The sequence below is a fragment of the Vanellus vanellus genome (assembly GCF_965231255.1).
Source record: "Vanellus vanellus genome assembly, chromosome: 1".
NCBI lineage: Eukaryota > Metazoa > Chordata > Aves > Charadriiformes > Charadriidae > Vanellus > Vanellus vanellus.
The window spans coordinates 40886893-41012963 of NC_138905.1; the positions used below are offsets into that span (position 1 = coordinate 40886893).

Sequence of the window (126071 nt, forward strand, 5' to 3'; positions counted from 1 at the left end):
TGCTCAAAAGTGCAGGGTGTCGACTGAAGTAAAGCCACAAATGAGTTATGCATGGTCATCTTTAAGGGTATTATGTGCCTTTAAGTTTCCCTATCCGTTTGCATTGTAGGCCAGATTTTCATAAGGTGAAGCCTGATAGCCATATATTTTATGAGCCTAACTTTTGCACCAGCAAGTGCCGCAATTGCATCCTCAAACATAGCTTTATTTCAAGAAAACAGACAGATATTTGGGTGACTGAAGGACCAGTGAGGTCTTACTGAATTCATTGTGCACAATTCCACCAATTTCAGTGGGATTTATGTTCACAGCAGAATCGTATTTTTATTAAGAAACAAAAGATTTCTGTAGATAGTTGCATTAAAAAAAGCAGCAAAAGGATTGAGTCAGATATGTCATGGCCTCTGGCTTGTTTTGTGAAAATCCCACACCGAAGGTCACCCAAGGAAGAATGACCTGAGAGCCAGTGCTGGTATAATCTTCTTGTTATGTTTTTTTGTAAAGTTGCTTGTTCTATTAATTTAGTAGCAGATATTACTATATCTACTGAAATACTATGAATTATTAATTGATGATTTTTATTCTCTCCTCCTGTGGTGTATTATTGCACTTCCTGAGGGTTTTATGTGAAGTGCAGTTTGTGCTTTTTTGGTTAAGTATTTTTTAAAACAGTAACACTGTCAGGATGAAGAAAAGCCAAAATAAATTCTACTCATGAAAATTTTATTTTGGTTGAGTAATGTATATGCATTGCCTACAGATTTGGCTGCATCCATTTACAGACAAAAATCTGCCTTCACAGAAATTTATGTGCAGAAACAAGGGACAAACTTGAAAAGCTGGAACACTTCAGTACAGATCTTTTTACAAGGGTCCTATAATTTGCATTACTCAGTTCCACATGTGGCACCCCCTTGAAACCTACCGCAATTGTGAGTGTACAGTCACAGAAGAATTGGGTCCTATATATTCCTTAGTGAGAAAGATATAAAGAGTCAGTGTCCTGAGGGAATTCACAGAATAAAACTGATCTCACTATGCAGTTGTGTACTAAAATACTCCTCCATAAAACTGAGGTCTTTCAGTATTATTTCCCAGTGAATACACAGATTTTGTATCAATTTCATTCAGTTTACAAGTTAAAATACGCTTGTGATTCCTTCTGTAAATGCCAACCTTCCAAACTAGGCCTGAAATGTAAAAGTCAAGATAGGTTTTCTCAAGTTTATACTCATCAGCATCACCAGTAAAAGATGTTTTGCAGCTGGAGCTCCATCAGAAAAGCTATTGTGCCAGACTGACAATAAACCAAATCACCCTCACTAAATTTGTTGGCTCTCCAGAAAGAGAAAAGTAGCTAAAACATACTGGTAAGGGCTATGCCACCTTTGGAAGAGCTGTAAGCACTGTGTGCTCCATCCAGCTCCTGTCTGCCTGCTGCTCACACCTGACTGTTGAAGGACAGGCTGCAGGCTGCTTGCTAAGGCCTGCCTGGTGGTGCAGCAGTTTGTATGTGGGCCTGCACTGGCTTGCTTTCTCTTTGATTTCATGCTTCAGGGTTCCTTACTTGTTTGAGTGCCTTCAAGAACCCTGAAGGAGCCCATAACCACAGACCATGAGCCCTGTGGCCCTCTGGGTTACATGAAAACAACGGTCTGGGGACTACACTCGTCCCTAGAGTCAGCACAGCAAGCTGGCCAAGCTCAGCACACAGCGGAAGCAAACAATAGGAGGAAAAATGTTTCATTTTTAGTGGGCAGTTTTACTTTATTTACAGTAATTGTCCTCAGAGTCCCCTACAAGGTGAGGAGTAGCCTGAATTTCAGTGGGAAACAGGAAGCTGTATCTCCCTTCACCTCCTTTAAAAATGGCTATCTGTATGTTAGTTTTGATGCTGCAAGAAAAAAAAAAGTCAGACTGAGAGATTATTTTTTTTTCCAATCTCTTTTTGGCCACAGAACAAAACTGTCAATTATTTGTGCTAGTGTGCATATGTGTCCAGATGCTGCTTTTCAAGTAACACATCCTACCCAAGCTCCACATTATGGCTCCATCCATGTCTAGTGCCTTCAACTGCACTAGGTTCTCATTCCTGTCTTCCCTTTCTCATCCAAAAGAGAGTCTATGAGGCTGAATTAGTCCTGAATTATATTGCTTTTAATGGACTCAAATGCTAACTGCCCTTTCTGCATTTCAAAATTTACATCTGGAAACAATAATAAAGCCACTTTGCCGATAAGTAACTTTATCCATGCTACTTACAACTTAAAGAACATTTTCTTTGTATTTGTATTTAAATAATTTGACTAAGAGATATCTCAGACGCTGGCTGATTCTCCTTGTCTTGGCTAAAGGGTGCAGTGCACCCTTTCAATCTCCAAATGTGATCTTTCTGTCTCTTCTGAAAAAAAAAAAAAGTTTCCCTTTGAAGTTACTGAGGCAAGCCAGTGGTGTCGGTTCACCCGCCTGCTTCCATAAAACCTATTATTCATAAATTGGAACACCTACTTGATGACTGTAAAGGCACAAGCTACAGGCTGGGATTCAGTACATTTCAGCAAACATTCTTCTATGTTATTATTACAGCAGACAAACATAATGTGCAGAAGAAATTATTTTAAAAGAATTCATGCTTGTAAAGCAGATACAACTAATATAAAATGAAGTTAGGGAAAAAAATAGGTTTTTCATAGAATATACACTGTATTTTAACGAACAGTGCATGCTTCTCCCAGGATTTTTTAAGCAGCATATGGAAGACTTTTTTTCTCTTGCATTTTGTGATAGGATCAAATAGGCTAAAACTCAGAAAGAACTGAGAGTAAGGTAATCTTATTCATATTTTTACATCACTTTTGAAAATACAGGCATTCATATCAACAGCATAATCTGTTCTCCAGCATATTGAAAATGTGCTACAAAATAAAAAGCATGTATAAATCTAATGCCTTTTTTTGTTTCAGAAAACAATTTCTGTTTTGCAATGGCCTTGATCCTTCAAGTGCATCTGTGCTGTGCAGTACTATTTAATGCAGCCACTTGGCTATTCACACAACTTGAGCTAGCTCAGCTTTGCATTTCTCCTGAAAGATGTATTTGCTCTGTCACAGCCAGCTCAGGTGTATCAATATAGATGCAAACACCCCTGTTCTGTGTACTGATACAGCCCTTGTGAGCCAAAATTTCCACTGACTTCAATTAAAATTAGCAAAATAGAGTATGAACTGAAAGATTGGCCCTACAGCTATAGAGTTAAGATAACAGTGGAAAGGAATGAGTCCCTGAACTTAAATTTGGTTCAGTGTGAGCTGACCCCTCTACTGTTCATAACAACATCGGAGCTCAATTAATACATTTGGTTTTGTGGCACAAAAACCAAGTCTTGAAAACTCACCCCTCAGATCCCAATATTGTACATCATGTCTCTCAAAGCCATGACCCAAAGCCTTCTCTCATAAAGGAGAGAGAAGTTCCTAATGTGAGGATGCTTTCCAAGCAAGTTGTTTGCTCCATTCATTTGCCTGCATACAGTTAAGAGTGGTAAATGGTGTCTACTGACAGTGCTTTAGTGGGTTGAATGCAAGTGAATTGTGCACAGCTATCTCATAAATGCTACTTATATGGGGAGTTCTAAAGTAATCACATAAAAGCAGTGAGTTCTAAAAATCTCCAGGTTGTTAAATCTACATATGTATCATACAAAATCTAACTACATCTGCATTCTGTTGTCCTGGCAGCATCTGAGTGACTGCTGAAACACTGGAGACACACATGATTCACAAGCCTGAAGGAATATTGTCCTGTTTCTTTGTACTACTACTGTCATACCCATTTAAATATCAAAAGGACAAAAAAAGTTACAGATGCGTTATTATAACTAAAATTATTTTAAGTCAATGTACATCATGCTACAAAGCAAATAAAAGACCAATTGTGACTGCTCTGTGGAAAACATCTAGAAGGTGTTACAACAGCATCTGGAAAGAATGGCAATATTGGCTACACACCTTCCTTCACTCTTCTGATAGGCTCACGTAGGGGCACATGCCAGTACTACTATTAATCCCTTGGACTACATTGTATGTTCAGCATTTTAAGTCAGTGTTACTGAACAAAACAACATATAAAACATACATTGACTTCAAAGCCAGTTTTGCCAGTAACATTTTCAATACCAGTTCCTCCTGGTAAAATAGAAGGACAACTTGTAAAAAGAAACACATGAGGCTTCTCCAGGTTACCTCTGTAGCCTCTGATTATTTTTTTTTTTCTATTTCCTGAAAAACAGTCTAGTGAATCAAGGGTATTTTGACCAGGGAGGACTAATCGGGGACACGGTCTCTTCATCAGGACTATCATCATAGAACTACCAGGGTGTTTTTTCGCCTTCTTCCTTGTATTACTGATGTTGTAGCTGGGTTCATCACTACCATCATGGGATGGATTTGGTCACCTTGTTTCTTAAAAATTTCACACTGTTCCTTCAGAATTGTCCTTTGTAGACTGGGCTTCAGTAATTTTTTTAAAATTATAAAATACATCTCATAATAATTTTGGTATCATGTTTGTAAAGGCAGTTTTCCAGAAGATTAGTAGAAAAAGCCTAGTCCTTTTTTCACAGTTACCCTTAACTGAAATCATAACTCAGGCCCAAACAAACCTTTCATCTGACATGCTACTTGTTGTAGCAAGTTGATCTCACCACTTTTTCACATATAATTCAAACTCATCAGATAAAACCCAAAATCTATATCCATCCATGGCCTAAAGAACTGAGAAAATCACAATGGACACTGGAGTGAGGGAAGAGAAGGAAGTATTCACAAAGGCTGAGTTAGCCTTCAAAGACCAGACTTGCTAGGCTACTTTCATTGTTGATAGAAGGAGATAAGCTGCACTGGGGAAAAAAATCAAGAATGCCTATATTATGGCTCCTGCTCTAAACCACCTTCTAAAGAAGCCCCTCTCTCTTCTGAATATTGTATGTTTGCCTGCTTTTCTCAGGCATGGTAAACTTCTCTTTCATATAACCTAAGTACTGCTGCTCAGTACTTCAAGGAAGGATGGAGAGTTCACATTCATCCATTCTCTCTCCCATGCAGTGAATGGTTGTGCCAAGCAGCTCTGTTGTAACTGTTGGTCACAACACAGAGGAGTTAAAAACATTCCCTTACTTTAATATAGCCTGTGCAGCCTTCCCTCATTGTACAGGCATGTCAGAAACTATCACCTGAGCCCTCAGTCTAGGAGATGGTGTCCAGGATTCCTTTTGAAATGAGATGTATGTGGTTTTCCACAGCTTTATTAATAGCTATTAGTTGGTACAGGGGACATGCAGTCATTTTCATTAATGCCTGAGGAGCTGTCTAATCTGCAGCCTTGTACTCTGCCCCTGTATTACACCCCTCCTCTTGCAAAGGCCTGCTGGTACGCAAACAGTGAAAGTTCAGAAAGTGGATTCAGGCCACTGTCTTTACACAAGTAGAATGCCATTTTTCTACCATGGAATATAAAAGGCCTTTCAGGATGAACATGCAGTTAAAGACTATATTATACAAACTCTTTTTCATAAGTTTACCCTTTCTCTCACATTCAGGACAGAAACATAGAGCAATGTATGCTGGAAGGAACTTACAGAGGCTATCTGATTCAACCTCCAGCTCAAGGACCAACTTAAGATCACGCTGCTCAAGACCTTGACCAGTTGAGGTCTGAAAAGAAATCAAAGGATATTGAAATAAATTATGCCCCAGAATCTGGAGATGGCTAAAAAGAAGAGAGATGGATTACTAGTTTTCTGTTGACTTTTACAAGGGAGTTAGGATTGATTAAACTGCATCCTCACTTCTCCACCCCCCACCTCTTTTAGTACCTGAAATCACAGAAAGTAAAAACTTGTTTCTGCCTAGTATTTTATTTTCCAGTCTGTCTGATGCTCTTTCACCATAAAACTATTATTACTTCAGAGTGTCTGGGCATTTCAAATGCAAATTTCAAATTACTGTTTATTTTAAAGGCTTGATTAAATCTATTTTATTAGCCACTTGATTATATTCCTGCCTCAAAGTGTAACTGTTCAAAAGAAGCTGCAACTCGTGTCTTCTCAATTCTATCGTCTGGGGCGCCTGCTGACTGTCCTGAAGAAGGGCTCAGAGCAACGCCAGCAGCCAGCAGAGGGAGCCCATGCTTTTAGCTTGGTATTGGCTTACTGAAATCGGTGAGCAATGAAAAAAGGCAACGTTAAGCATACAGTTCTGTACAGATAAACTCAAGATGATAGCCAAGTTACTTTTTAATTCAGGAAGAAGTATCTATCTCTTGGGTGTGCATGCTTCTGGCAAAACAATAAGTAAAATCCACACCTTCCAGTAGTAAGCAGTAAAAAAATTATTTGATCTGAATACTCAAATGCATGGGAATCCGTTCAACTTCTTCACAGATCAACTTGTAGATATGGTTGGAATCTTTTAATTAACCCTTGGCCTCATATGCCTTTTTGTCTTTCACTACTTTTTCAAAAGTCAAAATAACATCTTCATCTACTGCTTCATCTTCAGGTCAACCACAGCTTTAGACTCCAGCCTTGTAAATAAATATAAACACTTAGTCTAACCATATGAAAAGTCCCAAAGTTGGGCAATGTACAAGAAATACATTTATAACATATAGCTGTGACTTTTCCAAACAGTAGTTTGCCCTTTTAATGTCTTACTGAAATCTAATTGTTTGGGGTGGTTTTTTTTTTTTTTTTCAAATAGCTCTGTCATAACTTAATTACTCTTTGTGTGAAAGCATTAATAAAAGGTACCATATTTTTCATCTGTTATGGGTATGTTTTCACAGAAATTCCTCTGAATAGTTGCAATTCACCCAAACACAAGTCTAACTTTTTTAGGTTTTACTCTGGCGAGGTACTGAGATAGAAATGGGAAGAATAGCCTTGCATACTAAATGCAGTGGAACTACCACAAAATCCTCTATTATTTGGACTGACCACAGTAAATAATAAGCTGTATTTGAGAAACATCTATGTACCTGATAATACATTTTCTTTGTATCTATCACCCCACAGCAATAGTAAGAGTTGAAATAATTTAGTCTCACCAGATTACTCTGAACTTCTGCACCTCAAAGTAATTTAATGATAAAATTAACTTAATGATTATTTTGATGCTGTCTCTCAGATATATATTCTCAAGAAATATAAAGTAAGAGTTCTTACTGGATGGAAAAAGGTTGTCTTAAAAAATGCAAAGGGAAAAACTTTGCTGATATACTGCTAGACAACAGTAAAACTGGAGAAAATTCTAAAGATTAAAGCTCCAAAGTAAAATATACCATAAATAAACTTCTTTGATCACCAGAGTAAATCTGAATTTAGGATTCCAAAATACCTTACCTAGTCTAATTTTTCAAACTATTTTTAAGTTGTTCTCAATTTGTAATTAAGTTGTCCAAAGTTAGGACAGCAAGAACTACCAGTGTCTCAAAATTAGCAGTTACATCTTGAAAATGTAAATAAACAGAAATACCCTATTCTGAAGATTTCTGAGCGCAAATGAACATTACTAAAGAGTAGTCTCTGATTTGACTCAAATTCACCTGTGAATAATATGCTCCTGACCTAAAAAAAGTTGAATACAATATACATACACATATATAACATAATGCATAATCTGACAATTATCCTAAAACTCTGACACTGTATGGAAGGGGCAAATTTTGTTCTCTGTTATGAATGGGACAAGCTGCAAGTTGCTGAGAGAACAGAAGTCTGAAATAAAATAAGAGGACAGCTGAATTCTGCATGGCCACAGCATCCCTTATGAAGTCTTCTTTTCTTCCTAAATCATTTCAATTGTGAAAGAAATATTCCCTAAAATCATCAGCCAACAGACCTGACGCTTGTGACTTCTTTCCATAATAACATTTTCTAAAGTTCTGCATTAATCATTATTATTCTTAATATTAAGTGCATTAAGTGTGTATTTGTTCTACAGATGAAGATGTGTTCCCTGAAAAGGAAAACCTATAATGGAAATGAAAAAGTACAAATACATTGCTTTTGACTTGGTGCTTTTGAAACCCATTCCAAGTGGTCAAACTTGAAAGTAATTATTTTTCAATACAATGCATTGCTTTCTCTTTTCGTCATTTTCTTTCTCTTTTTATATTTTAAATTCCATCTGTTTTTACCATAGTTCACAGAAATATTTCAGAGAAAAATTTAACTTGACCAAATGCTGCTTTCTATACCACTGCTGCTTCTGACAGATTCCAAGTGGCATTAGACCAAAATGATTAGTACTGATTTACTTTCAACCTTCCGTTTCACCTATCTCAGGGGCTTATATATTAAGCCAAATGTAGACCAAAAAAATGTACATAAACAGAATATGCTAAGCCTGGGCTTTTCGTATTAGTCCTTGTTTGCCAAAGTTTCCTCTTTCCTGCATGTAACTTCTCAGGGTTCTGCTCTACTCTAGCAGCAACTCTAATCATAATCAATATAAGGATACTTTTGCATAGCAACCTTGAGTTAACTATCCATAAATACATAAAATAATTAATATAAGTGCTTTGAACCACCTTCTGGAGGAGTCTATTACTCTTAATCAGCTTCAGAGAGATGCCTGGGAGATTAAATTTGGGTGGTATGAACACCCTCTCCTCATCTCCTACTGTCTCCATTAATTACTAAAGAAAAGTAGCCAAACCCTCAGAGGCCTGAGTTATTAACAGAAATAAATATATTGGCTTCTGTGAAACTGTACTAATTTTGTATTGCTGACAATCTTGCCTTTTCAGCTACTGCAACAAAATGAACCTTACTCTGGATTTGCAAGAGTTTAACAGATCTGAACCAGGTCTATAAACTACAAATTTGAATTTCTTTCAGACACTGTCTTAAAAAGAAAGTCCTGTGGCAACCACGTGTTTGGAAATTTCAGTGCTAATGACAGCAATTGAAGGGATATTCAAACCATCCAGCATGGGCAACTATATTAGCCTTGTAAGAGGCTCTGAGGCTCCCTGTGTGATCTCAATGGACAGAGGTAAGAGTAAGAGCCAGGGGCCAGCAAGTGCCTTCTGCAGGTACCTTTTTGTCTTCAGTGATGACAGATGAAGCTAAACAATGCAACACCCTGCTCCCCACTTCTGTAAAGAAGTTACATGCCATGGGTCTATGCTGACACTCTATTAAGGCGGGGTTTATAAATATAAAACTCTTTCAAATAAATTGCTTGGCTTAAAGGCAAACACATCCCAAAATAAACGTGTCTGCCCTACAGTCAGCTAACCAGCCTTGCCAAGGAACAGAAGAGCAACCCAATGCTTGTTACAAACATGTTAATGTTATATAAGGCCCTGATTCTGACGTTCAGTCCAGGTACATATCTCTGTATCTTTCAAAAACATTTAATGAAAATACATAGCAATTCACAGATTATTAACGCTATCAGGGGCAGTGTTTGTAGAAGAAAGGGCATAGAAATGTCAGAGTTGTGTATTTCAACTGGTTGAATTTATTGCCAGTACCAAGACTTGTCTTTTTCTCTTGCAAGTTTTTTGTGGTCCACCTTCCTTCCCCTTCTTTGTAATAACCTCCCTGTCATGCCCCTGCTCTAAACTTCCTATTAGTTCTGAGTATCCCCATTGTCTTTTTTTTCAAATACAAGGGCTCCTCCAACCCACCCACTCTTATCTTCCTATAAATACCTGTGCTGCAATCATTCTTCCTCTCTTTGCTCCATGCTCCCCTGCATAAGGCTCCTTCTACCATCAGCTCCTCAGCACCTTTAGGCATACAATCCCACTTTTCCTTCCTGCTGGTTGCTCTGTCCAAATTCTCGACCAGTTCCCTTCCTCCACCTACAGCAGGGGCCCTGCATCATTGACAGCTGTACAGAAGAACGAGCATTTCTTCTACCTCTTTGTAAGCATTCAACATTTCCTGTGTGACTGGCAGGCTCTGGTGGAAGCTTTCTACATGTGTTGAAGGTCATAGACTTACATTTTGCTCCTTCCCTCCCATTGTCTCATTTTGCGTTACCGAAGATGGGACTGCATCACCTTCAAAGAGTCAACAGAGATGGGTAATGTATCTTTCCAGTTAATCACCATGGTACAAAGTGAGGATGAAGCATGTGAGCCATGGATACATGGACACTTCAACATCTGATCTGATTAAGTAAGTACTGAAAAGCTTTGTTGATTAATTTTGCACTGGGCGATATGCAAATAGTTTTCAAAAACTTCTTAAAAAATGAAGTCCTATAAGGTATTCCTGTCAAGAATAGGAAAAGCACTGCCATCACAGTGATAGAGGTGTTTGAAATGTTTTGGTCTTACTCATTAATGAAAAATTCTTGACTTCCGTCTCTACAAAGAAATCTTCTTTTTCTGTACTTACACTTCAGAAGCCAAGTACACAGAGACAGAAATAAAAATACAGACCTCTCCCCCCTTCTAGAGAGGAATTTACAGGAAAACAAGGTATTACACCACATCTAAAGCCTTCCTACAATTTGTCACAATTAAGTGCTTCTTTCTTAGATACATTTCTTCCTTTTGCATGGCAGCTGATCCCAAAATGACTAAAACTATTACAGCCACCACAAAAAAGAAAAAGAATAAAAAAAACCATTATTGTGACCTCCTTCAAACAACTACAAAACAATGTAATCGCTCATTATACAGTATCATGCAAATACACTGCAAAAACCACAGGAGCCCCAGGGTGTTTGCCACACAGACACAGTGAGAGAAGGAAGGATGAAAAGAATTGGACAGAATTTCTGTATGAGCTGCTAAATTAAGAAATGACTCTACGCATGCACATGGTATGTATCGACTCTTGTCTTTTACCCAGAGAAGAATGCAGATCACCACAGCACGTAGAGGACACAGAAATACATCATGCATCTCCACACACAACACATATTCAAAGGTTTTATGTTTTACAAGTGTTAAGGAAAAAAAAACCCTGCAGCCCTCCATGAACTGGAGTTAACTTCCTCACAGATGTGGAGGTATTGACTTTCCATGGGAATGCGAACTTGTGTTGCAGTAAGTGAACGATATTTTGGAGACCTTCCTCAAAGTCCCACTGACAAGCACCACAGAATGCAACACTTTCTGAACTTACTACTGTGCTATAATGCATAGTAATGAATTTAAATGTTTAGCTCTGACACCTTGTATTATATGGAAAAAGTAGCTATTGATTACTTTTGTGGGATGAGAAAGTAGAGTTCCAAGACTGTGCAATTCAGGACACGGTCGAAGGGATTCATCCATCACAACATCTCCTTCCAAAATTCACATCCTTCTGTCAGTCTATTCTGAGAAAGACTTGAGCCCATTTGCCATTTGGGTTCAAACCTACTATGTGTTTTTCTGCACGTGTCAAAACAGGACAAATCAGTTCAGAGACATGTTGCAATGACTTACTATCAGAAGGCACAGCTAAGACTACAATATAAACACCTGACTAGAGGAAGGCTATAGTCGATTTGACCTGCCTTGCTGCCACACTCCCATGTGTCACGGTTCTTAAGAAACTGTATCGTAACTGTTGATATGATTCTCTAGGGGTACATGTAAGACAAGCTTTGAATGGGCAGTTACATATAGCTTGTGAAAATAGACTGATGAGCCAGAAAGAGAGCTCTTGTCTGTTTTCAACTAATTGTTCTCATAAAAGGTATTACTCCTTATCTAATGCCTTACCATTCCTCATGTACCCTTAGACATAGCTTATATGTTCTCCTCTTTCTTCTTTTGGATTTACATATAAGGATAAGGTAACAGATCAGTAAATGTTAGAGTTTAAAAGCATCATTTAAAGTAGTTTTTAAAGCACATTGTTCCTATGTTGGTGAAATAGCCAATTAAGGCTTTTGCAGCCTGGCCGCAATTCCCTAAATGATGTCACATCCATCTCAACTCAAAATAATAGCTTTTCTTCATATAGCTTATTTCCACATCTTCACTCTAACACATGGGTTTTATTTCCTAAACAGAGAATTACTGTAATGGTCAGCTTTCATTACCCCCAAACAAACATTCACTATATCTGCATCCTATGTATTCATATTTTTTCCTTGTTTCTTTTCCCCAATGCCTAGCTAGTAAAATGTGCCTGGGTAATCCTGACTTTTCCACTAATGTTCCATGCTTTACTATCAGATATTTCCAGACTAAAAATAATGTTCATGTCAGCATTTGCTTCAAAAATATATGGATAAGTCAACTGTCGCTGTATGAATTGCAACAGTAATAATAATACTGCTTTTCTGTTTTCATTCCTTTTTCCCATCAGCGACTTGATGATTGAAGAATACTTTATGTGAATCCAAGTAACTCCTTACCTGTCAAATGTTTGATCTTGGTCCTACCATCACACTAACTACAGAACTGTAGAGGGAAGAGTGCAGCTAGGTGGCAGTGTGCCAAATAAAAGAATCAATATAAAAAAATTATTTCTAAAGATACGTGACATAGAATGCCTTAAGTAGCATGAAAACCTGGAGAAAAACAAGTTGATGTCATATAATCCATAATATTATTGGGATTGACAGGCTGTAGCTGTGTGGTAAATTGGGCCAGGGTAATTAAAACTCCTGTATTTCTTTCTGGTTCTGGGAGTGACTCTGACTTAACCATCCTACATTTCGGGTACCAGCATTTATGACTATGTAAAACAGAAATAGCGCTATCTGCATCAGTCTGAAGGACATTGCATGGCTTCATAAAGTGATGTAAATACATGCATTAGCTTAAGATCCTCAGTGAACCATGATGCAAATGAACATGAACAGGTAAGTATGGAATCAAATGAACACAGTACATAAATAGCCACCTGATGTACATATAAAAACCCTATATAGTGACAAATCTTAAAAGACATGCACTGTTCTCCAGGGCTAGCCAGAATAAAAAGACAAATCAGATGTCCTGCAAAGAGAAAAGAATCCTTCTGCACAGATCACTGGGCAGTCGCAGTACTGCTCTACAGTGGCACAGCCTAAGGGCTAGCAGAGCTTCACACTTGCCTAATGAACCTTTTCAATGTAATGCCTTCAACACATCCAATGAAGAATTTCTTCCCCGATGGAAGAAAAAGAAATCCCACTCTGCTTTATTTTCTCGCCTAACCACACGGCTCTACTGTCTTCTAGGAACTTAACCTTCATCCATAGACAGGAAAAGGAAAAACAAGCTACATTCAACTGTGAACTTGTCCTTTGCTGCTGTGCTTTTTACTTTGGTGCTGCATTGGACTTGCCTTAATATTTAAGCACTAGCTGCTACCTTTGCTAGTGCAGGATCTGTTAACATTTCTTCTTTAAACTCCATTTCTGCTGGGATGACTGAACATTTCAGGATTCAGCATAAACTTCCATTGTTAAATGCTTTAGCCACACTCTTTTTTAAAATCAATTCATCCAGCTTACAAAACAGAAATAGTGACTATTTTGGATACCCAATTTTCTTTTTACAGTCCTGTATTTTAAAATCGGATTTCACATAAAGTCTAAAATCTGTCATGCTGTAAGTAATGATCTTACATGTTAAATATCTATCTGCTGTGCCTTCTTGAATATGAATTGGTATGCTTTTTCTGTGCTAACAATACACAATGTATCATTTTATTTATTCGTAGGTAACATTCCATTAAGATATCTTTTATACTGATACACTTTAGGCTGGAGGGTCATCACATTATATTTCATTTTCAGAAGATAGGTTTTTTTTGTTTGAGTATCAGGAAGACAGAAAGAGATTTGAGAGAGCACTCTGCTGAGATCCCTAAAGGGTTTGTTTACTACCTTGACGAAAGCTGAAGACCACTGATGGCTGTACCATGGATGTCACTCCAAGTCACCAGGACATTATGCTGAGATGTCAGAACGTGCAGGAAATCTTACAGTCCCAATGGCCTTTTGGAGCAGTAACAGCACCTCCCAGAGATGTTACCAAACTGACACGTTTTTCCTTTTCTCTTTATGGAGAACCAGAGACCTATGAGAAACATGAAAAGGAAATAACTGTACAGCCTAATTTAAATGTACAAAGGTAGGAATTACCCATATCCATTACTATCAAATCCTTTTAATCTTCAAGCTACTATTTTTTTAAAAAATCTTCAAGTAAAATTGAACAGAAGTACATTAAATATTTCAAAGAAAGTCATTAACTGAACAAATGTATTCATGCAAAATAAACAACACTCAAAGGAGGATTTTTGCAGCTTAACCCTCAATGCTAATTAATCTATGTCTAACTTCAGATATCTTATGCAAGCTGACCAAATCTTCAACAGAAAATGAACAAACAGTATACATTTTGCTTTCTAGAACAAACAAAATATGTGTGTAATGGCCTCAGGTTATATAAATACTATTTCACTACAGTTATGAAAAATATTTGTTAACTACAACTATTATGATGTCTTTAATATCCCATGGTACAGATGCCTAATAGAAACTATTTCACCCTAGAAGAAAATAAAGTATTCACAGTTTATCACGTCTGTAGCATGTACCTATTCAGCACAGCACAAAACTTCTTAAAAACAATGAAATTCAGTGATGAAAGTATTGCTGCTCCACAGTGACATTAGACATGGGTAAGAAACAGTCAGAAGCTTTGGGGGGAACAGGTCTCCTGGACAGATATCATGATACATAACGAAAACTCTGCTTCCTGCAGAATTTTTCTCCTCAGCCATTTCTTCCAGACAATCTATGCTTTTAACCATTGTTTTTATTAGCTTAGGATAAGGTGATGCTTGGGGAAAAGCTTTCCAGCAGCCCCATAGGCCTAGATTTACAAAACATTCTCGTTTGTCTAACCAGACAGACAGCAGATTCCTTTTTTATTATTTTAAATAAAGCACTTGAGCTCCAGCGCAAGATCCTTCTGCAGCTCAGATTACATCAAACGATGGTCCAGAGGTGGGAAGAGGGATTATAAACTGGGTAGAATACAAAAGCATGTATTTTGCCGGGCCTTTTCATTAGGCTCTCATTCCAGACTTAATTGTAGATTCAAAGACAGAGCAGCAGAAAACCTTTAACTAATGCTGTCCAACGCATACCGAGTAGCCTGACCAACTCTTTAGTCACCAGTCTAAACAGGAATTGGGCTGGGACCGGGTTATTAAAACTGGGAGCCAGTCTCAAGCCTGGAGCTTGCAGTCAACTTCGTTCGCACCGAGAACTGATTTGGACGGGTGGGTGTGTGTGTGTGTGTGTGTCAAAAAAATTGCCATCCTCACCTTTCCCTCACCAATGGCTCTGGCATACCCAGGCAGAGAAGAGTAGCCCGACGGCCACTTTCCGCACAACCTGAGGAGCAGAAACCTCTGGCGAGAAGCTGGCTGGGGGGACAGCTCAAGAGGTCTCCTCTGGCGGGCTCCTGCGAAGCCGGTTTCCCCTGGGGGGAAGGGGGGGTGGGGGGGAGAAGGAAGAATAAGGAGTCTCTGCCGCCCGCCCCGCTGCCTTCCAGAAACGTCCACCGCGCGCGCCCCTTCCCTGAGGGGAGATCACCGCCCTGAAGGGAAATCACTTCCATGAGGGAACACTCTCGCCCTAAGGGGAGATCACCTCTGTGAGGGGAGATCACCGCCCGGAGGAGAGATCACCTCTGTGAGGGGAGATCACTGCCATGAGACGAGCCCCGAGGCGCGGCAGTCGCGGGCCCGGCGGGCGGGCGGGCGGGGAGGCGGGAGCCGGGGGGGATCCCCCCCCCCCCGCCTCCCGCCTCCCCGCCCGCCCGCCGGGTCCGCGGCCGCCCCCGCCCGCCCGCTCGTACGGCGGCGCGGGCAGGGCCCGCCGCGCTACGGCGGGCAAGGCTGGGGCGGCGTCAGCGGGCGCGCAGTGCCGGCTCCAGGGCTTTAAAGCAGCGTGTAAGCTGAGATGCTACCACAGACAGCGGCGCGGCGGCGGCGGCCGCAGCAGCAGCTCCCCGAGCCCAGGCGGGCGCCCGCTTTCCCCCCCCCGCCGTGCCGTGCCGCGCCGCGGGGCATGAGAGCGGCCGCCCCGCGGCTCTAGGTACCCCCCCGGGCCCCATGGCGATGTCGCGCTCTGCCCGCGCTTTTCTTCTTCTTCTCCTCTTCTGCCTGCCGGGACTACGGCGGGGGGCGCGGGGCGGCGGGCAGCGCCCGCGGGGCTGCCCGGCGCCGTGCCGCTGCGAGCAGGAGGGCATGCTCGTCCGCGCCGACTGCTCCGACTTGGGGCTCACGGCCGTGCCCGCCAACCTCAGCGTCTTCACCTCCTACCTGTAAGTGCGGGGCAACCGGGGGAGGGGGGGCACCGGCGGGCCGGCAGCGGCGGGGCGGCCCCGCGGGAGGACCCGGGCCGGCCCCCGGCGGTGACAGGAGGCGCGGCGGGGCCGGTGCGTGGCCGCGCCGCTGCCTATAGAAAACACCCGACTTCAAATAAGTTTCTAATCGCTTTTTAATCAGCGGGCGGGTTGTAAAGCGTTTATAGGTATCTCGCTATCTCGGTGCCCGGTCCGGCGCCCGGAGGATGGCTGTGTGATGTGCCGTTTAGAGGGTAATTAAAAGCGATTGCAACAGCAGAAACTCGATTTGATCTGCAGGGACGTTATCTTCACCTTTGCTTCCCGGGACAGGGCTTTGAACTGCGGTTGCTGCTGATTTAATCTTTAACAGATCTCCTCTCGGGTCGAGCAAAGGCGATAAATAAAAGCGAGCTGCCGGGAGGCGGGCAGTGCCGGCAGAGCGGTGCGGTGCCCGGGCGGCCCCGCGCTGCCGCCGCGGCGGGCAGGTGGCTTGTGTGTGCCCCGAGCCGCTGCCCCCAAAAGGACCCGCCTGACCGGGCATATCCACCACCCCACCACTCCCCTCCTTCCCTTCCACCGGGCCGGGCTGCGGTGCTCGGAATCTCTTCTGCATCTCCGGCGCGCTGAATCACGGCGTGTAGGGACAGAGGCGGTGAGAACGGAGAAACTTTGTATTAACAAAAACAAACAAACAAACAAAAAAATCCCCATCCTAAACCGTGAGGAAACTTTTTCTTCGTGTCCCCTTCTTTTTGGCAGAAGGGTCGTCCTTTAGCCTCTCTTGATTTTGTGTCGGTGCATTAAAAGTGTTGTTTAAGTGCCTTCCTTGCTGATTTCATACAGTTCTTTGTGGTTGCATGTCCAGTAGCTTGTTAATTTCATACTTATCCTCCATATCCAGCATACAGTATGTCAGTTTCTGAATGTGTTTGTCCATCTGTATATTTTGACGTGCCGTTGACATGCTTGCTACTATGGTTACTGTAAAGATGCTTTCACAGTATTGTGTGTCTGAGGTGTGAAAGTGATAATTCTGAGCTCACTTCTCTGTTCATACCATACTTCAAAGGACATAAAACATATGTTGCACCTGAGAAAGTAGATGAAACTAAATTAGAAGTGACCTTTCTACGAGAAATATAAACATGACAACATAGGCAAGGTAGAAATGAAGTGCAACCAATAAAATCTAAGCAGGGCTTAGTTTAGTGAAAATAGCAGTGGTTTAGAAAGAGGATGTGCCGCTGAAAGACTTTTCTAAACATTACGTATGTAAATACTGCTCTGAAATTTATCTTAATAAGGTCAGTTTTAGCTTACTTTATCATAAACATTTCAAAGTCAAAGCTATTAATAATGTTAAGAGGCAGGAGTTGGCATTACTGAATGACCATGTACAGTAGAGCAGAACTATATGTAATAAAGATACAGTCTTTAAGACACATACAAAGTCTGCCACTGGTTTCAAAAGTAGAAGGTCAGGATTTTGGGTATACTCAAGACAGATTTTTTTCTGGTGCTTTGGAAAGTCATAAGCAGAAAGATAGATAAAGGTGTAAAGGCATACTTAAGAAGGTGTAAAGGCATACTTAAGTTGTATGTACGCTGTGTCAAGAAGTAGATGCCCTAAATTCATGGTTGCTTGGAGGAGTGCTAAAACTGGAAAAACTTTAGAGAACCCACTGTTTGACTGTTTTATGAAGAAAAAGAGAACATAAACATGCATGATGATGTCAAAATACCACTGCTGTGGTCTTCTGCTGTTGAAAAGATACATACCTCCAGTAACCTGCTTCTCCGTAGTATTGTGATCTGGTCCACACTTTTGTTTTTAAATCCTCTTGTCCTTCAGCAAGGGAATGTCTTTCTCTAGTCAAGAATTCTGTGCTGTTCGGTAGCATACACCCTCAATTAAAAAGCCCCACTGTGGGACAGGCAGACTTTTAAACAACCAAGGCTGCATACACGCAGTATAACAGTGTAAAAGACATGCAGTATAACAGTATAAAAGACTGCTTCCTACACATAGGCAGCTATACTTACCCTTTTCCAGATTTACCAGGCTGTTATCCTTGGATTGATTAATTATTGCCTAATTATGCAGAGTTGTAGCTCCTGCCTGCCTTCTGTAAAGAACTGTCAAGTCTCATTTTCTGTAGATGGATAAGCAATGGCAAATTTTAAAACATGCCTGCTTGTTACAGAGATGTTTGCCTCCCTGAGCTTGGTAGAGGCCAACCAGATTTTCCTCGGGTTTTTTTTTTTTTTTTTTTCCCCAGAAAAACAGAAATGTCTTTTTGCGCTGTGACAATTTTAGTTCAGATTAAAGTGGGAGATAAAATCTATGTAGTCACATTGACTCTAGCAAAAACAAAAACCATCTTCTCTAGTCGATTCTGTTCTTGCACAGTAGACACATCTGGCCAAAAACAGTCTGCAGTACTACCTTGTGTTAAGTTTTGATTTTTAAAGTTGTTTTTTTCTAAATTTCTGTCATTTTTATGTTCTCTGGACACTTTCAAAGAAAAAGAAAAGAAACTTTCTTCGTGTGCACTGGAAATTGTGTTCTATGTTGGGACAAATGTGTACAGAGCATGATATATTATGGTGACTGAATTTTGCTTGTTTTTTATGATGGTGCTCTTGCAGCAGAGCTAAATGTAGTCTACAGATGGACCTGCTACACATTTCTGCATTCTCATTTATATTACCAGGCAGCAATTCTTGCTTCCCATCAAATATCTTTTTATTTATGATTATGTGTCTGCTGCCATGAACTGTTGGACTTTTAAAGAACAGACAAGGAGAATCCAGGAGTTTCTTTCCATTCCTTTTTCTTCATTTACTTGTAGGCTAACTAATGTACCCAATGTATTTAATGCAATTCCTTTTGATATAAATGTGAAATCCATGTGCTGATGAAGGGCAGCACTGAGTCTCTGTTTCAAATTAAGAACATGTCACTTCCCTATCAGTACACAGCGAAAAGAAGAAGCCAGGATCTACAGGTCTTTTGCACGTGGGATCCTCATTAATTCTCAAACCAAGCCTGTGAGTTAGTGAAATATTGTTACCATTTACTGTGATGTGGAAAACTGAGGCAAAGAAGGAAGGGCTTGCTCAAAGTTAGAGGTAAAGTTTATGACAAAGCCAGTAGTTAAAGCCAGAATGCCTTATCCCAACTCCGTTCTTCAACCACAGGCTCACCCTACTTCTCCTAAATAATTACTCATTAAAAATAGTGTAAAATTTGGCAATGCCTGTTCAAGAATATTTAGTATGACGAGTATATAAAAAAATCTGTTTCCATATCTCATGCGATGACAATATAGAAGATAGCCCTTAAGGTTTTGTAGGTTCTCTGTTATGTGCCTGGATAGCACAGAAAAGTAAACTCATTATAAGTTCCAGGGCTGTCTAACAGTTCAGATGCTGTCTTCTTTGTGATCAAAACCTCTCGATGATAAACTTAGTGGAATATTTTAAGTGGAATATTAAGTGGAATATTTTCATAATGTTACCATCTTAGATTGACATAGACATGCATACATACATGTATAAATATTGCAGCATATGGGATCTTGACTTTTGCATTACAGTTTACTTAATGAGTTATTTTGGGATACGTGTTATTTGCATTAAAATGTTTCATTTTGAGTACATTGTAAATATGCATAGTAACATTTGGGAAAACATGATTTGTAGAATTTTTAATTCTACAGAAATAATTTATTAAGAAAAAATACTTCTCAAAACTATGATAACATTGATAGTATTATAGTAAAACCTATGAAGAAGAAATCAATGCATATTTTAAGGTTCCTAACATATTAATCTTCAAATAAATTGTGGCCTTCTGCTTTGTTCATTGCCGTAATACTGTATTTGATGATAAATATTCCTATAGAGCACAGTCACAACTCTGTAGGGTATCTGAAAGTGTTTAAGACTACTAAACAGAAAAAAAAATAACAAAGAATTTGGGAGAAAAAAATTGTTTACTTTTAGAAGGTTAAAAAGTATTTTCCCAGAATTTAACTACACTTCTGAAATAAGAAAGATAGTTGTTTCTGTGTCAGGAGTACTCAAAAACATTAAGACCAACTTTTGGGGGTAAATTTGCACTATTTTAGTCATTCTGATCTCAGTGCAAACTCAAGTCTTGTCTGCATCTTCATCTAAGGTATATTGGTAATGACCATAGTTTTTTCGAAGATATCAAACAGCAAGGTATCTTCTTATGAAGAAGTAAGCTTTACAAGGTCTCTTAAAACTTCCAGATCCCTTGACAATATTTAGGTGTTAGGTAGTTAGTCTGCTTTTTGTTAGAAAGTACTTCTTTACATAGCTACAAACTTTATAAACCATTTTTGCACCTTTCGAGTAGAAATAAATTAAATGATTGCCATGTGATTTCAGTTAATAATCTGAGTCTTGTCCCACTTGAGGACGAAGGTAAATACAGGTTCTGGATTTAGAATTTAGTGTTAAAACCCCCTTTAGAAAAGAAAACAGGGCAAGTTCCTCTCTACTCGTGGCAATAGTAGTTATGCAAAGGTAAAATGTACACATAGATAAATTAGAGTTACATAAAAACTGAAGAAGTAACAAACTATTTAAAGTTCATGTTTGCCAGTTTTTGAGTGATTTGCTTTAAATTTCAAAACATTAGGTGTCAACTCAAAGTTAGTTTCTTTGTGAAAAATTTGGATTAAAAATGTGTTTTAAGAAGAGAATGTCACTCTTCCCACTTGAGAATGCAGTGCTAAAAATAACTCTTTACACTGCTTCCTAAAGAGCCTTGTGCTGCTCAGAAGGGGGGAAAAAGGCACTCACACGCTACCTCTCTCCTTTGTAACACTTGCTCTGTGGAAATGCTGCATATATTGACAGGGAAAGGGAAGCTGTCTTTAAGCTGGTAGAATATAAGGAGCTGGCAGGGTGAAGGCACCTTCAATTTGGTTTGGTATCTGAAGTGCATAGGACAATTGGCCGGGCAGAGGGAGCCTGACTCCAGCTGAGAACGCGTGCACTGGGCTGACCTTCCCAGTCAGCATGCCAGCGGAGATTAGACTTTCCTCAAAGTGCTCCCTTGTTAACCCAGTCTTTTCTCCGATGTCATTTGTCTTTCAGATGTTTAAAATTGCTACCAATTTTGCAGCAGTCCAGATTGCTTACTTTTATTCTGTTTGTTGGCCAAGATAATATTTCATCTGCATGCACTGCTTTCATAATTCTCTGTTGGTTATTTAAATGGTCTTGATTAATACAATTAATGATATTTTCCCTGACTTCCTTCCTTGAACTGTCCAGCAAATCTGATTCTTTTCCCAGTAAAAATCATGGTAAATAAGGTGTGGTTCCTTTGGCTCGAAGTACACTGACTGAGGGCAGAAATGATGTGGTGTTTTTGACATACCAAAACAGTTTTAGACTTCAGTTAGAAAAAAATACCCTAACGTCTTTAAAAAGAATGAGATGTGATCAAAGCATGCGTACTTCTCAGAGATTTAGCAATTCATGTGGCAAATCCTTATGCTCCATGCCCTGTACTGTTTACTGAGAAGACCTGAGAAACTTCTGTGCAATTTTACTGATGATCAGATGTGAGAAATTTAATGCCTGGAGAATTATAAGAAAAATAAATGCAGTTGGGGAGGGGTATGGGCCTGAAATGATGTTACTGTTACTTGTTGAATGAGTGCTATCCTCTTCTCTCTCTTGGAATCAAGGTTTAAATGAAAAATGCACAAAACTAAGACAATGAACAGCTTTGACTATAGATGACAGTAACTCTTGGTACCCCTTGTTTTTAGTGCTTGCCAAGACGCATGCTTTTTTTTTCCTAAAAGCCTAGGGAAAACAGCTTGGAATTTTTGAATTGGAGACCTTGGAATGAGTATTAAAATAGCAGAACCCAAGTAGAAATACCATCCTGGAGCGTCTTTGCCATTTAGATGAAAAAAAGCCCGTAAGCTGCTGCTCAGAGAGGCGTGATCACTCAAGCTGAGAGAGCAAAAAGCCGGCTAGTATTCTACTAGGCACCAGCAATACCTGGAACTCCAAACAAGAATAAAACGGGATAGCAGTGCTGATCCCCAGGAGCTGGTACAGTATGTCCCCATCTTGATAAGGCCTTTGCTAAAGCAGTGCATTCTGTATCGCCTTCCAGTTTTATTATTTTGCTATGTTTTACTAAGTTTTAGCTATAAGCTTTGGGGTTCACAGCACTAAGGTCCATCCTAGAAAGGACAAGTTGTATTTTCATGGCTAGACGCTGCTGCAGAAAATAATTATTCTGAAGCGTAGCGTTATCCAACAGTGATAATTATAATAATCAGCCACTCCCAAATTAAGATTTTATTGGTAACAAATGGGTTCTTAGTTTGGGCCCAATTGTATGATTTGGCTCCAGTCCTGCAAATACTTATCCAGATACTTTACTTTAGTGTTAACTTTGGGAGTTGGACTAGATGATCTCTAGAGGTCCGTTCCAACTCTGAAAATTCCGTGATTCCGTGTCAGGAATGGTTCCACTGAAATCACATGTGCAAATGTTTGTTGGATCAAGGTCTTGAATAATTCTAAAACAATTATCCCCTCTCCCAATTATCAACTCATTTGTGTGGAATAGTTTCACTAAGATGTTCTGCTACACTATCTCATTACACAGGCTAAAGCACTGTGTATATTATAAATTGTTTAAAAGCCTTTCTTTCAAAATTTTTCAAAATCTTATGTAAAATGAATATTTAGTTTAATCTGGAATGCACCGTCTTTCAACAGTATTGTTACATAATTGCAATTAAGTAATTTTAAGGACATGTTTTTGATAAAAAATGGCTAAAACTTTTTGCATTATAGTATAAAAGTATATTCCTTTTGTACAGGAGATACGATATTGTGTGCACGGAGATGCATGTGTATAGATAGGCTTTGGGCAAATTAAAAAAAAAGTATCTATCAGCCTAAAGCAGTACAAACAACTCTAGCTCCCACCACACAAAATCTCTCCCCTCATTTGCAGACACTTAAATAACTGCTTTCTTTTTTATTGAAAGTAACCATGCTTACTAATGTTACCAAGCTTAAGCACTCAAGTAATGCAGAAGTATTTGCTGGATTGGGACTTAATTTGTATAATCATTGTGTATAAACTTCACACTTTAAGTTCTACAAATTTTTTGTGCTTGTGTCATACAACTTTTCCCATGGAAAGTGTACAATAACTTGATGCTGGTATTTATGAAGTGAAGGTAGGCAGAAAAGTAAAGTTGGTGTTTAGTACTACTACTTCTCTATTCTCTTTGGGTTTTTTGCTGTTGGTTCCTTTACCAAACACTTCAGTCTGCTTTGCTTGAGGATGGAATAGTTACAGCGATGGTATTACACAGAAATAAAGCTTTCCTAGCCCTTGTTTCTGCAGCAGTAGGCGTCTTACAGTGCCAGATATACCATGTTCTGGATCCTGTGATAGTATAAATGCTAGTCTAAGTGAATGAGAGAGCAGATGTGAGATGATGTCAGCATTAAGGGAAGTGTAACTGCACTGATTTGGCATTCACTGAGTTTGTAAATGAGTCTCTGTGTACCCTGAGGGAAGAAGTAGGTCATAACTGGCAAAGGAAGCAAGTAAGATAAGACAAAGTTCTCTCTCACCCATCAACGAGTTACCTGTTCTGAACCACCTTGTTGAGCAACTTGCCTTTGGGTCTTTTATCCTTGATCAGTTTGGCATGGAGGCTGCCTCAGAAATTACACCTTTATCCTGTTGGTCTCACACATGATGAAGTTGCAATTATATTTGTGGCAGAGGGGCAGACCAAGTTGTCCAGTGTCCAAAAATGAGATTCATCCTTATGAGGGCATAGAAACCAAAGTTTCTTAAACACCATGGTTCACAGAGATTGCCATTTTGGAAGCATGAGGAAGGGGCAGGAACTGCTTCTGGGAACAGGGAGTATGATTAGATAGCTATAGTTGAGATTTAGGTGGCAAGACATTTGAGTTCTGCTCCTGGATACATACAAATTTAAGCAAATCATGCAACTTTTCTGTAGCCTTACTCTATATATGCAATGGCTGGGATAACTACCTACATCTGAGTTTGACTAATTTGGTAGTGCTAATGAGTGCTGGAGTTCTGTAGATTAAAAACACTTAATGAGGTGCTAATTATGAGTATGACGTGGTAAAATAAGGTGAAATCCTGAAGGGATTTCTTCTCTTCATAAGGATGTACATCTGCCTTTCAGTTTTGCTCATGGCTGTCTATGTGGGCTGAACTCTGTGATATATAAGATACTTATTGGAACAGGTGAAGTCTATGCAGGCGTCTGAAAGCAATATTTGACCTGCTGACAAGAAAATACAGGATCCATATGCTTGGTGCGATATGGAAGTATTGCCTGCACTTGTGCTGAAGTTGCGCAAAGGCAAGGATATGGAAGAGGGCCAAAAGAAGTGCAGGGTCAACCTTGTGACCTGACAAGGGTCTCAGGGAGTAAATTCCAGTCCTACAGTCTCCCTGCATAAAGCCTCACTATATTGATTTTAAACCTGCCACAGGCACACACAATTACAGGAAGATTAACAGAGAAGCAAAAAGTGCATTGTGAAGAGAGAGAAGGCAGGTAGCTTGGGAATCCATCTGTGTCAGTGCTATAGAGTAGTGAAATGTGGCTCTCATCAAGCAGCTCAACCAATTTTAAACCCTCAGGAGAAGTGGCAGTAATGCAAATCACAGTTTACATTTGTGCCTTGTGTCTGCAATAAGACTTTGTAGGGTATAGTTACGTTGGCATAGTTACTATCAGGAACGTTTGTGACTAACTGGCTCTAGTGGAAAGAGGTCTAAGTATATAGTTGTGGTGAAGAGTAAGGGTTTGCAGTACTGCTGCTGAGTGTTTTTAAAAATTGAGTGTGGGGCACTGTGGAAGAGTAATTGGTAGCAGAATAAGGGGTTCACATGGTGTTATTTAGCCTAGCACTGAAACAGGACAATGTGAAAGCTCATGATCTGAGAATAGGATCTGAGAAAGCTGTAAGTTCCTCAGCATATGGACACTTTGCGTTGCCTTTACCTGTTGCCTGTACATATGTGGAGTAGTGTGAACTGCCGAGTGCCAGAACTTTACTTCTTTCTGGCCAAGACAGAAGATGTGAAAAGAAAGGGCAGGACAACCATCTTGGAACGTCCTATCTGCCTGAAAGCCAGAGACAGTATGGAACATAGCTGAACACATTCTTGAAATCTTGAACTACATGTTTTTAGAATAAAGCAAATGCTTCCTGAATACTGATAAGGCGAAAAACTTTCATCTGGAATAGAAAAAGCCATTGTGTAGAAACAGATACATGTGGAAGAATATTGTAGCAAAAGTACTTCTTTGGTTATTTGGATGGAGTATTTAAAATAAATCATTATAGGGAATGGAGAAAAAAGACCCAGTGCCAGATTCAACTCTGCATGTCATTCCATGTGTGTAATTTAATAGACTTATGCCAAGAAAGACTTCAGGTAGTTTTTGCTCGGCTTACACTAATGGAACTAACTTAATTCTGTGGAATTGGTACTGCTTAAATAAATTTAATTTAAAAAATTTGAAGATTTTGGAAAAGCAGTAATTAATATAATTACAGTGAAGCATTCACTTCAGTTTTAATGCGCCAACTCTTGACAGAAAAGCTTCTAATATGCCATTACTGTGCATGGTTTCTGTCTTCCTGAAATAAATAAAAGTCAACATTTAAAAAAAAAATTTCAAGCCTACAGCCAAGTGTTCATTATTGCCTTGTTTGTTTGTGTCAGGATGTAGACTCTGGCAGGAGAGTTGTGTTGCGTTCTGTCAGAGAGTTGTGGTCAACTCTATAGGCTTTCCAGCAGTTTGAAGAAGTAGGGATTTTCTTTTGGTTTTCAGTCTTTTTGTTGTTGTTGTTGTTGACAACATTCAGTGAAAAGAGCAACAGGTTTTTTTTTTTGAGGATGCTTATACAGCACTGTGATACGTTCATTCCATTTATCATAGAGAAAGAACCATCGTACCAAATAGAGTTATCAAAATCACATTTCTGTACATATTGGTGCCTCAGCTATTCTGCCTTCAATGGCTGTCTCTGGTCAATCTGTGAAGAATCCCGTAAACCTGAAGCCAGATGTGGTCTGTTTTCTACATTTATCATCAGTCATGGATACAGCATCTTGCAGTCATGTAGCTCTATGTTCCTGCCTGTCTGACCATAGAGCAGTGCTGTAAGAGCATCAGATTTCACAAGGAATTTGTAATATCCAGATTCACTGGATGGTATTATTTACAGTGTTGTATCTCTGTGTGGGAAGTGTATAGGGAAATGCTGCATGCTGTCAACATGCTGCTAGTTTAATCTATACTGATAAGGGTTTGTGAAAACTAATTATAAGCCAGTTTGGTTCCCAGTGAAGCTAGAACTGAAACTCCTTTTGATGATACGGATTGAGCTCCTGGTATGTCACAGTTAGTTTTATTGTAGAGGGTTCTGTTGGGTCATAGTGAGTCTATTCTAAGGGAGATTACTCACTCTTTATCCAAATATCACCATATGTTGAGTACACAAACAGATTTGTTTTTCATATTTGGTGAATGAATAATTACCTAAGTACACAATGACAGTAATTAATTGTAAATGACATTCATTAGTGGTTTTGATTATCTCAGCACGGAGACCTTCCATTAACACGTTCGCAGCTTTTATAAGGCAGCATTAAGGTGGTTGTTCAATAAATATGTACTGATCAAGATTAGACCAAATGAAAATATGTATCATCAGGTAACAATATGAATTTAGTAAATGGATGGATGTCCTAGGCACAGGAGAATAATAACAGAAAGACATAAAGGAAAAAAAAAGTAATACACCTTAGCAGCAAAGCACTATGTCTATATTCTTTCAGTCAGTAATATCACTACGAGCATTAAAGATAAATTAAATACATGTCTAGCTGTAACAGCGTGAAACAAAAGTCAGACATGAAACGAGCCTTATTTTTGTTCTCCATCTGTAAAATGATGGTGTTTATCTGAAACAATTCCAGCAATTAAAACATTTGGTAGCCTAATATTTATTAGCAGGTTTAGCACAGAGGAACATTCAGATTAATGTCTATCAAGTCCGCTCACAGTGAAACACCTTAGACCAGTACTAGCCAAAGTGCCTCTTTGGAAGATGAGTCTGAAGAGTTGACAAATCAACTAGTATATTTGTACGCTGTTTAACTCACGGAGCAGCTCCTGGCCTATTCGGCAAACTGAGGTCTTCAAACAGTGTTCCAGGCAAAGTCCTGAGTCAGTCCACTTGGGTGCAATTAGAGCAGGCCTGTTGCTGCTGCAGTGACCTTGGGTGCACTCTGGGAATGCAAGGTTCAAGACTATGTAAGCTGACCTGAAAGAAACAGCCCAGGGCTGCACCAGGTGGGAAGGATGACACAGAACAAAGGGAACTCGAAATTTTTCTTTATGAACTACAGCACCATTCTTGATGAAGATGAAATATGAGGTGGAATTTCTCAGTAGTTACAGTATGAAAAAGTCTTTGAAGTTGCGTATTGGAGATGATTCTACAGTGCTGCTTCAGAGCATATCATTTTTAAGTAAGTATTTTAATGATGCGATGTATGTATGTTTTTTAGTTAGTTAAAAAAGACATTTTTTGAATATTTTGTCATGTGTAAGGGCAAGTATAAAGAAATGACTGCACACAGAGATTGATCTCAGTGCACAGGGGTTTAAATGTGGAGAAAGAAACCCCAACAACATCCAGATATCCGTCCTTCCTTTTACGTCATCATCCATCAGAATAAATGATACAGCTCATGTAAAATCAAGTTTTATTTCCTATGAATATTTTTTTATTTCTTTCAAACTCATAATAATCATGTTGACAGGGTTGTCTCTGACTGCCAGATTTAGTAAAAATACATAAGTAAATGTTCTGACAGGCAAGATGATGGTTATGTTTTACTGCTGGCATCAGATCATATACATTAATTTTAAAATTGTTGTGAAGCTCTTGGAGCACAGATTTTGTTAATATAATACACTGAGTATGAACATATTAACATAAGACAGTATTGATGGATAAAAATTCAAACTAGACAAATGAAAGTACATGTTAGACCATGAAATAATTTGTTCAAACATATGACATGGAATAGTCTTGCAATTTTCTCTAAATAAATAACATTTAATCTTACCGCTGTAGAGAAACAAGTTTGAGATGTCACCATGTAAGTAAATACATGAGGCTGAGTGATATTAAAATGAATAAAAGGTTGATTTGAATACCAGTGCGTGATGCAGTTGACTTTGAAAGGTGCAGGTTAAGAAGAATTCAGTAAGGGATGTTGAAGTAGAGTTTAGGCTTCTTCTAGAATCCAGGCCTGGCAGGGGTGGCTAGTGATACCTTTTGCCATTTTAAAATATCTTCCTTTGTAGGTTACTTAGGACAGCAACACAGCTCACAATGCAAGTAGAAGGGGCCTAAGGCTGCTTTTTAGAAAAGCAGTAAGCTCATAGATACCCTGGGAACTGTTCCACTAGTCAGAACTGTCAAGCAAAGAATGTCAGTGGCCTTCTCTGGCTTCTGAGGAGGTTTGCTGTGTACCATTGTCTACCTCATCCTGAGAAGGCTACTTAGAGGCAAGTGAGCCCCATTCAGACTGACCCACAGCTGGGTTCCCCAGTTCTGTGAAAAATGATGAAGATCTGTCAGAACTATCAATTTAGTTCAGCAGTGGAAATCAATGGCTTTTCTTAGATCATAAAAAGTGTATATCTATGTTCTTAAATTTTCACATTTAGAAGACCTGCCAATATAACTAAAAGAGGTGCTAGTTCTAGGTATAGGTATCTGGTAAAATTTATTATACATACTGTGTTTTCTGGAGACATAAACAAATGCAGGCTAATGCAAATGTGTGCATCTTCAGGCTAATGATTTCAGCTGCAGTGCTTCTGTATAGTGCAGAACCTCCGTACACTCCTTAAGTCTTACCCTTAACGTGTAAAATATATTAAGATATAGAAATTAGTGTGCTTTTTTTCTCAGTAGCTGAATCTCTCATTCTGTCAAAGTGGAAATACTTTTGAAATTCTCTTATATATTAAATTTTCCTTTGGATACCAAAGTATCCTTTATTCATGGGAGTTTGATAGTTACATACTTTCAGATACAGCTGCAGACCTAGCTGTGTTTGGAAGGAAAGACAGATCATGGTGTGACTGCTGTGACATCGGGCAATCCAACCGTGGGGAGTATTACCTCCATCATCTACTCGGTGCCTGGTGCCTTCCTAGTAAATCTGTTTGCTATCTGCATCTCCAAGTGCCTATACAGCTTTTAAAAACTCTATCCTTACCATCTTCAAGGTATTAAAGTAGGAAAGAGATGCCTTACATGGGAAAACAAAGCTTTTTCAAGCTTCTTAGCTTACTATTCCAGATCTAGGAAGAGGTTTTTAGCAAGACTTTTCTAGCTGTTGAGTCTGAATTACATCTCATTTTTTAAGACATTAACTGATAAGATGAAGAAGATATTATTTCATTTCTAAGTTGCAGTTGGTAGAATGCATACAGATATTGTGTGTGCCTGTATACAGGCTGGGAAAGTGGTTCTGGCAAATATTTGGGCCTTAAAATATTTATTTTTTTGTTAATGTTTGTGTGCTGCATCATTTACATGTGCCTGGCAGTGACTTTGGAAATCTGCAAACCTGTACAGCTACGTTGATTAACAACATGAGTATGCTCTTATGGTTTTGTATGTTTTGTATGCTCTTATGTTTTGTATATGTATGCTCTTACGGTTTTGTATGCTCTTATGGTAAGTTTTTTAAAATTCCTTTTAATTAGAGTTCTCAAAATAAATAGTGAATGTTCAGTGAATGCATTTGTTTTCAATTCTTTGCTTACCAAAATAAAAAAACACAGAGTAATCCAAAATCAGTGCCATTGCAGAAGCCAACTTCAACAGCCAATTTTGTTCTTTGCTATAATTACTGTGCCTGAAAGGACAGCAGAATGAGAATGTAGTGGGCGTGTTGGGTCTCAGTCCAAAGATTGTACTTGAGGGTAAGTCATGAAATCTTGTAACATTGATGGTTTAGTGAAAAAGATGAGAAAGAGGGCAGGAAATCCTGATTTATATGCTTTATTTTCTGGTATGTTTTGTCTATACTCTTCCTCTTCTGGTCCCGTCAGCACAGAATCTCCTCATACAAAAGCATGAGAAACCAAAACAGACTTTTTCTCCAAGCTGTGAAAGGTAACTGATTTAGGACTTGCTAGATCTGCAAGGAAAAACAGTTTAGGAGAGGTAGACCACCAAAAGTGAACTTCCAAGGTGCCAGCATACATGCTGACTCCTGACACTCCCAGCTCAAGAACAATTGCTGATTTCACGTAGCAGGGTAGAGCACTGGGAAAAGAACTTGCTTTCTGCCACTGAATTCCTTGAGTAGGAGCTGCTTGGCTTTGCTAGTTAAGTTTCTGAATTCACAGAATTGGAAGAAGATGGTGCTCAGAATTTTCTGGAAGATTGGATTTGGAATAGGAAACTCAGAGAAAATGTGCTTCCATATTAAAAGTCCCTCCGCAACAGAGACAGTTTAAGATGTTCATGTTGGCTTTCCCCCCCTCGAAGCCAGTTGTTCCCACCCTCCTGCTCTAGGCTTTGTCTCTTTCGGCTGTGCTGACTCAGCTGTTTGTTGGGCCGTGCTCCTAAGCAGATCTGCGAAATAATCCAGTTTAAAAAGAAACACATTTCTGGTCTTTGAAAAATACATATCTCATTTCACAGATCTGGGTTAGAATGTAGCCACAGAAACAGCCAAACTAGCGCAGCTGAAGGGACAGGGACGACTGATTGAGATTACAGAGAGCAACTGAAGGGGAGTGGAAAATTTTTCAAGTACTCTTGTACCATTGCAGTTTCCAATGCAGAAGATAACATAGAGAAAACCATAGGGATGTTTTCTTATCTTTGATTTAGTTGTAGTCACCTGCTCATTAACAAAAGTCTTTTGCTTTGCTTAATTGTGTATAGTTGATAAACACAGCATTTTGTAAACATTCCATAGGAGGTGCGTATAATAGTCACAATATAAATTCTTCAAACTGTTCCAGATGAGTCTACAATTCAACAAAACTGAGCAGGTAAATATTCTCAGAGAACTTGAGTTCATTTACAGTGTAGTCAACAGTGTAGTCAATTTTGTAGTCAACTGAGAGGAATTTTTTCCCCCAGAAATAGCTCCATACAAACAATTGCACAGAGCAGCAGTTCTTCAGATTGTCAGTCAAATAAATATGAAGTTTATACACCTGATAATTTCAAAATAATGACCGGGTAAAAAACTTTTCCAAAATTGGAAGAAAATATCCCCTCCACTCCATATTGAAGTAGCCACATGTAAAACATTTTGTCTGCTTAATGGCAAACTTCACCCAAGATATAGATATCCTTAGCCTATGGACTACATGAGACCATGTTTAAGAGAGTAGAAGACGACTCATCAGAGATGAGCTTAAGAGTTGAAAATGCCACCTTACTCTGAAATAGCTATGAAATATATCATCCAGAGCAGAACTTCAACCAATTATTAGCAACCGGACTCTAATAATTATTATTAACCCTGTGGAGAGCAATATGACTTGTGTGTATATACTTGACATCTTTCTACAAGAATAATTTAATTCCTTTAGACACTGTGACACTATTACAATGCAATAACAGCAAAAAAGCTTTGTAAGAATTGATTGCAGCAGCCAATTTCAAATATATCTGCTGTTTTTACCTTATTCCATATGCAGAAAGGAAATATTCTCTTCTGCTGCCTAGCTGCCATTACTTGCTTTGAAAATCAAGCTAAATTCCAACCAATGCTCAACAGGTAAAACAGATAAAAATACGGCATTCACATTTAATAGGTTATAATCTCATATATCACTTTACAAAACAAACCCCAAAAGGTAGACATGTTTGTGTTCCTAAAAAACTTAAACCATTCTCCAGTATTATGTTTCAGTTTTCTAAAATTCAAGAATGTAAGAAATGGTACACTTGGGGCACTGAAGAAAATGTACCTTTATAACTGAATCATGTCATTGTGTGTCTGTTACAGTAGCCAGAGGCTGCACTTTACGTGAGACGTACAACATGACAATGTTGATCAGAACTTTCTTTTGTTACTAAGATTTGTTTTAACATTTTCAAGGCAGTTCTGTTTCTTGATTACCAAATAGCAAATCTCCCAAATATGTTTTATAATCCCATTCTATATATATAACTTTATAAGGAATTATATTAAACATGTAACAAGATAAGTAGACCTGTATTTTAAAACCTTGCTTCTCCTACATAGTGTCTAAGGCAAAGAACACCGTTATATATACTTCTGTAAAAAGTGTTTCTTAGAATTGACTTTATTTGTTTTACAGTTTAGAAAACTCTGCAGGTAGCCTTAAGAGCCTGTTCAATTCATTATCATTAAATCAACAACCAGAGCTTCTTTCTGCCATTCCCTGGCAGGATTAATGGATTTTGGCATGATTTGTGCATTTAACAGTGAAAGCTCTTGCTGGGTAAGCTAGCAAGCTTGACTAATTCTCAGTTGTGCTAACTTCATAAACCTATTTTAAGGTTTTAACTTTGACTAAAGATTAAAGGTAATGTCTTTACGCTGCTACCTTTGAATATATGATACTCTAATAAGATTATGTTTAATAAGTGTAAATAAAATATAAAATATATGTTGTATGGTACACATGTGAAAATATCTATGTAATGGATATTTTCCAGCATCCTATAAACTTGTCATTTTTATGGTCTAAAATGAGATTCCACAAAACAATTGATGTATTAATATAAAAATGCCTGCATATATTTAAATGCTTAAAATATTAAATGATACACAGAATTAGTAAACTGCATAACAGGAGCAGATCATTTGTATTTCAAAACAACTTACACTTGAATCAGAAAAGTGAACAGTTATGATTTGATTTGATTTAAAGCTGGCTTGCTCAGCAAAGCCATTTTAACCTGTAAAGCATTCAAGTTACTATCGGGTTTTTCACCTTTCCAGACAACCCTAGAATCAGTATTCAGAAAAGCCTAAAGAAAGGAGAAAAGAGAGGAAAAAATATTTTCAGCCTGTCTGACAAGACTACATAAAAAGCTCGTGATCAAAGGGTCTTAAATACACGTTACTGGTGTGACAAACAACATTTTTGTCCTTTTATTAGATTTATTTTTCTTCTGAAAACTGCAGTGGCCAGTGTATAGTTTGTGAAAGAAAGCTGGCAGGGTTGTATTCTTTGATTCCTAATTAACACCTTCAGTCTCAAAAGAGAACTAACAGAAATACCATAAAATGTTGCAGCTGCATTGTTATTCCGCTTGGTTGGTTTGTTAAAAGTCGGCTGGGCATTGGCAGCTGCAATAAAGGAAAAGCTCAATGGATGTTTTGTATTGTGCCCACTGAAGTGAAAGAAGGCAACCATTTTATTTTCAAATGGGCAGCTGCATAGTGTTGTTTAAATGGAGCTAAATGTGAGATTTACTGTTAATTTATAGTAATTGGTTATAAATAAAGTAGCAGTATAGCTTGGCTTTCATCTATTAAAGCCATAGAGCACAAATTGAAGGGAAATGAGTTATGAAGGGTAAAAAGTGAACAGTAAAATACCAGAGCGATAGGAAATGCTGCTTAAAGCATTTACTTAGAAGGAGTAATAGTATTCAGTTTTGCAAAGTAATGCAGCAGCCACCTTGGAAGCAACTAGCCCAGCCATTCTTTAGGTCATGCTTTGAGAAGTAAAGGTAGATGTTGCTTTGTCCCGCTGTAGTGAAAACCAATTTTAATGCTGAGATCCGAACCAAACGCAACTCTGCCCGGAGAGCTTAGGTTTGTATTTTGGGTGGTAGAATAAAGGAGGCATTTAACTCTGGTCAGATAAATCTCACTCACATTCAAAAAATGCAATTAGGGAAATATGTAAATCTAGATGTTTCATCAAATGCTAGCTAAGGGGTTACCAGTTCTTTCCTTGCACAATGACTGAACTAAAGAACTTCAGTGTCTGTGTAAGAACCATTGTCCCAGCCCCAGAGCCCGTTGGAAACAGAGTCCAGACTGGCCGTGGGAAATACCTACATATTTGACACAGGCCCCATTTCTGAGAGAAAAGGGGGTGGAATAGAAAGTATGGAGATTTTACTGTTGCATTCTAATCAGCCATGATCTGCCTAATTTGCTTTGATCAGGAAGATAAACTAATTTTCCTATAGGCTGGATAAAAGTAATTAGCAATCCAATGCTTTCATGTTTTTGAAAAGGGTAAAGAAAAGAAGAGCAGAAATTGTAATGGTGGGAGCAAAGTACCTCTTTTCGGCTCATCTGAAAGCACTGTTAGCTGAAAATAAGATGGTGCCATAGGAGAGAGGCCCTGATTAAGGTGGCTGTATGGGCTGGGATGTCATTGTACACCATGATCTATAATGCTACGCAGCTAAATGTTTCTGAAGATTATTTTCACCTGGGTTTTAGTACATTTAGGTTCTGTTCTCTTTTATGGAAAAAAACATCTTGCATGTAAATGGTATGCCTGCCATTCTCTGAGGATGCTGTTTGATTTCCCAAGGCATTTTGGTAACTTTCTCCACAATTGCGTGAGAATAATTTGTTAATTAAAGTTTGGATCTGCTGCTACCATAAGGCTTTAAGATGAGGGTCTCTATGGCCACAGAGTGAAATCAAAAATGCCATAGCCATAGCCAAAGCCAAATTACTGGATATCTCCGTCTCCCAATTCCGGTAGGTAACAACCGTGTGGTTCTGTGGGCCTGAGCTGTGACTGTTAGCCTGACACATGCACTGTGGTGTAGTATGCCTCAGCTAAGTTTTCTGGGAGCTGTTACTCCTCTTCTTCTTGGCTTTGGCCATTCCATCTAAGTATAAATCAAGATGCCTTGAAAGGTATTAAGTTTCATTATAAAACCCTTAATATGCGGACATGATAAAATGCCAGGACACAGAACTGCTGTCTTTACCCAGGCAAACAGTACTCATTCAGATAATCTTACTGAAGTCTATAGGCTGCAGAATCCCCCATTTTTCATCCCTGTCTTTAAAATGAAGATTATTTTGGAAATATTTATTAGCCATCTTAACTAGTATTAACCTAAGAAGCTTTCAAAGAATACGTGTTCCTGTAATTTTTTTATGTCTGATTGCTGCCAATCAGCAGTCTGGTACTGTGTCGGTAACATGCCTATTATCATAAGCAAACATCTCTAAATTGTCCATCACACGTGACTTAGAAGAAATTAGTGGACTGCATTGTTCAGCTTTTAGCTCTCTCACTTTCACAAGCTTGACTCACAAGAGTATAGAAAGTATTTGGGGGGAGCATTAGGGGCCTAACATACCCATTCCTTGTGGAGGCTAGACAGGCCTGCCATAACATTAGGGCCTCCCAGTTGTACATACTTGTGTGCTATGCAATAATAATGCAGAGAAGAATCATGTAACCTTAGGCTGTAGTAAATGAAGGTTAAGGATTACGTCCTCCCCTCGGTTTCACCATCTTTTGTATGAATTGAGTGGTTCAGCAGGCAGTTACAGCTAGCCTGCTTAATAATTCTGTCCACCTATCTATTTGTATTTCAAAAGTTATATTTAAAAAGTCACATAAGCATAAGGACTCTATTTATCATTTGTGTTACAGTTGTATTGCAGTCCACAGCCATAATTGGGATTGTGGATCCACCGTGTCAGGAACAGTTAAAATACAGAGGCAGGCTCTATAAAAGCTTTCATAGGAAAAAAACAGCTATTTGTGATGAATGGGAAAACCATTTTATGGTGTGGATAGAGAAACAGGGGCATATGTTCTATCTCAAAGACGCTCCTATTAAAAAAATAATATCCTTTAAAGACTGAGTTTGGAAAATTAATTTCCCCTGCCAGCAAGATGCATTGAATAGTATTTTGGGGGAAAAAAACTATGTTCCCGTATGATAGCATGCTTAAACTGGAGTAGATAACAGATTTTTCAGTTGTCTTTCTATGTCCTAAAATATGTTGGCATTGTGAACATCTGCAGTATTTGCATTCCGACCCCTGTGATGTCAGCTGCAAAAGCTATGATAGTTCGAATGTGAGAACATGGTCACAAAAATAAAAATTGATGGAAGAGTCATAAAGAAAAGTAGAAGCATTCATTGAAATACCACTGAGAGTTGTGGTTAGCCTGGGAATATTTAATGGTTTTGCTTAAGGAGACAGCACCACCTCATAGATAAAGCATTGATCTGAGATTCAGACTTATATTTGTTTTCCTTATTGCATTGCTTAGTGCCATAGCAAAATTAGTTCCTCTCCCACTCTGCAGTCTCCTCAACTCCTAAATAGTAGTTAACTCTTTCTTTATGTTGTTCTTTGAAAAGTATTGCATAATTGAATATTGCTGTACAAAAAGTGCAGGAGGGAAAAGCCAACAAGCACATAATTACTCGGCCCAGAAAATTGTCTCCCCCACCCTCTGCCAATACACATCCTTCATGGATATGGGTGGGCAGAAGTTGCTCCCCTGGCATTCCCAAGAGAAGAGAGAGCAATTCTGTCTCAGACCTTGGAATTACATCACATTTTCTGTAGGATGTGAGCTAAAGTGCAGGTTCCTACAGCTGTTATTCACAAACCTGAGGAAGGACAGGGGATTGCTTTTGTCCCTCTTTTTGAGTTGCACAGAAATTAGTTTCCTAAATCCTTGGAGTTTTTTGGAACAAAAACCACCAGGAAATTGGAGGATCTGTGACTCTTACAGGAGGAAAACACTGACTGTAATTATAAAAGTTGTCCTCCTTCCATAGTGTTATGTTCATTACATGGCCGAGGTTTTTAAAGTGACATTCTCATACTAATATGGAAATACATGACTCTCAAAATGGTGCAGAAAAATAGTTTTGTAAGGAATACTTTATACTTTTGTGATACCACTTGTTTCTAGTCCCAAATAATTCAATGCGCATATGGTGTCACATCTACGTAAAATTTTTTAGGAAGATGTGTGTGAGCTCTGCTCGTGTTCTGAGCCATATGGAAACCATCAGCAAAGCACTGAGCCTGACCTTACCTGGGCACTAACCTTACCAAAAAGGATGGTTTTTATCTAGAGACACCTAAGAATCTGCATGGGAGAGAAACCTGCTCCATCTCATTGAACCTAGAGGAGTCTGACTACAAGATAGAAACTCACGAGCTGGGCTCCCTAAGCTCTACTTTCATGAAACACATCCTGAGTTACAGAGAAGAGATTTCAGAAGTCTTTAATTGTTGTTGCAGCCTAACTTGCATTCACTTTCATTAGGGCTTTACTAATTTTTATTAAATTGTCCTTACTGATTATTCGGTATTTCTAGGAAGACGTACCTATTTATATTTTTATAAGAGAAAGCCCAACAACCAAGTCACAAGTCTTAACATATACTGGCAAAAGTAAAGACAACTTCTCACTTTCCTGCCTAAAGAAAACTAGTTTCTTTCATTAAAAGGAAAGCTTGAGTAAGCAACCAGGCATTACAGTATGCTTCAGATGTCAGAAAACATAAGTTGTATTAGTGCAGAGAAAGAATCAAGGGAACACATTTCTTCATCTAATTTCCACACACCACCACTAGTATAATTGCTGTGCATACCTTTTTGTCTTGTAATTTAGTTGCTCCTGAAGTCAGCTGAACTGGTATTCAGCTCCAGATTCACATGCTGATCTAAAATGCAGCTGTCTAGAGTAAGCATTGTCTCACTCTCCTAGCAGTCAGTGTAGTCCTAGGCATTGGAGAGCATTGACCAAAAAAAGTCATTTATCTGAAGATGAGAGAAGTCTTGCTAGATTTAACTGACTACACTAGGAGCCCAGAAGCCTGTTTCACATGCAGACAGCTAATTTAGGGGTGTTAGGAGCTGAATCCCAGTCTCGGAGGTCAATGCAATTGCCTAAGCATAGGTATCTATCTAGTGCACTCAGTTTGCCTTAGGGTCTCTTAGCTGGCCTTCAGTTGTCCCTTCAAAAGGCAACGGGTCGTGTCATAGGTCTACTCCACTCCTGTGAGACCCCACCTGGAGTACTGCATCCAGCTCTGGAGTCCCCAACATAAGAAGGACATGAACCTGCTGGAGCGTGTCCAGGGGAGAGCCACAAGGATGATCTGAGGGCTGGAGCACCTTTCCTATGAGGAGAGGTTGAAAGAGTTGGGGCTGTTCAGCCTGGAGAAGAGAAGGCTCCGGGGAGATCTTATTGCGGCCTTCCAGTACCTTAAAGGGGCCTACAGGAGAGCTGGGGAAGGACTTTTTACTAGAACATGTAGCGATGGGATGAGGGGGAATGGCTTTAAACTGGAAGAGGGCAGGTTCAGATTAAACATTAGGAAGAAGTTTTTCACTTTGAGTGTGGTGAGGCACTGGAACAGGTTGCCCCAAGAGGTTGCTGGGGCCCCATCCCTGGAGGTGTTCAAGGCCAGGCTGGATGGGGCTTTAAGCAACCTGTTCTAGTGGGAGGTGTCCCTGCCTATGGCAGGGGGGTTGGAACTCGATGATCTTCAAGGTCCCTTCCAACCCAAACCATTCTATGATTCTATGATAATGAAAGGGTTAGTTCTATGATAATGAAAGGGACGTCCCCCCACTTTCCCATAACCATGCATCACTGGCACCTCAAAAATTGCCTGGAGTCTACAGTGTGTGATTTTGTTCTGGTTTTCTTCTTTTCTGTGATGCATAAACGTTTTCACCTGATTATTTCAATAATAATAATAATAATTATGAAATTAATTGTGCCCTTCAAAATAGATCATATCTTGGCTTTGGTATAACTTACTGTGTGCAAAATAAAAAAAAAAAAGAATAGAAAGGAGAGAACACAAACTTTATTAGGATGTAAGAACAGCCTAAAAAAAGAGTTTGTGTGTATAAGGGTTAGAGATTCTGAGGGTTTAAAGTCTGTCCATTTGCCGCATTAAATTAATACAGTATTGCCCTAAAATACTAATGTGAGGCAGTATGTAACATATTATAAATTATTAAGCCTTGTAAATTTATAAAGTTTTTATAAAATATCATAAAGTAAAAATGTTCAATAATGATAAAGTTCTTGTCTTTACTTTCAATATAAAACAAACAAAAAGTCTTCTGACATCTGATTAAGCGAAATTTTAGACTGTTTCATTAGATAAAGCAATCAGGTTGTGCTTTAATCAGTTTCATTGTTGAATTAGAAGAAACATACCTTCCACTCTTAAAATAGTAGCATAATTGTAAAGTTGTCAGTCTAGAGTTCCTATTTGAACTGATTACACTTGATAAAAATAACAAGCCATGACAAATAGCGGGGCTAGGTTTCAGTAATTCACTGAAGAATGTCTCTACCAAGTCTTTGTGGCAAAATGTCTTGTTTGCAGGACAAATGCAGAGTTGAAATAACAACCCATGAATACCACTGGTGAAATGGCTATGTACACAAGGTGAATGCTAAAGTTTTCCCTTCTGAATGGACCTTTTAATCCAAGCATTATCTAGCCTCTGAAAAAGTCTTCAGTGGCCTTACGTACAGATTAATGGGAAAAGCTGAGACTCGGAGTTGGGCTATTTGCAGAAACAGTTTTCAAGATTTACTGATGGTTGACAAATGCCATTTAAGCTTTCAAAGCCATCAATATGCTATTGAAAGGGATTTAGAGGGAAATCCTCCCACTATAGAAGACGAGGACTTTGAAGGATCTCGGTGGAAGCCCTTGGTCTCCCCACCCCTTCAAACTTTTCACTGGCTTCCTTCAGCATATAGAACCCTGAAACGCGTGGCTATGGGAAAGGGGGGGGAGGTCCCTTTCAAAGGCGTTTGTATATAACTGAATGTGCCAATCTGCTTTTGTTCAGGCATGAGAACTGAATAGAAGTGTTTCCAGAAAAAGTCTCTTGTGCTCATGGTCAGCTTTTCAATAGGCTTTCTGCTAATAGATTTTTAATATGGGAGCTGGAAATGGCGAAATACAAGTTTGAAAATTTTATTGAATTGAAAAATTGGCCAGAAAAGGCTCTCTGCCCTATAGCATTTGTTAACGATGCTACCATTTCCTTCTTTAACACTGGCTTTTAAAGAAAATTAACCTCATACATTATACATGTGACAAGACAAATCACCTGAGCTTTGAGTTTAATTATATAAAATAATGCCCTGTCTTTTTTCCACAGACATTTTTAAACCTGTTTCTATGTTCTTTCTCTTCTCTGGTTATTTAAAAGCTCATTTTGAAACCACATGCCTTTATTAAAATACGTCCATTATGGGATTAGGTTAGAAAAAAAGAGACCTTAGACGATCCTGTTTTTGTTAAAGGGGTTTTAATTTAGGATCAGGATTGCTGGAAGTCCTCGCTTTTTCCTGTGCTGTGCTGAATCTGCAGGATTCAGGATGAAAATTCCGAAGAGCTTAATAAAACTGCAAAAATGAAAAAGTGGCAGAACTCACTGGACAGTTCTAGAGAAAGGATCTCTCTGGAGTCTCTCGTGGATCATACAAGGATATACTGGGGCTTTACTCAGGGAATTTCCAATGGGTTTGTGTTTTTCAGCCAGAACCGATGCCCACAAAACCCCCTTTGTGGTCCTTTTTATAGCAACATGTCTATCCATGTAGAGCCATGCAGTGCCCTCTTCTTCAGTCTGCCACAAGTATGTGAAAGTTGAGATCCACAGGCCAAGACCGTGACTGAGAGGGGCATCCTTCACCTCTCTAATCTTCCACCACTCTCCACACGGGACAGGAGACTGAAGCCAGCCTGTGGGCTGAGGTAATCACTTTATACCTGTGTGTGGTGTGAAGAGGAGCACCAGTCTGCATCCCACCAACTCCAAACCCCTCATGAAGAGACAGTAAGGCTACTGGATTCTGCAGAGTGTGGAAAACAGGATAACACAGAATCATAGAATCGTCTAGGTTAGAAGGGACCTTTAAGATCATGGAGTCCAACCATCAACCTAACACTGCCAAAACCACCACTAAACCATGTCCCTAAGCACCACATCTACCCGTCTTTTAAATACCTCCAGGAACAGCAATTCCACCACTTCCCTGGGCAGCCTGTTCCAATGCTTGACAACCCTTTAGGTAAAGAAATTTTTCCCAATATCCAATCTAAACCTCCCTTGGCATAACTTGAGACCATTTCCTCTTGTCCTATCACTTGTCACTTTGGAGGAGAGACTGACACCCACCTCGCTACAACCTCCTTTCAGGTAGTTGTAGAGAGCGGTAAGGTCTCCCCTCAGCCTTCTTTTCTCCGGAATAAAAAAACCCAGTTCCCTCAGCCACTCCTCGTAAGACTTGTGCTCTAGAGCCCTCACCTCCTTTGTTGCCCTTCTTTTGACTCATGCCAGAATATTAATGTCTTTCTTGTAGTGAGGGGCGCAAAACTGAACACAGTGTTCAAGGTGCGGCCTCAACAGTGCCGAGAACAGTGGGACAACCACTTCCCTAGTCCTCCTGGCCACACTATTCCTGATACAGGCCAGGATGCTGTTGGCCTTCTTGGCCACCTGAGGACACTGCTGGCTCCTATTCCCCTGGCTGTCGACTAACACCCCCAGGTCCTTTTCCACTGGGCAGCTTTCCAGCCACTCTTCCCCAAGCCGATAGCACTGCTTGGGGTTGTTTTGACCCAGGTACACTTGGCCTTGTTGAACCTCATACTACTGGCCTTGGCCCATTGATCCTGCCCAGATCCTTCTGTAGAGCCTTCTTACCCTCAAGCAGGTCCACACTCCCACCTAACTTGGTGTTGTCTGCAAACTTACTGAGGGTGCACTCAATCCCCTCATCCAGGTCATTGATAAAGACATTAAAGAGAATTGGCCCCAGTACTGAACCCTGGGGAACACCACTTGTGATCAGTCACCAACTGGATTTAACTCGGTTCACCACCACTCTTTGGGCCTGGCCACGCGGCCAGTTTTTTACCCAGCAAAAAGTACACCCATCCAGGCCATGAGCAGCCAGTTTCTCCAGGACAATGCGGTAGGAAACAGTGTCAAAGGCTTTACCAAAGTGCAGGGAAACAACATCCACAGCCTTTCCCTCATCCACTAAGTGGGTCACCTTGTCATAGAAGGAGATCAGGTTAGTAAAGCAGGACCTGCCTTTCATAAACCCATGCTGCCTGGGCCTGATCACCTGGTTGTCCTGTACGTGCCGCGTAGTGGCACTCAGAATGATCTCCATAACCTTCCCAGGCACCAAGGTCAGACTGACAGGCCTGTAGTTCCCCGGATCCTCCTTGCAGCCCTTCTTGAGGATGGGCATCACATTTGCTAACCTTCAGTCAACTGGCACCTCCCCAGTTAGCCAGGACTGCTGATAAATGATGGAAAGTAGTTTGGTGAACACTTCTGCCAGCTCCCTCAGTACCCTCAGGTGGATCCCATCTGGTCCCATAGACTTGTGTGCGTCTAAGTGCTGTAGCAGGTCCCTCACCATTTCCCCTTGGATTATGTGGGCTTCATTCTGCTCCCTGTCCCTGCCTACTAGCTCAGGGGGCTGGGTACTCGGGGAACAACTGGTCTTACTCTTAAAGACTGAGCAAAGAAGGCATTAAGTAAAACGGCCTTTTCCTCATTTTTTGTCACTGTGTTTCCACCCCCATCTAATAAAGGATGGAGATTATCTTTAGTCCTCCTTTTATTTCTAATGTATTTATAGAAACTTTTTTTAATGTCCTTAACATCAGAAATCAGGTTAAGTTCTAGTTGGGCTTTGGCCCTTCTAATTTTCTCCCTGCTTAGCCTCACAACATCTTTGTAGTCCCCGTGAGTGGCCTGTCCTTTCTTCCAAAGGCCATAAACTCTCCTTTTTTCCCTGAGTTGCAACCATAGCTCTCTGTTCGGCCATGCTGGCCTTTTTCCCCAATGGCTTGTTTTTCGGCACATGGAGACGGCCTGCTCCTGTGCCTTTACGACTTCCTTCTCAGCAGAAGACCTTCTCCTGCTTAGTGAGTGCCTCGACTTTATTTCTGTCCTATATTTCATTTCTACCTGCCCCATTTACAAGCTGGCATCCATTTTGTCACCATTTGGGGGAGGAGGGCAGCAATAGCAGTATGCGGCAGGTACTGTTTTGTGCACTCTTGTGCAAGGCGAGACCAGTGGTCATCAGCAGTTGCTGTCATGTAGGAGGTGGGTGTTGCTGCGTTCATTTGTGCTACTTGTTCATCAAAAGGCACATTAAGCCTATAAGAGATCTCGCAGAGTGTCTATGCCTTCTAGTTCCAAAATTCATCTTCACCCAGAAACAAACATCACTATGCAGATTTTTCTGAGGAATCCTTCTGGTTTTCTGATGGAGCTGACTGGAAAACTGAGCTTCATGTGAAAGAAAAATTGATCAAAGGCTATGGAAAGGAGAGGGCGAGGAAGGAAAAACGGGCAGAATCAGCACATTGCTTTGGAAGCAGAAGACCAGGAATGAAAAGTTAAGTACCCAAACAGTTGGAGCAGGAATGACAACCAAACAGAAAAGAAAGACAGCCTTTAACAGTGAACAATATGGAAGTAAAAGAAACTGCAATAAACCACTTCCTTACGTTTTTGAACTTCCTCACTTAAAAAAAAGTATAAGGATGATTTCATCAGCGGAAAATGTCATACTTTCCTCTCCTTAGTGACCCAAACCAACAGCATCCCGCCTTTAACTCAACAGATTTTAGAAACGATAAAAGGTCTGGAAAAAAATCTGTAGAAATCTTCCCAGTGAACCCAGAGATACTACATTCACTACTCCAGACAAAGTGATGTGCTGTTGCATGATTTCCACAACTGTGAAATACTGCCTATTGGGTAGATCCTGGCATTAGACACTCGGAGGCCTGGGATGACGTCCTCCTCCTATGGGAGTCAATGGGAGTTTTGCCACCAGCATCAGCAGAGCCAGGTGTTTACCCGCAGGCACCATTCTAGTGCTGACATTGGCTTGCTGTGTTATAAGTTTTAAGACATGTAAATAATAGGGTGACTGATTCTTTACAGCATTTTTATAGCATTTGGAACAGCTAAAGAAAAAAGATCTTGGAAAGTTCATTTCATGTGCAAAAAAAGCAGAGCAGACAGGTGCAGTGTCAGGGACACTTATTTCACATACGCACACCGGTGGAATAGAATTGGCAGCAACAGTTTGCATTTGTTAAAGGTTTGTTTTGGCTACTGATGTTTTGTAATATTGTTCAATATTGTCTCCAGGAAGACCCAAACCTGATATTTGAAACCTGAAACTGAGACATAGCAGTGGATTTGACTGAGCATCACCAGTTAATTGCTTGCCCTGAAGAGATTTTCTGTTGATCATCATAACAATCACAAGAAGTGGTGGGTCACTGGCCTCAAAACGAGGTTGCCAAACAGTGGACTATGTAAACACTGTGAATAAAAGGAAGGAAACAGGGATCATTTATTCTGGATCAGAGTCTGCAGCCTCTACTCACACTAAATATTAGTTTATCCTCTGAACAGCCCAGCTGATCTCAGTAGAAATAGTCCTGAAGCATTTTGCCTTAACATTTTACTTGTACAGCTCTGATCCCAGTAATTTAAGTTACTGGAAAGGGAAATAATTTATCCAAAGAGACGACACTTTCATACTAGAAGGAGCATGACCCTTTTCCCTGAAGATTGTGCTGGTATAACCACGTGAAAAATACATGCCGGCCTGATCCAACATGGGAGGTCTCTACTGGAGATTTCTCTTTGGTAGGGTAAGTTAGCGTGTCTCAAACCTACTCCTTGATCTGAATTGTTTAAAGCTAGTTCAGGTTTTTCAGTACTGTGCCTATCTGAAGGGCGGCTGTTCAGTTACAAGCAAACAAAATGTGTGGAGACCGGGTATATGGGATGTCACTGTAAGATTAAGGACCTGGTGTTTATGTATATTTAGACTATTTTATACCAGCTCATGTGAAGGTATCTGATGATGAAAGAGAGTTTTGAACTCTTTAAGCAAAAAAAAATTTACCTGATGGTGAAATACAGTGTTTTCAAGTCCATTATCTTTGTAAGAATCAAGCTATACATATTTCCTGGCACTTACTCTTGCAGAAGTTTGGGTGTTCAATCTGTCAGTGAAAAATCTGACAGCTCTCTCATTCCTCTGAGCTCTGTAGGAGGTGTTGGAAGAGGCTGTCAGCCAGCCAGGAGCTGGCAGATCTGGAGGCCCATTGTATTTCAGTGAGCAAGCTCTGTCAGACAAAAAGGGAATATGTGCATACAAGAAAAAGTCCACAGCTTTTATATCTGAATAAGAGTTTACAATATTTACATCCTTAGTATAGGAGCACCCTGCATTACTCTAAGCCAACACTGCCAACTGAAGAAAACAGTTCTGATTCACCTTCCTTATTCGTTTCTCCTCTGTCTTTAGCTTGTGGTGGCACAAACAGCAACGCAATGAACCAGCTCAGGGAACTGATTTGGATTAAAACTTTTTTTTTTTTCCCCCTGCTGGATTTATTTAATCCAGATCAGTTGCCAACTCTGTTTCAAAAGCATCCTCAAAAGCAATGGGCAGTGCTGGGGTGGGGATGGAGGGGAAATCAGGAGTAATTCTTTTGATAGCAACGTTGGATGAAACTGAGTGTCTGAGTGTGCTGGTAATATGACATCAGTTGGGTCGTCCACAAAATAAAGATTCTGTAAAGAATTATTTCAGCTAAGCAATAACACAAAAATAATCAAATTAGTAATTCAGAGCAGAACTCTAGTACTTGTGATGCAGCGTAGCATCGTTTTCTCTGCTGAAACTATTCAATTACTCTTCAATGACACAAGGTACAACTAAACTATAATAAAAGCAGAAGTGACAGTGCTGTGTCCAATCATTCAGTACCAATGCATAGGAAAATGGGAACCGATAGAATAAGAGTAGTGAAGAAGCTAACCAGAATTTGACTGGAAACTCTTCCAAGATAAAAAGGTCAGTTGGGATCAAAGAGGTGGACTCTTGTCTTTGCTGAATGGCGTTTTTGCCATTTCCTTAACTAAGTCAGAATTTCACCCAATCTAGAGTATGTGTATTTTGCAGTGAACCAGTTTGGGAATACCAAGTTTATATATACGCCAACTGCTACATTACATCACAGAAAGTAGCATTGTGCAGTGACCCTGCATTGTGAAATTAGTACAGTCATAGCAGCATCCAGCTGCACCTGGGATAATTAGCCTTTCTGAGGGCACCTAACATGGTAATGTAACTTCTAGGTCTGGACCCAGCTCATTCATCTGTACCTTGGATACCTTTGCACTGTGCGATGTGGACTATATATGTCCTGCATAAATGCAGGTGTGTTGTGCACAGATTTCCAGATACTCAGACTTACATCATCACTGTTAGAATATGTTTGTAGCAGATGCTCTCGAAGCTGTTAGCTTTTTAATTCTTAAAATCCATGCTGTGGAATTGAGTTGAGGCAAATTAAGACCAGCAAAATCACTAACACAGTGTATCTTGTTATGTCTGAAATCAGACTAATCCTGATTCATTTCCACCCTCAGCAGCCTTACTGAAGTAATATTGGATATTTTGGTGAAGATGAGTTTTTAAATTGGTTTGTGTAACATGTAACCTACGCTGTGCATAACTTCCAGTTGGGTATTCAGCCCAACTGGCTGTGTGGCCCCTAATACTTAATTTAGGAACATTGTACTTTATGACTTTTAGGCTTCTATTTTGAGTCTTTGTCTGCCCTCAGACATATTTTGAATTTGTTTCTGCTGTAGTCAAGGTGTAGTACTCTAATAAGCAAACTATGCTGTGCTTTTTGTAGATGCTCTCCTCTCATATAAATAACCATAATTTAGGAACAGCTTCACTGAATTCAGAGGGATGAAATTATAGACCCGAAATTAGAAGGAAATTGGACCCCCGTTTTCTAAAACGGATGAATGTGTCCATTCATTCAGGAAAAAAAAAAAAAAAGCTTGTTTTCCTATATTTTTATCATTTTTGTAACAAATAGTTGTAAAATAAGCAATTTCTGGAGTTGCATAAAATACTCTGAAACTGAGACCAAGGGATTTTTTTCGCAAACTTGGTCACTTCTTCTAAATATAATTTCTCAATTTAACTGTACTGTTCTTCATCAAAAATAAGATAAACAGCACCTGATAAACAAACAGGTAATGATGAAAAACAGAACAAACATTCTAGTTGTTATCTTCATAAATTACAATGAAAACTGATATATTTTACTGTTGTGTATTGTTTCAGTATTTGAACAAGATGAATCATGTATGCAGTACTTGTATAATCTATTTGAATTAGTGCAGCAGAAGCAAATAATCTGTGGGCACGAGAGGAAGAGGAATTCCATTCAGTCCTCTTTTAATTGCTTCTGCTGGCTTCTGTATTATAAAATATTCCTGTAGTTATTTAAGATTTAAAATATGTGAGTTAAGTACAGTAAATGATTGACATGTTGGAATGTTTTTGTAACTTACCCTGGTAATTATTACTTAGCTAACTGAGTCTTCAGCGCCAAATGAACAGCCATGGATCAGCTTTGAAAGTAAATGGACAATTTCATCTAGGGAGCACTGTGAATTTGATATACAAAAAAAGCAGAGCGCCAGAATCTTTGTACCTAAAATGAAACGTCAGGTACTTGTCAGATTAATTCAGCACTGTGTGTGTTTGATCTGATCTTTGATCTTTACTTTCTTTTTGACCCTAATTGTTTGCTCTGCCCTGCTCCCTCTGCTGGAGTCTTGGATAAACTGAATGGCAAAATTGTTTCCTGAAAAGATTAATCATGGACGTACTGTTTGCTTTACAAATGTTCTGCAATCTAGATGTAAGTCTTTGATGGCTGTTTATATGACAGAATTGCCTACTATGTTCAGGAATAATACATGATGTTTAAAGCGACTGTGTTACAGATCTTCTGCAGTAATAAGCCAAATTTTGCTGTCTGTGACATTAGAGGAACCCACTGACAGGTGTTGGGAGTGCAGAATTTTGGCCAAAGCATTTTGTTAGTTTGTGTTGAATCCAGATGTGGCCTGTCAGCCTGGCTTGCTGGGATCTGATGTTTAATAGTCACCCAGTGGGTTATAGGCCAATACACAACAGCAGAGAAGAAGTATAGACAGAGCCCTCCTGACCTTGCTGGATCACCTTTGAGGCTTCCCCAAGTTCAAGGTGCCTGATCCTTCCCATAGATATCTGTCTAAAATTGCAGTGGGTATCTCTTCTGTAAGCGAAATGCGCTGCTGGAACGGGGACCACTGGTGTGCTAAGGAAGGGAAGGACGGTGCATGGGGGAAAGTGGGAGTGCTGTCCATTTACTGGCATAAAGCTCTCCATGAGAGAGCTATGGAAGGGGGGGTGGAACTTGGTGATCTTCAAGGTCCCTCCCAACCTAAACCATTCTATGATTCTATGAGGTGCACCGGCACACATACTCTCACTGCAGGGTCTATTCTCATGCGACCACGTCATTTGCTTTTTTCAGGGCGTGCTTTAATAGAAAGGTATTGGGTCTCTGAAAACAATGAACTTCAATGTCAAGTAACAGAAATTTTCTGTAAAAAACAAGTTAGAAGCAGTCCTGGTTTAGCCTTGCATCACTTTTGTGTTAATTTTTAAAAGCATAGAGTGGCATCAGTTGCTGATAATTTGCTATTACAAATAATATTGCATGGGATAATGAACTTTAAAATATTTAATTTTAGCATTTGTCATTATCAATGTGCAGAAGGGCAGAAATATCCATGCTATTACCACTTGTTATTTACTGTAAATACTTCGATAGAGAAATCACCAGCTACATGTAATGTCTGTTATAACTCTCTGTCCTTACTGCTTCTTCCTGCAAACCTACCACTTTTTTCCAGAAGATTTTTCCAAATACAAAGATGTGCTGCTTGAAATGTGAATGATTTAGTGGAAACTCACATCTTAATCATAGTTTACTACAGAGTCCTTCAAAGAACCACAGATGAAATTTGAAGCTAGCTGTGAGAAGAAATGCTATGATTTAATTGTCAGGAACCGCTTACAATGCTTATTTATGCATGCTCATACTCTGCCTTGTCCTGCTCTGCATGGGTGTATTAAACATGCAAATACATGACTACTAATTTTCATGTTGATTTTGGAAGATAATGTAATCCAGGACCATTAAAATGAAAATGTGGTCTTTGTTTTCTGAGGCTATTGACAGCTTATGCATCACCATTTGGAAAACCTGTGTAAATGCCACGGGGTGGACGGTGTGATCTAATGAAAAGGGCATTGGACAAATCATCATCAGTGTTTGGTTCCTATAGTGGTGTATAACCTGCTGTGTGACTGTGAGCATGTCCCTTCACCATTAGGTGTCTTAGTTTCCCTTCTGTAAAATGATGGTAATTGTTATTCTATTTATTTATTGAGACCTTGAATGAAAACCTGTAAACCTGTTAAGGAATTTATTTGTAAGAAATAGGAACTACTACTACTACTACTACTACTACTACTACTACTACTACTACTACTACTACTACAGTGTTGGCAAACAGATTTATCTACTTTAAGTAGCTGTAGCAGATGAAGTTATTTTTAATATCCATAGTGAAGCATTTGCATTAGTAGATGGCGTGCACTTAATAGCTGGCATATTCTTCCGTCCTAGAGCGGAGCCCGTAAAGTGTTCTGCCAACAGTAGAAACAAGAGTGCTGTCTTAAGAAGATAGGCATAGCAAGGGAAGAGCAGTAGTAATTCTCACCCCTTTTCATTATTTTGTATTACTACATATACAATAGTGTCAAATTTTGCTGTAAATGGATTAAGGTAATTGTCTTAGTTTAGGAGCTGTTCTCAGCTGGTAAGAACTCAGGGAGTGCATTCAGTCTATTGTCAGTATTTTTAGGAGTACTTTATCTTTCAAAGACTTCCATAAAAATAATCATTAATACATCTTGTTGGGCTAAAACAGGCCTAGAGGAAACATAATTAATAATGCTAATAATAAGTCTTAATAATTTTCTAAAAATCAAACAGGTTGCAACTTTTAAAAAAAAAGCTAGGCTACAAAATTCGTTGTCTTTAATATTGGATCATTGTATAAGCCCTGCAATGGGTAGACGAGTTTGTACCATTCAGTATAACCGAAGTTCAGCATAGTAGTAGATTACCGGGTTGGTGAAAGCCCATAGGAGCCTTGCACATAACCCAAGACAGATTTTTGTTCTTCTTTAAAAGGCATAAATATGATGTGGAAAACTGATCTTACAGGATGAATAGTCACTGAAACTTCTCTTGTAATAACGGCTAATAACAGGTTAGTAACTTGGCCTCCAGACTCATCTATTACACGTTGAGAACTAGTTCACTTAACTTGTTTTACTGGCTTTGGGGAATTCATTGTGAACTACTCACTTTTAAGACGGTAACTAGTTATTTTTTCAGTATGTGTATGCATGGACAACAAAACTGGGGGGGGGGGGGGAGAAGAGAAAGACTTGTTGTATTTGCCTTCTTGGACTCTGTTTTGCAAATTCTCAGAATTTGCCCATCTAGTCACCAAGAAAAAAATAGATGCATGGTGCAGTTTGCAATATTTTCCGTTCTTCAAAGATTTCATCACACGTAGGATTCCTTTTGCAAGTCAACAGAGACACAGCATGGTGATTGATTGGCAAAGAGTATAATTAAGACATCATTATAGTAAGCTGTGTTGCCAATGCAGTCATTGAAGCAAAACGTTTTATCTTTTGAAAAAAGTTTTTTTTTGCTGGTATGTTGCTTTTATAGTCAGCGCTTGGAAACAGGCTGCAGGAATACTGATGGCGATGTGTTCATCTGACTGTTCAAAATAACCTATCGCCTTTCCAGTACAGTACATCAGCCCATGGTGCAGGTAGTTTTCGTAAAGGTAGATCTGGTACTATTGCTGTTTACAGTAGGAGCGTTTTAAAACTCAGAGTGTACTCTTACAATGCCGCTCCTACTGACATCGGTGGGGTTTGCGTGTGTTTTGGTGGTGCGATATAGGAGTAGTTCTGTTACACTAACTTATTTAAAGATTTTCAGTATTCAAATCACTGTAAGTTTTTCATTACGGTATGTTGTGAGAGTCTGCCAAGTTTAATGAGAAATGTTTGCAGTTTCAGCTGGTTTGGCTCTGAGTATACATGCACAGGCACACAAATAATACAAAATCAGAACCGTTTCACTGAGGGTAGTTAAAGATCTAATACCTCGATTTTAATATTTTTCATCATTACAATACAAATCCTGATGTGCAAGCCATCTTTCATCCCCTCCTCTTTTCTAGAGAGAGCAAATTGCTGATTTTGACAGGCTAGCACTGAAAGGAGAAGTCAGAAAACCTGTTTGATGCACTTTGTGGAAAGAAACCATTGCAAACCCATTACAATTGTTACTGGGTTTCATAGTAATAATATGTAAGCCTACAATTTACCAACTAGCTCTTTCTGGCTGTTAGCTGTGTTTGATCTAGCTAATGGCCATAAATCTCATCCTAGCTATGTCTTCTTGGCTGGCAAGTTTGCCAAGAACCTCCTTTATTTGTCTCTGGAGCACTGTGAGGAATTTCTTCTCAGCAGCCCAAACTTTGCAGTGTTGCTCACATGAGACCCAGTGACTGATTGCATTGCATTAACTCTTTTTGTTTGTCTCACTTCTCTGAACATCCCCCCCGAAGTAGCTCTGGTGATGGGACTTCTCTCATAAGTCCCTTAGTTGCTCAGTGAACAAAAATTGGATGAAATGCGTCCATGGTGATTCTGACCCAAAAGAGTATTCTGAATCTAAAAACTGTAAGCACAGATGAACTACTGGTTTGCTAGTGTAAGCGGTGTGAGGATTTTAGGGAGAAATAATGTCGCCTGTTTAGCCAACTGGTACAGTTGGGAGAAGCAGAGGTTTTTGATTTTTGTGCCTAAAAGTTTCTTCATTTTTCCAGCTGTATCAGCTAGCCTAATCAAAGATAGTACCTCTCCCTGCAGTAGTCTCCCTTATATTTGTAAACCTTTATAGTTACAACAATAACACATTGCCAACACAGACTGGAATGGCCTGTGTATTAGTTAAAAACTTGTTTGGAAAGACACTGTTGAGCAAATTTGACAGTTTGACAAATTGACAAAATTACCTCCACCTCTGGTGGGGGGTGGACTAGATGATCTCCAAAGGTCCTTTCCAACCCTGACCATTCTGTGATTCTGTGAAATTTGGAAATAGTTTCTGTTGCCTCCATCATCCCTGCAGGTATTTCAAAGATGTGTAGGCATGGCATTTGGGGACATGTTTAGTGGTGGACTTGGTAGTGTTAGGTTAACAGTTGGGCTTGATGGTCTTAAGGGTCTTTTCCAACCTGAACGATTTTAAGTTTCTATGAAATATGCATAGGTAACGTTTGGTAGTTCTGTTGCACAAGAACATCTTTGTACTTTATGTTCCAAGAAAAGAATAATCTGGAAAAAAAAAAGGAACCTATCTAACATAATGACAATATTTAACTGGTAGGTTTAAAAAGAGTTAGTAATTGCTGCAATGTAAACTGGGGGAAAAAAGAGGTTCATCTCCATCCTACGATGTGGAGCACATACTTTACCACATGAGTTGAGTCCAAAAAGGAGACTAGGACATTGGCATTCACTGTTGTTAAAACCACCTCTGGGGTCTAAAGATGTTTTTAAGAAAAATGCATATATTGTTGATTTTCTTATCTTTCTACTAAAGAAAGTAATGAAAGTCACCTTCTCTTATTCTAATCTTCTTAAGATATTAGGGTTTGGTCTGTAGATTTCTTGTAACTGGTGTCATCGTGGGATCCTGTGGGTGATATAAGCAGACAAGTACTGCCTACTACTAATAGAAATTAATATGCTAGAAAAATAGGCTTCGGGTTTCCCCCGAAACTGGGAAGCCTTCTGGAAACTTCTGGTCAGCCAGAGTGCTGGTTAACGCCGGTTTTGTAGAATGCCCTAAATATGTGTCTGTCTGAAGACGAGTCACTCCCATCTTCCACCAAGGCTGGCTTTTTAGGTCTAAAATGTGATTTGTTATGTTTACAAAAACCCATTAAGACATGTGTTGAAAATCTCACAATCAGAATGATATTGTTAAAATACTGGGTTTATCTTAATATTCAGTAGTGTATGATTCACTACCTGGATGAGTTTTTCTTTTGCCAAATAAATCCATGTTTTTGTTCCTTTGCCAGAATAAATCCTTTGAGCCTTTATCAAAGTGAAAGGGTAATAACCTGCTAAACGGTATGAAAGAATTAGGTGATAATGTATTACAGTAAAGAATGAATTTAATAAATACACAGTTCTCAAATTATGCCTTGATTTTGAAGTGAATGCAGAGACCTTACCCAACAGTGATTTGATAATTGTTGTAAAGTATTAACACATTTCCTTTATTTCAAAATCTCTACGTGAAGTATGTTTTTAAATTATGCATTTTAGAATTCAGCAAAAGATCAAACATCAAAATTAACTATGCTGACTAAAAGCATATATTCTGTAATGTGAAACAGGCTGCGAGTAATAAGAACTAGATGGAATAGGAATAGGACGTCTACCCACCAAAGTACAGATAACTTATTTACCTTGTAAGCTCTCACCAGCTGGAAGAAATAAAGTTATCTAAATACTACCCAAAGTGTCTGGAAACAATAAGCACCGCTACAAATACATGTATGTTTAAATAGTGGGGAGTTTTAAATTATCACAAAATGTTTGCATAAAATATGCAGGTCTGTTATTTTTATTTTAGCAGTCGACGGGAATTTTGAGATAGGTGTGTAAGTAAGTCGTGTCTTTCACACAGAATTGTATTATGCAGTCTGTTTGCAGGTTTTATACTTAATGCAAAGCAATTATAACAATACTGTAGGGCATGGGGAAGACAATGGAAAACACTGAAAAAGCATGTTAAGAATGAAAAGGTATTATACGAAATTTAGTCTAAAACATAGCTTGAATGAGCTCTGACAGAGCTGATATGGCTGGTTGTTTCCTGTGCCAGGAACTACCGTGGAACCCCACCAGGAAGTGTGCTACAGAGCAGGATCACATTACACCCTTGTTTTATGGTTCATTTCACTTATTTAATGCAATTTGAGAACCTGCAAAAAAAGACCACTCTAAAAGGGGGATGTTTATTATTTGAAAATATGTAATTTCTTTGACTCTGGTAAGTTGGGGTTTGGGGACACCTAATGTGCCTCATGTAAGGCAAGGCAAATCAGTACCACCATGCAGCAGGTTGTACGCAAGAGCCAAATGTTTCCATATTCATGAAATATAAAGAATGATGCAGATGATGATAGTTTATATCTGTACACTTTTGCCTGTCTACTTGAGTAAACCAAGCGTGCTACAGTGATACAACAACAATGAAAAGCGTAGTAGTTTTGCTTTACTACTCCAAGTAAATTTTAATACAGTACAGTGGTTTATTAAAATTATGTAGACCGAAAGGGTCGTTTAGTGTTCCAGCTGATTTATAGAGCGTGATAAAACATTCCAAAATCTCTGGAAACAAGGAACATGCTACAGCCTGTATTTGGTTTGACAAAGCTATGTTCATAGGAAAGAAGAGCGTTCAACGTGCTGACTAGATAATGATTCATCAATTCTGGCAGAGGAACTAATTTTTGTGCATCAAAATGTGTGGAATGAACAGCTGGATACCACAGTTGCGGCATGCCATATTAAGTCTCTGTCTGTTTTCCCCTACAGTGATCTCAGTATGAACAACATTACTAAGCTGCCCTCAAACCCCGTGCACAATCTCCGCTTCCTGGAAGAGCTGTAAGTATCATTGTATCCTTGATGGGCATAGTCAGCACTAGACACATTCCTGTGTTTGTCTCTCAAACTTACTGTGGGAACCAGATAAAACGGTGCAGGAAAGCTGTCAGCCTGACACTTCTGGCACATGCGGAAACACTTAGTTGAAAAAAACCCAATTGCTCGTGATTCTGGAAATGAACTTATAAAAGAGTTACCGTGAGGCTACAACTTCTCTAAGCAGAGACAGAGCCAAACAAATTAAAATTTTTAAACAAGGGCTGTTTAAAAGAGCTGGATTGCTTTTTGGAAATAGTTAAGCAGCAGGATATTAAAAGTTTGAATACTGGCTCATGTTTATTAAAATCGCAAGTAAAGCTATAATCAAAACCAAAACCTGCTGCCTCGTTCTGCCTGTGTCAAGGACAATTGAGCCGACATTTCATAGTATCAAGGCTTCTTGTCCTAATCACTTTTAATTACTGTTTCCTTACTCTAAAATTTAGCATCCCTGAAGGCTGGCTGTAAAATGCAGAATCCTGCAAAAAGCTTAGTTACGCTATCTAGTACGTTCACTGAGGGGAAAAAGTACACTGCGAAAACTAGCTAATCAAGCACAACATCAAAAGAGGAATGCTGGTTTGAAGTGACGGTGACTAACCAAAAGTGAAAAGTATTGTGCATTCATGAGACCTGGATTTGGCAGTGACCCTAATTGTAATGTCCCAGGCTTAAAAGAAAATTTAAGTTCCTGAGGAGCGATGGAGACTCTGTAACTGATGCACCATGGATCTTGCGGGGAAAAAGCTGGCACCTGCATTTGCATCAGTACCTCTAAAAGTTGATTAAAAGCATTGTCTAGGCGTTCAGCCCCCTATGAAACGTGGTTTATAAGCTTTTAAAAGTGAAAGCCTCCTTTTTTTATAGCAAGTATAGCTGCTAACACACCATAAAACCCACGTAAGATATGCAAAGTCATGGTGCTGCCCTTCTTGCAAAGACACAGTCTGTTTTAGGCTATGAAACGTGTACAGTCCTTTGCATTTTAGGTGGGTATTGCACTGACAACTTTGTCCTTGCTAACGCTCATTTGAATTTTACCACCTGGTCTTTCCAGCTGGCATCTATGAAAAGAAAAGAAGTTAAAACAATTTTGGTAACACCAACTTTGAACAGTACCCTATTTGCAAACAGATTTTCCTTTCATGTCTTATTTTTATTACTGGCAGCGTTTGTATTTAGAAAGCATTATTGCTTTTAATTCTCTTCCTTTACTTACTTCTTTTCTTTGGTTATCGTGATCTGTATTGCTGTTGGTACAACTTTCGAATAACATACAGATACGGACATAACAAAGGAGAGATGTCGCACACCAGTTGTGAACAGTATCAAGTGTGTATGAAGTGAATCATGCCACAAAGACCCTGCTTGTGGATTTTTGCATCGTGTTCATGTTTGCTTGTCCAATCTCCTGTCAACTGTAATAACCCTACTAAAAGCTTCCAACCCAATGACTTCTCTCCAGCCATTAAAGAAAAGAAGAAAAACAAAAGTTTGGGCTTTTCATGGAAGGAAATTCTAATGCAATAAGCCAAGTTGCCTTCACTCTTTCATTTTACGGTCCAAAGTTAGATGACCCAAATAGTGGGACTTAATGTCGCTGCTTGAGAAACTGTTCAGCAGTTTACTTCATCTTCCTGATCATGACCTTTGAAAGTGTTCTGACCTTATTCTTGTGTTGGCCCTACTTTTCCATGGAAATATTAAACCATTATCCTTATAACCCTCTGTTCCAAATTAAGTCATTCCAGTCCTTCATTGCTGAATAATATTTATTTATTTATTATGTTTTGCTTTACATATACGCAGTCAGCTCCTCCATTTGTTTCACACAAGCCAATCATTTCCATTTCTGATTGATTCTGATGCTGTTTTCGCTTTTCAAATAAACACAGAGAACTGAAGCCTTTGAAGGGGTGAGGCAACTGATTACTTCTTCTTAGTGCAGATTCAAACCCATTGTGCTGAGAAACTCTTTGGTGTTCATGGGCATGTATTACAATTCAGTCTAGTATTACATAGAAAAAGTATAGACAATGGAAAGGCAACTGGCTATTCAGTTTTGAAGTAGGGAGTAACAGCCATTGTAGTTCCCATGCTCCCCTTATGCTCATTTCTGAGCAGTGATTGTACATTGGAAAATTTTTTTTGCCTGTCCAGGCATTGCCACATGATTTTTATTCCCAGCTTACCTGGGAATTCTGTGTTTTGTTTACATGGCTCAGTTAAAGGGGACTATTGCAAGATATAACTTGGCCTATAATGCAGACGTTGTAAAAATAAGGTTTTATGAGATCTTTAGACCAAAGCAATGTTTCCGTGAAATTAAAACGCATCTTAGAAATGTCTGTCCGCTCTTTGAAATACAACAGCAGGAGCTTAAAATGCATTTTTTAGGGTTTTTTAGTCTTGAAAAAAAGTGTTACTAATCCCTTTATTAGAGGGCTGGTTCAAAAATCTGATAAAAGCTAACAGTTGATCCCCTCGAGTTTTAGCCTAGATGTTATGTCCTAGGTGCATGGTTTGGCAATACTGGTAAGTCATTACCCCAAAAGAACTGAGAATTTATTAAACCAATTGTTTTGACTGCAACGCAAGGATGTGTAAGCCAGTTCTGACCTTCTAGGCTGAATCTGATCCACTCTTCCAGCCAAGGTTAGACACCTCTGCAAGCAGCATTCTTGCAATCCTGATGATCATGCCTGGTATTTATCCTTAACCAAAGACTTTGATCACTGAAGTACAACATATTGAAACTATGCTGTGTTTTTGAGGTGCATGTTCCTCTAAAAGTTTTGGAAAACACTGTGGTACTTTGAGAACTGAACTGTTCTAGCTCCTAAAAAGTTTAGTTTTGAGCAAGGTCTTTTATTTGTGAAAATGATGGGCCTTTCAGGCCTAATTTTCTCTTAAAGTGCATATGATGGAACTCCCACCAGGAAAGAAATATGCTTTGGTTGCTTGATTATCAGCAAGTTGCTCTGCATGAACTTGTACAACACCATTAAGTCAAATTCTTCATTATAAATTCAAAATAACTGCAGATATTTATCAGTATGACTGAGTCCAAAACTCAATCTCATGCAGAGTATTTCTATACATATGTCATTCTACAATGTGTGTACCATGCCCATATTAATAGAGCAGTAAGTTAGAGTAGTACATTAAAAAAAGATTTTTTTAAAAAGTGTATAAGAATTACCCAGGGTGTGACTCGTAAGAGTTTAAGAGGCAGCTACGACTGAGTGTAGACATAGCATTTTGTGATTACTAACACTTCAAAGCAGTGCCTGAAACGGTTTTATTTTATAAATTAATGTCTCTATGAAGAGTGAGGAAGAAAGCCAATAATAATTTAAAACTATTTGAATCAGACCTAACTACAAATATCTTCAACTAGATATATCTTCACACATACATACATATGCATATGCATAAATATATGCACACACACCCATACGTGCACATATATAGGGCTTTTATTTTAATTTTAAACACGGGAACATTCCACAGATAAGCAAAACTCCAAGTGATTTTTAGTACATTGCTGTTTTTCAGGAACTTAAAATTGCTGTTTTACTAAAACAGCAACAAAGGCCTGGTTCGTTACAATTATTTTACCTACAGAGTAAGACAGTTCAAAATAACTTGCATTTCACAAAATCAAGCATTAATTAATTAATTGCAACGTGTATACAGGTGCAAGAAAGCTTAGTGATGCCTGTGTTATTTCTTAAAATAACCTTGAAGGGAATTAAATATATGTACAAAGTTTTTCAGATTGATCACGGTATTATTACAGCAGTTATTCAGGCAGAAGTGCCTTTAAAAGTGCATTTTACTACAATACTGAAGTGCAGAATTACAGCTACAATACAAAACAGACTTATTATGTGAATCTCACCACGATTTGTGTGGAAATCCCTTTACACTCTAGAAGTGGTCAAGAGGCCACTGTATACATGAAAATGAAGTCCTAAATTACCGGGAACAATCCGTTACCATCTGGTCTTATTTATTGTTTTCCCTTCACTTCTCTCTCTGCTCTTTTTCCTACAAAGAGGTTTTCAAAGCTGTTAATGGGAATTAGGTGTTCTTTTCCCCACTGACTTTGAGCAGTGGGACTGAGCTCTCTGGTCATTTACATCTTTGAAAACTGAGAGCATTAGCTCCCGGGGTCTTGCACAGTCTTTATTTTTGTGCTGGTGCAGACACATAGTGGCTAGCACTGAAAACGGATTCTGTACTTTTTACTATTGTGTAAGCTAGTAGAAAACATAAAAGTGCTGCAGCCATAGTCCAAAACTTTTTGGAGAAAGCGGGGGAATCTTGTAATTTACTTTAGCAGTCTTTGGAGGGGATGCTTAAATATTAAAATCTTTCCCAAATATTAATCTGCTTAGATTTAAAAACCTCCAAGGCAAAAAAGGAAAAATACCTGCAACTGACACCCACAGCAAAAGTAAAAGCAGAGTATCATCTAGTGGTCTCAAACTGTCCACGCATGCTTCCTTCCGATGTCACTTAAATGCCAGCTTCACAGTTCTTGCACAGCAGGTTTTAGTGGCGCTGTTCCTGGTGGAAATTGGCTTATGCCACCTCCATAGCTAAAGTTTCAAGAACTTCCACTGCTAAATGATTTATGATCCCATAGGTAATTGCAGAGCTGCGCACAGTCTAACACATAAGTTGTGAATTCAGTTTCTTGAGGTGAATTGTGAATTTGGTTTCTTCGCTTCATACATGCGTAGATGTAGAGGTGATCTGTTCAGACTCTGCCACTGTGTTCGATACGTGGTGTTTGTCACCAGCCGGGCAAGTGGCCCACGGCACATTGTAAATTCTGTTGCCATAAGACAGACTTTGTTGATGACTCAGGGCTGTGACTCCCCAACTTTGCTTTAAAACAGCCGGGGAGGCACTCAAAGTCCTGACAGAGGGAAGCGCACCACTCATCGTGAAATTAACCGTATGTCGGTAAAAACTGTGAGAAGGTGTTTATCTAGTTCATCAGTTGGAAGCAATTATGGTAGTTTTCTCCCCTAGTTTTTGCATACACAGTTAGTTTGATTTCCTAGAAAAGAACAAACCCAAACGTAGAGGTTTCCTACTGTACGAGATAACAACTTGTAACCTTTGGGTTCACAAAACAAGGGCCCCCGTGTTCTGGAGCTGTCGCTGCCTTTGTTGCTATCCCTTTGATGCCACCAGAGCGAGTAACAACAAAGGACTCTGCCATGTGGATGTGTCGGCCTGGCACCCTCCAAACTGCCCTTTTTGCTGTCTTATCAAGAATGACAAGATGGGGGAACAAAAAAAAAAAAAAAAAAGAGAAAGAACAGAGCAAATGCCTTACTAAATTAGAGCTGCTTGCATTGCTTGCTGAATAGCTTGTGCTGACAGACAATTATTCTGGAAATGTTAACGCAAATTGCACAGAGCAACCTTGACACTGGAACTGCTGTGCATCTGTGGTGTTAAGGGGCAGAAGGGGAGAAGATGGGGGAAGGAAGAAGATAAAAGAGAAGTGAAAATAATAAGATATGCATGCACGCGGAAACACTAAATGTTCTAGGTTGATGTCCAAGAAACCTTGTCAGTGCTGCTGCGTTGCTCTTATTGGGCGCGTGTTGAAGTTTATTTTTGGCTTGTAGCTTGTAAATGCTTTCTGGAACTCGTAATTTATTTTCCAGCAATATTCGTTAGGAACTAGTTTAAAATATCAAAAAAAGTCATAGGAAGAGCTTTTTGTGTTTTGCGATCAATACAGATAGTGAAATTATACTTAATTAAACTATGGTGGAGTGGTGCTTTATTAAACGTGCTGTATATCTGTAGATCCTGAGGCAGGATTTTAATTTAAGTCTTACACATTCTGTGTGTACTGCAGTAGCAAGTAGGCACAAAGAATTTCTTCCTTTGTCAGTGGAAGTTCAGCCTGTTCGCAGGCTTCTTGATTTCAGTGCAGCGAACACTTCTGATACCCACACTATTCAGTTTTCCACTTGCTTACAGTTATGGGTAATTAATTCAGCCAATATCACATTTATATCTACTAGGTTCGCAAGCACAGTAAAACCAACTTCTTCTAAGTTGTTTTTTTTTTTTTAATTTCCAAACAGGAGTAGCAGTAATTTCTCCAGTAATTCTTGCTTCATTGTACCACTCAAAGAATGGTAGTAACCTCAAAACTTGGATCCACACAATTTCTGTCCTTTGCCTGTCACACAGGAATGACAAAACAATTAACACATTTTTCATTATTGATAGTTTGATCATGGTGTGTTGTACTGCAGTTCTATACTTCAGCCAGTTCTTGTTATTAATGATTATTATTGGTCGTAGTTCTTACCCTTTCTGGTGATACTGGCACTACTGGGATAAAACCAAAACAAAAACCAGCATGAGAAGGGTAAATGACACTTGGAAGACCCAGCCTAGGAAACGTAAAGTCTATGATCCACCATTTGTTGCTCTGTCTTGCTGTAACATTTAAACACTGTGAAAGGAATTTTAACAAATTTAAGATTGTTCTGGGAGTAGTGATTTGGTGACAGCGTTCTTCAAACACTGAAGAGAAGCTATGTCTCTTATTGGTTTGTATCCTTGGGATCCGCTGCTGGGAATCGGCACGGGATTTCCTGGCTGATGTTGGAGTACCTGCGGAGAGTTGGCCTGGCTGCAGTCAGAAGGCAGGTACCTGGCTGCTGGTTGAGCAGAAGGGCCTTGGTGAAGCCCCGTAGGAGGACACTGCCTTCTGCAGCGCTGAGAGCAACAGGGCTTGTCTCGGCGCTGGCTGTGGACAGCTTCACGAAAGGAGAGATCAGTTGTCCTTAGCAGTTATTGGATCACGCTCGTGCCAGGTGCAGAAAGTCTCCGCCTTTTGTAAGTGGAGAAAGAAGTAGTACATTTTAGACCACATCCTTAACTGACAAAAATCTATGATCTGTTTTATCAAAGCCAGCTCGAGATCAAATACACACTGATTTCATTCCAACTGCTTGAGCTCAGTTGGAGTTATTCCAGTTTACACCCTGTGAGAATTTGGCACATGCATTTTAAAAGGCAATTAGGCCCTCAGGCAAGAACAGACTGTGTTATATTTGAATTTCCAACTCAACTGTAGGTAGCAATAAATATAATATACAGCACAATTATGACTTGCACACTCCCCTCCCCTTTTTTAAAGATCGGAGAATATCTTTACTTTTTCTTCTTTGATCTCTCTGAGCATCAGATTTTTTAATATATCATTTGACCCACATTTCTTTTTATATTACTGTAACGATTACAGTTTTAATTAACGTGACAGATTGAAATATAAAAAGATAATTAAAATACAGAGTAACATTTGAATTCCTAATCTAACAAAGTAAAACATTTTGAAAGATATATGTTGATATCATCCATTAATTAACTAATAATTAACACAGTAATTAATCACCCATTAATTCATACATTTCTATTGCATTGGCCCAAGTATAATCACTAATAAATATCAAATTAACCTCTTATCTCAAAATTGTTGTTGACTTTGGGTAAGTAAGTACTTGATGAGTATCCATATCGTCAAAGCCTTTTTGATGTAAGAAGCAGGAACATTTCGTGTTACCTATTTATAGATGTATGTGTAAACTGAAGAAAGTTATGGTCATAGAAATATATGAATTCTATATTGGCTATATGTTTATATAGATGGAGAAAATATATGTGTCGTTGAGTGCTTGTGTATCTTTGATTAAGTTTGACAGGAAACAAAATTGAAGCAAAAGATTCAAGATCGGTAATTCTTCCTTGAACAGAGGCGAGTTTTTATAACCAGGACAAGTTATTTTAGAAAAAGATTTGGAAATTCATGTTTTCCTGTTGTTCCTCCACAAACAGCCATTTCCTATTTTAGAAATGGAGATAATAGTTTTAAGATTGGTACTAGTGCTATTGATACAACTCCCCAGAGAAGAGGTAATTTACTGGCAAATATGATACTGAGGTAGGATGCAAATGAGAGTCCTATTTCTCCTTGTGTCAGCACAAATTTTTCCGCAGACATCAATGAGACTAAGATTTCACCACGGATCTTTATCAGTTATTTAGAACAATTATGGCAGTTGGAAAGGCAGATCAGGCTTTTAAGAAAGAAGTTTCAAATTACAAAAGAGAATTTCTTATCTGTACCCAAGGTATAAAAGACACGATCCATGATTACATGAATTTTAATGGCATTTTCTACATGGCATACTAGTGTTTTAGCACCAGATTCAGGAAGGTTAGTACCAAGCAGCAGCAGAACAGTCCGAGATGTTAGGGTGTTTTCACTCTCAGGCCTTCTGTACTTTCCATTTCTATTCACAAAAGCAAAGATTTTTTTCACCGGTCTCTAGCTTCTTCCATGTAATTCCTTTTCAATTGTCTGTCTGGACAGTTTTTTAGTTGTATATAATGCAGCAAATGAGGCATGAAACATCTGTTTTCCAAAAAAAACAGGCAAATATGAAACTTACTGAATTGTGCCATTATTGACGTTAACTTGCTCATCTTTAAACATACATATATATATATATATAACCAAATTCATGATAGCATTCTCTTAGCACGTGCAGTCTTTGCTGTCATTCCTTAAATAAAATCAGCAAACCAGTTAGTGAACAGAAGTAAAACGCAGAGTCAAAGGGACATCGAGGCAAGATAATAGTTCACAGAATTATTTTTGCAGAAATACCTCAACATCTGCACAATTGAAGGATGATTTCAAATTGCACTCACATTCTGTATAGGATATTGCAGTACATGTGGACTGATGAAATATAATGCAACACAAGTGATGCAATGATGTATAACCTAATCCGTATTTAAGGGCATGCAATGGCACTAGTCTAGAAACATTGAGACAGTCTGGTATTGCTATTGTAGTTTACTGGCATAATAATAAGAGTCCAATATATTTATCATAAAGTTGAGTGTAATGACGTTCTACTTAACTGTATCTGTTCTGGAACAGAATTACAACAGATTTCATTGGATTTTCACATCTTAATAGTGGAGCTTGACTTCTTTTACACTGCTTATTCCTGTCATGTGTCGAGTCACAGCAAGATCCAGAGCGCCGCCTATTCTCCTACATTTCAGCACCTTGCAAGATTTGATCAGTAACTCGTTCCAGAAAATTCCATTGTGCTAATCCTGTTAGAACATGGCGTGAATATTAGTTAATGTAAACATATGTTTTTTCCCGAGGAGACTATTAACTTCCTTTCATGTCCTTCCTATAGGTTTGACGCTACTAGATTTTGAAATAGACTTTACAGGTGCTTGTTCAGCGTTTGCTGGACTAGGTCTTACTCAAGCAAAGAAGAAAAGCTGCCACTACCCGTAGCGTATCGTCACTGTCTGCTGCAGACATTGAGGAGTAGCTGGATTAGATTTGCCACAACTCCTTTCCACAGTTAGTGGAGAGGTGCTTTCTTTATTAAATGCCACAGTTTGTTAGCTGTAGAGAGAAGTCTTTTTAGTGTTTCAAGTTCACCTTCCATCCCAGCAGGTAATGAGGAGACACTTGGTACCAGGGAACGCTTGTCCTGATGCAGAAAGCATCCGCACACAAAGCAGTTTTGAGTTGGCAAAGAAAAACTATTGTACTAGAAACGTAAAGGAAATAGTTGACCATGCTCAGTGACAACTTCATGTTTATTTGCTTCTTTCTGAGGAATTAAGTTTTTCTTTTCGGACATGAGCAACAATGGAAAGGAAACGAAAAAAAAATGTTTCTGATCATTTTCAGAGCTTTCTGTGGGTGTCTTATTAGTTGTGTTGTCTTTGGGAATGTTCTCCTGACTTGGTGACCACCATTTCTCAGAACTATGAGACTCCAGGAGAGGTCAGAGTACACCAAAGGGCTAAACAGATGGGGAACACTCAAAGGAGAGCCCCCACACACCTTTTCTTAGATCCGACCACGGGCCATGGACCTGACCTGCAGCACTGCAGCTATTCCAACAGTGAGCAGAGATTGCCAGCTGGGCTGAACTGCATTGAAACATATTTTATAAATTGCTGCCATTTGAAAGGACGGAGGCAACACAGTTTTCTCTCGGCTTATTTATTTTACATCTTTTAGAAAGAAACATGCAGTAGTATAAAAACAGCCTGTGCTCAAGCCAAAAGTATCCTGATATCTGGACTCCGACAGTGGCAAGTAGTGGGTACTGAGGGAAGTATGTGGTAACACTTCCCCACTTTTCCAGCTTCCATTAATTTGCAAGATTATATAAAGCAGCGTAAGTAAAATCTAGTTCTAAAATAATATAGCTCAAAAAATATGATCCAAAATCGGTAATGCTGTGTACTTCTGATTACTTCTTCGTTAAAAAGTTGTGATACATTTGAGCCTGAATGTATTTAATGACGTATTTCTAAAATAATGTCAGAAATGCTGGAAATAAAAGGAACAACTGTTAAAAAGTGAAATTTGAAGTTGTTCAAACAATAGAAACCAGCCATTTGGTTATGCAAGCACTACAAACAAGCTAGTTCATTCCTGCTCTCAGAAATCATTAACTAAATGCTGGACTATAGAGACAGATACTATGACCATCCTCTTTCTGTTCAGGGAAAGTGATATTTACCCATCCAGACTAAAATCACTACCCAACGTCCATCCAAAGTTCAGTAAAATACTGGGCAGCTTCTCTCAAATAATTTAGGGTAGTGGAAAACAAAATCCCTGAAGTGGAGAAGCATAAACTGTGATAGATACTTGATAGGTACTGTAGTGTCAACAAGGGGATTAATTTTCACCTGTGCCAAGACTGAGAATAGAAACGCAGTAATAGCAGGAAAAACCCACAAGGAAGGCATTAAAATGATCAGGAACAAATAAGCCAAACCTAATGAGCTTTGCAGCATGCTTTAAAGAACTGGCCTTCTAACTTTCATCCAAGAATATTGAAAAAATTAGACAACGATCCAAATGAATCATTTTTGCTGATTTTTACCAAATACCACAATTCTGGGGAATTCCAAAGGGCTAGGAAGATGCTACTGTTGTGCCAGTGTTCGGAAGTAGTCTCATGGAGCATCTTGGGAATATATAGGTGGTTTGCCTGAAGTCAGTTCCACAGAAAATCATGAAAAGAGCATCATGAAAAAGAATTTAATACGGTGACTGAAGGTCAGACAACATCATTACATCAATAATAATTGTTGCCAGATGTCTACCTTTTCTGACATGGTCAGTTTGCTTGGTGAGAGAACTACACGGACATACATGTATTTTGGCATTTGTGATACATTTGGTGTAGCCCTCTACTGAAATATGTAGGGCTATACATGATGAGTGTGATCTGCTGCTGCATAAGTAGAGGAGTATCACATAAGATAGTATTAATCACTGTCTGCAAACTGAAAAACATTCAAAGCAGAACTTCCAAGAATGACCTGAGGTTTGAAGAAGACGTCAGGAGCAAATGCAGAAGTTGTGTCTACCAAAAAGATTAACATGCGGTTTCATCTGTCTAAAGTGTTTGTACGAGCCACTTAATTGGGAAGTTGTGATCTAAAAGGAAAAGAAGCAGAATATAAAACAAGGGTTGGAACCTGAAACAAAAAAAAAAAAAAACAAAAGAAAAGAGGAAAAAATTACGTCTCAGTTTAACAGTGCAGGTGACTATCACTCAGAGCAGCTCAGGAACATGGCTCAGCAATCCGTGCTTACAACCATCTGTCGGCTTCGGATATTCCTCTAATAGATGTTGGAGCTGGGGCCGTGCAGACACATCACACTCTTAGGGTGGCATATTGTGGGTGGTCAGATAATCCAAATGGACCTTACAGTCAGAATGACAACAGTGTACTCTGAAAAAATCTTCTCCTGAAGACGGTTTCACAGAAAATCTGGCCACAAAAGGAAACAGGGAAAAAAGTTATGTGGAAAAGTTTTAGCCATCAGAGACTAGCTCAAATACAGCCCAATGCAGTACAGTCTCACTAAAGCCATCCTGAATGTCAGTGAGACGAGTAGCATGTGTAGGTGTGTCTCTATGCTTAGGTATTTCTTTCTAAATATATCAGATATACGTTACAGGTACCATAAAAATGTCTTTAAAATTATGCCAGTACATTTTCAAAAAATGCCAAACATCAAGGTTACCACAGAAAGCCACGATGATGCTCTGAAGCTGGGAAAAGTGAGTATTACACATAGAAACAAAACTTTAAAGCTGCATAGTGTCCCAATTAAGTTGCTGCGGTCCTGCATTTGGAACAGGGAGGAGCATGCATGGCAATTGCCGGAGTCCTTCTCCAGAAGCTCTTAAACCGGTCTGATTTTCTCAGCTAGCCCATTTTATGAAGAGTTGTCCAGTTCAAACAGGCGGTATGAACATGTAGTGCGTTTGGCAGTTTGCACTGCGACAATTACGAAAACTGCTGCAACACAGCCACTCTTAAGAAGGGATGGTGGCCTGACAGAGCACCAGCTTGAGTCTTTAGACATGGGGGTTTAGTCCTCTGCTCTTTATCAAGCTTAGCATATGACACTCAAAGCAGTAACTTATGGCTGTAAGTGAAAACTTCGATACCTGTACCTACTTTTTTTCCAGTAAAGTTTTGCAGACTCCTCCCGTTCTGGTTCGTGCCAGGCTCATGTCCAGTCATGCCATTAAAATAACAGAGCAAAAGGGTGCTGTGGGGGTGAAGCAGTCTTTAGTCTTTCCAAAAAGTCATATCATAAACTGAGATGAGAAGCAGATAGGTCCTCAGCCTCTACTAGTCAGTGATCCACAAACGACATTTACTTTCAGGGTCCCAGTCTGGTGTGCCTTAACCTAGCACACACCTGCTTGGTCCATCAGCAACCCAAAAGTCATTGCCATTTTTGTTCAGAGTGAAAGCTGAAGAAACCCCTTACAAATCTGCAAAAAAAATAGGCTCAGCTTGTGAGTGCCTCACCTTGGCGCAAGAGCAAGCCAGGTTTGGTTCACTCATCCGCCTGCAGGAACGCAGGTGCACGTGCCCGATTCTCAGATGTCTGAACATCAGACTCCAGTATACTCCAAAGGGAGACAAGCTCAGCAGCTTTGTCTGAAGCGGAGTGCCTCTGCAGAGCACAATTAAATTCATTTAACAGCGAGAGGAAGAGCCACTTGCTCAGATTTACAGGTCACACGGCTCAGCAGGGGGGGTGGGTACAGGGAATAGCCTTTTCCACAAATTGAAAATGCCTGGAGAGTCTTTGGAGCTGGCATCTATAATCATGTTTTCTTTCTTTATGGCCCAATTTTTATTTTTGTTTTCTGTATGAAAGAGATTCTAAAGAGAAGGTGTGCGCAGGACCCTGTAGCTAGCCTGGGGCAACTAAACTTCAAAGGAAGACAACATTTAAGGGCCAGTCAGTGATGGACCTTCAGGACTGCACTCATAAGCAGCTGGCCTTGTCCATGGGCAGCACTGGCAACTGTGGTGCCTGCTTCAGTGCTGTAGGTTCCTCTCTGGCAGGTTGGTACCAAAGGCAAGGACCTGACTCTAGTCCTGTGATCTTTCCTAAGGGGCCAGAGGCCAAATCAAATGTCAGCTCTGTTATCAAATCAGCTGGTCTGTGGTAACTGTCTGCAATTTCGGTGTGCAATACCTTAGCTGATAGGAAATATCAGTTCCACTTGGCTTAACTTGGTCTGCAAATAGAAGAGGGTTACATCAGATCAATCCGTATTTGTTGCCATCTAAGAGCGGACGCTATGGCTGTACTGACACAGCGTAACGTGACTGGCAATCTAACCCCGACCAGTCAGTGTTCCAGCTAGGGTACAGGTATCGTAGCACATTCACGCTGAACTGAGGTAGCGGGAGGCTAAATGCAAGACGTTTTGGAGCTGCACTGATGGGGAACGTAGAAATGCCGTTATCAAATACATGATACATCAAATATGTATCAAATATCAAATACAGATCATCAAATACATGACCTCTTTCCTAGAAGCGAACCTTACAGAATGCATTCTTTTTTTTTAGCAGAGTAACATGCTTCACAGATGTATTTGCTGTATTTACCGAGGTCTGTAAAATACTTTCAGGCGTTCTGAGAAGGAAGATGCAATAGGAGTAAGGAAAAAAGCCTTACAAATATTAGCAAGTGCACTTTATGCTAACCTATTACACATCTGCTCACAGGGAAAACTATGATTCCATCAGTACAGCAGTTTTATGCGTAGGTATTTTAAAATGAACTGTGGTCATTACTATGTGGATATATTTTTATATTAGTGAAAATGAGGTAAATATTCACAGATATAATACATGCACAATTCCATGTACATGCCTGTAAATCCAATGATTCTAATTGTTGTCAGTACATCTGTATTTTAGTTGCTGAGATTGCTCTAATCCTTAAAAAGAACAATATGAAGAATTAGCTGTGCATTCTAAACCATAAGCTCGGCTTGTAATGAAATTGCGTTTTCGTCTCTGCAATCCAGCTGTCAGTAAATCAACTGTACAGTTTAGGGCTTCTCTTTTTTTTTTTTTTTTTGCTTTTAAAAGTGTATTAATGACAAAACAAGGCTCTTAAACTACTGCCTCTGGCATCAGTCGCTCAAACATAGCCGTATTGCACTTTTTAACAACCAAATTAATTCCACATGAAGAGAAAAAGTATTCACTCGCTTTCTTTCCCTTTTTCAAACTTTGCAGACGTCTTGCAGGAAATGGCTTGACATACATTCCTAAGGGAGCATTTGCTGGCCTTTTCAATCTTAAAGTGCTGTAAGTAAACTGTGTGTTGTTTGATATATTTCTGATTTCCTAAATGCTCCAGGGAACTAATTAACCAGTGAAGTTTTGATCAAGTAAATTACATATTTTGATCAGCTCGTTTTGAACGACTCAACTGAAGTGAAGATACATATGAACATCATTAAATCTTTGTTTTTTCATGTAGAAAATATCCTAAACACAAAAGTTGGAAAACATTAATGGCATTCTAAAAACAACTTGCTCATCAAGTAGATGTCTCTGTACAATATCAAAGGTAAAAATTGGTTCAGTTAATAGTTTCTTTAATTTCCTCAGAAGTTCTGATTTCAAGTCTAAAACTCTTAGTGGACTTTTCATGATCACACAAAACTGGGGGTAAATCGCCTTTTCCTTTTCCTGAGACCTGGGGGGGGGAAAACATTGTTGTAGAACACCATGTAATTTAAAATGCAGTTCATATTTCATATCTTGTTCTTTGTGATGTAATTGCTATAAGATAAATTGTAAAAAAGCCTGTATTGTTTGGAATAATAAGACAGTACATATAGTTACTCAAATTATTAGCAGGCTACATCTCATAATATTTACACTAGAGGGGATCTTTGCCTCTGTAAAGTTCATAGAAACTGTCTTGTTAATAAGCAGTAATGCCAACCTCCTAGGCAGCATCAAGCCAAGCCAGATGCTACTGTGAGAGTACACAGAGCTCTACTGAAAAAATACCTAAGTGGGATAGAAGTATGAAGAGTTTCCCACTCCGTCTACTCTTAAGTTGGCCAGCTGTAGCTCTTGTTGGCCTAAGGAGATTTAGATCTGCCAAAAATTATTTCATTTGCAATGTCCCATCTAGTATGCCTGATTTTGAAGGCAGCATGTACTACTTTGGTTTTACTCACATAGAATCCTTTTATATATGTAGGAGTTGATCCAAACAAGGATATTAGACCATATTCAAAGGGAAGAAAAGATTCTTTTGGAATGAAAAGTTGTTTTTCAATCTTTGCAAGCTGAATGATGTAATATTTCAGAAAAGAGATTTGTCAGGTCATTTCTAGCAACGTGCCATTTCAGAAAATTTATTTCATTGAGAAAAAGTCAGCATTTTTTACCGAGATAAAATTTTATTTAAACCAAATCATGAACTCCTTATACAGTTAAAAGTTCTGTTTGCCGTAGTAGCATTTTCATGAGTAAAGATTTCAAGAGTCAATCCTTCACAGCGTTATCAGAATAAGAAACTGAAGCACTTCAGAAGGAAAACAAAATCGGTACATGAGGATGACTATTTCAGAATCACTGGAGGCAATTAGGACCTCAAGCCCTGTTGAAAGCAAATGGGATTTATTCTTTTAACTTCCTCAGCTGCTTTGAAAATCCTCCTCAAAGCTGATGTGTAGCTGTTAACAAAGCTAATATGCTACAGGTATTTGTTTGCTTTGAAGAGAACTGACATTTGACAGGGGAGCAGAGTAATTGTGTAGCTTTGCTTTGCTTGTAATCTTGAAGTAGAACCAGTGCAAAGGAGGTAAGCTTGGAAGAAAATTTAAAATTTAAAATAGAAAGAAATTGTCTTTACTGTGTTGATCCTGGTTTTTGTGCTACTCACGATGTAGGATGCTGCAGAATAACCAACTACGCCAAGTTCCTACTGAAGCACTCCAGAACTTGCGCAGCCTGCAGTCTCTGTGAGTATACTTGATAAATCACTTTGCATGAACAATAATATATGATTACCTATTAATTACCTTTTAATATCACTTAATAATGTGCTGAATCAACTTTTTCTTTTAACTCTCTTTGAGCTGCTTTTCAAGAGAATTGTACTCTCAATTAAACATCAAAAGTGACTGATTTCATTCCAGTAATTTCATGACACCAGCAGCTTCTTTGCAGCGTTATAAACTGGTTCACCGTCTGAGAAGACGCTCCTTGCACTGCAGTGCTTTCTGTCTGTCAAGAATAATATGGTCCCTTGAGCACTGGTCTTTCCCATGTTTTTTTAAGAGGCTTTACAGGGGAAAAGAAAGAACCCCAAATGAGTCCCTTGGGTTTTTTCATTTGGTGTAATTTTTTTTCTTTTCAAGCACACTCCTTGTTTTTTTCAATTGGTGTAATTTTTTTCTTTTTAAGCAGTGTGGAAAACACTATTAACTCATGAAACAAAGTGTACTAGAGGATGCTTAATTATATTATATGCTTCAGGCAGGTCTCCCTATATATAGTTCTTGACTGTGCTGTGCTGACTCAGTCCACGAGCTTCAGTTTTAACAGAACTCCTGCCAGAACTGCTAGACCAGGAGTGAGGATTGGCTGCTTCGTGGTATGAATGAAATTATTTTGATGTGCTTCTGCCGCATAACATAAGGATGGTTGTACCAGGTCTTGCTAAAAGCTGACCTAGCCCGGTATCCAGTCTTCAAGAGCAGATGCCAAAGGAAAACTAGGTCTGGCAAAGAATATAATAATACTCCTTTGGTAAACTGTCCCGGCTGCCAGAGGTTTGCACTCAGGGACTCACTGAGCCTATTGTGACTGCTTTGAATTTAGTAGCTCTTAAAGAATTTTATTCCATGAGTTTGTATGATTGCTTTTTAAGGCAACGTAACACTCGGGATTTTTTGTGGCAGAATATCTGCTGATCAGCTAGCCGTGTGTAGCATGGTGAAGTACCTCCTGTTACTTACCTGGAGCTTCTCACCACCACGTTTGATGTTCTCTAAGTGCAGCGTCAGGAGAAAGTGGAAACAGCAGTTCCTTATAGATGTACACCAGATTTTGTAGACCTCTGTTGTATCCCCATTAGTCATGTTTTTCGGACATAGGCTGTTAGGATTGTTTCTCATGTGCTCTGGTCATCCTCATCACTGTTACTGAACGTTTTTTTCAGTTCTCGTATATTTGATTTGAGACGAGTCAAGGGGGATCAGACCTGCACAGCATGTTTAAAGTGTTTGCACACCATGGATTTATAGGGGTGAATTATGGATGCTTTTTTGTTTGCTTTCCTACTAATTCCCCAAACTTCATTTTGCTTAATTTTTTTAACCTTTACTGAACACTGACCTGTTATTTTCATACTTATTACAACTGCGGGACCTCTTTCTAGCATGTTAGTAGCTCCTCAAGCGTTTGTCATGTAAAGTTTGAATTGCTTCACGTGACACCTATCTATACTGAAATTCATCTGCCATGTTCTTGTTCAGTCAGTTGAGTATCATGAGTTCCTTCTTGCTGCACTTGCAGTTCACATTTGGCAACCACAAGGCTGTCTCAATGCACGATGCAGAAAATAGAGTGTTTCTGAATTACCCACAGAATTCCGTTGTTACCTGATACAAAAAATGACTGAATTTTTTAAAGTAGCTACTGATTTTGAATATGCAGCATAAAATATCTAGATGATTTAAGATAAGGAGGCAGGTTCTTTGGACAGAGTAAAATGTCATCTGACTCTTTTCTGTACTTTAGTTGGCCACCTTATATTTTCAGAGAATTACTTTGAAATAAAATTGTTTTCCTAAAAAGTCCCGAGATCCAGATGTGAAAGTCAATCTGGAAGGTCAAATAACTATCACAAAAAGTGTTGCTACAGTGTGCGGTGGTCATCAATGATGTCACTGGTAAAAGTCTAACCATGACAAGGGTAGAGTGAGCATGTGTACCAAGCTATCCAGTCTGGTTAGAGTTAAGATGTATTGGTTGAGAAATGTACTGTGTTGAACATGCTCTCTTCCTTTTTCGTGTATAAAGAAGTTCCACCAGAACATTAACATCTTTTGCATACATTCAGTTCAGCCAAAATCTGAAGAGCAGAATTAATGAAATGAATTGATTTCCAGCAAAATTATGTCATCTGTGTATAACTTACCACTACACAGACACACATTATACTGTACTAGCTCCCAGGATCTTAAGTCCGTCTTGAACAACATTTACCTCCTTAATACACAAAGCATTCGTTAAGGTTTCTAAAGGTGAAACAGCCCTAAGAATTAATTATCTTATAATTGTTATTTGGTCAGTGCCTTTTTTCTTTATTGACCAGACACAGACTGAAATATCTCAGGCATATACTTTTGAGGTTATGGTTCTTTCCTTTGATCTTTGAAAAAGTCATGAGAAAATGCTGGTCTAGTGACTATATTAGATTTTCTTTCTGCTAAACAAACAAAAAAAAAATCTTGCTGAGATCACATCACTCTATACACATTCTGGACCAAAACACGATAAGCCAAGCAAACAAGAGTTCCTTTGTTGCTCTGAAAGAGACTGTTGAATTTTCAGCGCAGTTTCTAAACAAAATGACAGTCTCACTCAGGCTTTGTTGCGAATATTTTTTTCCTTGGGTGAAGAAGTTGAAGAAGTAAACCGAACATAGTTTGTGTAGTCTGTGTAAAGGACCGATATTTTGTGACAGAATTAAAACAGAAGGAGAATAGGAGTGGTCAGTAGAAACCCTTAAACAGCTGTGTAGCAGACCCAAGATGGAATGATAGAGGTTTGGACAGAAAAGCTACTATCACCTGAAAGACGATCGCCAGCAAAAGAGACCTCTTTGAGGAAAGGAAAGCTATTATTCTTTTGTTTGCTTAAAGTGGATTGTGCCTGTCAGATAAAGGTGTGCACAGATTCAATTTCTTGTTTCATACAGTCTAGGAATTTTCTGTTCACAAGGTGGTTCTTGCATTGGTTTCTGATTTACAATAGGAATTATTTCTTGAAACCTTTGAAATTGCAGGAGTCTTTTCAAGAGTGTAATTAAGAGGTTAAAAGCCTTCACAAAGGCAGTTCCTATAAGATAGCAACTTCTTGTATTTATTATGTTTAACTATGCAGGTGGCATTATTTCTGGAAGCCTCATTAACCCTTTGCTTTAGGTTAGTATAGATGCAACAAACTGAAAAGTAGTGACAGGACTCAAATCTCTGCCTTTCGTGGTTTTACTTAAGAAGGGCAGTCATGTAGAGAGGCAAGCCATAAGAACTGCATTGCTACCTTAATCCATGTGGAAAGTATTAAAAATTGTTTTTATATAAGCATATATATATAATTGTTTGTGTGTACATGCCCAAGATATGGGGGTGTATATATATATGCACACACAAGTTTTCCATGTTCACTCGTAGTGCAAATTCATCACAAATTTTTGCACAAAAAGGTATTTCTGGATGATATGATGTCCTTATTATCTAGACTCAAAAATGACAGCATAGGTATCAATATTGATAGATACATTAATTGATGTTAAATGGCCTGTGCCACACAGAGCAAGAATTGATGTATTGCAGGAACGAGCAACGATTTCTTCCCCTTTCTTGTCCAAGTTGTAATATTGCTGGCACGTGGAACAGCGTGACAAGTTTGAGTGATAAATACTCATTAATTTCTTAAGGCTTGACCTACCTTTAGAATAGATCAGTCTTCTTCAGACAGCAGGCATTATTCAATAAATACTATAAAACGAGAAATGGGTGCAAAAGAAAACAATCACAAAACCCTAAGATTTGTGAATTTCATCTTCAACAGCGAAAATCTATGAGAGAACCTTTGTACTGTTGCCTAAAAACAAATAACAATATGTTTTTTCTGTCACTTAAGCAAAAAATAAGATTAAACAATATTAAAATCTTCTCCAATATTGAAAAAGTCTTTGTAGTTCAATAGTCAACAACAGTGACACGCTACTTTGATTAAGAAATGAGTTCAGCTACCAGAGCTCGGACAATGATTGCGTAGGACTTCAGTCCCCTTTGTGGCAGGAGGATTTAAGGAAGTGAGGTGGGGTTTTGATCTCCAAGGTCAACAACTTATTATTTGGGCTATAATTTTCCTCTGAAATCTAGTGTGAATACGAATTGTCTGGATTACTAATCCTAACAATTCAAACGGTATTTATTTCTGTTAAGCCAAAAAGGATAAAGTATGTTCGCAGGTACCATGATTGAAAGGGAGGAACACACAATCCCTGATGTGTCACAACTTAGATCTTGGCAGCAGGTTTTGAAGTGGCACTTGAATGCCGTCTTCCCCTTAAGCAAATGTATTTCTTTAGAACCAACTACAAGCAGATGGTCACTGGGTTTTGTGTTTCTCACAGCATCAATATCTCCATTCTGCATTTAAACCAAGGAGCCTTTTAGTGATTTTGAATACACCTGTGTAGTCCAAAAACCTTTTACATATGTATATTGATTTTTTCAAATATTGTTATTAATTAACAGCTTGTTTTCTGTCCAAGTTTTTTCATTTAATGTATGTTTTTGTTTAAATAGGTATTTTTTTCTCTAGTATAATTGTCTTGTCATTTCTAATGACATCCCTTATGTACCAGAATTGGTATATAATTTAAGTATTTTTGAACAAATAGGCAATGACATATCAAATAATTTTGTTTTATTTTTTCCCTGAACATGTTAACACAAATTTTACATTACGAGCAACCAATAAGTTGCAGATCTCCATTTGCGAATGTTGCTAAATAAAGTAGGAAAGTGTAATTGGCATTGCTGATGGAAAAGCAAAGCTTCTGCTATTCTTTTATTGGTACTATTGTAATAAAACCCTTTGCAGTCTATACTACAGATGAAACTCCGCTCCCTGTATATTCGCTTGTTTAGACATCATTGTAAACGAGCAGCTTTTACTGCTGTGTTGTCAGACACAGAAATAGTCCAAATCAAGAACAGATCGGGTGCTATCTCACTGCCCGTGCCAAACCAGTCGTGAAGGACATTTAAAAGGAAGCATTATTTACAGTATCACCTGCTTTCATTCCTGTAAAATTTAAGAGGACTTTTACTTTAATAGTAGAAAATAGGGCATAATACAACATAGCCCATCTTCCAAAGCACTGGAAACAGTTGATAGGGGGAAAAAATAAATCGTCTTTTCTCCCTTGGCAACCGGCAAAGTTGGAATTCAGTGAAGCAAATTAATTTGACTTTACAAGTAACAAGATAAGAAAACAGTATCAATGAAATTTGTTTCAAATTTCCTAACAGACTTTGTAAATTGCTTAAATTTTAAGATATTTCAGTATTTGTGGAGCACCTGATGCTGACACCAAGTTTTACCTAAAAGATTATCTAGAAATCATCTTGGATGCTCTTAATAATTGCCTGGCTGGAACACGTCAGCAAATGGACTTTTCATCTTCTCCCTACTGCTCCAAATATTTGACATTTCAAGAGAAGTTTCCATCCTTAATCCAAATAAAGAGTTGAAGACTTTGAGGGCACAAAGTTCTGAAATGCTTCCAGTTCAGGCTTGAAATTAAAAAGCTTTTTTTTTTTTTTTTTTTTTTTCATTTTCAGAAATGTCAACTTTAAATTATTTTTTTCCGTTTTGATGCTTGTGTTAATAATCCTGATTTTTAGTTAAAAGACAAAACAACTTTGATGAAACCACATTCTCTCAAGAGAACTGTTTTCATGAAAAGGCAGGAGCTTTAATTGTGGTTTTCCATGTCCCACCCCAGGATAATGAAGCCTACAGGAGGCATTATCCTCTTAGAAAACCGGGTACCTCAACAGGTACCCACAAACTCCCTGAGGAGGAATTTCCCACAGTTTAGATCAAGGTTGTGTGTATCCTGTGCATGTGTCTGTACACATACGTAAAGATGTCTCAAAACTCACCATTGCAGTCTTCTCATTCTATCGCACGTCTTACCATCCGAGCTACTAGAGCCCGGGGCGCCCTCGATAACAGAAACATGACTGAAACGTGGAGCACTAGTACGATATCAGACCACCCCTCTCATCAACACACACTCTTCTGCCTTGATAAACTGTTGGGAGGAAGATAGAGGTGCAAGGTTCCCTAAAATGCGTGTGCTGCTGCTTTATTTGGGTGCAGTCCCTAACTCAACCAGCTGTAGCTGGTTTCAAAGTGGGGTGCAAACAGGCGAGGCTGAATTAGATCAGCAGTTGCAGGTAACTGGGTGATGTTTTCTTTCATCCAATACTAGGCATCTTTCATCCAAGCTACGAGGCATCTGGCTCTTTTCTGTCTTCTGAGCAATTTTTAATTACATTTGTAAGGGAAGGACAAGTTTCTCAACCTCAGAACCACTAGCCAGAATCATCCTGCATGGCTGAAGCCCACCAGGACATGCGCCACGTGTGGGAGGAGGACAAGAAACTGCTGCTGGAGTGGTTAGCAGTGTGGGGGCTCACACTGCATTTCCGAGGAGGTCCTCCTGGGCACCGTACAGTGACAGACTGTGGCTACTGCCAGCCTAGCAAAGCAAACAGTGCTCCAGAGTGCTCCCGAGGCACCGGCCGTGACTGTCTGTCCCGCTGCACGCTGCACTGTTAACAGGGTCCTTGACACACTTTTGACCTGTGCCAATTAACATTTGCCTGAACTTTTCCCTGGGGGGCCATCTGGCAGTTCGCACAGCCCTGGGACGGTCCCCAGTCGGCGCTCTGCATACAGCCATCTCGTTTTGGGAGGCTAGGAGAGGTCACTGGCACAGCACGGGCCACTGCGAGCCAGTTGGCTGCAGGACCCAGGAGCATTCCCAACCACACCAAGAGTGCTGGTCGAGTTGTGGACTCCTGATCTGAGCGTGCAGCCATATTCCTAGGACAACCCAACAACTCCTGCTGGCCCCCACTTTTTCCCACTTTTTCGGGGATTGAGGGTACCCGGTATCAGATCCAATCTCTGTATAAAACCAGCGTTGTAACGGGCCGTTTGTGCTTTATGCCACAGGCTACCATCCTGGCTCGCCCTCGTGAATGCAGGTTTACCAAAACACCTGAGCAGCATGTTTGGCTATGAAGAGAAACGCAAAGAACTGAAACTCCCAGAGCTGCAGAGACCTCCCCGTGTCAAACCGAGCAGTGGGGCAGAAACAAATGCTCCTAAACTGTGACTTGTGACTTGTCTTTTTTGGTCTTGCTGCTGCCACGCAGGGTTTTCTGTCAGTCCTGTAGAAGCCCATACAAGGGCAGAGCTGAAAGTGAGCTGTGGGAACTGCTGCGCTGCTGTGTTGTAATTAAGCGTTTACAATAGCCCTAGCATTTTCCCCTGTGGACTGAAGGGGATATCCTGTGTAAAGGGCCATGTTTGAAAAACATGGCTCACAATAGCCAGCTATATTTTCATTTCATCCACTTTTCAGAGCCAGTTTTGATGTTACTCGCCATTACTTAGATGGGGCTTTAGCCCAACTCCTGTGAAGAATCTGTTGAGAGGGTCCATGTCACTACATGCTATTGAAGATGGTGGGACTGCATGTGACCCCCCCTCCTGCCCGTTATACCCTCCCCAGGCAGGCCCTCTCCCCAGCCTTTGTCCACCACTGCTCCATACCTTGTGGAGACGCTTGTCTGCGGCTCCCGGCATCACAGATCTGGGTCAGGAGAGGAGCAAGGGGGTAGGAAAGGGAGGAGCGCACCCCTTCTCAAATCTGCCATGTGCTCTCACTTCTCTGCCTCCCCTGCCTGTTACGTATAGCCCCTTTTCATTTGGTTTTACCTCTCCTATTTTAAATGTCAGAAGAAATATTTTGTCCTGGACTTCTTTATCTGTCTCTGTGGCTCTGCTCTTCTCCGGTCCCTTTGTTGTATTCAGGCCCTTGTCCATTGCATGGAGAGGCAATCCATGTAGTTGCTGTTTATTTCAGAGGGGAGAATGATCAGGGAGAAATCTCCTTCCTGATCCCATATATAGCGTTTGATTTAACCCCGAATGAATGAGCAAGACGCACCAACAAGACATTAAGGAATTTCCTGATCACCAGGTACATCCAGGTTGTAGCTGCTCTTGCTCATACTGAATGGATAAAAAAAATGCAAATCAAATATTTTTCAAACATCTACCTTCACTCGTTCCAGAGTAACAATAAATGAGTCCTGTTTACAATTCTAAATGAATAATATCTTTTCACGATTTATGCACATGGTTGTAGCATTCCCAGTCTGTCACAGGAAACACCAGCGGGATACAGGCCACATAGCTCATGCATTCACTTTGAAAGGTTTGGACATTTTAAGTGAGCTCATGGTGAATTTCATACTGGCTGCTTTATTTACATGCTGCCTATCAGAAGAGATCAAGCATTTCTGCTTCCCTAAATTGGCTCTCTCTGGAATATAATAGCAGCTTTCAAACTCACCACATGTTATCTATATATTTTCAATTATAAATAGGGTCATGTTCGTGAGTTAATGGGTTTAGTTCTGGAAGTGCCAAAACTTTGATCAACGCATGTAAAGCAATTGGCTGAAAACGGCGATTTTGATCAATGCTTTACACATCAGTGTGCATTACCTACAGTATGACAGGAAACATAACCACTGCTGAAACCTTTTAATATCTGCAAGAGGGAAAACGGTACTTGGAAATTTAAAAAAGATTAGATAACGAAAGAGTGCTTGAGGCGGTACTTCTTACGAGCACTTGCAGGATATGTAATCCAGTTATAGGACCTGCAGCACAAATCATCGTAGCTTCTTGATCTCCTCCAAAGTTTATTTAAACAATAACTCAGCTACCTAGAATCTCATTTATATTACAGCAGTCCTGTTTTTCTTTCTGTGTTGTGTATTTTGTTTGCATAGCCAGTGGTGGGGTTATATTTGGTAACGTCAGCTATAAACAAAATCAGTTCCTTGATTTGCCACCAAATATTGGTCAGGTAAAAAACCTGGTCTCGCTGAGGACATTGCCATTTCAGCCACAGAGTCACAAACAAACAGCGGGCTGTCGGCTTTGCCACGCAGCCCGGCAGCCTGTGACTAACTCCCGTGGAGTTCGATGGGGATGTCAGAGCCGCAGAGGCAACCTTCCTATCGAACAAGATGTTAGCTGCAATACGGTAACACATTTAGGTTGAATAAAGCCTCCATTCTTTAATCAGTGTAGCTGTCAAACTAAGGCAACTGTAACGTCTTGGTTTACATACCAGCATCACCCAGGGAAGAAATGTACTTCTGACTGAACGCAAAGAAACCTCATCTACTCATTCAAATTATACCTTATTTAAAAACACAGGCGTAGCATGGTTGTTGCCCGGGGAATGGGGGAGGTACGGCGTGAGTATTTCTAAACATTTCCAGCCTCACCCATTTGTTGACAGACCCTTGAGTTATTTTGGAAGCTCTGTCTCTGCTGCCTGCCGTGTCAGTTATTATTTTGAAAATTTAATTGTACAAGGGCTTTGACACTGAACTTTATAAATTTGTTCCAACTGACCTTGTCTCAGTTATTTGCCAGCCTGGCACGGAGCCTTAGCAATCATTATTTGTTCTCATGCAGTAGGTAGGAGCAGCGTGGAGCAGGAGATAGAATGGACCTGACATTTTACATGCCTGTAAATGAAGAAGCAGCTTTAAATAAAGAGATTAGTGTGCCCGCCACAAAGAGCATTGCCTTTCTCTCAAACAGACCGAATTTAGGTTGTACAGAATTACTTCTTTGTACCCTGGGTGTGTCTGTTTGTTCTGTAATGTTTTCAAACATCTATTTAAATTTATTTCTGTTTCACCATTCACTTAATTACTCCTCTGTACAGACATCTTCAGGAAAAGTTTTAGAGCGTGGCTTTCATGTTCCGAACAAGGTACAAGTCACTACAACACATTAAAAGCAGAAAAAGTGCATCGGAGTACAGATCACCGTGTTCCACAAAGTTTCAGAAATCTGAAGCACACTTCTAAACATTTCCCTGAAAGCATCACAATGGGAAAACAAAACAGAGCAAAAGCAAAACCAGTGAATATATGACGTAATATTTCCAGCGCCACATCTGCAAAACGTTCAGTAGATTTAATCCTTATTTACACAAGTGTGAGAGCAAGATATCACCTGCAGACTCTGAAAAGGTACAATATGCAGTTGAGCTCCCTCTGTTGGCTCTGCAACAACTGAAGTGTATTTAATAACTTCTTTTTCAAAATAAACACATCACATCACATCAGGAACACTGATCTCTATTTAAAAAAAAAAAAAAAAAACAAAAAACCCAAACCAACAACATTTTGCTCCACTACTGAAAAATGTGAACTTCAGTGCTCAGTAGAATCATTGGAATAAACAGTATGTAAGAAAAGGTAAAACGGGAACAGAGACTTAGAAGTGAGTTTTATTTTTGGCTCTTAGGATGGGTGTCTAGTGTCTGGAAATACAAATCATCTTGCAGCGAAGTGATTTATAGGTTCTGAAAGACAATCTCTGGCTTAATTTTTTACACTATTTTATTCCATACTTTCAAATAATTGGGAAAGGAAACAAATTCATACTCGGTCTGTCGAGAGACTCTGCTCAAAAATAGTCAGCGTGTGCTCTCAGTGAGTTGATGGCTCCAAAGGAGAGCTGTCTGCAGAGAGCCAGCTGACAAGGGGACTTGTAAACACGATGTGAGGTCTCAGGGGTGCAGCTGCAAACAAGGTGGAAATGTAGAATCTCCAGGAAATAAAAACTGGATGTAGCAACTCGTGTCCATCCTTTGGGGTTGTGTTCTTGGTGATAACTTCTGATATCCATTGTGTAAGTCCACTGTTCTTTTCTCAGAGTCAATTTTGTCTCTTTCTTTTTCTCCTAGACGTCTGGATGCCAACCACATCAACTATGTGCCCCCCAACTGCTTCAATGGCTTGGTCTCCCTTAGACACCTGTGGCTAGATGATAATTCTTTGACAGAAATTCCCGTCCAAGCTTTTAGAAGCTTACCAGCACTTCAGGCAATGACATTGGCACTGAATAAAATTCATTACATACCAGACTATGCTTTTGGAAACCTCTCTAGTTTGGTAGTTCTGTAAGTTTTATCAATTGTTTTTTAGCCACAATCTCTGCTTCTTTGCGGGGCTTTGACCTTTTTGTGATAAACTACTTGGAGATGCAACGTTTAATTCAGACGTTGCCCGAGACAACCTTTAATGATTAGATATTCCCCTAGTCCCTCCCCAGTAGGCAAATGATAGGTAAAGAGGTATATATATGGGTTAATTAAACGTCAGTTTGGGCTTACATTCTTAGTATTAAATTGATAACTTGGGGCTATAAGTCTGCAGTTTTCCTTCTACATTTGCACTAGGCTTAGTGATATTCCTTTACCAAGAGGTCAATTTCATTTGTTGCAGAAAATGGAGTTTTTGAAAGATAAGTTTTCTGGCTTGTAGATGTACTATGAAACAAAATCTAAAAAAATTATCTTATCTTGGATAAAAAGATTTTTTTACATCTTCCTACATTTAAACTAGCGTTTGCTAAATCACTTGTTTTGATCTAGATTAAAAGTTTCCATCTCCAGTAAAGAACTATGTAAGGGAACTAAAAAAATCACCCTGTCTGGTCAGCAAAACAAACAGGAAGAGATGAATTGAGTGCCCTCTAAAACTCTAAGGCAGCGTGTACTGAATGAGGGAAGATTAGAAAAAGGAAACGAACTGAAAGCTTTCTGGGTGACTTGGAAATGCCATCCAGTAGAAAAAGTATGCATTTCCCTTCACAGAAAGTGTAGGTAGTTTTGTATTTGGTTATTTTTGCGTACCAGTTCAACTAAATGAAACATGCATAGCTCGCATCAAAATCTGGAAGGAATACTATGGAGCGTGGTTTCAGCTTTTTATCTTCTGGGAATGCACCAAGTGGAAAAAATTCTAGACTGGCTGGAGAAACTGAGGAGGGGAACTGAGGTGGAGAAGTTATTTCAGGATACCTTGGAAAATGTTAGCATTATTAAAGAGAGAATAATATATTCAAGCTTTACAAGCTGTCTGAAACCATAGTCTGTAAGACACTTAGCATATTTTAGCATGTTCTAGCCCCAGTGTGTGCATTGAACCTGGCACGCGACGGGGTTCTCTATTGACAGTTATAATCAGCATCTCTGCCTGGTGCTTAGTGTAGTCACATAAGAGCGTAGGGCACCAAAAATGGAGGGCAACAGCTGCCTTGTGCTGCAAAATATTCACCTTCTGTTTACATTAAGAATCATTCCCATTCAAGTTAAAGAGGGGATGGACTTGTCATTCGCCTGAGCTTCTAGACTTGTCTCAGTAATGCTAAAGACAAAAGACTGTTGTCAACATCATCCTGTAGATCCCTCCCAGAAATATAGTGATAAGAGGAGAGTTAAGAAATACAGGAGGAAATTACTTCTTTTTGTGCCCTGATTGCTTCTCGGTTAGATTTCCTTATTTTAGATCTGCCTTGCATATTTCTAATCTGGGCTTCGTATTGATTAATAATTGAATCATTCCTTGTGATCTACAACATCTGATATTTTTGGCTCGTCAAAATCTTTGTGTGTGGTTCTGCTTTCTTTTGTTTGCTACTCTATTCAGTCTGGCAAATTTTCAACTCACTGCAAAAATGCATGGTCAGTTGGAGCAGGTTTGAAGCTCTATCATGACAATGATCAAGTGTAATTGGAATTTGGAGATGCACTCTTCATGCTAACTAAAGCATTAAAGGTCAGTGTAGTCATTAAAAAAAAAAGTTGATTAGGTTTCTTTCTAGGAAAGAAAAAACTCACAGACTATTTGCATTTTGCCATCGGAATCCCTGCCTTTTATGGACAGGTAGACTCAATTTCTGTAGGTTCTGCAGAACATTCAAAGAGCCTCTGATCTTATACATTATTTTCAGAGCAGAATGAAGCATTGAAGGGCAGTGTCTGGCAGCCCCTCATTCACAGCCCTTCTTTTCTTTTAAAGTGCTACTCCCGTACTTTCCCTCCACTATAAGGGTAGAGTGTCAGGAATAAAATAAAAGGAAAAATCTGGGAAAAGGGCATCCTTTTCAAAAAACAACCTGAAGTGGCTCTAAGTTGTGTCTACTCACGTTAATGAGCTTCGTACAGAGTGGGGGTTTTCCATGTTGGTCTAAAAGACTTAGAAATAGGCAGCACTCAGCCTTCCTGTGAGGCGATTCCTTGTAATATATAACAAAATTACTTTCAGTTGCTAAACATTTGAGACAGTAGTTGTTGATTTATATAGTTTCAAAGGAAGGCAAGTCACAGCACTTTTAAGATTGGTTAGTTTACTCATCTCAATGAAGCTCTGACTTTTTTGTCCTATGGCTTTGTGTCTTCTTTCATTCTGCAAGCCTAATGCCCCTTTCCTGTCTGCTGTATTATCCACCTCCTCACCTGCTCCTATTCTGTGCCATACCCTCTAATAGCCTCTGAATATACATCTTCCAAATATACACCCCACACACAGTTTTTTAGGCAACCTGTTAATTAACCACCACTGAGAATATGTCTACAATTTCCCAGTATTCAATATGCAAACCCCAACCTGGAATTCCAGGATATACCCTTTTTAAACAATCCAGGTGGTTTTAAAACAAATCTCTTCTATGAAACCAAAGGGAAGCTTGCGCGGGTGGGGAGATACTGGGAAACAGCCGGGAGGGCAGCGGAGGTGTCTCCTATACACGCTCTGGCGAAAGCATGACTTGCATATAATCAGTGCATGCCTGAAAATAAGTTTCTTTTGATTTAACCATCAAAATATTTTACTTAAGTCCACTGTGTGCAGTGTGCTTTCCTGACTGTGTGCTTAATGTTCCCCTGCAGACATCTCCATAACAATAGAATCTACTCCCTGGGAAAGAAATGCTTTGATGGGCTCCACAGCCTAGAGACTTTGTGAGTTGACCTCTTATTTGTTTCCTTTTTTTTCAGCGTTTTCATTAATATTCTGAAAGAATAAAAATAGCCTAAAAGCCAAATGTGGGTTTTGGCTTGCCTAATCGCTCCAGGATCTAAGTGATGGTTTACAATGACTCTATGTAGCAAATCCTATTTTGGACTATAAAATTAGTTTGCCTTTTTAATAAGCATTGTCAATTGATAAATTGTTTGAAGGATGGTTGAAAACTGTACTGAGCATTGAAAAAGAAGTGGCTATTCAGAAACAGTTACATTTGTATAGTTTAGTACTATTTATTTGTCTTGTTTAGTCAATAAAGCTAATAGCTAGATTGGGAAATTGTCACAATGAAAAGCTTTAACATTAAGAAAATGTCTTGCCATAGAGGAGGGTTATAAAATTAGATGGTTTTATTTTTTTTTATCTCTGGAAAAAGCAAAAGAGCCAGGTAGCCAAATTATGCATGTGTTTACAAGGGAGGAAGAGGAATGTTTCAGCTGTATCCAGGTTTTTGTCTTTATAAAGAGCTCTGATGAAGCATAGCACTGGTAAAGATTGAAATTTCCTCAAGTTTTCCCCGAAGTTCGGTTCAGACCAATTGAGTTTTCTAACAAAAAATAATTCTACAAAAGAACGCCGAACAGGAACACAGTGCTGGTGATTAGCGCTAAGGATTTCGCTACAGAATTAATCGAATAAAGATGTCGTGTGCTAGAGTAGACCACAGACCCCAAAAATGCTACGGGGACAGTAAAACCTTGATATCCTTCCCCCGGCACCCACCAGAATCGGCTGCATTGTCTTCAGAGATTTTAGATATTTCACTCAACCAGGACAGAGGCTGAAAGGCCCGTTACGAGGAACAAATAGACGAAGTTTCAAATACGAAGAACGCTAGTCTAAAGGTGACTGTTTGCCCACTTTCATATTTCATTAAGATCGGAAAGCAAGAAGTTTGGGGCTTTTTTTTTTATCACTAGTTTCGATTACATCGATCCCTTGGCACTGAATTGCAATTCTACAATTTTGACTTTTAGCCGGCTGTGAGTTGAGAGGAAGTCCCTTAGTGTAGCACCGGAAAGGGGGATGGGAAAGGGAGAAGGAAAATGTAATCGTTTGTTTTGTTTTTTTAAGTGAGATTCACATGGCACTTGGTCAAAAATGGGGAAAAACAGAACAATGGAATAAGTGATTGCAAACCCAGTCCCAGCCACCTGGCATGAGAGAGATGAAAACATAGAGGACAGTCATGAACCTGGGGATAAGTGTAGGCGCAGCCACTTCACTGCGATAGGAGAATGTAGCACTTGCCTCAAGCAGAGTAATTGCATGCTGTGTAGACCATTTCCAGATAGTCTCAAGATAATCTAAAGAGATCTCGGTATAAATGGTGGACGCCAGCTTTAAGATCGTTTGTTTGCTTCGACGCATAGGTCTGGAAATCACATATCACTGGAGGGCAAAACCAAACCGTACATGCCTGTAATCTCTTTTTGTCAATAAGCAGGAGAGAGAGAGATTTACAAGCAGGAAGGAAAGCCTTGTTGAGTTCAGACAGCAGTTTCCTGCCTGCATTACTTCAGCCTGATACTATTTCAATTTCAATCTATTGTAAGCTGTGATTTGTGTTTTGCCTGCTCAAAAAGGCTTTTGCTCAACTTTTTCATGCTATATTCTTCACAAAGCAGTGCCAGAGAGCATCACAGTAAACCAGCATATCTCAATTTTAGTTTCAGGTGTCTCCTGAATGCTAAAGGATGCACGTGTCATGCTGAGGGCACAAGTACACTTATAGCCCATTCAGCCTACCAGAATAAAATCTGATTACTGCTGCGGCATGAGCAGCTCTTAAAGCAGAGGTCTCTACTCTAGCTAAACAATCGTTTTTACAGTTTGCATGCTTAGAAACATTCTCCGTATGAATATTGACAAATCTTAAAATTAACAACACATTGAACTCACTGGTTACATTGAACTTACTGTATGTTTTCCCACTTGTTTTAGCCAGAGGAAGATATTCCCTAATCATTTTTACCCTCCAAATTCCAGTATCTCTTATTTTTACCACTTAACCATTGGGAAAAATCTCTTCAGAAATTCTTTCATCAGTGAAAAAAAAAAAAAAGAAAGACTGATACAACCAGACAGTAAGTCAGAGGCAAATGAAACCTTTATAGTGAGATGTATTAGCTGTGTAAAATGCAGCTCACCATACATAGTTGCTGAATATTCTGTTTGAAAGATTTTTTTCCCATTAATACTTTCAAGTAATGAAAAGGACGGGCAATTTAGAAAACAGCAAATCTCTTAGTAGTAGCCGAATCCACTTATGTTTTCTTTAATGCAGAATAGCTAAGATATAACTAAAAATAGGAGGCTGGTAAAAAACAGGAATGATAATATGCCTTAAGTAGAATTTGTTGGAAAACATCCATACACTTTTGAGGATTTCCTGGCTTTTGGCTGTATGTATTTATTCAATGCATGGGAGATGATGTTTCATTACAAATGTCAACAATCCTCTGTTATCCATTATGCAGTGCATAACCTAAATAATAAAATCTATTTTCACACAGAGATTTAAATTACAACAGTCTGGACGAGTTCCCCACTGCTATCAGGACACTAACAAACCTAAAAGAACTGTAAGTACAGAGCTCATATTAAGGAGGAGGATGTTTTGTCTAGTGTGTGATTATTTTTTTTAATGCTGTTGATTTTATCAGTAATCCTTAAAAACTGATATCCTCAGAAAAACTAATAAACATGCCATCACGCATAAAAGATCATTTACAACATGCAGTTTAGAGCCTTCAAGTTCTGACAACTTTTACTTTCATACTGCATTGTGCAGTGTTTTTATCCAGGAACTTCATCCTTGGAATACGGTAAATAATAAATACAATTAACTCACTTTGAGTACTAAACACAACCGTTCGATTTTGCAAACAATCCAATATATCACAGTCTTCTAGTTGAAGAAGAAGGTGTGGCACAGTTATTATTCAATCAGGCTTAAATGTCTTCCTTCTTCCCTCCCTTCCCCCCAGTAAATTAAAGCATTTTCTTTTCAGTATAAATAGTCCTTTCTAACGCTGTAAATAAAACAATTCATAGTTTGCATTAAAAAAAAAACAACAATGAAAAGAAACCAGCCAAGTTTATTTTAAGAAACAGCTGAATTATAAAAACATGGATGAAATTATATTCACACAGAGTTCACACAATGTACACATCAATGCATACATTCAGAATTCTTTCCATTTGAATTATTTACCATGTTACTGGTACCATCAGCATAGATTTTGGGAAAAAAAAAAAAAAAAAGGAAAACATATAGCAGTTGGACACGGTTGTACCCCTGCTACATCACTAACTGATCTTAAAGCCACTTTAAGTAGGTCCCTGGGGGTTTTTCCAAAGCAGGGATCCCCAGGCAGGGTTGACTCCAACTCAGCACCTCCAGCGCTGGCAGAGTGCTGCTCTGGAGGAGGGAGCGAGGCTATGAGTTTCTCAGCCCAACTGCTCTCAGCTGCTGTGACGTTGTCTGTCGGCTAAAATAACTGGTATGAAATCCAGCAGTGTCGAAGGATTGCCTTTTTGCTGACCTCTGGAGCCAGTAGCCAAACGGGCCTAACCCAGGTTTGCAGTAAGTGCACCTCGCCCACTCCACCAAACTGCCTGGTGTGCCTACTGGCCCTGTAGGACTTCATCTCTAGAGTATCAAACTTGTTGTTTCAGATAAGCTCCAAGGTGCAATAAATCTTTGGAGTGTGAAGTTGCAACCTGACGTCCCAAATCCAGCACAGGCCGTGAGACCATGTGCTTCAGTGCTTTGTTTGGGCCCTGGAAGGCGATCTTATAAGCACGAAGTGTCTCTCAAGAGGTTTTGCTGTTCTCAGCCAAGTGGGAACCCTGACCCACAATGGTTCAGCTCGTTGCAGGGCCACCTTAGTAAGGGTGTTTCTGGGTGGGACCTCATTTCTCTCAGAATTTGTGCCTGGGCTGAAAACACAGACTATGGCTTTTTGACTACAGCTCGGAGGTATCCAAGGCAGCCAGTCAGAGCTGGAGATCTGCTGGCAAGTGGCCAGCGAGTCAGGGCCATATCTGTTTGATGCTACAGGGACACCATTGTCCCAGATGCTCTGCACTTCAAGGTCGCAGCTGTAGAAGTAGTTATCTCTCCAAAGTAAGTGGGTATAGCTGTTACCCAAAATTAACACCTATGTAATGTTTTCCAGACTGGATTTTGAAGATTCCTATAGAAGCATTTTTCCCAGAGTGTCTTTAATATCTGCACCTGGGGGTGCGGATAGATTTTCCTCCTCTTTTGCTCAGTACATGAACTGACAGGCTATAAAGTGCTTTCAGTTGAGACAAGGTGTATCACTTGGGTACAGTGCCCCATGACACGGGCTGCGCCCGTGAGCACACTCTCTTCCGACAGGCTCAGAAGTGCTTCAGACTCTTCTGTGCACAAACGCGGTGGAGTCTGCTCTTGGCTGACGATGGGGCTGCTCCCTCACTCTAAGTCAAGTCAGAATGGTGATGATAGGCCAGATACTGCCCTGGGAAGCAGTCGTGCCATTTTCTTAGCTTTTCTGCCATGCAAGGAATCCCATTCAATATAGCCACAAAACCAGTCTGTTTACTGGTTCTAGATTAAATGGGATCCTCATGTTACTCATGTCTGCACCTGCATGGATGCAGTTTTTATTGCATGCAAAAGAACTAGGGATTTTGAGCCTTGCTCCGTACCTCATCAGCAGTAGCACAACACCTAAACAAGTAAAACCAATAATGTGGGACCTGTTCAAGTCATGGCCAAGTGTGCTTGCATCAGTGAACAATTTGAGGCTTTCTAAATGCATAAATTTAAGCTGGGAAGCCTTTTTCATACCCGACTGAACTAATGGGAGTTTCCCACACAAATCATTATTGTTCTTTTGAAATCTTAGTTGTTTCTTTTGTTTTTCACAATGGAGAATTACTCATATGAATAAAATCCAGTAATTAATAATAAGACAAAGATTTGGCCCTTTATCCAGCAGGCACAACTACATTGGATAGTTTGTTCATGTCGCCATTTAAAATATTTCAACAAAAAGGTGGTTGTGGGACGCTCAACGTATTACAATATGATGTATAAAGTCGTTTACTTGATAAACTTGTGCAGTCCATTATTATCTCAGCAAAAGAATTAGTTGCAGTTTAACAAGCACAGGGAGAAATATATATACTATTTTATTGTTATTTATTTAAGTATTAATATTTAACTATTAATGTTACTTGTTCATTTGTGTGTATATATTTATATCATATCTATATACGTACAAACGTAGATTTATAGATACATGACATACAGCTACAAAACAGTTTCCAGCTGAAGGCACCTGAATTTTAAAATGCCATTTCTGCAGTTGACTTCATCTGAATGGTTTTGTTCATTTAGAAAAGTGCAGAATACCACCTATTTCATGGCTTTTCTTTTCTTTTGCTTTTTTCAGTTCTTATTCCAGAAAACAAGGTCATACCTTTACATACAGACACTTTTCTTGCTACAGAAATGATTGTTGTGCATTATGAACGCAGAATTGTTATATATATACGTTGTATATTATGAATGCCTTCACTTTTTTCTTTTTTTTTTCTTGCTGTGTAAATAATTTTTCCTTTTGTAGGGGATTTCATAGCAATAACATCAAGTCAATACCTGAGCGTGCATTTGTGGGTAATCCATCACTTATTACAATGTAAGTTATAATAGTCTTTTCAATGACTCTTCTTGTTCGAGAACATGGAACCAAGTATTTTATTCATGGCTAATTGTCAAATAGGTCTTCTTGTGAGCGTACTGTGTAACACATCATTATACAAGCAAACAAGCCCATATCTTTCCAACTTGGTGGAAAGAATGGCAATTTGCATGCCCTGTTTAAAGGAAGCAAGTAGTGGTCTCTGGCCTTTGACCTTTTATTTGAAATATTTCTTCTAAGTCTCTTAGCACTACAGGCAATGTGGAAGCTGGTAAAAATTACTCTTCTTGGATTCCAGTTCCCATCGTCTTACACGAGAATGCATTTAGTGGGCAAACCTCAAAATAAGAAATTGTAAAATAAACGTAAGAAAAATAGTGACTCATCCTGAGCAATATTATTCTATGAGCAAAAGCAGCATGGCTTCAAAAGTGCAAGGGAACCTCTTCTGAATATGTGAAGTGCTGACTTCTTCACCTGCTCACCTTCAATTTGTCTCAGATCGTAACAAAGTTCTTCATATTTAGATTTCTATCTTGGCAAACCTGGGAGGAAGAGGGAGTATTTTGTTGACTGGCTTCCGGCCTTAAAACCAAGAAAACAATGACTATTTGAATATTCAAAATGTGAAATGTGGTTGATGGATATAGATTAGTGGGTAAGAAAAGCCCAGAGGTGCACCTCTGCTACAACCAGAGGTGCACAGTCTGTTATTCATTGTAGAGCATTTACCCATTTGCTTAGAGTATAATCATGTAACGTATTTAGAATATTTTAAAATATTTTTAATAAAATGTCTTTTTATCCTCTTTTTGCAGACATTTTTATGATAACCCTATCCAGCTCGTTGGAAAATCTGCTTTTCAACACTTACCAGAACTCAGAACTCTGTATGTGTTTACTTTTTTATTTTAATTGCCCTTATGTATCACAATGTTAGAGTTGCCCCACACTTCCTTCACCATGATTGTATTGAAATGATGTTTTTAAATTCTAGGACTTTAAATGGTGCTTCACAGATAACAGAGTTTCCTGATCTGACAGGGACTACAAGTCTGGAGAGTTTGTAAGTGCTAGAGAAGTATTTTTGCTTTGTTTTATTTTTTTGCATACGGACTTATTCTAAAGAATGTCCTAAAAAATATTTGTTTGGCAATCTTTAAAAAGTAGTCTTTTTTTCTTTCCTTTTTTTTTTTATAAATACTTCCAACAGGACACTCACAGGAGCACAGATCACCTCTCTCCCCAAATCAGCTTGTGACCAGTTACCTAATCTCCAAGTGCTGTACGTTTCAGTAAGATTATTAACATTACATTAATGCAAGAGATTAATGGACGCATTAAATCGTTACGATTTCAAAATTACGCTATTACTGCTATTTCTATGTATTACGTTACTTCTTAGGAATTCAGCTCAGGGAGCGGGCCCCCGTGTTACTCAAAAAAGTTCACAACCCACTTATCAGTCAGGATTTCCCATACGTTGCTGAAAAAGATAATTACTTTGCATATTTTTAGGAAAGGGTAAAACGGTTCCTGATTTTGTTTAAAAAACAACAGAAGTACCTTATTTTCACTCATTCTCTCTCTTATAATAATCCGGGTTTTTTTCCCTCACCGAGGCAGATAATTCAGTGAAGTGAATGGAAAATATAACTGAGTAGAGTGCAGTTTTGGGTCCTTCTTATGCTCCTCTTTTAATTTCTTTTCCAACCAGACGTAAGTAGCTGACTGAAATTTTAACAGGCTATTCCTTGGCATAGTTGGGGCATAGTTTTCATACTAAATACCCAATATTATTTTAGCTTGGAAATTGCCTTGGAGTTTGCTTAATCACTAACGAAAGTAATCATTGTGTCTGCTTCTTTGAGAATGAGCCAACAGCACTTTCCTCTATGTATTACATCACTAGGAATGTATTTGGTATTAGTTCCCTGGCCAACATTGAAATAGCACTAATTCTAACACGTTATTTGAATACCAGCATGGATGTCATGAACGTTTCCAGAAAAAATTAAGTTTTAGTTGATGGACTCATTATAATCGTTTCCAGAATGATAAAAGACAGAAAGTCTGTTGCCAGAAGAAAGTCTGCACACCAGCTTAAGTTTAAATATGTCCTGTATTATTCAAAAACAATAAATAATCTCAAAACAGAAGGCAAATAAATACTGTAGTAATTAATAACTTGTACAGTTCACAGTAGAGTAGGACTATCCATTGAAAATTCACGTATTTTATTTTTGAGTATCACCCTTTATTATTAAAGCTGATATTTAAAAGGGGAGGAATGAATTTGACAGCAATGTCGTGTACACAGAGTTGCTCTTTCCCAACTCCCATCAGATTGGAATGAGCCAAGCCCACATTTAGCTCTGCACATTAGTTTTGCCCGCGCCATGAAGTACAACGGTGCGCTGAAACCCCAGAAGTTACTTGGAGACGGCGATCTTGAAGGGGCTTCCTGGCTCAGATACACGCACACTCACTACAGGCACAAACACTGCTTTGAAAGACGATTTGTACATCCTGCCTAGCCACCGATACTTCCCAACGTGGGTTAACCTACACGGAGGCTTCCTGGGTGTCTGAGCACCCGCAGTAAAGGTGTATGTGAGAACACGGTCGCAGCGCTCCTCGAGAGACTGCCCTCGGCACAGTTGGGTGGGCACCGCAACACAGGAACCAAAACCACTGCCGAGAGCCTGGTGTATTAACAAAGTGGGGAAAAGGCCTTAAAAATAAACAAGAGAAATATTTCCTGGAGCTCTAACAGAAACTGAGGGGAGAAGGGTTTTGGTTTTGGGGTGGGTTTTTTTTCCATGTCTGTCAGTATATACAAAATTCAGCCTGATAACATACTTCTAAGAAGACCTGAGTCACAAATCTGCACGTGACAGAATAGCCAGTGTCTGCCAGACATACCAAACATCTTTTACCTTGGCCTAAAAGCCTCCAGCTCACTTGAATTCTCCTCTGTCATGTCTGATTTGGACCACAGAGTACCTGTGAAAAATACAAAAACAGAGGCCACAATCTTCCCTGCTGAAACAAAAATATACATATTATTATTGGTGGTAGCCTTTGTGCATAGTAGAAGCAGAGTGGAATACTTTAAAAACACACACGGTCATTACTTGCACGACTTCCATAAATCAAATGTAGAATATTCTAAATGCCCCTCTTGGAATAGTAACAGTGAAAATAATATTTTACCAAGGAAGTAAATGGGTGGAGGTGACCCAGTTTTAAAGAATTTGAAACAGGAGTGAAAGGAGATTACTCTTTTATGTGATAACATTGGATTACTGTGGAAAAGAATATTTTTCCTAATTATGGGCATAAGCTTTTATTCTATGTTCCTTTCACTACCAAATTTCCCATTCAGTTTTCCCTGAGCAAGATGTAAATCGAGGATGAGACTGTTGGGTGGTGGGGGCGGGCGTTTGGTTCCTTTTTTTTTTTTCCCCCTCCAATTTCTGCAAATTGCCTGGGTTTGGTTTTGATTAGTTGTATTATACTATAAATCAGTCCAGATGTTTCAGTTATTCTGTAATTTGTTGAGTTTTGGCTCAAGTCTTTTTAAGGTTTTTTTCTCCATGTAGTGATTGATTTCAAAGTTAGTTCCAATATTTTTTTTAACTACTTCCCTCAGTTATAAGATATAACAGATCAGAGGCAATACTGCTTAATTAAAATTGTAGAATGGAAAACTGAATACAGTCCATTGTGATTATATACCAGAAAAATACAGGATCTTCTCCGAAAAATATATGAGTATATATATTTAGTAGATTATTTTAAATGGTTTAAATATTTGTCAGAATTTAAACATGATGAAGTCTCTGATGCAAATCCAATATTCCCTGTGAGCAGACAGCCAATATCATTACTGTAAAACACTCAGAAATCTACACTTCAGGGAGGAAATCTTCAGACAATGCGAGGAATTTGCAAACGTAGGATATGGAGTTAGTACATCTTGCCTTTTTCCCCTCCTCTCTCCTCCTCCATTAGAAAGCAAAATCTGACAGATGAGAGATGATAACTGAGTTTGCACACGTCTATTCTTCTGTGACTGTGGATAAAACCAAGTTATTTTAAATTGAGCATGAAGATAGACAATGAAAGATCTTTTTCTTTTAATGCTACTTTGATGCTAATCTTATCTTTTCTTGTGTGTTACAGGGATCTGTCTTACAACCTCCTGGAAGATTTACCCTGTTTTACTGCATGTAAAAAACTCCAAAAAATGTAAGCATCAAACTATCCTAAAAAGCCTAAAAAGAGGCATTTATATACAAATTTTTTTGACCACATTAATGTGGTTATTGCTGGCCGATTTGACATATCCCAAATAAATCCCCTTACACTATATTGAAGTGGATCATAAACACAGTCTAAAACACCCTGAAGTGTCTTCCAAGTGCCTTTGAAACTGAGGAGATTCTTCTTGATATTTCAGTGACTTGCATCACAATGAAATCGGTGAAATCAAAGCAGACACCTTTCGGCAGCTGGCTGCTCTTCGATCTCTGTGAGTACAGCCCTAACAGCCATTCACCCGGGTTCTCAAAAGCACGGGGTATACACTATCTGCCCCAAAACATGCTTGCTTCTGTTTTTCTTTGATCTTTCACCCATTAGCTCATGACTGTGAAAGCAGAACAAACGTTGTGAAGTTTAGCATCTGCAGCAATGAATTCAAAGATGTAAACTTACAGCTATAAATCTGTTACTTCTAAAAGTTTCGCAGTTGGATTAGATGATCGTTGTGGGTCCCTTCCAACTGAACTGTTCTGTTCTAATCTACTTTCTCCATTGAGAGAGATACTGAGCCAGAGCTGGTATATGTTGGCAGGTTCATGTAATAATCAGCTCTAGGGAGCGTGAAATCTTTTTATAGAGAACAGCGTCTTAAGAGATAGATTCTAATCATGTGTCGGTTTATAGTTTTCACGCAGACGCATGTGCTAGCAGAGTAATTTTATAGAGAAATTACTCATGGGTGTAAGTCTACAGGATCAAGCCTATACATTTTTTTAATAATTCCTTTCAGTTTTTTGATTTTTCAGTGGCGGTGAAGATTGAGATTAGGAAGCTAAGCCTATTGGCAATGGATTTGTTGTTCTTTTACTCATATCATGAAGACCTCTTAGAAGTAGTCTGTATACCCCACCCTTCTTTCTGCTCCTTTGGAAAGCTGCGAAGCAGACTGAAAATAACTGTGTTGGGCTACAGAAGGCATGAAGACATTCTAGAGAAAGTTGTCAGTTTAATAACTAACATCATTAACTGACTAACTTAATTTAAAAACTGAAAAAAGATTTTGGACTGTGACATATGCAGAAGCTTATTGAAAATATTTGCATGTAATTACTACCTTTTTTATATTTAGGCCTCCTAATCAAGTGTATGAAAACTTCCATATTCACTCAGTGGGTATGTAATTTTCCACTCACTTTTCTTGTAGGGATTTAGCTTGGAACAAAATTAAAATTATTCACCCCAATGCCTTCTCCTCTTTACCATCTCTGATCAAACTGTAAGTATTTGTATAGCTTCTACATTCAAATTTTCACATTTTTCATGCACAAGCATACAAAAAAATTAATAACTTAGTGCCCCACTCAGCAGAAATTGATCTTCTGGTCTGTTGAATCCATATTTTAACACCTGCTTTCTTGTAGTTCAACTCCCATAGGTATTATGGCAAAGCTGAATATAACACTGTGTAATCAAAATGATTTGGGGTCCATGAAGCATGTCAGTGTATGGCAGATACACTTTCTTCATTCAATTTGTTAGCAGTTCAGCCTCTTTTAGTAGACAGTTTCTCTTTTACTAGTGGGCAATATTTCCTGTTGTATATCAGGACTAAGGAATTGGATTCAAAATTAAATAAGGAACATTTTCCAGTAAGTTTTTCTTCTTTAGTAACTTCAGCCAGAGTAGTTAGGGGTCACAGCATCAGCAGTCCAATTTTGTAGGCCTTGTTCACAAGCACTTCTCAGTCCTTACTTTGTCCTGGTTCTCGCTGTCCTTGTGATGCCTCTTTAAGGTGAATTCCTGAGGCACTGGGTGTATGGGAAAGACACAAAAGAAAATTTCTCTAGGGTCATCCTGCTCCATGGCTGTCACAAAGATACACTGCTGGGCATCTGCTCACAGATAATCCAGTAGCTGCTGGGAAACCTAAATTTGGACAGGTGTATTCGTTTCTGTTGATGTGCAAAGTCTTCCCTCTGAATGGTGCACCGAAAAATGTCCATAAAGAGAATATTGCCTATGGCATCCCTTTTTTGGGGGCCCTCCTCAGGACTTTCCTACAGAAGAAAGGGTGAGGGAACATCACGCTACCAACAATAAATTGGAGCTTTGATCAATAGCACAGAACAGTCAGGGAGGGTTAAAGAAAAAGCCCTTTAACACACACACACAGAGCAACACAGCATAGCAGTGTTTCCTGAAATGCAAGTCTGTCACCCTGGTCTGACTGCAGCCAGTGGTCATTTTTCCCATTGCAATAGGACCAGTATTTCACCTTTTGCATTTAACTATGTTGCAAGCAGGAGGACACACACGTGCGCGCACACGCAACCCAGAAAAGGTAGAAGACCAGTCCATCAGCATACCTCTTATATTATGTCTGGCCCCTTAGATTTCAGTAGGTAGTCCAAGAGACAGGAACTTTGCTGTTAACCCTTGGGCATAAAAGCATTTCAGCAGCATCAGACTCCCCTTCTTCCTCCTTGACTGTTGACCATCTTAAGTATTGAAGTGTAGATAATTGTGAAGAGGACTGAAAAGACGTATAGAATAAATTGGAGAGAGGGAAAAATAGAGAATAGAGTACCTCTGGACTTTCACCTCTTTGATTACTTTACCATTTCTCCTTCATCACAGTCACTTTTTCATTCACTGGTTTTACTTTCCCCGTTTTGTATCCATGCTCCGTGCTGTCTTTCTTCAGCTCCTCCCACAAACCTCAGCTTAGAATTGTCACCTTCATCTGCTCCAGCCCAGACCTGTCCTACCCTGAAACACACGTCTTCCCCCTACGCCTGACCTGCTCTCCGTGGAGCTTTCAGGACAGCCGTGCCCTCTAGCATCCTACTGAATCTTTTAAACTGTGGGAAGCTGTTCTGGTACTGGCTCCCTTTAATTCAAACGATCTCATGAACAGATTTTAAATTCATTTGCTAGTCTCAAAACTGGCACTATGAATGTTTGGAGTCAAAATTTGGCAACAGAGACGTAGCTAACTGCTGGGTATTACTGTCAGCTTTCTGCTAGACACATAGGTGCATACTCCTGAGTAGTGCTGCAGCTTTGCTCTGCTGACTGGGGCCTCTGTTTAAGGCAGTCGTTTTTGATTGAGTTAGAAAAGTCTAACCTGTTTTTCTAAAGTGACACTTCTAGTGCGAGAAGAAAAAAAAAAAAAAAAAGCCCATAAGCTGATTTTTATTTGCTGTTATGCAGGGATGTGTCATCCAACCTTTTGTCTTCTTTTCCTGTGACGGGGCTACATGGTTTAACTCATTTAAAATTAACAGGAAATCGTGCTCTACAAAGTTTGATATCATCTGAAAATTTTCCAGAACTCAAGTGAGTATATCATTAAAACTAATAAGCCACATTTGTGTTCATGTGCAATGGAAGATGTGTCAGTGTGTAACGCATGTTACTTCGTATTGTCAGTCTTTGATCTGTGCTATTAAAACTAAAGCAAATAAGATAAAAATGATAGACTTCTTTTATTATGCTCACTTTTAACTGAAGAAACTATGAAAGGTTTTGAAATATTAACCCCAGTACTTGCTCAATACAAGCCACATCTGCTTCCTGGTGATATGTTTCAAAAGTTGTTAAAACAATATTGCTAGCAGCTTAGTGATATGTCCTTCTTCTACTGGACTGTGCTTGTAGAACTTCCGTTATATTTAACGAGAACACAGCAGATATCAAGGGAAGAATATACTCCTGAAGTTCTAAAATATTTGGCCTTTTTTGTTCGAACATGATTTTTCTGTAATTTTTTTATTAAGATTCAGATAATACTTTGCCATTATTGCTAAAGCATTTTGATGCTAGTAATTTTCTGCTGGATGCTCTGTAATACAGGAAGGAAATCTACTCTAGAGATCATTTGCAGCTCTGCCAGTCACTGGATGACCATAGAGAAATCACAGTAAAAAGAGTTTTGCCTCTGACTTCAGGCTATTTGGGAGTGTCCCCTAACTCTCTCTTGGTTTTTATATTTTAATTACAGGATGCCAAATGCAACATATATTTTTTCCATGTTTTACTGTAAAAGGTTTGATACATAAAATTTGGAACAATTAAACAGTGCACATATAGTTACAGAATCACAGAATGGTTGAAGTTGGAAGGGACGTCTGGAGGTCATCTTGTCCAACCCCCCCTGCTCAAGCAGGATCACCTGGAGCCAGTTGCCCAGGACCATGTCCAGACAGCTTTTGAATATCTCCAAGGATGGAGATTCCATCCTTATGTCCTCACTAGATTTGCCTTTTGCACTGGAAAAGTGTCACAAGTCTTAGCAGGCAGACAACCCAAGGAGACATTACCACTAATGAAAAAAACTGGAGTGTTTGGAGTTATCAATAAGGGAGTCATGAGTAGAAGTGCAGAGGAGATTAAACTTCTGCATACAGCAGTGGAGTGATCCACACTAGTACACTTCTATGATGGTATGTTAATATAAACAGAGAGAAGAGCTGCAGAATATAGTTCCAAGGTTAGGAAACGGGAAACAATGCTTTAAAAGACTTAATAAACCCAGTATTTGTAGTTTGTCACAGAGGAGATTGGGCTGTGACTTCATCACAGTGTTTGAAACTACGTTATAACATAAACATTCAAACTACTAGAGGCCTTACGCCATACACGGGAGACCTTCAGGTGGGTCTCAGAGGTCAAGAAGCAAGTACCATAAGAAATCATGAATGGTTGAAGCTGAGCTTTTGCCATAGTTTTTCTTCTCTCACTGACTTTGTCCACATGTTGAGGCAGGTGACAACTCTGAAATACCTGAAGGTTCTTTAAAATAATGTTAACACAAGAAAATGGATTACTCCAACCTAGCAAACATATAGTGATGTATATACCATGCCCTAGAGGCATAAGGGGTGCTGCAGTAGTCCTAGAATAATCCACTATTCAACTGAATTAGGTACAATTAAGATTTTTTATACTTTATATGATTTTTCCACCAGTAAAATTATGTACATTGCTCAAATGCAACTACAGTGTATTTACTCTGGGTAGGTGGTTAACAAGGATGTGCTGGGCAGTAGCTTATGTCTTCAAAAAAGGTATAAAAAGTATGATTAATATCTCTAGAGTTGATTAACATCTGTAAGAACAAATTATATCCAGTCAGGAGAGAATGAGGTAAAATCCTGACCTGGAGTCAGCAGGACTTTTACCATGGATCAAAATGAGGCTGGGACTTCACACAGGATCACTGCACAGACAACGCACGAAGCACCAAACTTGAACTGAGATCTGAAAGAAAATGAAATTTCAACCTCTGTAATTGTTGGAACTAGACACGGGTTACAACATTAAAGACAAATTCCTGCATAAAAGCTTCCTGCTCATCTAAGTGGGTCATTGCTGTTCAATACACAGACACATCAAAGAGCTGAGCATCCTCTGCCCCACCTTCAGCAAAGGCACCAGAATGCTCTACAGAGCCGAGCCCAGCCTGCTATGGCAAACTATGAGGAAGCAAATCCAGGCTGCCAGCCACTCCTGCCTTCTTTATCTGATGCTTCGATTCAATGCCGTAAAGAACTCATTGATTTGCTCCATCCGTCATAACTGTGCCTTCCCATTCACTGTCAACCCCGCACCTTTGTGAGGTGGAAAATGACCTTGTGTTCTCTGCTGCTTAATCTGAAAAGAGAAAAAAAAAAAAAAGGCATTCCCTCCTGCAGGAAAAAAGTTATCAAGGGTGCAGATATCATCAGTAAGATAAGCAGTATATAAAAATAAATTTAGCCAGTGTTTCTAAAAGAGTTTAATTTGACAAAGTCCGAATCTAATCACCCACATCAAATAAGTGCCAGCCATAAAAAGGAGTGCTTCCAGCATTGTGTGGCTGAGAGTTGCTGTCTTTTTTTCTTTTTTCTTTTTTTTTTTTTGTTAAAAGTAGCTTTGGCAAGAAAGAAATTCCTCTGTCACCAAGAAGAGCTGATACTGATTTATCTGCATTGCAAAGTATGTTTTCTTCTCTGGGTTCTGGGTCCCAGTCCAATTATGCTTTGCACACAGATTCATAAGCATTCAGCAATTTAAGACCTATATGTATATCCTAGTAACTTAGCAGAAAAAAAAAACCTAAAAACTGTTTGGGTTTAACAAAGGGTGCTAGAAAGACCTACAGAGAGGATAAGAAATGGGAGTCTTGCTCTTTAAAGATAATTTAAAAGCGGTGGGGTTTTTTTGGCTACTTCGTTGAAGCAATGGACTGGCACAATGTGAGAGGTCCACGTTTCCTGTGTATGACAGACCGGCAGGCTGGGAGAATCCCAACAGCATCTGGAAATCTGTCATTATGAAGCGCACAGAGGTGTTTGAATAACCAGCGAATACATTTCTGTTAGTCCCTTGAGCCTAAAATATCCACTAGCTGTTCATTTCCCCAGCTGTATCAGTGTCTTAAAAAAGGTCTGAAGCTACAAGTTGCAGTGATCACCTTGCAGAACTGTCAGCATTCCTTTTGATAATTTTTTGCTATTGTTTGTGGGATTTTTTTCAGAAAAGGAGCATTTCTAGTTGGGGGTTGGGATTGGTTTTGGCCCAGGTGACCAGCTATGGGTTAGTCTAGTAATCTGTGAGTTTAGTAATAATTTATTTAAGAAGGGCTTCTGGGAAATGTGTTCAAAAACGTTTAATTGAGATAATCTCCTTATTTTAAAAGATGGCATGCACAGAAATGAGTTAGAAATTAAATATTTAAATCTGCTGGCATGATGTTACTTGATAGTTAGATCTTGGTTACCTTGAACTTTTATTGGAGTACCTTGAAAATACTTTATGTAGCTTTTTGTAGTGGGTACCAGGGTACAGATTGTTATTGCTAATTCCCAACAGAAATGTAAGTATGTAGAATCTAAGTGCCCCAAAATGCACTAATTTAAAAATCACTGTAGAGCTTAGGGTTCCGTTTGTTCCCCTTTGTACCAAGCTTTTGGCTCACTCACAAGTTTAAGTCCTATTGGCACTGGGCCTGGTTCAAACTGGTTTCTTTGCAGATTTCCCAGGGGGTTAGAGGTTGCTTGGAACGCTCATTATGTTAATTTACATGATTAACCTGTTGAAAGTAATCTGATAGGAGGATATAGTTCTATTTTATTCCTTTTAAGTTAAGTCAGAATAACTTCTAATCACCTCTTTATCTTTTATTTTTTTTGGTTTTTTGGAATTAAGGTGAGTTGTTAGGTTTTACTGTGTACTATTGGCAAACTGTGCAAATTAAATATCTCTGCTTCAAGAGCATAAAGCATATCTGAGGAACAGAAGTAGTCTATAGAACTTGAATATATGTAGTTCTTCCATGCTAGCCCAGAATTTGCACGTCCCCAAAGGAGTTAAATTCAACACATACCGGAAATGAGCAATATTCTGACAAAAGAAACCCTCAAAATTATTGAAACTCACTGACCTATACTCAGTTATGTGTTGGGAATACCAACGATCTTAAAAGAGTTAGCATCCAGTGTCCTGCAATGACCGTGCTCATTTCTAAGACAATTAATAAAGTAAAACCTTTTCCTCACTGACATCTGTTCTTTCTGATTCGTTCACCTCTTGGTTTAGAACACCGCTTTCTTGATCTGTGCACAAAAGATAATCTCCTTTTTGCCATCTTACTGTGAAAAGAGTTGGATGTGGAAAGTGGTGGATAAAGTTTGAATTTTATAAGTTCTCGTTCTCCCCAAACTGGAGAAATTCCATTTGGGAAGTGATGTTTTGGTTTTGCCTGTTAGGCAGGTAGATGCAGTTGTGATCTTTGGATCTGCTTTTTTAAAATAAACCATTAAGAAAGTAACATGGAGAAACTGTTGAGTTACACTGTAAAATCATTCAAAATCATGAAGTAGAAATACAGCTCTAAGAGTAACGTTCACTCAACTGCAAGGCACGTTATCTCCCACTTTCATATCTCCCATGAAAATGCATAAGCAAACTTCATCGTGACTTTACTAAAATTAGCCAAGACGTCATCTGTGTTTCTGATGTGGAATTTTATTTGTGAGTCCTCGTTTTGTATTATCATGACTGATTTTTACCCATAGATATTTTTACTTTCGGTCAAGGTTATTTAAGCAAGTTTCTTTGCATTAACTGTAGAGGAGCGGTACAATCCAGTAACTCTGGTGCTAAACCAGTGTTGTGGCCTGCTTCCTTATTCTTCTACAGGGTCATGGAAATGCCTTATGCCTATCAGTGCTGTGCCTTTGGAGCTTGTGAGAGCCACTACAAAATCTCCAGCCAGTGGAACAAAGATGAGAATAGCAGCGTTGACGATTTTCACAGGAAGGATGCTGGGTTATTACAAATTCAAGGTAATCACAATCTTTGGCTTTTAAGTGTACCTGAAGGCTGTGAGCAGCCTGTGATGTTAAACAAATCCGGTACTCTTTTACAGTCACAGAGGCAGCCTCTCCCTCTCTTTTGACCAATAATATGTTATTCAAGCATTCCTATGCTTAGGAAACTCATTTTTTCAGGTCTGCCTTTCAAAAATCTCACTCGCTCATCTTTCCCTCCAAATAATAACTATAATAATGTGGTAAGTGAAATCTTCCCTTTATTTGAGAGACAGGGAAGTGATGCTGGTATGTAACCTCATACAAGAGCAGGCCAGCAAAGATCCAGTTTCTTGCCAGCCTTGGAAGTAGCAACGCATCCTTGGCTCTCCTGCTGTCCACATGCTTCAGGATGAGTCACAGACCTTATGTGGCTACTTTGGCATAGCTGCCGATATTTTTCCCTGGCACTTCCCAGGTAACAGAGAGGGCATATGCTCTCCAGGACAGAAGACTACTGTATTTTTCTTCCCCTTCAGCACAAAGTTACTTGACCTCTTACTTGTTACGTAGGTGCACACATACATCTTATACCATCCTGCTGCTTTATCTGCTGTCTGCACTCCAGCAAACCAGTAAGTCTCAGGGTTCAGGGCTAGCCCCCGCAAGAACAGAGCCAAGAATACATGGTAGAGCGATGACATAAGAAACACAGTAAAACTTGGGTTAACTCACCTGTCAGCCTCACCTGTGTGCCTGGGAAGATCATAGAACAGATCCTCCTTGAAGCACATCTAAGGCACATGGAGGACAGGGAGGTGATTCGAGACAGCCAGTATGGCTTCGTCAAGGACAAGTCCTGCCTGACCAGCGTAGTGGCCTTCTATAATGAAGTGACTACATCAGTGGACAAGGGAAGAGCTCTGGATGTTGTCTGTCTGGACTTCTGTAAAGCCTTTGACATGGTGCCCCACAACATCCTTTCCTCTAAATTAGAGAGAGATGGTTTTGATGGGTGGACTGTTCAGTGGATGAGGAATGGGTTGGATGGTTGCATCCAGAGGGTAGTGGCCAATGGCTCAGTGTCCAGATGGAGATCGGTGACAAGTGGTGTCCCTCAGGGGTCCGTACTGGGACCAGTACTGGTCAATATCTTCATCAATGACATAGACAGCAGAATGCAGTGCACCCTCAGCAAGTTTGCGGATGACATCAAGCTGAGTGGTGCAGTTGACATTCCATCCAGAGGGACCTGGACAAGTTTGAGAAGTGGGCCCACGTGAACCTCATGAGGTTCAACAAGGCCAAGTGCAGGGTCCTGCACCTGGGTCAGGGCAACCACCGGTATCAATACAGGCTGGGGGATAAAGGGATTGAGAGCAGCCCTGCTGCAAAGGTCTTGGGGGTACTGGTGGATGAAAAGCTGGACATGAGCTGATAACGTGCGCTAGCAGCCCAGAAGGTCAACCGTATCCTGGGCTACATCAAGGGAATCATGGCCAGAAGGTCAAGGGAGGTGATTCTGCCCCTCTATTCCGCTCTTGTGAGACCCCACTTGGAGTACTGTGTACAGCTTTGGAGCCCTCAGCACAAGACAGACATGGACCTGTTGCAGCAGGTCCAAAGGAGGGCCAGAAAAACGATCAGAGGTCTGGAGCACTTCTGCTATGAGGACAGGCTGAGAGAGTTGGGGTTGTTCAGCTCGGAGAAGATAAGGCTCCAGGGAGAACTTATTGTGGCCTTTCAGTACTTAAAGGGGACCTACAGGAAAGATGGGGACAGACTTTTTAGCAGGGCCTGTTGCGACAGGACAAGGGGTAATGGCTTTAAACTAAAAGAGGGAAGATTTAGACTAGATATAAGGAAGAAATGTTTTACCATGTGAAACACGGGAACAGGTTGCCCAGAGAGATGGTAGGTGCCTCATCTCTGGAAACATTCGAGGTCAGGTTGGAGGGAGCTCTGAGCAACCTGATCTAGTTGAAGATGTCTCTGCTTATTGCAGGTGAGTTGGACTAGATGACCTTTAAAGGTCCCTTCCAACCCAAACTATTCTGTGATTCTATGATTTTTTCTATGAATTCTTAGTAGCCTGGTACAAGAGCAGAACTCATATTTTAAATTCCTGGGCATTCGTCACACTGCAAATTATGTAATGGAGAATGTACCTGTAAGTGATTATTTTCAGAGAAGTGATGGGGCCAGCTTTTAAAATAATCCTGAGTACAGTAATTCAAACCCTAGTAGGCCTATGTCTGCTTCTGTTCACCGTTTGGCAGGCAAAAGGACAAGACCAGGCCTTAAATGCCACAGACATTTTTGCAATTTGTACTAAAAGAAATCTTCCTTAAAATTGCAGTGTCAAATCTAGGTATTTTCTCCCCCACAGATGAGCGTGACTTTGAAGATTTTTTTCTTGACTTTGAAGAAGATTTGAAAGCTCATCATTCGGTGCAATGCTCACCTTCTCCAGGTAGGAAACTGCCAGACAGATAGGAATCCAAGCACAGTATTACCAGATATTCTAGATGCAGAACAAACTCTGAATCTGATACTAGGACAGTAACGTGATGTTTTGCAATAATTTGATGAGATTAATACAAATACATTGCACAGTAATAAAAAATTTTGCATTGAAGTCCAGAAAACTATTGAGCTACTAAATTCATCTATGAGTGTAACAAAAGTTTTACCCAGTCCTCAGGTAGATTCTCACTCTGGGCCCCTTTTCACAAGAATTGATCCTGTTATCAAGGGAATGAGGGAGAGCAAAGACTGTGTTCTACAGAGACACAGATGATAAAGGGGAGCAGAATCTCTGCTCGCTCAGTCTTTTGCAAAGCTGAAGTAATTCTCCTGAAGGTCACTGAATTATTCTACACTTGAGCTTCTTGAACAACACACAGTTTAGTTCAATGTCGAGGAGATACCAAACACTACCGTATTGATATACGCAGTCCATCACAAAGGACCCCTAGCACTGTCATTTGCTTTATAGAATAGTGTATCCGTGGCTTCATAGTGTGGCAGAAAGGAAAAAGAACTACATTGATTGAATCGCAAAGCTACAGGCCACCAATTCCACTGGAAGTTTCCTTTAAGGCAAGGGAAGAAACGTGTCTTTGGGAGGTTGCTTCTAGCTTTAGCAGCCATGGTCATAAATTTTGCTTGTTTGATTCAGCAAACATTTTCCCTAGCCATTATTTCGTTGTGAAACATGAACAAAAAAAACCAAGCACTTGACAACTAGTACTTGAGCATTCATTCCAAGCCAAGATTCTTGTTTGTAACAGCAAATAATAATAAATTTTTAAGTTATGTAAAGAGGAATCGAAAAAGCAGGAAGCCAAAGAATTTAGAACCGTTTGACTGTCACATATTCTCCTATGGTCTAAAGATAACTATTGAGTTCACGAAAACGTTGCTGTCTTCAAGGTAAGTTATCACCTGACCCAAGAGAAAATGTAGCTTCCATGTTGATCTTTCAAATGGTATCTTAGAAGAACTTGCAAACTGACACAATCGATGCTTATGCCTACTTGGTGGCAACAGCTGTAGTCATACGGAGCACATCTCAGCTGTATAGTCTGTGTCTTCATGGAGAAGCCCAGACCACTGTGAAGGACTTGCTTTGAGAGAGCGTAGCTGGCTTGTATCAAGATAAATACTGTTTCTCAGACTGCAGAGCATTCAGCTTCAACCGCACAGCATATGCACCTCAATTCTATGAGAATACTCAGCAGACTTCAATCATAATGACCTGAATTCAGCCACAGATCAGCAGAAGCCCCCCAGAAAGGCAGCATTTCCAAATGCAAAGACAGCCTCAGTTTTCTTGGACTGTGTTATAAGGTAACCAAAGTGCATCGCACTTCACCAGGACTCATTGGCAACCCGTCCTCGTTTAGTGAGAGGTATCTTTTTCAGCTTTTTTCACACACTGACAAACATCACAGCATTTCTTGAAACTACAGACTGGACATCCACATTGCACGTGGACTTCTAGGTGAAAAAAGAAACCCATAGACTATTCAGGTTGAGGGACAAAGGCCCATGTGAACCAGTAATGCCACATGCATATAAGCAGCATGTTACCAAGGTCTCGCATTACTCCAAAGGAAGAACAAATTTCCAGCTCCCCTTTTGGACTGAAATTCACAGCTTGGCTGTGCTGAAAACCTGTAAGAAGCATGAAATTTAATGTCTTGGAAAGCAAAAAATTATTTTTTAGTTTACATGGGTTTCCCTTGCCCTTTTACTTTGTCTTTTCAGGTCCCTTCAAACCGTGTGACCATCTGTTTGGTAGCTGGCTGATCAGGATTGGAGTGTGGACCATAGTGGGTTTGACCTTCGTTTGCAATGCACTGGTGTCTGCTACAGTTTTCAGATCTCCATTGTATATGTCCTCCATAAAACTTTTGATCGGTTTAATAGCTGTTGTAAATGCCTTTATGGGTCTGGCCAGCGGAGTACTGGCTAGCGTGGACGCATCAACTTTTGGTAGCTTTGCTCAGTACGGAGCACAGTGGGAAAGTGGAATCGGTTGCCAAATAACTGGCCTTCTTTCCATTTTTGCTTCAGAGGCTTCCATTTTCCTCCTTACCCTGGCTGCACTTGAACGTGCGTTCTCTGTAAAGCACGCTACAAAGTTTGAAACAAGATTCTCCATTGCTAGTGTAAAAATTGCCATTTTCTTTTGCTTTATGTTGGCACTAATCATTGCAGTGATACCACTCCTCACTGGGAGTGAGTATGGGGTTTCTCCACTTTGTTTACCACTACCATTTGGAGAACCCACGGCTATGGGCTATATGGTAGCACTGGTATTGCTGAACTCCCTTTGCTTTCTGGTAATGACTATTGCTTATACAAAGCTCTACTGTAGTTTAGAAAAGGGAGAACTAGACAACATTTGGGATTGCTCTATGGTCAAACATATAGCCTTGCTACTTTTTACTAATTGCATTCTTTATTGCCCTGTCGCCTTCTTATCTTTTTCCTCCTTACTAAACCTCACTTTTATCAGCCCAGAAGTGATTAAATCAATACTGCTAGTGATTGTCCCACTGCCTGCATGTCTAAACCCACTCCTTTATATACTTTTCAATCCACACTTTAAGGAGGACTTCGGAAGTCTGCGAAAGCAAACTTTGTTGTGGAGGAGGTCAAAACATGCTAGTCTGATCTCTGTGAATTCAGAAGACATAGAAAAACAATCTTGTGACTCAACACAAGCATTGGTAACCTTCACAAGTGCCAGCATATCATATGACATGCCTACCAGCAATTCACTAATGCCGTCGTCTTATCAAATGACAGAAAGCTGCAATCTTTCATCGGTCGCATTTGTTCCGTGTCACTAGTTTCAGTGGCAGTACAGAAAGTACCTATGTTTACAAATTTTTTAATCCTGAAAGTAAGTATGGGTGTGTGTATACAAGCGAGAGAGTGCCTCCGAATTATTGTTACATGCATCAGAAAACAGACAATGACAAAACTTGCAGCAGGCTGAAAATCCAATACTTGAGCCTTCTCAGCCTGCTTCTGAAATGCTGAGATGAAGAGAGAAACTGAAAGCCGCTGCAGTTTGTGCGGTTGTATCAGCTGCTCTCTTTTAAAGTAGCACTACTCAGAAAGGGCATCAGTTGGTCAAGAGCAAAAATACCATGTTAAATTGGTAAGGTGTTTGGTTGTTTTTTTTTCAAAGAATCACCTGGTACAATTTGTTTTCAGAGGTTGGGGTTTCTTTTTCCCGTTTATTGTAATTTGGTTTTAATAATAGTTTTTCAGTGCCGTGATTGTTTTTATAAGCATCTGTGTATGGCCCTCATTCAATAAGGTATCTAAGTGGAAGAGTAGTCCTGTTGAAGTCCCAAAGGTTTCTGCAGAATAGACTCTCATGAAGTTCCATGTTTGATAAAGCTGATTTCATAGTTCAACTGGCATTGGGTTTGGGTTTTAGAAGTCATTTGACTTGACAAAGCATTTTTAATTGTCAGCTAAATCTATTAAATTAACGTGGTGTGAAAGAAGTTGATCAAGATCCTGTTAAGTACTTAAAATGTAATTGTAAATGGCAAGCCCTCATCACATGGATTTCTAGTGAGGTTCTGCACAGTTTGGTCCTGAATTGCTACCATGCCAGTGGATTTACTCCCAGAATTACTGCTGATAAAATTGGCAGATGACATAGAATTTGAGGGTGGAAAATACAACATAGAAAGTCATCAATACAAAAAGACTGGCATGCTGAGGGCAATTAAAGGACACCAAAGACACCCACATAGAAACATTCATTTAAGGTCATTCGCCTAGGAACAAAAACTGTAGTCCTGCTCATGGCACAGGCTCTGTCCTGTGAAACAGTGATTCTAGAAAGCCTCTAGTTCATGGTCACTAGTCAGTTGAAGATTTAGAGGCCACAGTGTCCTTTTGGCTAAGGATAGCCAATATCCTTAGCCGAGGCAATATCGAGTAGGAGTGAAGAGGTTGTATGATCTGTGTTCTTAGTGCTGTGGCAAGCACTACTGGGGTATTTCAAACAGGTTTGGCAATCACACGCTGTAAAGAACATTGTGAAATTGAAAAGGATATGAATATCTTAAATTTAAAGCAACTTAAGAAAGAAGTGATTTGATCAGAGTTTGCAAGTAGCTACTTCTGGGAAACAGAAGTTTGAGAGCAGAGGACCACTCAGTCAAGAGGAGAAGAATATGGTAAGATCGACTGGAAGTTGACATTAGGGATATGCAGCATGGAAATAAAGGTGCAAATTGTTGACAGTGATGGTCATTAGCTAGTGGAACTATCTGTCACCAAAAATGTCTAAATTCAAATTGGATGTATTGCCAAAAAAGGTATTGGAGCAGTTGTTGGAGTTCAGGGACTTCTGGTGCCTTTAGTTTAGGACGAGGTTAGGTTACATTAACACAGAGTTCCTCTCTGGCTTTAAATCTGTTAATACTTTGCTGAATCAAGGCATGTATGTTTACACATCAGTAGCATCCCTGTTAAGAGAGAAGAGACTCCAAGTCTTTGCCAAGTCTACTGTCAAAATATCTCAGACAACAGAGCCACCTTCACTTCCCTAGAATATCAGTCTTTGACCTTGGCGAAGCCATCAGGGGATATTCCAGTATTCTTTTCTCAGAGCTGGCACCATTTGCTCAAGTGAGGTGATCATTTAAGACACGAAAGTGCAAAAATTTACTTTCTTTTATTGTTAAAAATAGCTCCCGGAGGAGTAACATTTAATAGCCCAGTACTCACTGCTCAGTTAATGGCCACTCAACCGCCAGGTGAATGAGACTAATTTTTTAACATTACCAAGGTTAGGCTAGCCCAGTAATTAAGGTAATCAGTTACAGATGATCTCTGTTGTTCATCTGTTACTGTATATAAAACTTCGTGGGACTCAAAGGATGGATTTTCACTATGAAGAATTTGTTGCCAGCAGTGGATATGCCTTGATTTTCTTGTCCATTCACACTGGCATATTTTTAGTTGTGCAGTTACAGATGGCATCAGTTGACTTTGGCTGACATGTTCATCCTTCAGGAAAAAAAGTATGAACCGATGCCGAAATTATGTATGATAAAGTCAGCTGAGTACTTATCTCAATCCTTTATCTCTTGTGGCTTTTGAAGCAGTGCAGCATACAGCTGGAGAAGGATGCCTGAAACCACTTTGGATTTAACAGAGGATCAGTCAACCATTGCACAATACCTATTACCATGTTTACTTAGCTTTAATTTAACTGGGGTCCATCTGTGCTGCACTGCTTAATGTCAGTGAAATTCCTTTCAGCTCGCTATATTTAAGAAGTTTGTAAAGTGGTTTGAGAAGCAAAATAATGTTATAATTCTAAAGACTAGTTAAAGAAAGCTTCTTTTATCAGAACTTTTTTAGCTTGCAGAAAGTCCTAAAGGCTTTGTGTCTTATTTTTATAAGCATGTTTGAAATATTTTGATCAGATATTTTAAACTTGAAATTGTTAAAATTCATTTAATAGATTTTTTTAAAGTAAAATGTGTAAATATAGAACTGTATTTATTATTACAGTGAAATGCAACCACAGTAAAGGACATGAGATTAAGCCCTGTACAGTTTCATATTGATATTTGCTATATTTTCTGCTCATATATATTACTAAATTCGGTATCTGTAAATAATATAATGTAAATGTGTAGTGATTGTAAATAGGTGACATGCTTTCTTTTCTATCAGTGTTCCAAACATATGTAAGTTGTAATAAAATGTGACTACACAGTAAAGAGCATTTAATCAGGACCTAACACCTCACAAAATTGCGTGCATCCTCAATTAATCCCTCCCAAATTATCGTGATAGTTACACTAACCTCCCCAGATGTCCGAAATTCTTGGCAAAGTATAAATTACATGTTGCGTGCTCTCATTAGGTGCCCAGGGAGCAAAAAAATGAAGAATAGTGTTTCGTTTCAACACAAAGTCTTTTACCAAAACTTCACTCCCAGGCCCTTGTGAACAGATCCTGCTCCCTGGGCACACTGTCCATCCCTCAGTGATGATGTCTCGCATTTGCCACATGCGAGACTGTCAGTTCCGACCGTGTGACAAGGGTACGCATCAGGTCAGGCGATGAACGTGCATGGGATACCAGCAGGCTTCAGACCACATTGGAGCACATGAGAGGTGAGGTTCTGCTGCACTAGGTTGCTGCTTCTGGTGAGACAGCAAATTCTCCCACGTGCTTCCTTATTTTCTCTCCAATCTCTTATGTGGCAGACGAAGTGGGTCAGAGGATTACCAAACAGCTGGCAAAGTTCATCTGATACATGGCAGAGAGGCAGTAGCACCATCACATACGAAATGCATAGGATGCAGATGCTAAGGGCAAATGGAAGGTGGGGCCCAAAACGTGGGACTTTGCTCAGGCTGCACTAGAAGTTACAGCTCACAGAATCACAGAATCACAGAATGGTAGGGGTTGGAAGGGACCTTTGGAGATCATCTAGGCCAACGCCCCCACCAGAGCAGGTTCACCTACAGCAGGTTGCACAGGAATGCATCCAGGCAGGTTTTGAATATCTCCAGAGACGGAGACTCCACAACCTCCCTGGGCAGCCTGTTCCAGTGCTCTGCCACCCTCAAAGGAAAGAAGCTTTTCCTCATGTTCAGACAGAATTTGCTGTGTTCCAGTTTGTTCCTGCTGCCCCTTGTCCTGTCACTGGGCACCGCTGTAAAGAGTCTGGCCCCATCCTCTTGACACCCCCCCTTTAGATATTTATAAGCAGTGATGAGATCCCCTCTCAGCCTTCTCTTCTCCAGGCTAAACAGCCCCAGGTCTCTCAGACTTTCCTCATAAGAGAGATACTCCAGTTGCTCAGCTGCATTAAAGACGGGCAGCAGTGAAGTACAGTCATGTCATCGTCTAGGCATCGAGGAAGAGCGAGATGGTGGGTGCATTCTTGTTAGGAAGGAATGCAGCACAGGACAGCTACACGTGCTTGTTTTTTCAGCGATTGTCATTTGTAGGTCATTTCTGTGAAGTACCTGAAAGAGAGAGGTAAAATACTAATGTAGTAAAAACCCCGAGAAAGCAGTCGTTTAGTCAGGAATTCACTCCATATGGTAAGTAACTAATTACAAAGATTAAATAAAAGTAAAATGATCCTAGATGTAAACTGATTTTAGCAGGGAGTGTGTGGTTCTCAGCATAGGTAAGGAGGCTGGAGTGGATGGGGGTCATTTTAGCCAGGAGGGCCAGTGGAGAAGAAGTAGTTTTGGTGGGTGAGCTTCAGAATAGTCTTACTGAGGTGGGGCAGAACCAGCAGTGAATGGGGATCAGAAAGGCATTAATTATCTGTAGGAGGAAGAAAAAAAAAACAGAAGCATGAAAAAGATAGCATAGGGGAGTGCATAAGCCAGGGAGGAGAGAGGGCTTCAAGGGACAGGATACAAACGAGGGCAGAGATATATGGGATATTAAGAAGGGTGGTGGAGTTTTGTGAAGGATGAAGAGCTCAGAGGGGATACAAGATGATGGAAGCAGCGTGATGGCTGAGGAGATTGAAATGCTAAGAAAAAAGGCAGTGAAGATGCTTTCACATGAAGTTATTTGCACCAGACAGCATAAGCAATGTTGGAGCCGGGGCACATAAGGGAGAGGAATGAAATTGTGGTTGGGGGGGGGGGAATACTATGGTTGAAATATAGAAGGGAAAGAGAATAAAGGAAGGTTAGTGAAAGTGGGCTGGTTAGTGAAAGTGGGCTGGTTAGTGAAAGCCTCAGTGCAGAAGGAAAAAAGAGTCATCAAAGTTATACATTTTGGTACATGGAAGAAAGATTTTTATTAATTTACGTACCTAATAGTGAGCAGTAGTGCCAGTAGTCACAACTTTGGCGTTCTGGGCAATGTACTATCACACGTAAGTAGAGGTGACTTCTCCCTTAAAGCGCTCACACCACAGACGTGTAGCGTTGTCTGCAATACCAACTGAAGGAGAGTATACTGCAGGCTCATGCCATGGGTTATTTAGGCTGAGCAGACAGAGCGCGCCACTTGCTCACTACTCTGGCACACTACATACATTACTGGGTTTTATCTGGGAACTCGGTCCTCAGCAAACTTGCAGATACGTGAAAGGCCAAGGAAAAAGAGCTGGTCAGAGATACAAGCGAAAACCATAAAGGTGGGATCACCTGTAAAAAAAAAAAAATGGGTGAGGATAAAGGCCAAGCCTTAGCAGATACTAGCAGAGAGGCACGGAGAATGATGCTGCAGGAGAAACGCTACATCAGCTGGGCACGGGGCTTCAGACCTCATTCCCAAAAGCAGGGAGAACACCCCTGGGTAATCTGGTGGTCACACTTGATCTCGAATTGACACCAACCACTTTTACAGTCCTTGCTGTTGCTGCTGCTGCATGTTTGCTTTCTGCCTTAGTGGCCTACGTATACTAGACAGCAAGAAAGCTGCTGCCACACAAAGTATCCAACTATCTCCTATCCATATTATCAGTAATAGGAATTTCAGCTTTCCAGTATCAGGCACCACTTATTTCCTCTGACTGTTTTATGAAACTTTGGAACAATAATCTCATAATCAGACATTTTTCTGTCATCGATTTAGGTTGCTGTGTGAAAGTCAAGGTCTTGCTGAAGACCTCATTACTCAACCACTTAAGAAAGGCTCAAATAATTGAAAATGTTTGTAGCAAAATTAACGTTCTTCCTTCCGGAGATCACTGGAAGACAAGGAAGTGGAGACAGAAGAGTAAGAACGTGAATACAGGAAAGCTAACAATAAAAGGCCAGAACGAGGTTCACAGCAGCAACAACAACAGTGTTAGAAAATCCTTTCCAGATCCATGAGGCACAGTAATTGCGCAGGTGCTCAGGTGCTGCAGGAGAACGTGGCTCTCAAACTCCAGCAGGTCTGCACTCCTTCCATCAGCCAGGGACGGACCAGCATCTCCACTCCCTGCAATAAGCACCTCATGTTCTATTTCAAGAACACGTGCCAGTCGAGGGACAAATCTGTCATTCTACAACAATATTATTGTAAAAAAAAAGATTAAAATAATAAATTGTATTATTGTAGATTACCTCAACTAAGCCTAGGAAACTGATTCAACTCTTTATCTGTCTTTGCTTGAACAAAGTCCCAGCTACATGAGATTAGAAATTTTAAAGAAAAATGCAAGTTTACCCATGCTAATAAATAAAGTCGAAGGAATTCCATGTGTTATACCTAACGCTTGCAAGTGTACTGGAAAGCAAAAGCAGTATCAACATTAAGAACATCTTGTTCACATAACGAGAATCACAGACTTGTGCTCCGGTGACTCTGGAGACATAGGAAATATGAGTATGTTCCCTCCATAAAACAATTTGTTGTGGCATTGTCAAAATTATCTAAGGATCCGATCTCAGTCATAGGAAAAAACAAACATTAAGAATATTCCTCTTGAGAGCTGGCCCACAGCCAGGATTTCTAAAAAACTCAATCACAGACAAAGAGTCCACTCAAAATCCCTATTTAATCTTTTCACAGGTGGCAACATTTTCCACTTGTCAAGCAAAAAATACACTTCATTAACAAGGGAAAAAACTATCCATCTGTGAATCTAAAGACTTCCACTAAGTATTATGCATGTATATACCAAGAGTCTTCTCCAACTGGCCTTGAAAGTCTCAAGACTCCAAAACTAATACTTGAAGGAAGTTTCAAACATCTCCTTTTTCATCTGGTGTCATTCTTGATATGTAATCATTGTTTTGACAGGTGTGTGCAGTTATTAATTTGGTTCCGTGCATAACAACAGCTTCTCAGGGCTATCTATAGATGTCACTGCAGTTATTATCAGCATTTCCAGTTTATGAACTGACCTTTTCCTGCAGGAAGGAGCTCTCCCAGCCTTCTAAGAAAAAAAGTAAATGGGGAGATTGTTCTACTAGAAACAGGGGGTTCGTCTCCTGTAGGAAGTACCACAGCCTTCTGTGAAATCCTCCTAGGCCTCTTTTTTGGTTAACTATGAAAATGAACCCCAGAAAGTTTTGTGTGGCCAGGGAATGAATTCTAGGATATGAAATGAGTCTGAAGTCTGCAACATTAAAAAAATGCCTCAGCACTTCTCTCCCTGAACATCGTCATCAGTCAACAAACAAAAGAGGGCCAAGATTGTTGTTCCAAGGAAGAACATAGAAGAGATGATGAGAAGATGTCTAAGCCAGGGCAAAGTAGGCAAGTGGAAGAACCAGCCATCGGCATCTTAATTCATGAAGTGGGAAAATAGTTCCTTGACTTAATTGAATGCCCTGCTCTGAATGCAAAGTGTGAGGAGTTTTGCTTTATTTGATGTATGCTTGTCCCAGTATACAGACAATCCTCCATATTGTTGGATTTTCCCATGGTGGGGTTTTGGTTGGTTTTTTTTTTTTTTTGGTTGGTTGGTTGGATTTTTGTTTGTTTGTTTGTTTGTTTGTAGGTTTGAGCAACTGGCGATATTCTGGAGTTCATTCCTCAATACCGAAGTGTAAGTGTGTACAGATTTTATACACAGATATCTCTGTGCTGACTGTTCCTCAAGGAAACTGGCCATTGCTCACCTCCAGGGTAGCCACAGCTCCGCATGTTTGCTCTTCTGTTTGCTGATGACATGGTATATTTGATGCTTGTTAAATTTGGTGTCACAGGTGAGCAAGGTGCAAGGCCCATTTGTAGAACTGAATGAGGCACAAAGCCGTTTCCTAAAAACAGGGTTTATATACTTACCTCAAGTTTCACCAACAGCTGCTTGGAAATTGCAGGAACCTTGAAGGAAACAATAAAACATCAGATTTTCCACTGGATTTGTCTCTATTTTGCAAACAAGTTTAACATCAGCCCACATGTATCTCCAGCCTGTGGAATATAGAGAGGCTTGAGATGCTCCAGCTGCCAGAATGGTCATCGCTTACGTTCACGCCTGATGTTCTAGAAACCATCATACTAGGTCCTACCCAAAATACAAGACAATATAGCAAGTCAAAGTTTGCAAGACTTACCCTGCAAGAAAGCACCTCAGCTCACAACTTTCAGGAACAGTCTTTAACCTAGCAATTTGCTAACTTAATATTTCAAAAGGCAAAAGCAGGACTACATTCGTGAGAGCCCATTTAATGTCATCCAACTTCAGTATGAATTTCTTAAGGCCAGGGCCTAGTTCTCCCCACCTTGGGCAGGGTTTAGGCATTTTATTTACAGTACAGTCTAACTCCAGCAACAGTTAAAGTCAGTTAGAGTTTCCTGTTGGAGAACAGGAATCCCCATGTGCCTGTGGAGAAACTCCTGTTCGTATTTTAAAATGCCCTGATGTGGTGAAATAACCTGACCATGTAAGCCCAGTGAGGAGGTGACGTCCTCAGAGAGTAAGGGTACCTTTTGAGCACTACCCCATTCATTTACTGCAGACTCCAAAACTCTGTCACTCTGTTGCCTTCCTGTTTGTACAAAATCTGCTTCTCTGGGTGATGCTGGCACTTCCTCACTGCCATCTCTACCTGCTTCTCTGTCCCACTCCTCTCGTGCTTCTGGTTAGGAGTCTCTGGCACATCGGTCTAGATTCCAGAAAGCTTTGCACTTTTGGGGACATGTGCTCTTGCTTGCATTTATCCCAGTGAAGGGGACTCTATATCATCTCCCATTTTCAAGTAACTCTCTTCCCAAACTACAGAATACTGATATGAATTACTAGAGCTGTTGATGGTATAGGCTAGAAATGTTGGTGTCCTGCACACATGGAACCGGTACCATCATCAAGTCGGAACAGGCTGATGCAGAAGAAGTGACAGGAATCACCAAATCATATATTATACTAATATACAACAACTGCAGCCACAGGTCAGTCAACTGAAATTTTTTGCCTGCTTTTGTGGGCAAGTTTGCATTGCTACCCACAAAGCCAGTCTAAAACCATTTCAGGGAGCCATGTACTCCCAGGAGATTAAGACCTTTTTCATTCGGTATTCATTTTAAGAATTTTGATTTTGCCTATGGACAGCGTGACAACTATTTAACTACATCTCTCTTCCACCCTGTTTTTGAAGAACAAGGTCTAAAGAAGATCAGCCGTTACATCTTAAATTTTCTCACTCTTCTAGCAAAGACCATCACAGTTGGGAAAACCACCTTAATAGGAAAATGAAATGAGCAAGTAGGGTTCCGCAGGGATGCATAGCATGGGGTCAAACCTTGCAGAAGCATCCACTCCCACACATGGGTTAAACACCCCCCATCTTGAAGTTATCTGCAAACTGCATGACTAGAGAAAGCAAGGACTGAATCAAAAGGGGGAGGGGGTGCAGGGTGGAGCACAGTGGTGGTAAACTGATCCTAACTGACTGGATAAAGGTGTTACTTGGGAAATAACGCCAGTATTCAAAACTGATTACTTTGAAAGGGAGATAGGTTATCAGGATGAGGGGTGAAGTCACATAACAGATAACTGCAACTAACACTTCGTTTCTGTCCTTTGTGAGGAGTTATTCCTCTCTATTGCCTTATTGGAAAAATGCTCTAGAAAAGAGAGCCAACCAATGCCTACGTTGTGAAACCAAGCATTTCAAAAGCAGAGGGAGTCAGATGACTCAGTTCTCACTGAGCTGACCTGGAAATAACTGCAGTCTTGAAGACCTTACCAAGGAACAAAGATCTGACACCAAAACTTCCTCAGCCACATGTGATGACCAGGCCCTTCTCTTGCTTCCTTTAACCAGACCATTTTCCAACAAAGACGTTGAGGCAACTATAAACATCAGGCTGTGCAGAAGTGGTATGAGGGGGGCATCTGGAGGAAACCTCAGCAATGATGCCTATGCCAAAAAAGCAATGGTGCTTCCTGTTGAGGAGGAAAGCAAAGAGGTCTGCATTAAATTGCTCCTACTCCCGAAAGGGCCGTGTGTCAATATGGGAGCAGATCTCAAGTATGATACAGAAGTACATGGTTTATCTACCTTAAAATTTGGCAGACTTGAGTGATGTAATAAATTTATTCTCTGAGCATCTGTCCTCCATATCTACCATCTCCCAAAAGAAAAGAGCAGCCCTCCTAGCCTGCCAATTTTTGATGTAGTGCATGGCAATTGAACCACTCATCATCACCTGGACACGTAAGCGTTCACTGTGAGATTTGTCAGCTTTGTATTTTGAACAGCCTGAAAGTCTAACACGGACACAAGGCTTCTGCTCCCCTGGAGACCCAGTGCTGCTCAACCTGGCCACCCAAGTGGGCTTTTCCATCCAGAGGGATGTATCCTATTTGGGAGGACATGGGGAGCTAAAGACACCAAGCCCAGAGACATTGGGAGAGAGTACGTATCTAAGGGACAATGACATTGTTGCTGAGCTGAAAGAAGGCAATAAAGCACGCAGGGTGGAAGCGTAGCTAGGGACGCCTGCAGCAGAGTTTGGCATGTGTTCAGTATCATGAAGACAAAGAGTCAATATGCTCTGTGAGAGAAAAATACCATTTCACTGCAGTAGCTGGCAAGGAAGTAAAGTCAGGACAGAATGGAAACTCTGTAAGATCACCATGGGCCAGAAAGGTTGTGCAAATCCCTCAGGAAAATGGAGGCCACAGGTCAAAGCAATATTCTTTTGGTGTAGACTTCTTCAAAGAACATGCCCCAGATCTCCAGCCCGAGCCCTCCTGTTGGAGGTTTTTGTCTGAAAAGTGAGTGGTGCCAAAACATCTGTCCTAGGAAATGCCACCTCTGGGACTGGATGCAGCCTCTGCGGCTTCCTGAACAAGTAGCTTTGCAACTGAAAGTCCTGAGCCCTCCTTGCTCGAGGCTTAAAAGTACTGCAAGCGGAGCACTTAACAGAAATTTGCCCATCTCTAAGACAGCAAACAGAGAGGTTGTATAGAGGTTGAGAGGTGGTATTTGGAAGAAACACAAGAAAAGACAACCTTTCAAGAAGCTGAAGCAAAAGCATTTTAAAAATCTCATAGTCACCAAGTGCCTCATTCCAAAAAGTAGCAAAGAGAAACTGAAATGGCAATGGGCAAACCACGTATGTGCCCATGTGCTGGGCACAGGGGAGGACTGTACAGTACCCTTTATTGGTATTGCAAAATGGGGAAGAAAGATTGCCAGTCTTAAATAAAGAAAGACATGTATGTGCATCCACAGTATGAGACTATTTGTGGAGCATCAAAGAAAGAGGATAAAGATGCTCATGCAGAAACAAAGCATTTCCATGAAAAAAATAATTAAAAAAACGCCTTTATACAAAGGTCAGTAGAAAACAAAACAATAAATCATTGTGTTTCATTGGGTTCGTCAAGTGTTAAGTTTGGTGAACTGACAAACTATTCAGAATTCAAATACTTTTTTTCTTCTATTCACTCCACTTAAGTAGGAATCGGTGATACTCGCTTGTACAGAACTGAAACACAGGTCAAAGCAAATTACCAGTATTAATTATTTAGTTCTATCCCTGAATGCTGCATTTCTTCCTACAAGAATTGATAGGATTTCCCTTGAAAAACATTCTCTCTCCTTTTCCTATACTCTTGACACTATTCTTTATACAACATTGCTGGTGTATGTAGGCATTTCAAGTTCTTTAAGCGCTTTTTCCCTCCTCAGAGGGTTTTACAGCAGTAAGAAATCCATTTTGTGAGCCATAGGTGAACTGTTCTCAGTATCGATCTCTCTCCACTTTTATTATTATCTGTGTTAGGAGAGCACTTTGGAGCTTTGGTCGAGGAGCAGCATCCCACTGCTCTAAGCACTGCATAAATACAAAAGGAAAAAAGCTGCTTGGAAGCTCTCAGGGCTAAACTCTGAGTGAAAATATGCATAAACAGAAAGGGAAAAAATGGGTAAGAAATCCCACAGGCCTTTCCAGTGTGGAATTCAGAGACTTTGCAAGGACCTTCTGCGCTTCAGTGGATTTCAGCAAGTTTTTATTTCCATACCAAAGTTCCTTTTTGCACAGTGGAACTTCTCACTTTTGTAGGCAGTGAACTACCGGGTAGTCCTAAAAACTGTTGCGTTATGGTAGAGTGAAGCATTTATCATCAAATCTGGGACCTCATAAATGATACACTAGGTCTGATTTTTATTTTTTTTAGAAGGTAAATAAGTGACAAACAATAGAGCCATTGTCCACTAAGTACTATTCTTACACCAAGAGCCTTTCATAATGACAGCAGCATCATAAAAGTGCTTTGATCTATGAAGGATCAAATATCTTTGTTTCCTATTAACATAACTTTCTTTCCCAATGGAGCACAGAGCATTCCTGATAATGGCACTCTATTAGGATAATTAGAAAAAGATTGTTCAGCTCTATTTCCCCCTTAGAGCAAATTTCTCCTTTTGTGTCATTCAGATTTTCTACCCCAAATATCTCTGTCATAAGGAAAAAATTTAAAAGTTTCACATTTTATAGCTCAGAAGTTTAGGCTGCCAGTGTGATGTTAAGCAGCCATTAATAGATTCTGAAGAAGGACCCAGATTGAAAATTAAGCCATCACCTTTTAAAAAAACAATAATTTCTTTTTAATGGGAGCACAAATTTTGATAACTATTGCATAGATCTTGAAATAAGGTAGCGGGAGTGTGCCCTGGGTTTATTTGCAAGGGAGGGATGAGAAAGCATTACAGGAAAAGCTTGCCCCAAGGGATTTGTGGGTGTAATATGACCAGAAGCAGACTTCATACGACAGATGACAGATGGAGAAAGACACTTGCTAAGAGAGTATTCCCAGACATCCTATTGGAGATCTGGATTTCTTGCTTTGTCTTGCCGTGCAATACTCAGGCTTTTGCCTCTTCCATTAAAGAGGTAGATCGGAGGTCGTAGGCAGTTAGGGCTAGCGGGACAAAAGTTAGGCTTTTTTCACCAGGCACCTAGTGCCACCATGTGCCCAAGTGTGCCTCACTGCCATTGAGAAACACTTATTTTCCTTTTCGGTTTCTGGTTCAGTGAGTCATCCCTCTTCCAGAAGGCTCAGAAGGACGATTTGAGGAAACTCCCTGTGCAGATTTTGGGAAATCTTGTGGAAAGGATGCTCCCAGGCTCTCCCACGTAGTTGGTGGTGGAGATGGGCACAAGGCTGGCAATGGGAGCCCTTAGGCTTCAATGGGTTTCCATCCTTGATCAGCAAGATGGTTGCCAGTCGTGGCAAAACACTCTGCACTGCAGAAAGTAAATGCTCAATGAAGAGATCATAGAATCATAGACTGGTTTGGGTTGGAAGGGACCTTAAAGATCACCTAGTTCCAACCCCCGTGCCATGGGCAGGGTCACGTCCCACTAGACCAGGTTGCTCAGAGTCCCATCCAACCTGACCTCGAACACCTCCAGGGATGGGGCATCCACAACTTCTCTGCGCAACCTGTTCCAGTGCCTCACCACCCTCAGAGTAAAGAATTTTATCCTAATATCTAATCTAAATGTACCGTCTTTCAGTTTAAAACCGTTACCCCTTATCCTGTCACTACACTCCCTGATAAATAGTCCCTCTCCATCTTTCCTTTAAGTACTGAAAGGCTGCTATAGGCTGTCCCGGGACCCTTCTCCAGACTGAACAACCCCAACTCTCTCAGCCTGTCTTCATAGGAGAATGATCCAGCCCTTGGATCATCTTTGTGGCCCTCCTCTGGACTCACTCCAACAGGTCCATGTCCTTCTTATGCTGGGGGCCCCAGAGCTGGACGTAGTACTCCAGGTGGGGTCTCATAAGAGCGGAGCAGAGTATCAGTTTTATCAACTGATAAAACTGATCAAAGGGTTCCAGCGTTATAAGAGAAAAGGATCTCATCTGCCACACTGAGGAAAACGATGGCAGAAAAGCCAAAGGCATAGAAAACAGAGCCCAACTAAGCAGATGTGGGAAAACGGGGACTAGGAAATCACACACAGGACCCTTGTGTCCATACAGAAGAGTGGTCAGGAAATCAAGGCAACTAAGTTTATTGGGACTTACTTTTGTTCATATCTATGCATTTATTATCCTATAAAAAGCGCACGTTCCTGTTTGCTTCAGCTATCTAAAAAGGTAAGCTTTAAACACAAAGTATTTGGAAGTCTGGAGACGGGACAGTGATGTCCTGAACCTGTTGAAGCATTGCGGTTCCCGATTCCGAAATCTTAAGGCAGGAGGGACATTAGAAACTGTGCTGGAGAATCCAAGAAAATGGTCAGTACTGCAGCCTACTTTGACAGCAGTCTCCCAGCCCACGTGTGCAGCCTAAATACTGCAGCCCAGCAAGTCTGCAGGTGGGCAAATTATGGCAGGGATGCACGACAAGAGACTTGCACTCCTCAAAATCAAAAATGTCCTGAAACTTACCACAGTCTGCACACACTTCACTGCTCAGACTGGAATCTTCATTGACATCACCACCGCAGCTTCTATAAGCCACATAGAAAAACAATCACTTTATTAGGAAAGCAAGCCCTCTTTCACCCTGCATAACTGTTTACATACTTGTTATTTAATCACTACAGTCCTGAGAAGGTTGCCATTTCATGCTGGCTCAGGAGCCTTGAATGAAAGGAGCTGTGAGCTGCACTGGAGGGCTTCAGCTGGAAGAGCACTCAGACAGTGCCAGTGGCCCACCTGCTGCCTCTTGCTGCCTCCAGGAAAAGGCATCAGGATCCTGTTTTCAGCAGTTTGAGCACTCAGGACTTCTAGGATCCCAGCTCCCTCCAGCGAAAAGCCAGGAGGCTCTGGTTGGTGTGCTTGGCTCTGTGAGCTCCTCTGGCTCTAGAGTACCAGCGCACAACCTGTCTCATGCCTCTAGATGCAGTGGTTACATCTATACTATGAGTTAAACAACCCGGAGATACCCTCTGCCCTCAGGCATAATCCAGTTCTACACACTCCCTCCAGTGCCTCTTTCCCTCAAAATAAAGTGGGCTTGTCCATAAAAGAGGTTGGGAATAGTGTCTGGTCCACATTGATTCACCAAACAGTACCTGTGACAGATGCTGCATGGGCCAAAGCCATCCCAGGGAGCCTCCTAACGTCATGTTGAATTGTCAGCCTGTGCTCGAGTCCATATCTTGCCCAATCACGCTAATACAACCAATATTCCTGGAGTTTCTGGCACAAATCAGGCAGTTCAGAGGGGTAAGGTCCAGGGTTTAGGCTTAGTATCCTATCGGTGTGTCCAGCAGACCTGGAAGCACTAAATCCCAGGCAACCGGGTGGATTTCTGACTTTGTTTAGAGACTTCCCAGCCCACTCCATTGTCCAATGGCTTGTGATCTAGCAGACACAAAACCCAATTTTGGATAAGGCCCAGTAGCCCATCAGCAGGTGCTTTGTGGGTGGCTCAAGGCCTCTTGACTCCAAGTTTCTATGGATGATTCTCTATGCAGCCATTCGTCCCAATTATGACTTCAAACTTGCACTACATCAGCAAGCAGAGTGTGTGCAATACAGGGAGCGAGCTCAGGTCCCGGTGCTGTACCTCCATGTTCCCCACCCATCTGCATGCTGGGTGAGAGAAGGCCAGGCTGAAACAGTTTTCACTGCTCCATTTCAACAAATGCGTTTCATAACTTAAAGCCTCTGGACTGCTTGGTAGAATTGGACAGAAAAAAAAAAAAAAAAAAAGGCAGAAAGATATAAAAACATAATAATCAAGCATAACCTTTGATCTAGGTTGATCTGATAAAGCCCTGGCACAGGGCCTTCAAAAACAACCCAACATAGCACTCTGGAAGGATTATGCTGAACAAGCGACAAAAGCACAGGCTTTGTGTTCATTGGCACTTTACTGACACTGACCCACTCACGTGCTGATTTCAGACAAAAACACTGACTTTTTGCCTCACAGATGAATTCCACTGGTCATTTCCCTACCTCACAACTTGCAATTATAAGTCCATGTATATTATTTATGGTGTGATATCTTTCTCTCTCCACAGTATTCTCCAGACAGCCCATCAGATTATGCTGGGGCTTTACAACCGGGTGGAAGCAGGAATTCCTCCTTACCGAGTCAAAACCGCTCCACTCAGAGTTGGTGCACAAGTGCCACATGCGAGTCCCCCTGGACGTTGTTCAGCTGGACCAAACAGACCCACTATAAAAACAAGGAGCAGAAGTTCTGTGCAGTCTAAACAAGATTGTTGCCTGTAATTCAGTCTTTGGCTTTATCCAAGTCTCCCACATTTGGCTTCTGACAATTTAGCAGAAAATATGCCATGGGTTGCTGGCTGAAAAATGTTTTAAGGGCAAGAGAGCCCTGCTTCTGTTTTTTGTCCCTATGGAGGAGTGTAAAAAGAAAGGGGGCGGGGAGGGAAAGCATAACCCTTTCTCAGAGAGTATTACTGTCACCAAGACATGCTTGCTTTTATGATGTTGTTCAACTTCTGCTTAAAGAAAATACGCATCTACACAGTATTCTTCCAGTTAGTGCCTTGTCTAGTCAACAATGATTTTATCATATATTTGTGCTGTAGGGAGTACAGTAGCACACCATGAAAACCTTTGGTTTTAGATCAACAGAGAATGAACACACCATGAAAACCAACAAAATCCTCCTTATAATAAAAGCACATTATCTCCTCTCAATAGGCTAAGTTGGAGGACAGGGAATGCTAAATGCTGTTGTGACTGACTGTTCCCAGTGTGGCACATGTATC

General features: G+C 39.8%; 1 protein-coding gene across 1 annotated transcript; it reads left to right on the forward strand.

Annotated features, from left to right (window-relative positions):
• Positions 1 to 16078: 16078 nt before the first annotated feature.
• LGR5 (leucine rich repeat containing G protein-coupled receptor 5) lies at positions 16079 to 109300 on the forward strand (the record flags this gene model as incomplete). The annotated part of the gene is made up of 18 exons (XM_082482270.1): positions 16079 to 16290; positions 55143 to 55214; positions 69936 to 70007; positions 71612 to 71683; positions 82552 to 82767; positions 85540 to 85611; positions 88192 to 88260; positions 91300 to 91371; positions 92193 to 92264; positions 92372 to 92440; positions 92588 to 92659; positions 95563 to 95628; positions 95840 to 95911; positions 96848 to 96919; positions 98857 to 98982; positions 103828 to 103973; positions 106327 to 106410; positions 108210 to 109300. 18 exons carry the CDS (start codon positions 16079 to 16081, stop codon positions 109298 to 109300), a joined length of 2727 nt encoding a protein of 908 aa, XP_082338396.1.
• Positions 109301 to 126071: the final 16771 nt, after the last annotated feature.